The sequence below is a fragment of the Scomber scombrus genome, chromosome 13 (assembly GCF_963691925.1).
Source record: "Scomber scombrus chromosome 13, fScoSco1.1, whole genome shotgun sequence".
Lineage (NCBI taxonomy): Eukaryota > Metazoa > Chordata > Actinopteri > Scombriformes > Scombridae > Scomber > Scomber scombrus.
This window is the reverse complement of record NC_084982.1, coordinates 4,923,135-5,067,313: the sequence shown is the minus strand read 5'-3', so window position 1 is coordinate 5,067,313 and position 144,179 is coordinate 4,923,135. Positions and strand designations below refer to the sequence as shown.

The following is a 144,179-nucleotide window of genomic DNA, read 5'->3' as shown; positions in this document are numbered from 1 at the left end:
TGACCCATGTGACTAGAAACATGACTTTAAATGGATGCTGTGTTTCTCTAGGCGACTGTCAGCAGAGGCATGCCACAGTGGACCTTCAACTGGTCATCAACATCCAATTTATTTCACTAGCTCAATAGTGGAAAAACATTCTAGGCTTCTCTAGGTAAACCTAATAATCAGGCAGAACGGACATTAAAACTGGTAGCAATTGATGTCATTCTGAGTCGAAAAGGAAGTGGTCAGTGGTCGAGTTTATTAGGCGCTTGAAGAAATGTGCCGATTTAAGTTTTCCAATCAGGGGAGCAGCTGTAAAGAGATATTTGAACCACTATAAAAATAGCAGCAATTCACAGACTGAAACATATCCTAGAAAAATCATTGCACTAGACGCTGAAGTAAAAGATGATATTGATCTTTTCATCTAACTCTGGATAAGACTGCAAATAAGGTGCTTTCCAAAAACACTGGGCTTTTATTATTCCTCCAAATGTAGAGTCATTTAGTTTATAAAGAAAGAACAGCACTTTTTTTCTGAATGACTGACCTTTTTATTGTTCCAACAGGCCAAATGTGTTGATCTTCTTTGTTGGTGTACTGTATAAAGAGGGCCAAATGTGTGTGTGTGTGTGTGTGTGTGTGTGTGTTTGTGTGTGTGTGTGTGTGTGTGTGTGTGTGTGTGTGTGTGTGCGTGAGTGTGTGTCTGTGTATTTTTATTGGGAGCTAGTCAGGGGAAGAATGACTCATATGGATAGTCTAGTGAGACAATGAGAGCTGCTGGAGGATATGGTTCGGTGTATGTGAGCGTGTGTGTGTGTGTGTGTGAGCATGTGTGTGTGTGTGTGTGTGTTTGTGTGTGTTTGTGTGTACTCTGGTGCTGATTGAGAGAATGTCACAGAGCAATGAGAGGCAACCAGGCCAACTGCCACCAGAGTGCTGGCGGTCCATTTGGACGGGGCTGTCACAGTGGCTCGCTTCACATCCAAGGTTGCCTCCTTTTCTTCCCCGTTGCTCTCGAAGCACTAACAGTGTGTGTGTGCGATCAATGCGCGCGCATTTGTGTGTGTTCACTGGCCTATATTTGACATGAGTATAGCCTTATAGCCAGATGGTAATGATGCCCCACTGGCCTCCGTGTGGAACAGAAACACTCACACGTTGTGAGCGCTGTGGATGTGAAGCGGGCGATGAGCAGTGACAGGACCAAAGCTTCTGCTGTCACCGCTGGACACAGCAAGGACACACTGACAACACACACACACATGTTCCAACATCACACATACTAACTCAACAGCTGATCTGGGGGGGGGGGTACACTTCCATTAAACTTAAATTTAATAATTAGAATAAGCTATGCATAAAAAACCTAACAAACAACATGAATATATTAAACCTGAATTTTAAAAAAGTGTCAAATATATATAAAATGCTGCCTATATAACTTTTTTTTTTAAAAATCAGCACATATCGAAAAACATATCCATGTTGTGTTTTTGTAGTCTGCTAGACAGTTTAGAGACAATCTTTGTAGGTCTTTGTTTATATGCATTTGTCAAGACCTCAATCACTTCACTACTTTCTGCTGAAATTCCTTTTTTCTGTGTGTCATAGAAATGTCTTAGCTGTAAATATCTGAACAGGTCTGATGATGCAAGGCTTTTAGATTGTGATGCTGCATTTGAACATGTTTCTTTCAGAGCTGTGTTAATGCGTGGTTATCTGCAACCCGCTAGCTTGCTGTATTTTTACAACCCTTGTAAACTAGAATAACTACAACTCTGGTTCTGATTTGTATCAAGCTGCAAATCTTGGTGAATGGGTGAAAATTCATTTTAACCATGTTTTACCTATATTTAACAGTGACTCCAGTTGTTGACTATATACTCACATGATAGTTGAGGTCAAGAGCTCCTCTATAACAGTTGGTCCCATGACTGCAGCCCTTTTCGTAGCTGAACTATAAGCCTTCAAACTTGCACCAAGTTCAAGGTTCAAAGGTCAGTATTTCAAAGCAGGAGTCATGTAGAGTCTTCATACTGACATATGTTACTGTCCATTTCAAGATCTTGAATTTAAAATGTTAAAATCTATTTACAGAATGGAATAGCAATAGTTTTGAAATAGGATATAAAACCTGAAATGAAATGTTGTCCGTACAAAGGAAATATGGACTGTGCTACGGACATGGAAAAGAAGTGTATGACATATATGAAGGGGACAGGAGCAAAAATGTAATGTGATATGTGCTTTAATAATTAAGAATTCAATAATTGATGTCAAATGTAAAGACAGAGCCTGTCTTCATCGCCCTTACATGGCCATGGTACAAGATATGGAAATAGGCATTTGGTTTCAGGTTGCTGCTGTTTAATGTGCTAATGTTTGTTAGGTGGCTTGTTCAAGAAGCACAAAGTGCACAGCATGTGTTCATGTCTTTAAGTTAGAAAAGTGGGAGATTTAGCTAGAAAGTTAATGTAGGTTGGAGTTCAGAGTCTGTGGCTGTGGCTGTTGTGTATCAGGATGCAATCAGGCTCAGTGTGACCTGCTGTATCCGTATAGACTGATAACTAATGGTATTTTAAATCAATGCAAAATTAAGGGGTACCATCATGAAAAAAAAAAAAGTCATATATGAATTTCTACTTTTGGTCTCTGGTTTTCTTTCAAAGGAGAACACAGGACAAGCCGATATGTATGCTGTAACAGACTCTCTTACTTAACGTCTCCAGCTCTGGTTGGTAGTACTGTCAATTCCACTGAAAATTGTTTATGTGAGTTTATTTGACTGAATACAAAGTGATTTTTCTGCTGGCATTATTTTGTGCAGCACCAGGGTGATTTTGAAGTCTGCCAGAAGAGAGTCTTCTATCAGGAATTACAACAGTTTAAACTTAGACGGACACATATTTGCCTCTATTTGTGCCACCTAGAGCAAATCCATGTCTGTTTGCATTCATTTTTTTTCATTGACATTGAGTTTATGTCTGAACACCATTGACTCAGTATACTTTAAAGCCCCAACAACTCTCATTGACCCTTTTCCTCATCCAGAACTTTTTAATCTCTTCCTTTTTAAAGAGATTAAGTGTATTACTGTAATAATGTGTTGAACTTCTTGAGTTACCCCATGGTGATACTACACAAAATAAGTCATCAGTGCTTAAATTGTCAAATTAAGTCAAATTCAACTGGTATTTTCACACATATAGTAACACATTAGCAGTAATTAACCTTACTAACTAACCTATGCTTGCATTAAAAGGATAGAACAACATGTTTTGGTATGTAGTGCATACTGCAGGTGGGCCAATCAAAATCAAAGCTTCTTTTATTGCATTTTATTCCTGTTGGTGTTTAAATCCTGTGAGAAATGCAGCCATCACACACACACACACACACACACACACACACACACACACACACACACACACACACACACACACACACACACACACACACACACACACACACACACACACACACACACACACACACACACACACATGTGCGGTTCATAAAGTGGCGCGCTGCTGTGTTGGGGTGTCCTCTGTTGTTGTTGCCTTGCTCTTTGTTCCAGTTCTATCACAGCAGATCCACATGCAATGACCCGAGGCCTTGACTCAGAGGAAACTGATTGTGTACCAGTGTATATGTGTGTGTGTATGTGTGTGTGTGTGCGTGTGTGTGTGTTAGTCCAGTCTTCCTCTTCCTTTTCCTCTTCCACCTCTATGGGCTGCTGCAGGATGCACCAGGTGCAGCAAACACACAAATGGACTCCAAACACACACAGACTTAAAAGATACACTACACCAGGTTAGACTCTGAATGAATGGCTATCCCCCCTTTACTGTATAAAGGCACATAACATGTATAAGTGCTGTATGAACTGTGGTGAAAGTAAAGCAAAAGATGTATAGATTTTTATGACTATTTCAACACATTTTCATCAAAAACCACAGCAACAACAATCTGGATTTGAAATAGTTGCATTGAGAATAATGAAAGAGCTGAGATGTTGAATGATGGAGGGGGAGGAGGAGATGAAGGGATGGAGGGAGTGTTGATGATGGATGTATAGTAATTTGTCTATGAGACGACAATGGCTGTAATTGGGAAGGTAGGAGGGAACTGGGGGGTCAGACCATGGTTTGGGTTAAAATGATCACTTGAAACATGGTTCATAAGTCCTTAAAAATGAAACTTCTTTTACTGTAACCATAGACACCACAGTGTGTCATGACTCATGGTTAGAACTTGGAAACACACCCACTTTACTACATGACACACCTATTTAACTACATGATACACCCACTTTACTACATTGCACACCCACTTTACTACATGCCACACCCACTTTACTACATGATACACCCACTGTCCTACATGCCACACCCACTGTCCTACATGCCATACCCACTTTACTACATGCCACACCCACTTTACTACATGATACACCCACTGTCCTACATGCCACACCCACTTTACTACATGCCATACCCACTTTACTACTTGCCATACCCAGTTGAATACATGATGCATCCACTTTACTACATGGTCTACCCACTTTACTACATGATACACCCACTTTACTACATGGTGCACCCACTTTACTACATGGCACACCCTTTTTACTACATGGCACACCCACTTTACTACACGATACACCCACTTTCCTACATGGTGCACCCACTTTACTACACGATACACCCACTTTACTACATGGCACACCCACTTTGCACAGGGGTCATGTAGTGAAGAGGGTGTAGACTCACTGTGGTGCTAAACGTAGCTATAGGGTGATTTTTGCAGGCCTGAATTTTAGACCTATACTGTCATTTTTCTTGTGAGGACAGGCTCAGTTCCATTTGTTCTTTTTTTGTTCCAATTTTTTAAATTGATGTTTTTATTTCAAACACACTGCAGCATATGACTACCTGAGTGGCTGGATGAGGACAAAGTCTCATTGTTCTCCTCTACACACTCACTCTCTGCTTCTGTTCAGTCATCTTCCAGTGTGGAGAAAGCGGCTCATCGGCAGCTCTGTAGTTCACTTCTTTCATATTATTTTATATTTGATGATTACAGGCTGACAGAAGCAACACAAAGCACAAAGCTCCTCTACTCTGTCTGGTCTGGTTGTGTTTTCTGCTCCTCCTCTCAGGAAGCAGTCTGCAGAGTGGAGGTCACCAGTGAGAGGAGGTTCACCTGGACTGCAGGTTTGGAAAGCCTTTAAAGCTGACTCGCTTAGGCTGCTTCCCTCTCTGTGGGCTCCAACATGCTCTCCTGTTTGTTTTGATTTTACTCAGTTTTCTTTCAGGATCCAACATCATCATGCACCAACATGCTTTACTGATTGAACTGATTTTTCACTTTGTTTTTTAAATAGTTTCCAGTGTGGTGTGGTCAAAACAGCTGCTGTACTTAAGTTTATTCTATGTTTGGAGTCCCCTCTAGGTGGGTTTATCTCACAGGTTCTTTTCAGTGAATTTGTGGGGTTAACATTTGTATGGATGTGAATGTGGGTAATAGCAATTTGCTTGGGAGCACATGCAGTTTTTTTGGGAAGTTGCTGAGTCATCAGTTGCCATTCCAACCACGTACAACACTGATTTTATTTATTTTTCACACCTTAGTTGACTCTGTGTGTGTGTGTGTGTGTGTGTGTGTGTGTGTGTGTGTGTGTGTGTGTGTGTGTGTGTGTGTGTGTGTGTGTGTATGTGTCAGTGTATTTTGATTGGGAGCTAGCCATGGGAAGACTGACTCATATGGGTAGCCTTGTCAGACAATGAGCTCTGGAGGTGTTGGTGTGTGTGAGCATGTGTGTGTGTAAACAAGTTGAATTTAATATTTTCACTTTTGACCTCTGACCTTCTGTGTGAACTCTCTCCTTTATCTGAACTATGAACCACTTCATGACAACAGAAGCAGAATAGGAAGATCAGAGCTTCTGACTGAATTGAATTGGAACATGTGAGACAATGAAGTAGATGGTAAATGGACTGTACTTATATAGCACTTTTTTAGTCTTTTGACCACTCAAAGTGCTTTCACACTACATGTCACATTCATCCATTCACACACATTCATACATCATTGGCAAACGTGTCATTAAATGACAGTTACTGATGAAAATGTTGATGATTACAAAGGATTTTACATCTGAAGTCACATCTTTAAGATTTTACTCAGGAGGGTTTTTTCCTCATTTTTTAATATTGAACATGTTACTGAATACATATATTGCTGTTTTCAATTTAAAATCAATATCTTTATATTTCGTAAATAAATCATGACGTGGGCTTATTTGGAGCACACATGGGCTTAAATGGAGTCACAGTACCAATTAAGCTCATGCCAGACTTTTTCATTAAATATCTTTATTTTATATTCCAAAATCTACATTTTCTAATGAATACATTTTCTAATGAGAGATAAATCTTCTTTATAAGAAATGATCTCTCTTATAAATCATGTCAGCATCCATGAAAAACAGCTGAACTTAGATTTTGGTTTTTAATGGGAACATTTACCCTAACAGCTGGAAATATTCATCAGAAAATTAGAAAAGTCATCAAATGTAATAAGTTACATTACTTTGATGAAGTCATTGAAATAGTTACATTTCTTTAATACATTTTAAATAGAGTAACTAGTAATCTGTAACCTATTACATTTCCTAAGTAACCTTTCCAACCCTTTCCACGCAGCAATCAGTGAGACTCCAGCACAGTCTTTTTGGTTGTGTTAAGATTATGAATGTTCCACCAAAGCATATGTAGAGATAAGCAAGTGTATGCAGGAGTTGATCATCTATAGCTGCTGAGTAAACTTCTGTCCACTCATTTCAGTTGCAGAGGAGACTGAGGAACAAGAGAGCTTTCACACAACATCATCCAGCAGAAAGCAGAGAGAGAGGAGGACAGAGGAGCAGGGGATTCTGGTAAACACTGACTGAGCTGATGTGCGGTGAGACAGAAGAGGAAGAAAAATACTGGCTGCTGTCGAAGATAATGCCCCCTACCTCCTCTCCTCTCCACTCCCCCCCCCCCCCCCCCCCCCCCCCCCTCTCTCTCTCTCAATTTGTGCATGCACTGAATAATTTAAAGCTTTACAGTATAGTCGGTGATAAAGTCAACCAAATGGCAGAAGCTCTGACGGAGATGAAGGTGGAAACATCGGGGCTGGATATTTGACTGTGTGTGATAAACAGAACATGCAGCGCTCGTCCTTCCTATAGATAACTGCTCCTGATAAAGCTGTAATGTTGCATGAATCATTCTACACCATCATCTAAAGAAGATGATATTTGATATGCATGGGCTGTGTGTGTGCGTGCGTGCGTGCGTGCGTGCGTGCGTGCGTGTGTGTGTGTGTGTGTGTGTGTGTGTGTGTGTGTGAGAGAGAGAGACACTTTTACATGAGCATGAGGTAGTTTAATGACTTGAACTAACCGTGCACTCAGGCAGTAGGAGGCTGTAAAGAGTTTTTCTTTAAACAACATAGAATGTATTTAAACTACAAAAATATGAGGAAAATATCTTCTCTATTTTAGTGAGGCTGATGCTGATACAGAGCATCAGTTGGGACATAACACAGGGAGGATCTTTAGTATGTGACTGTATGTTAACAGTAAAGCAGCACAGCCATGCAGTGAAGGGATGAAGCTGGTCAATAAGATTTCTCCATTCCCTTTATATATTTTACAATAAGTATGAAGCTCACTGTTAGGGGACACAAATGAGAATAGTGTCTGAACTTTGAGTGAAAACATAATATTATATGTTATTATTATTCCTACAAGTCCACAACTGAGTATTAGGTTATTCTCAATATATGTTTTTCTGTAATGTTATTCTTATTCATTTAACCCTCACATATTGTTCATATTCGGACTCAATTCACACTCATAAATTCCCCATCAGTTATCAATAAACGTTTGATTAATCCTTTATGAAGCTGTCAGAGGGCAAAGAGTGTTTTTTATATGGAAAAAATGACATTCACCATCATTATTTTATGGTCCAGAAGAACATGTTTTAGAATATGATGAATGTAACAGCATGTTTGAATGCTGATTTTTAATTAGTTTAATAAACACAGGCCAAATTTGGATATTTGCATATATAACAATGTGTATCAGCTGCACAAAAATAAAAATATAATGCTGTTTTTTTTGTATATTCGGGGTCCAATTAGGAAAAGTCTGGATTAAAGAAATGTGTAGCTCTCACATGTAAAATGAATAGTATGTAAGGGTTAACCAAAGGTGACTTATTGACACTGTATTATTAATATGGGAGCATGGAGCATTTGAATTGGTGCTTTTTTTTTTTTTTACAGTGAATATGACGAACTAGTTCTATATGTAGCTGTGGAAGCACTGCCCTCATTTTAAACTAAACATCAGTTTCAGTTTTAAGTCTTTGAATGGACTTATTCTAAATATGAGAATATTATATTTTCTTTTTATTGTCCACAGCGGTACTTTCCCTTCACTCTTCATTGTGCACATATTAAATCCCCCTTAGAAAACCTGTTTAAATGTCTAGAAATCAGCATTCTTCCATAGAAACCTCATGATAACACAGCGCATCTAATCCTTGAATACTAAGTGAGAGAGACCAGATTTTTCATTTACATGAAATTTTAGGAATCATTTTGACTGCAGAAAAACAACTGCAACCTGGTTATTTAAGTGACTGTAAAGGCTGTGTGTGTGTGTGTGTGTGTGTGTGTGTGTGTGTGTGTGTGTGTGTGTGTGTGTGTGTTTGAGAGAGAGACAGAGCTATTGAAGTGGATTGAGGAGGAAGTGGAGATTGACAGGGAGACAGAGATTAGTGGTGATAGCAGGCTAATGTGTGTTTGACCTCCTGAGTGGCTGTAAGCAGCAGATAAGCTAAAGACTTGATTGTCTGTGGACCTCCGCTGACACTCACTGTAATTAGCTCATCCATCTGAACATGTATAGACAGAATTTACACAGACCACTTCTCTCTGCTCCAGTGACCCCTGAGAGTCCAGACTCCTGACCTTCGACCTGTGCGGACTAAGCCACTGCAGTCTTACACAAACTCCTACATCTCGCCTTTTTTTTTACCCCCTCAATTAACATCACAAACATCTAAAGAACACTTTTTGGGTGTAACATAGAGCAGTTCTTAGCATGACTGGAATACAAGTTGGCTCAGGAGACAAGCTGGCAAACACTATCATGAAGTAAGTGTTTGACGCTCAGGAAGACAGAGTCACAACTAATCAGGGTTTCCACCTCCAGATGCTGACAGGAGCTGGATTGAGTATGACAGCTTGAAACAACCTAAGAACACCAGGAAAGTAAGGGCAGATGCACACACCTGTCCAAGGGCAACACACAGGAGGCTCATGGCTCCTTAATTCATTACAAACAATGTGACTGAAACTCATTGAATGAGGAGAGACGAGTAGATGAAGCAAAAGGAATTATATATCATGCAGATGATACTGTTGATTATGTTATAAAAGGTATTGAGAGGGAGATTTTGAATGGAGGGGACGGGGCTCGGACTAAAGCAGAGTGACAAAATACTTAAAAGACAGCTGCAAGATGATAGGCCGATAGTGAAGGTGTGTTACGGTGCTATTGGTTAGATGTACAGCTGATGTTTCTGACAGCAAGGAAATGATAGTCGTCAGGCAGAAGCCTCGCATCTCCTTTTTGTCATTTTTATTCTTTTTCATAAATCAATGCTATTGGTAAGCCTTAATCTCTGTCTGTAGGTTTAACCAATGAAACGTATTTAAAGGAGCTTGTACAGTAACTGTAACTGTAAATGTCCCATTACTCCATTGGATCCATTGGATTTTTTTAAATTTTCTGAAAAGTAACAGCACATACCAAACTTCTGAACCATAAATCATTCATAAAGACCTCATCGGTCACAGATAAACATGGTTTATCCTTAATGAAGCTTTCAGATAGCAGAGAGAGTTTATTCTGTAGTTTTTATGATAAAAAAAAAACTATATAAAAGACACTATACCATGGTCCAATATTACATAAAACATGAGAACTATTTCAATAAATTATATTAAATGTGAAGAATGAATTTTCTTGAAATTTTGGTTGAATATGGGTCAGATATATTTCCTTTTTTGTATTCTGGGTCACATTAGGGATTAGACATCAAATTTCAAGCTAAAAGAAAAAAATATTTTTTACAGCTCTCGGATGTAAAAAAAAAAAGGGGTCAAATTTGACCCTGAACAGTATGTGAGGGTTAAGGGTTCAAGGTCAAATTGGACCGATCTGTGATGGAAATCATGACGCTTTGAGGCAACCAGATGAAAAGCACAATATTTATGATGTATGAACGAATGACACTGGAGGAAGGTTAAGTTATGTCTCCTTGAAGTTTGATCCCAGATAAAAAAATATTTTATTATGCTTTGCAGAAATGTATTGTAAAAATGACATGATGATTTGAATGATAAATGATAAATGATAAATGAATGATAAAGCTCTATTTTTTAGGCAGTGCTGTACAATAGGACTATTTATAAAGGATGAATACATTGAAAGTAATGTTTTCTATTACTTAATACATGATTTAATTCAAGTAATCATTATCTAGAGACCATGAATATCCACCGGGGCCAAAAGCCACTCAACATCTTAATGACTGTGTTAAACTGTAGTCAAGTCAAAGTTGATTTCTACAGCACATTTAACAACCTCAGTTGACCAAAGTGCTGTACAAGCTTAAAACACAAGATACAATAAAAGAACAATTATGAGTATGATAAACTATAAAAACACAATAGATAAAAGCTGTTATATAATTACACAATAAAAGTCAGGTTGTGGAGCTCAACTAGGATTAAAAGCCAATGCAAAGAGGTGAGTCTCTGGTTTGATCCTCTGCCAGTCCGTTTAAAGCTTTAAAAATAGGTAATCAAATCTTGAACTGGATCCTGAAAGTTTCAGGAAGCCAGTGTAGAGAGTCTGTTCCCAGTCAGGAGACGTGCTGCTACATTCTGAACCAGCTGCAGGTGACGAGGAGACGACTGATCAACACCAAAGTACAGAACATTATAACAATCCAAACATGAAGTAATGAACATATGAATGACCCTCTCACATTCAGTGCGGTATCATCTTTTTTATTCCCCACAGTGATCTTCCTTATCAAAATCTGTTGCCTACATTACCCACAATGCAACACGACCACCGACAGATCGGTTGGAGGAGCAGCTTATGCTATGGTGTGTTCTATTTGTACTCGGAAGACGGAATTCCCGAGTACCCAGTCAGAAATTTCAACCGGAATGCCCCCTGAAGTCGGATTTCCAACTCGGAAGGTGTGAAGAAGCTCACCAGCCCCGAGCCCAAAATCCAAGATGGCTGCTGCACGAATCAACAGTGTGAAAGTTGTAGTAATATCCTGTAAGTTTGAAAAGTTTATCTACAAAACAGGAAATGTTATCATAAAAATACATGAAGTAAAAAAAATACTTTCTATTATATATTATAAGTTATTTATCTCTGTTTACCACAGAGTGCTATTTCTTTACATATGGAGCAAGGACTCTATTGAGCATGTGAAGAGTGAATCAGGTGATTTGTAACTTGTTCCTGATTGGAGGAATTGAAAGGGTTAAAACTAACCCATGTTACAACAATCCCCAGTCTCCCCTACTCCCCTTAAATTCTACTTTAACAAAATAATCTGACAAACATTCCCAAAAATCCTCATGTTAGAAACTTTCCCCTGAGATGGATAGTAGTTTCAACTCTGTGTGTCCAGTACAGAGACAGCTCTAGGACATGTTTAGCCTAGCTTAGCACAAAGACTGGAAACAGGGGGAAACTGTTAGCCTCCTTCAAAAAGGGATCGATACACCTTCCAGCCGCTCCAGAGCTGTCAGATTTACACTCAGTATTTTGTGTGTTTCACTTGTGTAGAACAAAAATGAGATGTTGTGGTTTTCAGAGCAGTCAGGTTGAACCTTTGGGCTGTTTGCTGACAACTAACCACTGTGTGAAATGACTTCTCAAAACTGCTGTACTCATAGTGAGGCTAAAATGGTAAATGGTAAATGGCTTATATAGCTTTTTTCTAGTCATTATGACCAGGGGCGGACTGGGACCAGGCCACCCTTTTCATGCAGACTTCTAGTTTTGTATTCTAACCCTATTTGTAGATATAACGGTTAAAATAAATTTGGGAGTGATCAATAAGTTCTCTATTTGAATACAGGATTTTCATTGAAAACCCTGTATTCAAATGTTATAGCAAAAAAAAATCCACTAGCATGTGTAGGCCTACTTTGAAATAAATGAAACAGAGCTATATGCAGGCCTATTTCAGTCCTCCCTGTATATGTGGAAAATGAATCAAATGAAAAGTAAAGAGTATTAATGACAGCAAACTGCAGCAGAGACCAACGTTAACTGTTCCTCTCCTCTCTCTCAGCGCGTGTACAGCTGAGACACAGACAGGTAGTGGTGGAGAGTTGTCAACAACTTAACTCATGTAATGGGAATTCTTTTTATTCATCTTCTCTGATAAAATAAGTAATTTAACTAATTACTTATTTAACTAATTTAACAACAATCTCTATGAAAGAAGACTCCAAATGATGAATAATACTGCTGTAAAGGATGTGATTGAATGATATAAATGAAAGCTATAACCTTCTTGACTGACCTGCTGGTGAACATGTCACTTATTTTACTATATTTAGCTGCATCAGTGGCTCCACCTTTCCTTTTTTTCTGCCCCTCTCCCTCATTGCTCCACCTTTCCTTTTCTTCTGTCCCTCCATTTCTCGTGACTTGAATAACAAGTCAGATTGAAGACAACAGAGCTGTAATATTTGTGATTGCTGTGCGTCGCAGAGTGGCGTGATTACGTAAGCCAGATAAGTGGATTTGATTGGGTCGGCCAGACCAAGTCATTCTTGCTCACTATAGTATATTGTTGCTGGTGAAGTTGACTGTTAGCCAGAACGACTATCAGGCCACCAGTGCTCCCGATGTGCAGTCCGCCTGTGGTTATGACCACTCAAATCGCTTTTACATTATGTCTCTTTCATCCATTCACACACATTCATACACTGATGACAGGAGCTACCACACAGGATGCTCATCAGAAGGAAACTAACCATTCATACACATTCACACACCGTTGGCGCAGCAACAGGAGCAATTTGGGGTTAAGTATCTTGCCCAAGGACACGTGGACATGTAGACTGGAGGAGTCGGGGATCAACCTGCCAATCTTCCAATTGGTGGATGACCGCTCTAACTCCTGAGACACAACCACCCTGACTGCCTGCTATAATTCTGCAGAAAACTGAACGGGTGGTTTATATATCACTCAGCTCTAGGGTTTTATTTTCTCTTTTTATGGAGCTTATTTCCTCATTCTGGGTCAGATGTAAAAAAGTTAATTTCTCTAAATTTCCATTATGTTTTATATTAAACCTAAAACAATAACAAAACCCACCTCTGCCAGTTTCCGTGTCAACACCGTCAGTTTCTGTATAAACAAATAAAAAACTGATGTCATGCTTCTTACCTCCTACAGCAGCCACCCACACACATCACCCTGGTGAATGTTACACCACGCTGCTTCTCTCTTATCGTGGGTTTAATTCTGAAACAAGGAAGCTGCGGAGCAAAAATAATATTTAGGGAGACAAGCCGGTAACGACTCCTGTACTGTCTCACGGGAGGCGCTCGCTCCTGAAACAAGATGAGAGGGAGACTTTGCATGTGTGTGTGTGTGTGTGTGTGTGCGAGAGAGAGAAAGTGTTTGTGCATGTAGTTTTGTATTTTTAGATCAGTGTGTTTAAGGCTGACTGCAGTGTGCTCACACAGCCCAGATTGATGAGGTATGAAGCTAAGTCGGCTAAAGAAAAGCAAACCTGATCTTCCACTGTTTATAATGAGGCACATTTGCAAGTAAAACCGCCTGAAAAATCCAAATAACACTGAATTTAGAATTCAGTCTAGACTTTAAATGATACACAATTCTCAGGATTTCTTTTATCATTGGAGCATAATGGATTTCTGCTTCTTTTCATAGCTGTTGGCTGTGTGAAATGTGTTGCTGTGTTGGCATCTAATCCTTCAAATCCTAAAAAGCGTCATTCTCTGTATCTATGGCACGTTTCAACTGCACGGGATGCTCGCAGTTTGGTAGCTAATAAACGTAAAGAATAAGAAAGCACACGGTCACTGACCTGTAAGAGTTAACCCAACAGTGATGTAACTGGGTGTAATTTCAGTTTTATCACAAAGTAATGATGATGATATGTTAAAACAGTTACTATGAGGTCTCTCATGCTGACCCTAAAACCCTGTATTCATGTGTTAAGACACAAACAACCTCATGCCTTCAGTTACTTGACTTTTAACAAATTCAAAGAGACAAGATCATATCAGCCCCTTTCTGGCTTCTCTTTACCTTTAAGGCCGATTTTAAGATTTTTCTGATTATTTGTAATCCCTTGCTCTGTAATGCTGCTACTCTATGAGTCAGATCCTCGCCCCTCTTCCTAAATTAGCCAGAAAAGGCTAAAAGGAGTCAGGACCCCTCAGCTCTTGAAGCCCCTGCCTGAAAATCTCAACCTCTGTACTTTCATTTACTGTATTTTATTAAATTGTGGTTCTGATTTGCTTTAATTCTGAGCATGAATTTTGTGTTATGATAGATAGATCCACACTTAAGACCATCTATCCAATGGAAAAAAAAACAAAGTAGTAAAATGTGAGGTTAACATACAGTATGTAGAAATGCTCTTCACTATAGACAACAGCTTGACATTGGCCCATAAACAGCCATCTGTTCCGTATCCTTTCAGAATAGAATAGAATAGATAGAATAGAACAAAGGTGGCACAATGGTCTTCAGCATCAAGACAAGACAAGCAGTTAGTAAAACCAACACATCAACAGGGTCACATGTCAATGAAATGTCAATACCTTCACCTTCAATCTACTCACTTCCTCTGTAGAGTTATACATCATATTATTATATATCATATTTTGGCATTTGACATTTTATGAACAGAATGAGAAGGAGTAGTGAGATCTACTTTAGTTTGCTTCATGGTTAGTTGACCTTTTATTTTGTGTGAACTTTCATTTGCATTATCTGTTTTTATTGTAAAGATTTTTGAAAGGTGCTCTATAAATAAAGGTATTATTATTAATATTATTATTATCAGGAAGGATGATTTAAAGAGACAGGAGCTAGAACAGAGGCTGAACTGTATAAAGAGAACGGTATAAGATAAATAAGGAGTTTTTTTGAACTGTTAACTATGTGACAATATTCCAGGAGAGCCCCAGATAAAAAATATAGACCTGTAAATGTGTGTGATACTCTCCATTTAAAGCACTGTTCAAGAAGGGGTTATACAAATAAAATATATAACCACTATTATCATTAATATTATGATACAGCCTTAACATGTAAGGTACATCTGTCTAATGCTTGGCGAAATCTGACACTGGACTATAAATCCAACCCATCCAGTATAAATCCAGTTTAAGCCAGCAAGATTTTCAAGTGTCTAGTTACTCTTTAACTTTTTTAAGGAAATATCTAAGTCAGGTTTCAGGTCCTGTGGGAACAGACAGCTTTTGTTCTCAGGTAAAATATTAACTCTTTTATATCTATTACTCAAAGCGGCCTTTCCTGGTTTGTATTTCATACTCTGGCAGTTATATTTGGAACGACACCAACATTATTTTAACACAGTTCTGTTTCTCTGTCTGAACACCTGGTAAGCTTTTAGAAACACCCAGTCCACAATCCCTGCACCTCAGGATTTATGTTGAAGTGCCAAATGTTGAAATGACATTTTTAGAGCAGTGTAAATGATGAGAAAAAGCTGCTGCTATTCACAAATACTTAGATCTCCATTAAATTAGCTGGATTCACATTTCTGCTGGCTTTCCTTTTCAGAAAATATGAAGAACTATTGAGCCGCTATTGTTCTGTGCACAGCTGTCATGGTATTTTTTTTTAATATTGTATGACAAAGCAGTATTATAGTGTGTAGGTGGACAGAAGGGTGTACAGTAGTAGTAGGAGTCACTCAAATATGCTGACACAGTCCTTTTTGGGGAGATAAGTATAGAAAATGCTTCCGTGTGGGGCAATTCACCACATTTCTGTGTATTCCTGCTCTTAAGAGAAAAAGCTGATGGTTGCTGTTTCTGTGAACACTTAGCAACACTACACACACTAATGCTGCTGAATAAGATTATAAACAGCTCACTCTCCTTCCTTCTCCACCTCTGACAAGAAACTGAATTCGCTTTGCAAAACTTCAAAATGCTCCGACTAATCAGCATTGTCAATTCCCATTTTTCTAGCCCACCGCTGAGAAAGAATAATAATAATAATAATCCTCTCGACTTGGCTTTGCTGAGACGTCTCCATCCGGCATTAGAAGCGCTCTGTAAGCAAAGAAAACATAAGCAGATGTGGAAATGCAAAGTCTGTATTTACAGAAAAGACCAGTGACCATTTAAGATGATTTAAATCAAGGTTTATGAATATCACGCCTGTCCTCCAAGAGAAATACAATCACACTTTGGTCCCTTTTAATGAGTTAATTAACTATTTCTATGTAACAGGATAAACTCACAAAGCGGACATGCTACACATGAGCTCCCTTTCTGCTACTTAATTGATCCCCAATTAGCCATTAATTATTTGATCACCTCATTTAGTCCGCGTGCCTCGGCTTGTATGTCAGCTCAGTCATTGACAAGCTAACTCTAATTAAAGAGCGGGCCGCTAAGCAGCCTTGGAGAAGCCATTTGCAAGCAGAAGAGGGCTATAGATATTCATGAGATTGTTTTAATTTGTAATAAAGACCCAAATTACCGCCAGTGTTGAGAATATGAGCTGTTGTTGTATAGGACGCGTGTGCTGCTGACAGCGCCTGGACAGGCTTTGTCCATCTGCCTTAAATGGCCATTATGAAGGAATAATTTGCTCCCATGTTACAGTACCTGTAATTACTGTGAGAGGGTGATACAAGTCATTTTCCAGAAGGTTATGCTGTGCCTGCCTTGTCTAAAGTAAAGGGATGAAAACTCAAGTGATCCCATTTCAGTGGTACGGGGGCTCTTAGAAGACAGTTCTTACAGTTTTAACATGTAAATGACACATTGGTAAGATCTGGAGAACAAATATGATAATTGATGCTGATGTTGCTTGGAAACAGGCAGTGTTGGGGAGTAACTAGTTACATGTAACAGCGTTATGTAATTTAATTAGAAAATAAATGTAAGTGTAATCCGTTACAGTTACTGAGAAAAAATGTGTCATTAAATGACAGTTACTGATGAAAAGTCACACCTTTAAGATTTTGGATTTTTCCCCAATTTTTTAAAATATTGAATATGTTACTGAATACATATATTGCTGTTTTTAATTATTTGAAATCAATATTTTTTCATTTCATAAATAAATCATGACGTGGGCTTATTTAGAGCACATGGGCTTAAATGGTGTCACAGTACCAATTAAGTTCATGACAGACTTTTGACTTTTTTCATCAAATATCTTTATTTTATATTCCAAAATCTACATGAACTAATCCAGTATCCAAGAAAAACAGCTGAACTTAGATTTTGGTTTTAATGGGAACTTTGATGAAGTCATTGAAATAGTTATTCATCACATTTTAAATAGAGTAACTAGTAATCTGTAACCTATTACATTTCCTAAGTAACCTTCACAGCCCTGGAAACAGGACATTGATGTCAATTTGTAATGACCTGTACTAATTTAATGTCTGAATTAAATGTAATGACTTTTGACAAATCAATCAGTGTGATTGGTGTTGGTTTTGGTTTGAATACTTACTTATTGGGTCAAAATTGTAATAAGGAAGAAAGTTGTGGGCTATGCTGTGATAGCACCCTATACATGAGTTCTCTCTGTGTGGCGTGAATTTCTGGTTTATAATTTATATCTGTGCGTGTGCTTGACATGGCTTTTACATGGCTTGCATCAAAAATAGAGTGGGTGCATATGTTGCTGCTTCTGAAAAGCGTTGTGGCACATCTGGTGGGAGCACATACATTGGTTAGAGTGGCCACAATCAGCTCTGGCAGCCCTATTGGAACCAGAACACAATGTATCCGTGAGGTCAATATGAAACCAACGCAATGACTCTGGGTGTCGTTTAAAAAATGACGATACCAGTACCGATCCAAGTACTATTAAAGTGATACCAATACCAAACGTTTCGATACTACTTGGTATCAATTTATTTCAGTCTGTATCGTTACCCAGCCCTTATTATGAGTAAAAGTTATGTGCCACTAAATTCTAAACACTGCACCTTTACAGATAGGACAAATGGTTTCCAAAGTTTATGCTGATATGAGGCTTCAGTAGAATCAGCTAGCCAATTTAAGTGGGTGTCCTGCAGGTGTTTAACATACCGACTAAATTTGGCAACTGGAAAATAATTTTTACATGGAAAGATGACTTGTCCATCATTTCTTACAGTGTAGTTGCTCTACATAGGTATTATTTCACAGCAGGTTTGAAGAGAACCATAACTCTATCAATGTAAATATGGCATGTAAGCGTTGTATTAAGATAAAAAGATACAAACCTATTCTTTGTTGTTCAGTTGAGGTAATATCATTGTAGCTGTAGATAACATCATTGTAGCAACATAACAAATAGCAGCACCGCAAACAAAAGCCACTTTGCATTACTACGTGAGTATCCAGCAGAATCCTGCAAGTACAGGTGTGTTTGTGATTTGCTGAGGTGGAACGAACATTTGCATAAACCAGTGCCATATGTTTGAGGTCTGAATGATGGCATGTGAAGGATTCTCTGAAGATTCAAAGACCTCGAATAACTCCCCCCCCCCCCCCCCCCCCAAAAAAAAAAAAAAAAAATACAAGAATGCAACAAACAGATTCTACCATTTATTACACATATTACATTCTTAAATAAAAATGCTCCACTTAACAGTTCTTGCATAGATATCTTACAATACCAATTTAGAAAAGAATTATGAAACAGACCAGTAACAAAAATAAATTTTCTTCTTCCTTAATAAAGAACATTACCATACTAACATCATATAATACAAATAATATTTTAAACACTTTGTACAGCAAAAAATTGTAAGTAAAACAAGAGAACTCAGAATGAAAAAAATAAAACAACTCAACAGAGGTGACGGTGACAGAGGAGAGGAAGGCGGGTGTGGAGTGAAGATTTATGGGTCGAAGGTTGATATGAAAGGTATCAAGAGTTACAGAGTCTCTGCAGGACAGGTGATGCTAAAAATGCTGTCTTCTTCTTCACTTTTATATGTTTCCATTTATCCCAGAAAGCGTATATATGTGTGTTGTGATTCCTTTACAGTTATGGTTTGAGTTGACTGGATACACACACTAAACAAGATCAAGATGCTAAAATACATCTTGACGACACTGGATCGGTCACTTCACCCAATATGTGACAAAAGGAGAGGCACCAAAATCATTTCCAAGGTAATCAAGGTATATTTTAGTTTTCCTTTCAATGATTATGTTTTGAGCATCAGATGTTACTCTACGGTGTATGGCGGAGATTTCGGAGATGGGTCTTCCATTAAACACAGCTTTACAACAGCAGCCATCCAACAGGTTATTAAGAACTCCCAATTTAATCAGAATTTTCTTAACCTTCTTCATTTTATGTTGTGTTCTTTTGTTTTTTCAATTGTCCATCCCAAAAGTACACAGCTTTGTACAGATTGACTGTGAATGTTGGAGTTTACCTTTTCTTGTTTCTTCCCCCAAAATAAAAAGGTTCAAACTTGTAGCAGGTTGGGCACATGGTTAGTTAGTAAAACATACAGCATCTACTGTACATATTTTCCAGACTTGTGACACAATATGTGAAAAATTACATTTTCCAAGGCAAAAGATGTCTGATCCTGTAAGAGCAGCTTTAGTTTTGTTTGTTCATCAGCTAAAAATAAATGCCAAATTCCATTACCAATAAGATTAACTTTGTATTTTACACTGTATACAAACTGTACTGAACAGTAGGACAGAGGTACTGTATATACCATAGACAAAGAAAGATTTTGGTACCAATCCTCTTTTCACATACAACCAGGTGGAACAACGGGTAAAAGTTGTTCCTAAACTCAAAGTACTTTAAAGGAATGCTGAGTCTAACTGAGCAGATAAAGTGGCTGAGATGGTGAAGCACCTGCAAGGATGGGTCGACTGAACTGAAACTAACTGTACCGATCAAGGACAACGTTACGCAGTCTCACCAAAGAACTGCTTGGAATTCCCAGTCTGCATAGCTCTTGAGAATACGTCCCAGTACAGCTCCATATCTGAAGACTACGAGCATGTTCAACCCAGAGAGGGCTCTGATGGGGTGTGGTTATGGTGAAGAGGGTTTGGTGTGGGTGAGGTGAAACACACACTAGGGGTAAAGATCTGTGAATCTCTTATAAACTGACACAATTAGCATGGACAAACACAGTAGTTACAGACAGAGTCACTCCGGGATGCCACTAATACCAAGAAAGTTCAAACAAGTCACAGCATGACTGAATGTTTGTAAAGTACAACATATTCCTCCGAAATAATGGTGATGAAAAAGGCATTTCACTTGAGGTTGAAGTTGACAAGTCATTCTGATCTATCACTATTGGACCTGTAGTAAATTGTTCTTGGTGGCAAAGTGCATCCTGGACGTGTAACAAATGTTAAGTGGATATTTGACAGAGTGCTCCAACAGACTATGCTAGCAGTGCGCGCACATGGAGAGTGCAATAGCTAAGTATGATCATGTAGTGCAATGTATGCGAGAACTAAAGCAGATCTATAGAAACGCTGAAATGTCTGAGACGGTGCTGACGCCACATAAGGTTCATTTCACACAGAAGCGGTCTGTGTGTGAGATCGATCTCACGCTATTTACAAAAGCTGCCAGAAGTGACAATCCTCCTTCAGGGTGTTGTGGAAACCTACGCTCGATCCTCCAAAGGACTATGTTGAAGCAACTGCCATTGGTCAAAGAGGATGTCTTGTAGCGTTTTCACACTGGATTCGTTTTTTTTTTGGAGTCTGAACCTGAGTTTGATCGCAAAAAGTTAGAACAATATACGGTCGAGCAGAGCAACTTGGAGAAAGTGTGCTTGTCACTGCTTCGGCATATAACAAAAGAAAGACAAATGACGTCTTGTTAATCAACCTATATGTTTTGCCAAAGGTCCTTCAACAGCTACTTGATGATGATTGAAGCGCAGCCATTCATATGGGCCTTCTAGGAAGAAAGGAACCATTTTACTTCTCAGGTTTTGTGGCTTTTATGTTGTCATTACTTGTTTACATCAATGTTTTTCCTGTTGGAGTACATACTGATTTCTGACTGTACTCGAATCGTACCACAGTTGATCTGGAGCTGACTTCAGACCACCAAACACAGATGGACTTGGGTACGTTCTCTCTTCTGCTGTTGGGTTTTTAAAGAACGTTTAAATTACTAGCCTTTTTCAGGAGAAACATTCCCAAATTTGGAACAACCCACCAGTGTGAAAGCACCTTAAGAACATCTCAAATGGTAGACGCTAAACTCTAAACATGTGACGTATGGGAATGTTAAACTTATTTGATGTGACATTGTTAAAAAGCTGGTTTTTATACTGTTTTTGAGACTCTACAGTCAACAGTTTAACATTTCCAAAGACTCCTGCCCACCTTTAACTTTGAAATATGTGACTTAGTGCTATTTGCAGTGTGCTAAGAAGCTAACTTAAACTAAAGCTACATCACTCCTGCTTAAGCTGCTAGCGCCACTATACTGCGCACCCTATAAGACCATGAGAACATTATTTTACATTGTGAATGATGAGTTCAGCCGACAGTAGACAAGAGACTGAGAATGTCATGAAGCATGGAGAGAGATATAATGGGACGATCAGTTCCAAAACACAATAAAAACAAAATCCCACTGCTTCCACCTTCCATCCATCACTCCTTTTTCTGCATCTTTTCCTCTGCATCTACTACATTCACAGCAGGTAACTTGCAAATATGCAAATCTTTGGGCAAAAATTGTGTAAAGTGTGCATTCAGCATTCCTGCAGCTGATAGTGCATGGACGACTGCTGTGGACAAGAGAGGGAGAGATGGTGGGTGAGGATGGAGGGATGGAGGGAAATAAGAATGGCACTTTAACTGTGTAGGAAAGGTGGGGTGGAGGGGAGGGCGTTAAATATCTGTTGGGATTTTGCAGATAATTAGTAATTTATTTTATCTGTAATCCATGAGATAAAATGAAAGGGCTGATTGAATGATTTGGATATTCATGGGGGCGTGTGATTATTTGAATCAGTTTTGTCCTCTAGGTTTAGTCTCTTTCACAAACTCACTGTCTCCTGGCATTTCTCCATGTTAACGGGATCTTTTGTTTGTTCTACATCACATCTGTCCACTGGGTACAAGACCGCTGGAGTCGGTCCGTCTCAAGGTCCCACTCAGTTTCCCTGTGACCCACAGCTATCTCATTAGCTGAACAGTAACTAGAGAACAGGACCCGCAAGTGCTAATGCTAATCAGAGCTGTGGGATTGCAGCTCTAGTCGGCCGGCCTAGAGGAGCCTGAGTGAGAGCGAGAGAGACGACAGGAAACCCAGATCAACACTGTGACAGAAAACGTGCCTCAACAAGGCTGAGAGACATGAAGGGAATGAAATGTGAAATTGGATTTGAAGTGACTTTGAGATCTGTCGCACGTCAGGAGGGATTTTAATTAAAGAGGAGCGAAAATGTGGCGTTGTATTTGTTACATGTTGGCCCGGCGCTATCATTCAACAGCACGTTTTTTTAGTATGAGTGTGTAGTTAGGGGTACAATTGTGTAATAATGTGTTGCGTGCTGAAACTGACCTTTTTTTTGAGTGTACAGTAAAGTCTCATCATTTATGTTATTACTTGATTTAACCAAGATAAAATACAATGGCTTTTCAAAATAAGATCAGTTTTAATCATTTTTTCCAATGTCATTTCAAGTCATTACGCACACAAAGGTGGTTTTATGTTTTCTGCACGATCAGACTGATCCCCTCAGTAAATTAGGTTCTATTGTGGTATTAGCAGCTCAGAGAATAAAGTGAGGACAAAATGCAAATGAGCTGCGGATTTTTGTGCCAGATTCTCTTAAAGTAAGTGCAGATAGTTTAATGGTTTGTGCTGCAAAATCATATTTTTACCCATTTTTGTATTAGATTTGTTTTTTAAATGAACTCATGAATTTTGGATGTTAAAAAAACAGATGAGCCCCTAAGTGTCCTCCAGGAATCTGAGGGCTTTAACATGCTCCAGGTGGAGACTTGGAAGTTTGAGGTTGCGTGTCTTTAATTAGACTCAAGTCAATCGAGCTCCATGTATGAATGTATGTATGAGTGAATGAATCAAGGGTCTTAAACAAAGCATATCAAACACATGGTCAGTCATCGCTTACATTAAAAACATTTCCCAACAGCAAATGGACCAACAAACGTTTCTTCTACATAGTTGCACGACTGTTCAGCAGTTCCAAATCAGTTATCACCACTTTTGCTGAATAGCTGCTTCCCTCACAGTATGCTTAATGGACACACACACACACGCACACACGCACACGCACACGCACACACACGCACACACACACACATGCGCGCGCCATCAAAAGCCTCACAAAAGTGCTACGATCCCCATCCCTCTGTGATTGTACTTCCTGTATAAGAGGGCTCCTTCTACATCCCTTTGCATGTCTCAACATTTTGGCATGACTTTGCATCATCCAAGCTGATGAAAACGACCATCAATACAGCTTTTGTAACAGAAACAGATAACAATGAATTCAAATCAATATGAAACACTGGATTCATCTCAAACGTGGGTTGCTTTACGTCATATTTAGCAGAAAGAGAGAGTTAGAAGAGAAAGCTGCCGCTGGATACAGAGGCCTCATATGGAGGCGGTCTCCTGCCGATCTCTCCTGACCGGGGAGACTCTGCCCATGGCTAAAGGGCAGTTCCATGCTGGAGGTTTTTGGTATCGATTGTTCGAAGCTGCACCATAAACCCCCCTGAAGGGGAATGTTTTCACTGTTTCACCTAATGGAGGCTGGCAAGGCCGACTGGCACTATGACTGGCCACGCTGGGATGTGAAATCCCCCACCAGCTTCAGGAACCCTGCACACTCACCCAGTCGCACCAGCAGCAGCAGCAGCAGCAGCGAGTGTTAGACTGCTTGCGAGTGCTACAGGGCATATAGATGGTGGTGGGTGGATGGAGCAGCGGTGTTCATGTTGGTGGTGTCAGTAATGCCCTGATTGCAAAGCAAGTTTCTTTTTCCTACAACAACCCAGAGAAGCATATCCACATGGATATGTGCTAGATACAGTTTGCACCTCTCATGTAACCAAAAATCATTTTTTTTAATATAATTGAGATGTTAGTGTTAATGATTGTATTCAGATCAAAGCCATTGTTTTCCCTTTGTGATACGCGATAAACAATATTACTGTCATTTCTTCATTTTATACCACTGATATAATGATAATATAATAGTATAATAATGCATGTCCATGTATCATATGATAAGTCCATATATAGACATGATGATGTCATTGTACGATAAGTGGATAATGTAATTATTATGACAGGTCTAGCCACATTCCACTGTTTATCTCATCTTAAAGTATGCAGCCCTTTACATTGCTTTAATGCAGGGCTCCTTTCAGACTGAACACCAACAAAGCCTTTGGCATTGAAACTGATTGATTCATTATGTAAGTTGCCATGACAAAGTTCAAATTGGCACAAAACCTCAACATAAGACAATTACTTTGTGATGGTTCTGATCAAATGATTGAATTATGTGCAAACAATCACCAACGTAAATGCCGGTGCAGCTGAGCAAAAGACTTAGAGTTGAGTTCCTAATCCTCCTCATTTTTATCAACATACAAATATTTGAATTGGCTATGAAGACATCAAAAAGATTGAGGAGCTTTTTGAGCCCAATGACAGCCTGATATCAACAACAACTCGCTGTCATTTTTGTACATTTCCACAACTTCTCCATTTTTGGAAAGTTGATTCATCAAGTTTTTTTAAGGGATTAAATATGATAATGCTTCTAGTTGTTTGGGTCAAGGTTTTGAGTTTGAAAACAATCAAATTTACTGAACATGGGAGGCAGGGAAGCAGCGTCTTTGAGGATTACGTTTTTTTCTTAAAAGAGTTCCTATAACAGTTTTATTTCTATTTATTTGTGATGAAGACACCGGCTCACACGTTCAATTTCAACCAATAATGTATGAGAGTCTCAGAAGTTTGAATAAAACCCCAAAAAAACGCTGATTAAATGAGAGGAGCAAACTGTAGCGAGGGATATGTGGGTGATTGTTGGAACTGAGAACAAGCTGATTTTCTCACTTCAAAGGATTTTGGAATCGTTTGTTACCTCCAGCCGAGAGCTAAGATACTCTTCTACTAAACAACAGTTGCTAAATTCCTACTGTGAAAAAAGATTTGGGAGCAGAACATGTAATTCCAGAAAGAGAGAGAGAGAGAGAGAGAGAGAGTGTGTGTGTGTGTGTGTGTGTGTGTGTAAGAATTGGTGTGTGTGTGTGTGTTTGCAATAAAGCCTGCCATGCAGTGTTTTGTTTTCCAACTCTGTTCATTAGTTTAATAATTATTTTTCCTAAATCTTATTAGTCTTATCTCAAGAGGAGCTGTCAGCAAAGAAACTGCCGTGTGTGTGTGTGTGTGTGTGTGTTTGTGTGTGTGTGTTTGTGTGTGTGTGTTTGTGTGTGTGTGTGTTAACGGAGTGTGTGTGCTTGTTCTGTATGCGATGTGTGTAGAGCGAGACAGAATTGTTTTTGTGTTGTATTTTTTTCCAAGTCTTTTTATGATTTTTTTTCTCTTTGTGTTCATTTTTTTTCCATATTTTTTTACGCTGTAGAAAAAAAAAGCACAGATAACATTGAAAAAAAAGTCAAAAAAAAAAAAAAAAGTCAGTGCAATCAATCAATAATGGATGCGAAACAGGCAAAAAATTTGGACCGGGGCTTGATGATGTGACAGTGTCTGTTCGGCACCACCACCACGCCGAGGTCAGTTGGCGTCTTTAGTCCCATGTGAGAGGCCAAAAACCTCAGCCTCTGTTTCCACCCTGCAGCGCTGCCAAGGAGATGAGAAGTCATAGTCTGTGAAAGCGCTCCAGGATGACTTTCAGAATAAAACAACAAAAAAAAGAGAGAGAGGAAGAAAGAAAAAAACAAAAGAGGTTTCCAGTTTCTAGCGAGTCCTGCGCCTGGCTCCGGCAGAGTGTGAGACCAGGAGGGGTCATGCCAGGGTTATGTTGTTCAGCTGCAGTGAATCGCAGGGGGGCAGAAAGAGCAGCATGAAAAACTGAAGACCTCTCTGCTTTCTGCTTTTATTTTCGTCCAAAAAAAAAAAGAAGAAAAGAAATCCTGTTGTTTTGTTTTTTTATGAGAGTTTTGTATGATTCAGTTTTTTTTCATCCACTGGTTGCTTACACACTGCAGAAGCAGAGTTGGAGCACACAGGGATTCAAAGACCAACAACGCTCTCCTTCTCAACCCACACATTCTGTTGAAGTCATCTGAGATTTTCAGTTTTTTTTCCTCCCCCACCCCCCCCACCCCCCAAACACAATTCAGTGAGTTTTAAGACATTTTTTTTCTCCAAGAGAGAAAAGAACAAAGTGTCATTTTTCTTTGTAATAACAACAATAAGAAGAATCATCGTCCTCTAAGTAGAAAAAAAGGGAAGAAAGTGTCGCTGCGCATTTCTGTCAGATGGCCTGCGGAGGCGGCAGGCGTCTCAGTGAAAGGTGAGAGAAGTGAACACCCACTGGAGGAGAGCCTGAGAGCTGCAGCGGCACCCGCTGACCGAGGTCCCATGGGTGCACTGAAACACCCGGCACCCGAGCGCTGGGTTCGATTGTCAGCCATGCTAGAAGTCTCTCTCCTGCAGATTTGGCATTGTTGTTGTTGTTTTCTTCACATTGATTACTGAAGCTGACTGCAGCAAGATGATGGTTTCATATGTTCCGTGTATGAGAAACATCCAAAAAAAGCAACAAAAAAAGTTGAGTATTTGATTTTAAAAGCCGGTAAAGCACTAACAACTGACTATATGTATATTTAAAGTTTTGCCCCACTGAACTATCTCCTCACCCAAAGTGACTTTACGGTAAAAAACACACTGAATACAGAGAAAGAAAAAAAGGCAGCATCATGTATCATCAAGCAAGTTAAGTATATTTTGGTTTGGCAGTGTCCAAGTCCCCAGAGCTGCATGAGAGCGGCCGGGGCTCACCGGGATGATGCATTCAAAGACGGGTGTGTGAAGTGTTCACTATTGCGAGTGTGTGAGTGTGTAATTTTTTTTTTTTTTTTTAAAGAAAAACAACATTCTAGCTACTCCTCGTTTTCCTCCGGTCCCTCGTCTGATAGGTCCATCCTGGGATGGATGCGTTGGCCTGCAGGTGTGCAGCCTGTTGTTGGACGGGGGTGAACGAGGCGGGCGGTTTGGTAGCTCGACTGCCCATCCCTCTCTCCTCCTGTCTCTCCTCCTATTCCTCTTCCTCCTCCTCGCTCTTCTTCTCCTCTCCTTTTCTTTTTTTTTCGCCCTCAGATGTGCCTCTTCATGTGCAGGGCCAGGTGGTCTGACCGAGAGAAACACCTGCAGAGAGACAAAGAAACAACGTCAGAGATTATTCATCTGACGTCTGCAATTTGAATATTAAAATAATAATAATGATAATAGTAAAGGAAATGTTAAGCTATAATTTTATCAATGCTTTGGTGAAAATTGACACAAATGAGACACAGAACAGATGAGAAGAAATTAAATTGTTACGTTTTAAGTGCCCCATTAGTCATATTTTTTAGGAGATTTGCACAATGCAATAATTTATCAGGTTGGAAAGTGTATCTGTGTATTTGCTGGAAATGGGCCACACTTCCAGGACCCCTGATATACCCACTGGTTCAGTATATTTCCTGGGGTCTCTCTATGCTCCCTGGTCCCTGGTGAAAATCCCACCGGCTGGCTATGTGTAGTTGCTGGGAACACTCCACACATCCAGCCCACTACACCCAATATATTGGGCCTCATGAAAGAACCACTCATAAGAACAGATTCATTGGTAAGATGCACATATGTATGATAATAATTTTCTCATACTTCAAATGGAATTTATGCTTGAGACTTGTCTGCCTTTCTCTAATGGGGGGAATACACTGTTTGACTTATCTTTATAATATCCGTAAAATATGAATGAATTTGAAGTCTAAATATGACACCAACATTTGCTTGTTTTGTACTCTTTGGTAACATCTTTGTGAATGAAACCTATCCACAGAAAGACACTCAAAGGGCAAACACTAAACACTGATAATTAGGCATGCTAACTTACTAACTGACTGACTGACTAACTAAGGGGTCATTCCTATGTTCCCTCAGCCCTATGTTCCCTCAGCCTTATGTTCCCTCAGCCTTATGTTCCCTCAATGATTTTCCACCAAATGAGCCCTTATGTTTCCTCAGGCCTACATTCCCACAGCACAGGTATGGCCATTCCCTAATGCACGAAATGTGTTGTTGCCCCCCCTTAACCAGTTTTTTTCATCTATGAAAATGCTTGAAAGACAGTTGAAATTCTTTATTTTATGATTAAACAGAGGGAACATAGAGCTGTGGGAACATAGACACGCTCCCCTGACTGACTAACTAACTAACTAACTAACTAACTAACTAACTAATTAACTTGCTAACTAAATAATTGACTGACTGACAGACTAACTAATTATCTAACTGGCTAACAGACTAACTAACTAGGTGACCGATTAACTATCTAACTGACTGACTGACTGACTGACTGACTGATTATCTAACTGGTTAAATGACTAACTAACTGACTGACTAACTAACTAAGTGGTTAAATGACTAACTAACTGACTGACTAACTAACTAAGTGGTTAAATGACTAACTAACTGACTGACTAACTAACTAAGTGGTTAAATGACTAACTAACTGACTGACTAACTAACTAAATGGTTAAATGACTAACTAACTGACTGACTAACTAACTTAGTGGTTAAATGACTAACTAACTGACTGACTAACTAACTAAGTAGTTAAATGACTAACTAACTGACTGACTAACTAACTAAGTAGTTAAATGACTAACTAACTAATTAGCTGACTGACTGACTAACTGGCTAAATGACTGACTAACTAACGAACTAACTAACGAACTAACTAACGAACGAACGAACGAACGAACTAACTAACTGTCTAACTAACTAACATACTAACTAAAAGTCTAAATAACTAGCTTAGCTTTGAATGCTAACTCAAGCAGTGTGACTCCACCCATGTAGATGGAGACATAGATACTTCATTTCTAAATACAGCTACGCCCCTCTGAGGTCAGTATCAGACAAATCCCAACAAATCCCTGCTCAGAATGACTTTCTATAGCTGCCATACTTATTTCTAAGCAGTTGTATGTAAGTGAATGAGCAGCAGTCTACAGGACAACCTATAGTTAATATTATTTTTTATGAGACAGACACATAGACAGGATGAGAACAAGAGAACCTGTGGCTTAAACACACAAACGTAGCCATGCAGAGAACTATAAAGATTTTCCACCACTTCTTAGTTACTTACTTCATTATATCAAGCAGTGAAACCCACCCAGAGACATAAAGACGAATACGGGCCAATTCAGGCTCACTGATTTCCTAAATACGACTCTAACACCACCATAAATCACAGCAGCCAGACCTCCACAGCTCTGCAGTCAGTCCTCCAGCTCGGAGTAAAATTCTATTGTAGAAACTGATTAGATATGCATCGTGAACATGGACACTAATGCAGACAGGCTGGCAGTGCTTTCTGATGCCGGGCCATTTAATTCTGCAGCCACCGCACCTGGTGGGAGAGTAAGACATAAAAGCAGCTGCTGGTGGTGATGTATGATATAAGAATCACAATGTTTCAAGTATTTTTTAATTGTATTGCTCCATTGTGAGGACATTAAGAGCTGAACACGCACAATAAAATGAGTCACAAATGATATGAGTAAAGGAGAGGCAAAACAAAATGTTGGCAAGAATAAAATGAGAAAATTAAAAATTCAATTTGCTGGAGGCTTTATTCATTATTAATTAGTCAAGGCTATTCATTGTGTGTGTGTGTGTGTGTGTGTGTTTAGCAAGGCTGTTGTTCTATCCAGATGCTAGTTGACAGTGCTGAACACTCCAAGGTAAAACATGAAGTTTGTCATGCTGCAGCAGAATCTGCCGTCTGTCACGAGTAGATTCACGTGTGATTCATTTTCCTTATTTCTGACCTCATATCCAGAAAACCTCATTCGAGTCATACAAATGAGGAAGCCAGATGACAATGTTTAGCTCCAGTGCAATGCAAAAGTTACAAAATGAACTGTTTATTTGTTTCGTTATATATGCCATGAGTATTTTTGTCTTTTCCTGTAAAACAAATTCATTTCAAATGTTTGATGACTCAGCCTGTACTCAGGGGCGTTTACCAAAGGTCCATCCAATCAAATGTGACTTTGGGGTGGGTAGCTGTCCACAGTGGTCATATAAATAAAACCTGATGTTTCATTGGGAAATACGTCACAGTACAGAAGCTAAAGACTCTAACTTCTGTTTAATGGGTTCTTTAAGTAAAATCCAGCCAGTGTTAAGCACAACTCTGTCCACACACCTGCTAGATTATAAAATGTCAGTGTTGCCTAATTGATGTCACTCCCTCAAAACAAGACACTGACTGTGCTGCTTCAAGGTTTGGTGGAAAACAAACTGTTGTGGTTGAATTCTGAGAGAAAGAGCCATAGTCAACCTGTTGATTTCTTTTTGGGTGTCCCTCTGATGATTTCTGAGTTGTTGAAAGTGATGTGGATCAATCTGAAAATCAATCTTTTACATCTCTGTTCTGGCCTTCCATTCATTCTGTGATGTAAAGGACATCACTTTGTCTCCAACCCTAACCCTAACTCACAGCTCTTTGCCTAGAACATAATAATTAAAATGCAATTAAAACAAAAGTTGTGTTGTATAAGTCTTCCAAAAAAAAAGACTTTTAGTGTTTCTCAATCAAAAGTGAGGGAAGAATAAAAGATGAAGCTGTTTCATGATTTTAGTGTGGACATCTCATACTAATGTTCAGATTCCTGAACACTAGTATGAACATGATTTGAGTGTAAAATTGAACTGTCTGTTTTTCCCCTCATCCCTCAGCTGGTACCTACTGTACACCTTCACCAATATCTATGTGTGTGTGTGTGTGTGTGTGTGTGTGTGTGTCTGGCTGGACAGATGGCCATGCCAGTTACTGTGTCACTGTTGGGGAGGGTGGGGGGTGGGGGGGCGGAGCAGCCAGGCCAGCTGGTACCACCCCAATCCTCCTCCTTTCCATCCTCCTCTTCTCCTCCTCCTCCTCCTCCTCTAAACTCTCCCTTCTTCTCCTCTTCACTTCTTTTTTTTTTTTTTTTTTTTGTCCTCCTCATCACTCTTCCTCCTTCCAGCTCCATGGAAACATCAGGGGGTCCCTGCTTGATTAGGCAGGATTAATGACAGACTGCCGTGTGTGTGCGTGTGTGTGTGTGTGTGTGTGTGTGTGTGTATTTTTGCTATTCTTATGGTAATATTTGGTGAGCTCCACCCACCACAGATGTGTGCGTCTTTACTACTGTAAAGATTTTTTTTAAACTTGTTTCCATCCACCAATTTTTACATAAAAAAGCTTTAAGAAAAATACAAAAAATGTGAAAACTACACAATTTGAAACAAAGAACCATCTTCTTCTTCACATTTGATTGAATTACAACTAATATCATTATAATATATAATATAGGCTAATATATAATTCATTCTAATTAGCAGTAACTCAGACCATGTGATGTAATCCTAAACTAACCTAAAAAATGTCATTACATTATTCAGTTTAATATATCCATAGCACTACATTACCCATCAGCCTTAAGATGTCAGACAGGTCAAACCAGAGCTGTGGCTAATGTAATTCTTGCAATTTGGGTACAAAACAGCTCACTGTTAGTAATGGACAGAACAGGATGTGTCTTGACAAAATGCTCCATGGGAGTTGTAGTTTATTTTTTATTTTATGTCTACAGGCTTGTACCCGGCACTGTTTTTTCATCAAATAGCCACATATTTTCTAACACAGTTGTTAGTCTTTTGTACTGAGGACACTACAAGGAGAGTTTCATGTCCATCCAAGCCTTGAAGTGCTCCAACTGTCAGTCTCCAAAACTGTCAGATGCAAGTTTTACCTCAGAAGCCCTTGATGCCAAAAATAACTTCTCCTTTAATACTCTGTTTCCACTTGTGTTGTTACATCTGAACATTTGAATGTTCATATGAGTGACTTTGCATCTATACGTCTCTGTGTTCGGTATTCATGTGTGTGTTTTGTCTCATGCTGTGTTTGTGTGTGTGTGAGTGTGTCTGTGTTTGCCAGAAAAGAGCTAATGCAGTCCCAGTTCTCAGCCAGGATTAGAAGCTTCCAGCAGGTTTCTGGAGGGTTTTATGTCTAAAACCCAAACTAGAGGGAACCCACAACAGCCAATTACACTGTCTCTAGGGCAAAGAGAGTGTTTGTGTGTGAGTTGTTCGTTGAGAAGGTAGTGCAGGCACTCACACATACAGAGAGAGTGTATGTTAAAGTGGAGCTGGCATCTGGTGCCACTCAATTAGCTGTGACCAGTCTGCCAATAGCCAGAATCCATTAAACTGCCAGCGCATGGCATGAGTAAGCACATGCACACACACACACTCACAGAGTATACACACATACACACACACACACACACACACTCTGTCTCTCTCTCGCTTGCTAACTTGAGGACCGAACACCAAACAGAAACCATGTAACACTCTACAGACTCACAAACACTTCCCTGGGTTTTGCCCATGTAGAGATTTAGTTTGGTTTTAGTTTCTCACACACAAACACACACACACACACACACACACACACACACACACACACACACACACACACACACACACACACACACACACACACACACACAATTATCCACTGAGGTCAATCCTTTGACCACAAAAGGATACCACTGACCAGATAGACTGACAAAAAACCCCAATCCAAGTCACTACCACAACAACAAAAATTGGTAAGTTTATGTAACCATTGCATAACCACTGATTCACAGAGTTGAAGTGTAACTGTAGCCATCACAGTTTTTTTTTCCAGTAAGTATGCTAACCTACATCTTGTTTTAATGGTTTGAAGTTATCACAGTTAACCACAGATTGTAAATGCACCATGGTAACCATTCAGAAGTAAGCGCAAGGGTCAATTCCACCCTCACATCCAAATATGGTCACTTCTGGCTCCAAAAATCCAACATGGCTATGGTCAAAATTCAAACTCAAGGCATCAAAACAGGAGTGCACAAACCAATGAGTGACATGGTGGCTACATCCTTTTTTTCAGTCAATGCACTAAACTTTGTTTGTTATACTGGACACATCAAGATGGAACTACTTTCTATCTTCTTATTATCTCCTTTTAGAATGTGAACAATGTTTGAGTGTTCCAGTAAGTATTTTTACATCTGAACAGTTGCCAACCAGGGAGGACTTCTCACTATGAATAACTTCTGGAGAATTTCAAGTAGCTACTAAGGCAGCTTATCATTAACGTTACCAAATTTGACACCAGAGTCAAAACACAACTCTGATAACTTAGATATGATGGTAGCTAGCTCGCTTACTATTGAGACAAAACTTTTATTTTAGTTTACCTGTTTGCTTACTTTCAATTACAGTTTCCACCTTTGATTAGCGTCTGTCCTAAGCTAGGCTAATGGCTAATAGCTACTTTGACAGAGAAGAAACTGTGAATCCAGTACAAAGGTCTCTCATTACACTCTGGTTAAGGCAAATTTTGAGTATAGTGCAGTAAGTAAGTGTTAGAGCCATTTAAGTCAAAAAACTGTGTGCTTCTACCGGTAAGCAGCAAACCTGCAGAGTAATTACCTGTTCCGCTATTTGTGCCGTTCCCATACACCACAGTCCATATGCCACCTACTGTGGCAAAAAGGGATTCACAATAAAATATACTCATATACATGAACACAAAAAATGGCTCTAACACGCCAGCCCCTAATTGTTAATGGCAGCTGACATTACAGTAAGTAAGTAAGAATATTTATTTCATTGTTAAATCTGTCAAAATCTGATGAAATATGAACTTGTGCTTAAGCTAGTAGTCAATTATTGATATGTTGATCAAGAAAAACTGTTTAAATAATTTATCAAGCAAAAATGCTAAACTCTCTAGTTCCAGCTTGTCAAATGAGAATTTGCTGCTTTTCCCTGTTTAATATAATTAATAATTTAATATAATATTCTGAAAAAAATAGATTTGAAAACATTACCTTGAGCTCTGGGAAATTTGGATGGTCATTGTTCATTGTGGACAATCTGAGCTGCCCCGAATTAAAACACTAAGAATTCTGGTTCTCCGGGTTGCTCGGAGACATACGTGTGACCGTCCCAACTGCTCCAGTAATCCAGTAATCATGCTTGCATAAGGATAATGATAAAACAGATGCAGCAGTCTCTCAGAAAATGGACTAATTAATTAATTTATGCCTACATCTTTTTTCCGAATGTAATGAATAAATATTCATAAACAATCAGCAAAAAACAAACAACAAAACCAAAAAGGCCATAGTGCCAAAAGTCAGGTGGCCCTCTAATTAATGTCCTTTGGTGACAGGTTAGCAGCAATGAAAATGGTCAGATACAGCCCAATGTAGACAACAACGGGCCATTTATTTGATGAACTGACTGAATAAATCCCATTTCTGTGTCTCATCTTTTTTTTAATACTCTGGATGCCTGTGTGTGTGTGTGTGTACGTGTATTTACCTGTCGCAGTGGTTGCACTTGAATGGCTTTGCCCCGGTGTGTTTGCGGTAGTGTCGTGTCAACTCATCACTTCGGGCAAAACGCCATTCGCAGCCCTCCCATGAGCACTTATAGGGCTTCTCACCTGAGAGGAAGAGAGAGAGACAGAGGAGAAGGTGTCACATTTTATTATCATGCCTACATGTAATTTCCCACGTCTAAAGCTACAGCTGTTCACTAATATACAGGTTTACACCTTTGGCTTTTATAAATACATGCACACCCCCCTACTCACACACAGAGCCCAGGGGCCGGACAGGCAGACCAGTTATGACACAACAGCCATTTCAATGAGCCAATACACTCAATTAGCTGTAAATGAAGTCTTTCAGCACTGCGGCATGTTAATTCATAATCCCAAATTCACCCTGAAATGAGTCTCGTTTTGTTCCTTCTATCACCACCACCACCCCCCTGCCCACACACACACATACACACACACGCACGCACGCACACACACACACACACACACACACACACACACACGCACACACACACACACACACACACACACACACACACACACACACACACACACACACACACCCTGAGGTGGTGGGATCTGAAATGTAAATGAAGTTTCATCCCCCAGTTCACCAGATGGGAGAAGAGATGGTCTATTGTTCTCAGCCTGTAGTTATCTCTCCATGATAGAAAGCCTTCCAGCTGCGTGTGTGTGTATGTGTGTGTGTGCGCTTGTGCATTCGGGACTGGAGAGTTAAGTTAGAGGTGTGTGTGTGTGTGTAGTGTGTAGGAGCAGACTGTCTGTCTTTTAAATACTTTTAAGTGTGTGTGTGTATTTTGTGTGCATATGTTTTTTAGGGGTCAGCGAATAAAGCAGCAAATCTGGCCTTCCACCAAAATCATACACCCCAGTAAAGGCAATATTAGCACTAATAATACTAATACAATTATGAATAAAAATAAATTAATTTTATTGAGCTACTTTAAAACAGTTAAATAATTTTCCATATATCCACTGTAGTTATAACAGCATCTTTCGAAAATGTCCTTCTGTCCTTACTTCTTATCTCACAGTTATTATCCTCATGTGGAGAGACCCACATAAACTGATACTGTACCAAGCTCTTTAATATGTCATAGTATGGACAGTGGCTGGTGCTAAAATTAAGTGATAAAAAACACATAAAAAAGCAAGAGGCTGTGCTGGTGTGAGCATATTCCTACAGGTACCAGTGAGAAGATAAAGAATCATCCATGAAGTCCAATTTAATAACTTATCACACACTAGTGTATTAAAACAAGCGCAAGCACAAGCGCACACACACACATACACATCACCCATTATAATCCTATGGGAAGTTATATTTTAATATAAAAGTCCATGGGTCAGGTAGGCTACCAGGAATGCCTGTACATATTTTATGTTGCACTGACTTGAGCCAGGTTTTGCCTTTTTGCAGACGACTGAGTGTTTTATTTTGACAGTGTCTCCTGCACAAGGACCCCTTATTGAACTACATGAAGCTGTATTTTGTAACACAGTGCTAATTACAGTCTGAACTTAAGCTCCAAAACAGACAGCGGACAGACACATGGTTAATATGCACTACATTGGTTGTTCATACAGATAAAGAAATTAACGTCATGAGAAGCCTTTTGGCAATTTGGATGCAGAAACTTAACCTGCCCTGCTATGAAAAGGACAATTAAAAAATTGTCAAAAAAAAGACTTTAAACCACAGTTGAGTCTCCACTCAGCCTGTAAAACTGCGCTGACCTCCTCTGAGCAGTGTTGAAAAAACTGTCCGAGCCTAATTGTAGACCCTGGTGTGTGTCTATGCGTGTAACTCAGTGTCGCGTATGTGTGAACTAGAGGGTGGTGACTATAATTGGAGTCTTAATGACTCTTAATTGGGAGTAATACAGCAGCTTACAGTCAGTTAGCCAGATGTCCCAGCAGCCCCTCCACTCCCATCACAGCACACACCAATCTTCTTAAGGAGACAAACAAAAACACACACCAGTTCAAAGCAAAGTGGAACTAATGAGAAATCTGAAGCCTTTCACAATATGCTGGGAATCCATTGGGATGTGGTAGAAAAGGATGTTTTAGCAAGTATTTTTGGACTTTTTTTTTTTCTTTGCTTTTTCTGTAATAATGTTATAAGTTGAATTAATGGCAGACAATAAACCATGCAAATGTAGCCTGGTTCCAGATCTCTGAATCACCGCTAACATCTCATTTTCAGCATTTCCAACAGGAAAGCTGTTTACGTGTTTGGAGAAACACTCGAGCCAATCACAGCTTTGTAGGTGGGGTTAAGAATGCATGGACAAAACAGACGCAGCTGTACAGATTGTTATATGATGACCTGAAGAAATAACCACTCTTAAATCGGCAAATCTACTTGATATATGCTTTGACACGAAAACCATTAAGTTAAATGCTCTTGACAAACACTATCATGGCTTCTGTGTCGACTACAACAATGTCAGCACTACAGTCAGTCACTACTGATTGGTATGAGTAAAAGAGAAACCCCTCCCTAACATGAACACTATTTCAGACTGAATAATGACGTGAAATGAAATGGCAATTTAGTCATAAGTGCCACTTTGGTTGAGAAGTGATAAATGGAAACCTGACAGACTGACAGAGAAGTTACTGGTGCGTTTCTCTGTGGATGACAACATCTGTCTGTCAATCTCCCACTTTGGTCCAGACTGAGATACAACCACTGGATGGATTGCTATGAAATTTTGCACGCATATTTATAGTCCCCAGAGGACAAATCCGTCTGACTTAAGTGACCCCCTGACTTTTCCTATTGCCTCCCAGCCAGCATGTCCATATGGGCCCCACATGGGTTAAATGCAGGCTGAACTACTGGTCAGGAAAGCTGGTGCAGACATTCATGTCATCATAGGCATCTGAGCAAATGCACCCCCCCCCCTTTTTTGTCTTTTTTTAAATAAACAGCCTATGTCAATGACCATCTTACTATTTTCAGCAACTGACAAATACAAGTAATTTAAAAAAATTACACATTTTTGGACTAACATGCTAACATTGGATCGGTCGAACCTGTCACTGATTGATCAGAGCAGACTGTTTGTGGTGTGAAAGATTGATCTGAATTAACAATCAGTTAAATGTTCAGCAGTAGAAAGTGACTTATTTAGACTTGCTTTTCTTCTCTTTTCTTTGAAGATTCTTTGCTTGCATTTTAGTTAGACTTTGGATGGAATCACTTTTAAAAACCAAGAGGCATCGCTCCGTGTAATGATCTTTCCTTTCATCCAGCCGCTCTGCACTCTGCTTTCATTATTATGATTACTGTATTCTCTCATTTTCTCACATAGAGACACAAGGTTACTTTAAGGGGGTGTTTCACAGTAATGTTTGGTCCTTGTCTAAAATGGCCCCTTTAAAGTCTAGAGGAGCAAAAGTCACCTTCAGTTGTCAGTTGTGCATTTAAATAGTCCTTGATTTGAGATAATGAAGGTTAAATTATCTGCTTTTTAAGTTTATGATTCTTTGCTCCTGTAATACATTACAACTACATCTGCTAGTGGTGCTATTGACAATAGCTACTACTAGAGCCTATGTAAAAAAGGGTTAGGGTGACCTTGCGGGTATTGAGAATAGCGACCCTCAGGTTTAACATTGTTTAACCAGCTTTAAATCATATTGTGATGTGTTGTAAGGTTATTGAATTTATATACTGTGTTTGTCCTTCAAAATGGCCTTCTACCGTTTTACACTACATGTTCTTATAAATATAATTTTAAATTGAATTTTCCTTCTAATAATCATTTCCTGTCCTGATGCACCCAATTATAAACTGTTGTTAATGCATTCTTGGTTTTCAGAGCACCCTCATCTAGACTAGTGCAGATGGCAGTTTCTTGACTTAATCCAAGAGGTCAGTTGATGAAGAAATTGCAAGAAAATTTGTTTTTAATCACATTTTTTCTATGGCAGGACCCCGAGACTCCCCGCAGCCAATGATGTATCTTTCTGAGTTTGCTACCCCATTTTAAAACATAATTCGGCATCCATGAATGGCGCCCTCAGCATAAATTGTGAAAACCAATGTTTTTTAATTATGTGATCTAGCTCCACCATTTTTATTGAAGGAAACACACACCCGATGACTTTTAAGTTTGAACAAAGTTTGAACATCATTTCTATGGCGACATACAGCACCTACGGATGTATCGTCCTACTTTTTCTCACTCTTCTCGCTGTTAAGTCTCCAACCATACTGCAAGGCTTCTCAATCACAATCCAAGAAGATGAATACTTGTGAGATTGCTTTTCTGCACTTAAATCAACCCTCGTGAAACATCACACCAGAATAACCCAACCAGTAGAAAGACACACCTTCAGATGGACTAATATCTAAGAGTTCCAGAGTGCCACCGAGAGCAAGGTGATGCAACAACAAGTAAAAGATGATGAGCTTACAGGAAGCTCCAACTGTGAATGATGCCCTCTTCCCTTTCATTTCCACCACCCTCAATTCCTGTCTCTCTTTGATGGGAGTCACCTTTCATCCACAGACACAACGTGACTGCAGGGTGACGCACTTGTTCTCGGACTAAATGAATTCCAGGTCACGAGCTGTGTGCTCTCCTGGATTTACATATTCAAATTCTCCAGTCAAATCTCATGCAGTCGGTTGCTGATTTCCACAACAGAGATCTGGATTTTCTTGCTCTTGCCGTCATTGTGCGTTTCTGGTGATAGGCTTTCCTCTGCCAGCCCCTGCACAGTAGACCTGATTGTGGACAAGATCAGAGTTCAATCGTCCTGGGCCCTGAGAAATCGCCTAGGTACTGTAGCTTCTGCTGCTGTCTGTAATTTAGTAGGCTTTGTCATTGAGGGTTACTTTAATCAGTCTTTATGAAAAGCTGATGTTCCTGGGGGTTTTCTGTCCATACTCAAGCTCCTTCTGTAAGCCCCTCATCATTTTACCGAATGTAAAACAATATTAAATTTGATACTATTCAAGAACAACACACCCAGAGAGTTTTAGACTCTGGCATCATGTCAAAGTCTCATCCAAGAAAGTGAAAAGCCTGTGAAAGCCTGATGAGGTGGTAAAAAGAATTGTACCTTTGTATCAGGTCATGTTAATGATGGAAGCAATCTTGATACCAAAAAGCTTTGTGGTTACACCGACAAAAATGAGAATGCAACTGCAAGTGAGCTTCCAGTGCAAGTCAGCCAGAGGCACATCGGGTGACAAAGAAGGTTTGGAAGACCAGACGGTTTAGACTTGGTGGAAAACCTGGAGGAGATCCAGGACAAGCTGGTACAAGAGGGACTACATCTCCCAGCATGTGTCAGAGATCCCACAGGAGGGACTTCAGGAACTTGCTGGGGAAAGTATTTGTGAACCTGATTACAACATGCGGCTTGAAAGTGAAAGTCTTCTATTCTGTTCTTCCTTTAAATAAACAGAATGGGGACACATAGCAAACATTTTTTGATATAGATATGTCTAAGAAAGGATACTTTACTGTTTTGGAGAACTGCCGTTACTCATTTCCTTGTTTTATGATCAACACATAGATTTATTAGATAAGTACAAAAGAAAACAAGGAAGGTTATTTGCAAATGTACCCCCAATTTCACCCCCTGCAAATATAATTGAATAATAAATGGTAAATGAACTGTACTTATATAGCTCTTTTTCTACTCTTTTTGACCACTCAAAGTGCTTTTACACAACATGTCACATTCACCCATTCAACACATTCATACACTGATGACAGGAGCTACCACACAGGGTGCCAACCTGCTCATCAGATGGAAACTAACAATTCACACACTGTTGGCGCAGTCATTGGGAGCAATTTGGGGTTAAGTATCTTGCCCAAAGACACATTGACATGTGGACTGGAGGAGCCAAGAATCAAACTGCCAATCTTCTGATTGGTTTACGACCCACTCTACCTCCTGAGACACAACCACCATCATATAGAAGACAAAAAAAGTTCAACATAAATTTCTGGTGATGAAACTTTTTTTTTTTTTTTTGCTTATCTGCATACATATCTGTACATGCCAGTTCCAACATAACTATGACCAGCCAGTACTGATTGATAAAATCAACTTGCTATATTGGTTGGGCTCCAATGGCCAAGATTCAAGACTGTAATATCTCCTCAGTGGTTAAAAGAGAGACCAAGAAAGCCAGTCATTACAATCACTTCCCCAGTTGCATTTCCTTTGCTCAAAGAGACAAGCTACACACTTCCACTCTACTCGGAAGGTATGACGAGAAGTTCTGCCCACTTTTTTATACGGGCCCACAATCCTCTGGTACAGCTGTGAGGAATGACACTAGAAGAGATTACTTCTAGTTTAATAACGAAACACATATCATCCATGTTGACTCTGTATGTGTGAATCCTCCTATTCACTCCACAGAGTCCTCCACACTCAGGACCACATACAGGACCCATATTTTCAACATACAATAGTGAACCACTTGGCAGCTTATCGTCTAGGCCTGTTGGAGAAACGCTACACTCTCAACCTGTGTGTGTGTGTGTGTGTGATATGGGGTATGAGTGGGAGCCGCAGGTGCCAGACAGGCGGCTGTTTCACACCCGTCTTCTGTAATTGGCCAGAGCACCCTATCTTCCTTCAATAGGACCCCCCTCAAACACACATACACACATATACATGCTCAAACACACATGCTCTCTCTGTCTCTCTCTCTCTCTTACACACACACACACACACACACACACACACACACACACACACACACACACACACACACACACACACACTGTTAGTGGAATGAAGCTAGGCCAGTTCGGGCCTGACGCCACAGCAACCATGACGCCAGCCAATTATAGCACGGCAAGGCAAGGATGCGTGATAAAGTCACCTAGCAACTGAGAGAAAGAGAGAAGGGGGTGGTGGAGGGTGGGTGAGGGGTGGTGGGTGAGAGAGAGAGAAAGAGAGAGAGAGAGAGGGAGAGAGAGACATTAACAGGCATGGACAATCCACCAGCCACCAACCAATTATGGAAGAGTGTGATGCAGTTGCTTGGCAACCCAAACTGAATGAGCAAGTGGAAGACAGAAAGAGAGAGAGCGAGAGACAGATAGAGAGCAGGTTGTAGGTTGGATTCTGTGGGTGTAGAGGTATATAGTTATATGTGTGCAGAGGTCTGGGGTTAGAGCAGGGTTTTTCTTGAATCCACGAGGTACCACAGAGGGTGGGGGTGGGGCTGAGGTCTTGGAAAGTCAAACTCAACCAGCAGTAACTGTGCCACTGATTTTTCATGTTTCAGCCCATTAAGTACAAACTGTGTGTGAAATATTGTAAATTTTGTCTCCAAAATCAATTAGCACTTGAAACTTGCTTCAGTTGCATGAACCATTAAACATCAAGTCTGCATCAGTGTTATGACTGTGAGTTCATCCCACACAGCACTCTACTTTACCATGCAATGATAATATAACACTAACAAAACTTTAAGCAGACTGGATGCTGCTGCAGACTGTAAATGACATAACTCAAATAAAACTGGATTGTTAAGTGTCTGTAAATGGATGTTCTCATTCATTAATTGAAATGAATGGAAATCACTGACTGCAATGGGAGGAAACCATATAGCCTGCATTCAAAAATAATCATCAAAAATGTATAGTATGATTTGTAGTACTTTAAAAAATAAATCTATTTAATGTATATATTTTGACCATTTAGTAGAATGTAACAATTTATAATTACATCCTTTACAACATACAATACAGAAGTGTGAAAGATGCAAGATAAATGGATTGTAAATAACTAATTTGGACTACCCCCAAAAGATATTAATGTTTGTTTTTTTATATTAAATGTCATATATCATAGGTCTGAAATATTGCCTTAAAATACTGACATTGGAAATGTAGGTGTTACTTTAACAAAGACATTTGCACTTAAGGGGGTTTTAATGTAGATGTTTTCAATTCTTCAATGCAGTTCTACATACTGTAGATAACAATCGGCAAAAAAAATACCCTATAAGGAAACAAAATATATGTGACTTTTTCTTCTTTTATTTCTGAACCGCATCTATGACTTCTGTTCATGTATCACACATCAGTGAATCAGTAAAGTTGTTGGAGGGTGTGTAGTTTTTGGTACTTTTGACAAAGCCAGACTGACAATGTCCCTCTGCCTCCAGTCTTTGTGCCAATCTACAATATGATAACCTTGTCTCTGTTTTATGTCTGCCCTGGAGGCACATCATCATCTCACAGCGGTTATGTGCATTCTCCAAAATGCTGGGAGTACTCCTGTGTGCTGCAATGCAGCATATGCACATCCAAATATTGTATCAGGTACACTGGCAGTTGTAGAAAATGTGCCCACACACTGAGATGATGCCCCCTCCCAAAAAATTTCATTAAGTGCACTAAAGACTTTTGAAAGACAAACACTCCTTCCAAAACCGCTCATCTCCTCTGCTACCACAGGTGCCAAGTCTGCAGTTATAAGTGGGTTTTTTTTGGGTGGGGGTGGGGGGCTGCTGCTTGAATAACAACCAGGATACAAGTATTGGTAATTCTAACAGTTGTTAGAGATCCAAGAGAGAGAAAAACACTGGCTCAGAGTCAGAACAGCTCCGCCTGAATTATTTGGAGATTTGCTGAATTAATTTGTACATTTAATAATGTAACGACTCATCGCTAATTGAAGCAATTCAGCACTTCTGTAGTTCAGAGCAACTGTTTTGGATATGAATTTAGGAATACCATTAACAGCATTATGTGAAATTGCAGCACATGTACAGTATACTCCTGACAGACCTCCATATAATGATGTTTCTAATGGCCTCTGGTGTGCACTATGTGACAGTAAGTGTACTGATGCTGTGCAGGCTTTCTGCAGCTGCTCCTCCCTGTAGTCTCTGCTACGTTAATCCCTCCCTACATGTATGTTCAATGATTTATGGTCATAATAACCCAAAAAGAGGATTAAGCTAATTAAACCACAGTGCTGCGCTTGTAATGAACACACTGGGAGGGAATAAACCGCCCCCACATTTATACCACACATACACACACGGAGTGAAGAAGCTGCAGGGCGTCTTGTTTTTTCCTCAGTGAATAAATCTGTCTTTAAAAAACTCATTGTTGGTTGGCATGACTTGACCGTAGACTCATCAGAAGATTAAAGATACAGCAGCTATGGCGGCTATCAGAACACCAGCTGCACCATCCTGGATTAGCTATAATAAAGTTACAGCTACAGGTTCCCCCAGCTATGCTAGGTACTGCCCTGGAGTGTAATGCTATACTTAAAGCCACGCAATGGTCGCTGGGATCATATAAGCCTGTAACACGCTGGATAATGATGCCAAGGTTGCCAGTATTAATACAGTGGGGCCCTGCAGGCTATGTATTGTAATCCCGGTGAACACCAAGGAAACTGCTATCACTGGATGATGACAACTGGAGGCCATGAAGCACTCTATACTGTAAATGATGCTGTGGTTCAAGCCAAAGTAGAATAATGCTACCTGGAGGTTGTACAAGCTTGCACATGCCTCATGCTGCTGATAAGTGATGTTCAGCCTCAGTTTCCCAGGCTACAAGACGTCCAATCCAGCAGGTATTTCCACTTAGAAAAAGATAAGTGGATGTCTAAGAACCTACAAATCTGTGGCACACTGGTTCCTGTCACTTCAAAAATATTATCAAAACAGCAAGTGTTAAATATATTTTCATGCAGACAATTCATAAAGTCTGTACCAATGAATCAGGTCTATGGATACCACCTAAACTAAATGACTCTTAAGCCCCATCATTCATTTCAATCAGACCACTGATTGAAGCCCTGCTGATACAGCAGCACAAAAAACGCAGGTGACCCTGCCTTGGCCAATCAAATACACGCCAGCACATGCTTCTATTAGATTACTTTGTAATGTGAATGACGTACTCCTTTCTGATGCTAAACCTGGTGGTCGCACTGTAGCAACTGCACATTGTCTTTATACTTTCAGGTTCTAAATTGCGCATATGTACAGTATGCGTTGTGATGCCTGCCAGGAGCTCTGTCAAACAACGTTTATTATCCATTTTTAAAACCACTTTTTATGCTGCACTTTTAGATACGGGTTGTTTTAACTAGCTATTTTAACAAGGTAAAAGTTGTTAACCAATGGTTGCTCGGTTTTTGAGGAATTCAAAGTTTTCAAGTCTCCTGGTCGGACCTGCTGTGAATTGACGTTACTTTGCCTGACTTGGTTTTTAGCACTAGGCCAACTAACATCAGTCACAGTAGTAAAATCCCTCCTGATATTACTGTTGTGTGGTGTGTTCACACATGATAAGGCTTCAATCTCTAGAATTTCTCTGCTCTGTACACTGCTTTGGTCGGTTTACAGATAAAATCTGCTGAAAAGTTGGAGCAGTTTCAACTTTTTCTTTGCCCCAATTCTTGTCACTGTGCGAAATTGAAAAAAATTATGAATAGTTTGTTTATCAGTGCATGACTCAAGACTTTACACACAACAAAGATCTTCCTCTGTTTGGTCTACAGACTTAACTGTGGAATTGATAGAAATCTCTTGTTTCCATGTGTTACGAGCAATAACTCATCCAGAAAAATATAACAGGCTGGTCCATATCGACTAAACTTCTTACCATGACAGATGTAAACTTTCAGGCTGAGTTCAGGTTACTTTTTGCAGTTTGAACTCAATTCATTATAACCTCAGTATCAGTCATATTCATCCTTTCTTGTGTGTCTGCTTCAACCCCCATGCTGAGCTCACAGCTAACAGCCTCTGGACACATTAGCCTGGTGCGTGCTCTGTCTGAGGGTCACTGAGAAGGCAGCTGTAGTTAGCAGCTAAAGCTGCATGTCAGACCCAGTTGGACACGGCTGAATTTGTACAGTCATTTACTACCAGTCTATCAATCATCAGGCAATTACTGAGGCAGGGCCTTTTGGCACTGAGCTGGTACAAAGACTCATGAGGAAATTAATAAATCTGGAGAATAATCTGAGAGGAAAAAGAAGAAGAAGGAGGAGAAGAGAAGACATAATCCCCTACTACTAAAAATGACCAACATCAGATCTTTTCATGAGCATTTCATGAGGAAAAGTATATTTTGGTTTATGTGCATCTTGTTTAGCCTTGCTCATCAGAGCTCCACGTTTTAAAACACAGCATTGTTAACAGTCAGAATGTATTCTCAGGGATTAGTGTTTAGTTGAGTTGGCTCTGTCCCTCAACTGGATTCAAAATATTACTCCTCAACCATTTTTTACATAGTCCACAAATTTTAGAGGACAGAAGTTAAATGGGTAAGTTAACACAACCTTAAATATGATCACCATATATAACGGTTGGTTGGCCTACCACAAATTATTGTGGGGGACACTACTGTAAGTCATTAAGAATCAATGAAAACACAAATCAAAGTAAAGACTTTTTACTTGCTTTAATTTCCATTCCTCCCTAGAATAAATCTTACATTAACCCAAACACACCATTTTTAGCCTTCTGCTTTTATATCATTGTATGAGGGTTGTGCTTCTAACTTTGGGGCATTTTGGCATCAGTTGGATTGAGGTCATGTGATTGACTTGGCTAGTATTTGGAAAAAACATCTCTGGTATCATTATTTGCATGTTTAAGATCATTTCACTAAAGTTGATGTTTGTATGAAAAGGGCTACTAGTCCAACACTACTCACTAAATATGGATGTAAATACCCTTAAATTACAGTTGTAAGTATGCATTTCAACCTAAAGTATTTATGGAGACGCTCATTGTAATGAAGATAATGGTATATGTTTTCTTACCTGTATGGGTCCTCTGATGTGCCTTCAGATGGGAGCTCTTGGTGTAAACCTTCCTGCAGCCGTTAAACTGGCACCGGTGGACTCTCTTCTTGTTCTCTGGTACATCTCCAACCACATTTCCTCCTCCTCCCTGCTCGCTGTCACTGAGGGCTCCTCCTCGGCTCGGTGGGGACGGTAACGCTCGTGCTGCCACCAATTTAGCCGCCCCTAACCCTACCTTCTTCGCCACCAGTTTGAGTGTTAGTGTGCCATCTGCTGTCGCAGTCAGCGTTTGTGTGGGTTTGATAAGGTGGCGGCCGAGCTCTGGCGATGACGGCGGTGTTAGGGATGTGACGGCGGCGCTAAGCTGTGCGGCACTGACCCCTCCGAGAACTGGCTCCTTCGTCGTGAGTGTTTCGGTTCCTGCTTCTGCTTGGGTCTTGCTGTGGTTGGGCATCTGGAGGATTTTGGCCTGGACCTTGGGGAGGGTTACCAGTAGTGGAGGCGGGCTGGGCTGGTCAGGCAAGCTGGGGAGAAGGGGGTCCATCAGGTCCTCGTCACTGTCACCACCCTGCATGAAGGCCGGCGTTAAGAGACAGTCCAGCTCCTCATCAAACAGCTCTGACAGACGCTTGGGCTCCGTTTGTAGATACCGCTCCAACTCTAGACATGTCTGCAAGAAAAGGACACACAAGGACGCAGAGTTAGAAAACAAATCATATCTCCTGACAGGGACTTGGCACTCTTTGGATGCTCAGAGGACTCTTTAACTCTCCTTTCATACATTTGAACAGCTGTGTTAATGGGCATGGTACTCGCAAAAATGGTGTGATAGACGCGGTCTGTCTGACTGTCTACATTTTAAATTAGGTGCTGGACCAAAGAACCCAATCCGTAAAAGACAGAAGAAAGGCTGCAAAGTGTAGCTCCTAATGCAGATGTAGCTTGATGGGATATCAAGGGTGACATTTTGAGCACACTATAGTCTCCGTCTGAAATAGGTCAAGGCTCAGGTCACATGATAGTCACATGATATATGTTAATTCCATTCCATATTTACAGGTGTACATAAAAGTGTAAAGAAGATAATCCAACACATATTAGTGTATACTATAAACCAAAAGGAAGAATTATGTATGATGAACAAAAACAGAAAATATATATTGATAATGATATGTATATATACACACATACAAAAATCTATCGACATATAGGACCTATAGAGCACAATAGCAATACATCAAGCCCATAGCCATCATAAGATCAATATATCACAATACAAAAAGTATTCTCGAAGACTGGAAGACACCAACTCCACTGTGCTTCAGAAACTGATTGCATGAACTTGTTTTGGATATTCACATGAAGAAACTGCAACTAAATAATTTAAAAATGTCCATATTGGGGTTCCTTGACACGCTGTTTAGAAAGATTAACTACTCTTAGTTCCTTGTATCCCTCTCTCCTGGTGTGTATGTGTGTGAGCCTAAGATTGGGTTGTGGACATTGATTTTTGAGTGGTTTATATAGTAGTATGAATGTGTCAATAAAAATAATCATAGTAATCATATACTTTACACCTGCTCGATCACTTTTTGTGTAACTGCCAGGTTTAACTGGCCTTATCACAGCACATAGACAGTTGTGTTATTTCAGACAGAACCCTGGAGCTGATCGGTCATCACTGTTTTAAACACGGCTCATTGATACGTCAGCCATTTGACTACTGGATAGCCTTTATAATCTAACCAGGGTTACTATCAATCTGCTGATACGTTCATGCCAACTCTTTATACTGCCACGGCTCCATCTTGAAACCCCCTCATGTGTTGATGTGTCAAGATCTGCTGTTGTTGGATTTGCTAAGATCCAATGTTCTTCTTTCTAGAACTCACTCAAAGACCAGAGCCCTTTCTGCCAAATCTAATTGAGCAACCATTTGCAATAAACAGTGACCTCTCTTAACCCTGTCTCCAATTGAAACAGTAATCAGTGGAATCTTACAAAAAGGAGTACTCATACACGTCTTTCTGTGCTTTCCGTTATGACCTATATGACTGTTCTAGTCTCTTCTGATCTGCCACGTCTATGGTTAACGTCTGGTTAAGTTCTGGCGAATAAAGCTACTTCTCCATCCACCCTGATCTCTAACAACATAACAATGTCCTAATCCTTTTGGTTTTGCTACTGAAAGGTCATTAGGGCAAGAGGTTGTTAATAAAACACAAACAGGGGTTGGTCTAAGTGTCTGAACTATTACAAATAGTATAGTTTTTCTGGTAAGGAGAGTCTTGACTCCATACACATATATATATATTTGGCGGTTTTGTTCTAACCACAGACTTCAGCGGCTGTGTTTACTAGTCTATTTGAATTCAAATACCCACTGTAGGCTTTATGCAGTATTTCTCTACAGCTGTTGACCATGTCACCTGGCACACAGCAGTCCTGAGAGAGGAGGGATTTAGTCTGTGATTGATTGCTGCTGCCTGGCTGAGCTCTCTGGAGCCCTGAACTGTGGAAGCCTTTCCTGTTTCCCTCTGCACACCCAAATCAACCAGCCATGGAAGTTTTATTGCAAAATACAGGAAGGAAGTAGAGCAAAATGACGGAGGGAAAGTCAAATAAAGAAACAAAAGGGAATGACAGAAGAAAGAAAAAAAGAGGGAAACAAGGCAAAAATGAAATAATGAAATAAGCCAGCCGGTTACAGAGATAACAGAGACATCTGTGCATTTTTTTCAAGATTTTGGCATCAGAGCGGCATCGCCACAGTTGTCGGTCTGCTGGTTTTCAGTGCTTTGGTCAAGGGTAGCTGCCAAATCACCTCTAAGGACTTGAGCCAAAAACCTTTCACTCACTAACCTACATTTCTAACCTCATGGCTACACCTCTCCTCACCAAACTTTTTTTCTCAAATAAAAGATGGTAGTCAATTAAAAGCTGGGTCTGTGATAATGACAAACAAATAAAGGCCACTTAAGCATAAATAGTAGTTACCTGGATTTAACTACAGTTCTATGAGTACATATATAGTCCTGTAGGCAACAGTCACAGACAGGGGAAGGGGATGAAGGAGACATGATGTTGTTTAAATAAGGGGATTACGGAGCATATTTTAATAACAAAGTCGACAGCAACACTGCATGAGCACAGGTAACCGGGGTAACCAGGGTAATTTGGCTAAGCTGGTGAGCATACATCTATGAGCATGCTACCTGCATGCTACAGCTAAGTACCAAAACCTTCCAGGTAGAACTGAAGCGCTGGAATAATTGTTCCTTATGTTGGAGTAGGTAATGCAAAAAATAAATTAAAGGAGCAAATGGCTCCATGCTAAAATATGAGCATATACACTTATCAAACAGAGGGAATTAGAAATAAAGGCTTCTCTTGATTATAAGCCTGCTCCCAATAAAGGCCTGGTACCCTCTGCAGCTGAGGTAAACAAAGGCCCCGGCAACAATAAGAGGAAATACAGTATTTTTACTATATCTGTCCCCCTCATCCGAACTATCAACCACACTTTGGGGGTCTACATGGGACTGTTCATTCTATCTTGATCCTGCTTCGATCTTACAAGCCTGCAACACTGTTTTTTCGATCAAAATTCTCTCTGCCTCAGTCCACAGGGAAAGTAGGACACGTGGCCTTCATGAATGATTGATGACAGTTTACACAGCTTTAAAAAATAAAAATGAAAATGATGGCATAAACTGAAAAAGCCATACAATCAAATGCCTTCAAAGCTCGCTAAAAGGCAGAAAATGTTTCTATGTCATGTCCCTGTTTCATTGGTTTAACATAACAGCAATTACACATCAGTATAAGTATTTACATGATGAAACTTTTAATACATCATATTCAAAATCATGTTTTAGGCTTTTAAGACAGTGGAGAGCTTATAGGAAATGAGGGGAGGAAGAAGGGGGATGACATGCTTAAAGGACTTGAACCGATTATGCGGTCAGCATGTTAAATCACTCACTAGGCCACCAGGGCATCCCGTATTTGAATGCATTAACATTCTTATAGTCATGGTTAAGCCAGATAACGCTGTGTTTTCATTTATGACAAGGCTGATCACACATCTGACCAACAATGGAGTATGCAATTCCTACATCATAATGTTCGTGTAGAGTCAAGCAGTGATCTAAATCCTGCTACAGTCCTATACTGTATAAGAGACTGTCTTTTTGTGTAAAGACAGCAGGACAGTATACTGTGTCTAACTACTGTGTCTAACTGCTACTCACTACTTACTTATCCTGTCTGGCTCCAACACTTTTCTGCAGCTTCACTGTATCTACTTGGAAAATGAATTTCTTCCATTTGGCCAAAGGCCTCTGGCAGCTGAAGGTTCTCATCCTGATCCTCTGGCACTTTCCACCTCTGTCATTGGAGCAAATTACAGCCGCTATAGAAATATTTTGTCTTAGCTGCAGCTGGTTGACTCCGTCCATTCAGTCTGGCCAGCGCTGGAAGCTTTACTCTGCTCAGCCTCAGTGACGAGACAGACAAACCCACACGTTTAGTCTGAACATCTGTTGAGTGGTGATAAGCTGAACTTCCCTCTCCCTCTTTTTTTTTTCTCCCTTTCTTCTTCCCTTTAACAGAATTTTTTTCTTTCTTATGGACGTTCATTTGCATGTGAATATAAAAGAGGGGGAATGGGGGGGGGGGGGGGGGGGGTGTACACTGCTTCATAAGGAAACTTGAAAATGATAAGCATTTATGTAGAGAAGCAAAGATGACGAACAGGAACGATGTCTTTTATAACGCTGATACTCGTGCTGTGAGGAGAACCTTCTGGTTAGCCTTTTGTCCAGATTGTTGCTATGATTTGTTAGCATTGGTATACCTTTCAGTAATTGCTGTGTGTAATACAATATCTATTCAAGCATGCAAAAGGGGGCTATTATATCTCTATTTAAATTAGATCAGTCACTGCTAATGCTTTTGGAAACCAATACTGGAGATCAGCAAATAGCCATCAGGTTATATGGAGACTGTTTGGATTGTGGATTGATGACTATACTGTTTATTGATCACTCACAGCAATGGGCAGCTCCATCTGGTGAGAATGTACTACAAAACACAAAGAAATGTTACTAAACACTTTAAATGATTTAGATAAAGTTCTTTGGTCCTCGTGGTACTGTGCATATATAGTATGTTACCCAGATCTGGGGCTTACAATAGATACTACAATGGTATAAGTCTATGGGGTGGCTGTTGCTCAGGAGGAAGAGCGGTCGTCCACCGATTGGAAGATTGGCGGTTCGATTTCCGGCTTCTCCAGTCTTCTCCAGTCCTTGGGCACGATACTTAACCCCAAATTGCTCCTTTTACTGTGCCAACGGTGTGTGAATGTGTATGAATGGTTAGTTTCCTCCTGATGAGCAGGTTGGCACCATTAGGTTTGTGAATAGATGGCAAAATCTTATCAATCAGGGGTTTAAATGACATTATATCCATTTAAACATGTCATGGAAATATTTTTGTAGGATTGGTTAAGTGTACACTGTCCACTGCTGTAAAGTGTGGGAGCTGTCTGAAATTGAAAGTAACCATAGCAACAATAGTTGAGCATGGAGATTTATTCTTGACCTTGGGAACGCATACTTGTGATATAATATTCTAAACTCAAGATTCATTCACTATCTTTTTGCCAGAGACTAAATCCTACCTGTATATGAGCACTTGTAAACACGTCACTCAGTACTTAAAGATGCAATGTGTAGAATTTAGTAGCATCTAGTGAACAGACTTAGCAGAAATTAATTATAATATGCATGAGTATGTTTTAATCAGTGTATAATCACCTGAAAATAAGATTGGTTGTGTTTTTGCCACTTTCTATCTACATAAGGAGTGGGTCCTCTTCAACGGACGCCACCACGTTGCACCTCCATGTTTCTACAGTAGCCCAGAACGGACAAAACAAACCAGAATCCTTTATATTTTCTTTCACAAGTTTAAATACAAAGGTCAGTGTAGTTCTGGGCAACTCGGCCATGGCTGTCTATACTGGGAAACAGCACTGGAAGCCACAAGTTAATTATATTTGATTAGTGTCCCACGACAACGGATTTCAGACTCTGAAGAGGTAAAGGTCATCATGAGGAGTATATTGATATGTATAATTAATGCACGTTTTTCCCTGAATGTAGGCTTTGGGGTTAGTTAATCCTGAAGGATTCTCAAGTCTTATTGTTGCTGGTGTTCGCAGGAAACGAAATAAAAGATTTGCCACAAAAATTTTAACCATTTCAAAAAGTTTCCTTTCCAGGAATTACATGTCGGTATTGTAAGTTTTAAATAAATTATTCATCATCCTCCGACAATATTACAACACCATGAATACTATGAATACTGGTTCTCTCTAATACAGTAAATACACTCTCTATTAATGATTTCTGGAGGCACATAGCACCATTGTTTGTACTTGGACTAGAAATCAAAAATAGAAAGGTCTGTGTGTCTCCTGGCGGGGGCTGGACGGATGCTGAGGATTGTTGGAGGTGGGCGGGGAGGACAGAGGGAAGTGAGAGCCCGAGGCTGTGCGAGAGGAGCGAGCGGCAATCAAACCCACGGCCGGCAGTGAACGCACCGCCTCTGACATCACACGTATGACCTTCTCTTCCACTGTTTCTCCTACACACCATGAATATCAGGTAACAATGACATGTAGAGCCTGCAGCGTGTGTGTGTGTGTGTGTGAGTGTGTGTGTGTGTGTTTGTGTGCGTGTGTGTGTGTGTGTGTGTGTGTGTGTGTGTGTGTCAGTGGCTGTTGGCTAACAGCTCAGACTGATAGCATGTGTAGGGCTCACCTCCTGTCCCCCTGCTCAGTCCCACACCATATGGAGAAAGGTCACATCGGATAACACACACACACACACACACACACACACACACACACACACACACACACACACACACACACACACACACACACACACACACACACACACACACACACACACACACACACACACACACAGACTGTTTTGGGGAAATTTCAACAGTTGGATGGACAATCAGTGCAGCACTGAGCTGAAAAAAAATCTGCTTCACTAACAAAAAGTCAAAGGTACAGGATTGTGAACGTTACATTTTTAGGGCACGAGTCAACTAAAGTTCAAGAGACCGCTGCAGCGAGAAACAACCAATGGGAGAGCTTTAAATGCTGTTGCTGTGATGTGAATGGCAAACTGGATTTCGTTAAAAATGCATCAGTTTACTTTCAAAATCTGATTACCATAAATAACTAATGTTGGATTTCTGTTACGTTGCCAGAAGGTAAGAGGAGGACTGAGCCAGATACATGGACTTCAGCCAAATGAACTATATCAATTGTGTTACACTTGTTTCTTAACAAGTGAAACCATATAAACAGCGTGACAAAGGCTTTGCAGCCATTTGACCACATGTAGTTATACTTCTGTACCCTGCTGCTTTATCCACAGTTATTGAATCTGTGCAGGACATCAGTCATCATCACTAAAGACCAATTAAACTGTTCACATAAGCTGTCATGGGAACAAATGCTTCTAGAATTGCTATCAACATCACTTCACTGGTGTTTATTTCAGTGGTGCTATGTTTGGAGGTCAAGGTCAAGGCCAAATGCAAGGTCATCGCTGGAGTGAAAATATACAGCATATTGTACTTTATATTAAAGCTATACAATCTACTTTTTCTTTTCTTGTAGAATCACCTAATTTTGTATGTGTGTGTGTGTGTGTGTGTGTGTCTGTGTGGATATATACTTTAATTTATGCGACTGTAGCTGAAGCCAAAAACAAAAGAAAAGCTCCATCTTGTCCTCCTGCATCCTCAATGACCGTTCTTTCCCTTCATGTTTTTGAGTGTTTGATTTAATATCTCATCTAAAATAGCTACCAGTGATGTGCAGGGGCTACTTGCCAGTGTGTGTGTGTGTGTGCATGTGTTCTCAGCCTGCTGAGGTCCATTAATAATGAATACACAGAGCAGAGGGCTCTGGATGGGGAGCGCTAAGAGCTTTTAACAGACAAAGGATCATCGAGGACAGAGCTAAGCAAACAGACTGAAGTGGATTCATCAGGAGATGCTCCGTCTGTGTTTACATGCATACAGTTATTACAGTTACCAACACACCAACCTTTAGGACAATGGTGGGATTAAACCATTTACATGTTTCTGTAGAGTAAAAATTCCAATAATGATTTGCTGCACATGTGGTGATTGCATTCAGATAGGAATGACATCAGCTCTGGTCAGAATGAGAATGTGTAACATGGCTCACAGTCCTCACTAACAACTATAATGTTATTAGCAGGCCTTTAAAAAAAAGAAAAAGGGCCAGTGACAAATAAGGGTTGCTGAGATGAGAAATTCAAAAATATGTTAAATAATAGTTTTAAGTTTTAATCAGGTTTGTTAGAATGACATTTAGTATTTTTTGTTGGTGTTATGTCATTTAAAATGACTTTTTTCTTTTTCTTTAACTTTTACCAAAAGTAAGACTGAATGCTCCTGAAAATGTCAAATGGTGTAACCACAAAAGAATGATAAATATTACAATACAATTTTTTCTAAATAATTTGTGACAAATGATGTAAAATGTATTAAAACCATGTGTGTTGTGCTGCTATTTATTTCACATTTTAGTTTACATTTATTTTCCTGTATATAATCAGATTTTCATGAAAAAATACTGGTTACACCAATTGACACTGGGTTGCAGCACATCATTGACCCAAATATATTTTGACTGTGCAGCCACATGGCCCCTTCATCACCTCAATGTTGTTTGGAAACTGATTTTGGTAGATATTCTAGGACACATTGTTTCACAATCATCATCATAACTTCCAGCTGGAAAACTGGAAACAAAGACCAGTGACAGCAAAGCGTCTGGCATGTTCCTCCCATCAAATGTAGTGAAGAAAACTGAAAAACATGTACTGTCCATCTCACTGCCAGATGACAGTCAGCAAACACCACAGTGCTGAAGTCCAAAACGCCCCGCTGAAAGTGACTACACACATATTTACTCTGTAATACTTTCAAATAACTCTATGCTCATGCTTATTTATCCATAAAGAAACAAGCTAGGGGGACACATGGTGGGAATCATGTGATGTAAATGTGAACGTCTATGACAGTGTACAGAAAAACACAACAGCCTTTTACTTCAAAGCGGATACTATTACTGTGTATGTGCGCGTCACAGACACACACACACACACACACACACACACACACACACACACACACACACACACACACACACACACACACACACACATGCTGGTCAGTCTGGAAAAATTCAAACAATTGGAAAAACCAGAGTGGCTCCTGCACTGCGTCCATGCCTGAAGGCCTCAGCGGGAAAGGACACATCTTTTTTTAACCCCCTGCATCTTGTTTTTTGATATAGTTCTTTTTTTTTATTACTGAGATTTGTGCTGTCATCAGAAGCCACATATTCACCAACAAAAGCAAATACAGCCAATATGTCTATTATTATTGTCAGCTGCGATGTAAACTAGCACACATGCAAAACAAGCGCATGTACACAAGCCAGCAGTGTGATGATTCATTTAAAGTTGCCCTGTCGAGTGTTTTTCTTACCCCAACAAACTGTGTGTGTCCTTCAGATGTTTCCGTCTTCATGAATCATTTCCTCAACCAGTATTTAAAATATCTAAAATCCTGCATTGTTTTCATCTGTGTTTGCAAGCTTCTTTTGTTTTACATTTATCATTGGTTACCATTGGCAACTGTCAATCAGTGGAATAACGAGCACACAAGTGGCCATAAACTCCCAAAAGGTACTGTTAACGGTTGCTTAAAGGAGCAGCGTGTAGGATTTAGTGGCATTTAGTGGTGATGTTGCATATGCAAAAATATTGGTATGATCCTTTAAACAAACATGAGCACTGTGAACATGAACAGTCTATCTTACCAAAAAGGTAAATTGATTAAATCTGGCCACATTTCTGTGTAGATTCTGCATGTCTGACATTTTGATTGGAACAGCTGCATGGAACCACATCTATCTCGGCCTCCTCACTGAGCGCAGCAGATGACTGATGTTCAGTGTGTGGAATCAGTGTCCTCTCACACCGCTCTATAAAACATCCTCGTGTAGATATCACCTCTTCACGTCTAATCCCTTTCGCTCCTGTTCTCTCTTTATCTTTGTGTGCATTAGTGTGTGTTTACTTTCCCCCCTCCACATTATACAGCTTTTGGCTTCAAATTATGTTTTTCTTTTTACTTTCTCCTACAAATAGGTCCTAATTAAAGCGCTTTGGCTTTCCGTAAACTGCTCTTTGAAGCTCCAGCTCTTGATGGATCTCGCTCTCTCCACGCAGCGGGCTCTGATGGCTAATTAGCCACTCCAAAAGAAAAGGGGAAAAAGAGGCTCTTTATTCAGCTAATTTGCTGATGCTGATGTGTGTGTTTGTAAGAGTGAGAAGAGCATAATGACTTCTAACTGATGTGTGTGAATATGTAATGCCTCGTGCTCCGGCATGTGTGTACAATATCAAACGGGATGCCATTGGCGGCGAGCTGCTGCCTTTATGTCTGAGCGAGCGTCAGCGCTGCAGAGTGACTGTGTGTGTGTGTGTGTGTGTTTGGTGCTTTGTTAAGAGACTGAAGTGCAGTTTGTGTGACAATGCTGGAGCTGTTTGACTTTCTGCAGCAGCGTCTCCAGAGTCACAACATCTACTTACACATCCTGCCGTCTAATTACAACAGCACAAAACCAGATGCTTTAACACTTGCCTGAAGTACATCAAGTCGTATTAATAGAATTTGATCATTTGTCATGTCTTGTTGGCCTCACCGAATCATGTTAAGCCAGGGGGGCCGCCAGGGATTTTGGCTCCCATGAAAAGATATCACATTGGGCCCCACCACCACACACAGGCCAAGCCAACCATGGGCAATTTCTGTAACCACACCTCTACCTGTAAAGGTAGGGCACTCATTGAACTACTTGGAAATTCTAAATTCCAATCCTAGAGAATTATTGGGGGATGTTACATGACTTTTTTGCTTTTTTGACTTAAAAAAAAAAAGAAAATCATTTTTATGTTACAAACCAAGATCAATAAAGTTACCATATATGGTTCCTCATCGGTCTAGGGTAAAAAATGTACAAAAAACTCTTTGTATGAAAACTCCACATGGTTCTACAAATTCACAGAGAGGCATGGGGAAATTATTTTGGATGTTTACGGAAGTTACCAAATCCCAGCCAGCATGTCCATGTGGGCCCCTTAAGGCTTCAATTTTGTCTGCAGTTTCCATGGTGGCCCCACCTCTGTTTGGCCATATGGGCTTCAAGTGGGTTCTGACTGGGTTTCAGGTGGGTCCCATCTGGGTGATTTACACATGTGGGGCTCATCATGTTTCTGAAACAATATGGGGCCCATACAATTTGCCCTGTTTATGCCCATGCCCGCTTAGCCCACTTACAGCCCTTATGGGGCTCATATAGTCAGCCCATGTGGGCTTCACATTAGGGGCCAATGTTACTGAAACCATGTGGGACCTGTATAATTTGCCCAGTAAAAGCCCATGCCTACTCAGTACCCACGTAGCCTGCATTTAACCCATATGGGGCCCACATGGACATGCTGGCTGGGATATAGTTATTCATAAAGGGTTAGGATATCTTAGACTGTTCATCTGCTTTGTAAGTGGATGGTTCATTATTGTAAAGTTATAATATATACAGTATATGTTATATATTATATATTTTTTGTACATTATTATGCAGTAGTTTTACTGGTCCAGCCCACTTGAGATCAAATTAGGTTGTATTGTCAGGAGCCCTTGAACTAAAATGAGTTTGATTTAAAGTCTTCAAAATCCTCAAGCTTTGTATTATTGCAGGATAATGTAACTCATGTTAAAATGCTAGAAGCAGCTACATTTCTCCTGACTTTCAGTATATTACAATACAATTAGATGTGCATTACTCCAGAGAGATGCTGCAGCAGCCCAAACAGCATCAGCATCTTTACACACAATGTTAAGCACAGAATACAAAAGTATGTGGATACCAGAATGTGCTCGAACATTGCTATTCCAAACCCATGAGCATTAATCTGCTGCAGGCTTTCCAGTACATTTTGGAACCCGGCTGCAGTTAATTTGCTCCCATTCAGCCACAAGAGCATCAGCGAGGTTTGACACTGATGCTGGGTGATAACTGGCTCACAGTCTGTGTCCCAGATCATCCCAGAGGTGTCGGGATGTAGCTGAGGTCTCCGTAATTACAAGGGAACGGGTGCAGCGCTAACCATCAGTCCACAAGCTTTTTGGCCCTGTAGTGTAGGCTAACTTATGGACAGCTGCCATTTTGGAGACACCAGTTTCCTCGTGCCTGCACTGCAGTGGTCCCAGAGCCAGCTGCAGTAACGAGCTACAGCCACTCTGTTGGATAGCGACCATTTCAACCTGCTTCTGCTTCCAACACTGCTGCTGCTGCTGCTGCTGCTGCTGCTGCTGCTCTCAATCCCAGTAAAACCACTCTGATCATCACGGTGCTTTGATGTGGTTATGATGGTTGTTTGACTGCATTCATCTGTGTTTCTCACATGTCTCACTGAGTTCTATACATCCAAAACCATGAAGCAAATTGCAAAGCTGCTGCTGACAATTGAAGTAAGTGAAATATGAGAAGGAATGGAACTGATTTAGAAGTGTGGTTTGTTTTGCTGTTAAATCATGTTGTCACTTTCTTTATTCCATTGGCAGAAAGTTTGTTTTTCATCCATGTCTTTCTTTCTCTCTGTTTTTTCGTTACATAAAGGTTTTTCACAATAAAGCAGCAGAACTGAAACTAAAGCTACAGACCCCACAGGTTTACTTTTTATCATATCTTACAGGTGCTTTTATTCTATCATCCTAATATCTACGACTCTGTCAATCAATTTGATCCTAATGACTTCACAACATTGTTTTCTGTTTCTGTTTTAATTAGTGCCCCCCCTCCGATCAAAAGCACCCAATTACACCCATGCAGTTTAGATAGATGGAACTATTATATTAGTTCATGTCAGCCATCAGACTGTACAACACCACAGCTCCCAGTACCTCCCACTCCCACTAATGTATTGTATATTTATTGTTTATTGTATATACTATTTTATTTTATTATCACTTTTAAAGAATACTGTTGTCAATTTTGAATTCCCCCCCTAGTGGGATCAATAAAGTTACCCTACCCTAACCCTTTTTCAGATGACATCGATAATATGTTGTTTTTTTTTAAAGCCTTTTACTACATTGTATTTAATGTTTGTTGATATTTACATATTGTATATTTATTTGTAATCATTATGCAAATAAAGCTTATTTGAATTGAACTGAATTGAATAGAATAATATAACATATTAGTTGACTTTAGATGTTTTTTTAAAATATTGATTTCAATCAATCAATCTTTATTTATACAACACAAATCACAGCCAAAGTTATGTCAAAGCACAGAACCTGCAGCAGCTCATCTCATATCTTCAATCATCAGCTGCCTTTTATGCTTCAAGGTGTTTAAATCATGTGGTACAGCTGATGTCAAATACTTGCAATTGGACACAATCCATAACTTCAAGCTTGAAACCGACTGAAGCTTTAACTGAATACACACAGTCAGTTAAACTCACTATTGAAAAACACACACGAAAGCTGCAGCGGTCATACAGAGACCCTGCCACAGTGAGGTGTGTGTGTGTGTGTGTGTGTGTGTGTGTGTAACGTGTGTGTGTGTGTGTGTGTGGCGGTGTGGTCAGGTACACTCTCACTCCGTCTTAATTGAAAACGCAGAAGAGAGTCCTGTGGGGGCTGATTTGAAAAGCAGGAGGGAGGCTTCAATAAAAAGAAGTTAATGGAGACGAGACCCGACGGAAGAGCGGAGAAACATCACTGGAACCCCCCCCCCCCACAACCCCCGACTTTGATCTGAGAGAAGGTTGATCTGTTATAAAAAGTCTGCTGCTGCCACAGACCAACGTCTTCATCAATAATTCATCTATCAGACTTTTTTTTTTTAATTCACTAATTGATCATTTAGTTTGTCAGATGTCAAAAATATTGAAATCATAAAGTCCAGAGGGGATATCGACCAATAGCTGTAGTCCAAATATGCTTTTATTCAAATGAATAACGTATGAATAAAGCATTGTTTTAGTAATGGTAACACAATTTGTATTGAAGCTAGTATCAAATAAAAATTCAAATGATAACTTCATTTACATGAATCAAACTAATCCATCCTCCTAAGGTTCTCACTAGCTGAGGTCAGTTTTCATTATGATTTTGGGGAGGGGGGGGGGGGGGGGGGGGAGTTATGCAACAGCTTTTCCCTCCTGAGAAAAAAACAGTTCATCTTTAAAAAGTTATAAAAGATGTTAAAAGGAACATTTAACTGCTGTTTTTCTCCATGTATTTTGTCTGTTTTATTTGTCATGTCATGTATCATGTACAGATGCTGAGCTTTATGTCAAGTCGAAGCTTTAAGTAAGGTTTTTCTGCCTCTCCCTGCACTCTATATTGTTTTGTGTCAGTTTTAACTTAGCCAAAATAAAATAAAATAAATATAAACATTTAGTTTGTATTCATTATTTTTATTTTATTTCTATGTTTGTATTTTTTTTCCTTATTTAATTAAATTTCATTAAATTTAATAATAATAATAATATTAATATACATTTAACAATCTGGAGCCAGTAAAGGGATGGAATATTTCACTAGATATAGCATCTAATGAAGTAATAGTTGAATCAGATTGAGTGCAGTTTGACTGCAAAAATAAACTGTTTTTTTAAGTGAATCCATGAAAAGATCTCAGCAGTTTATTCAGGTTATTGTAAAAATGTCCAATTATTTTACAGATTTTTGAATATTTTTGATATGAATGAAAACCAATTGTCTTCCAGCATTTCTTAAACCAGTCTAAAGGAACTGACTCAAGCTTATCATTATGCATTGTGCATTAACAACCTTCAGAGGAGATGTTGTGGTGAAAAGCAAGTCAAATCAGTGTTCCTAGTCTTAAAAGAAGAGAACGAGCAGTTTAACAGCTGAGAGCCAATTAGAAACCACCAGCCAGCTCAAGAGAACCAGAGACAAAGACAGATAATTAGCCAATGAGAGTGAGAGTACAGGAGTGAGGGAGTGCATGAAGAGAGGAGGCTTTCATCGCTCATGTTGAAATCACACACACACACACACACACACACACACACACACACACACACACACAGTCACCTACGACCTCCAGCCTCAGCCAATGAAATTTTAATCAACAGTCTCTGATGGAGGAGAGCACTCAGACTCTCCTGCTGTGTGTAACTGCCTCTCTCTCTGTCTCTCTGTCTCTCTGTCTCTCTCTCTCTCTCTCTCTCTCTCTCTCTCTCTCTCTCTCTCTCTCTCTCTCCCTCTGTCCATTTCCTCTCTGTTCTCTCAATTTTTTTAGGCCTTTTTGAGCAGCCTCCCCCCCTCCTCCTCCCCCTCCCCCCTCTCACCTCTATAAACACCTCCACCCCTTCTCCTCTTTTTTTTCCTTCCCCATCCTCGCACACATTTCACTTCCTTATTCCTTATTAACAAAGCACAGGTCTGCCTGCTTCTTCTCTTTATTCCTCCTCTTTATTTCTCTCCTCTTGCCTCATCCTCCTTATTCTTACTCAAACAGCTGGACAATCTCATCACTTCCTTCACTATAGAAATGATTTTACAGCCTGGGAGAAATGAACACATTTTTCATTACTAATCTGAAAAAAAAAAAAAAAAAATCCACCTGATACATAATATAACTGACCCTGATTTACAGTAATTACATAGTCCCATTCTGGCTGCATGTTAACTGACTAATCACAATCAAAGGAAATTGAATTGAATTAATTAAATTAGCTGCTACGGTCTGCAAGCTGTTCATTTAGCTGTCATATGTAGTGCTGGAAAATCAGAATTATGACATTTGATATCAATATTTTGTATGTCTGCTTGCAATGAACTGCAGAGGTGTGGACTCAAGTCACATGACTGAAAGACTCCACATTGGTTTTTAACACTAATGACATGCAACTTCACTGGCCTTGAAAAATAATGTAATCTAAAAAAAAGTTTTCAGCAAATCAACTCTTTACTTTCTTGATAGCAGACATGACAGCAGCCAATCACATGATGTAATAGACCCACTGGATATGTCATGATCACTACTTTTGTACGATATATTGTCTCAGAAATAATCGCGATAAACGATATTATTGTCATTTGAAGATCATTTTATACCACTGATATAATGATAATATAATAGTATAATAATGATTGGAGAGTGGGTGCTACACTTGTGTAAAAACACAGACTGTCATTATGGTTGGGGACAGAGTTATTTACCTTTAATTCTTCTACAGTCTCCACTCAGGACGTACACAGTGAGGAATGGAGGACACTACTTGTTTAGTCAATGTGACATGAATAGCATCTTAGCTGCTAATGTGAAGTGTGGTAATATGTAGGGTCATGTCCATGTATCATATGATAAGTCCATATATAGACATGATGATGTTGATAATTATGTTATTGTACGATAAGTCGATAATTATTGTGACAGACGTAAAGGGGATGGCAAAAAGAAACATTATATAAAGGTCATTTATCATATTAAATGCACTTTGAATGCACTTAAACAACATTATTGACATTTATTATCTCTTTATATAGTATTTGTGTAATATGGTGACTGTTGGCCTGTTTAAAAGTCTTAAATGTGGCAAAAGTTTGACTATGAAATTTACTTATTATTATTCACACATGTAATAAAAGAAACAAGACCCATTTTGTATAGGCCTGTGTAATTTTTTGTATAATTTTGTATATTTTCTTCCAACCACAATTTGCTTTAATTTACCAATTTGATGAAGAGAATTTTATCATCATGCTGACGAAGCATCATGCTAACACTGAAGTATCCTCCAGCTTTTAATGCTGAAATGACTGCTTTAGTCTTTTCCGCTGCAGACTGAACAATAATACCGTGATGTTGGATAGAGGAAGCATTTGTAAAAGCATGAATGGATTTTGTCTGCGAGACGAATAAATACGTTTCAGTCGTCACATGAAGTGTCTGTGTGGATTTTTACCCAGCCTCCCTTTCTCCTCCTCACATAACTGTCACAACAGAGACATTAGCCAGAGCACACTCCCTCACCCCATCACTGTCTAACACACACACACACACACACACACACACACACACACACACACACACACACACACACACACACACACACACACACACACACACACACACACACACACACACACAGAGCTCTAAAAGAAAGACAAGGCAGGTACTGCCTTTTAATTTAAAGAATAATTTGCTTAACTGCAGGCTTATGGCCATTTTCTCTTTCTTTCTGTGTCTGTCCTGTCTCCCTGGCTTTGTGTGCGTGTGTGTGTGTGTGTGTGTCTGTGGGAGAGTGTGTGAGTGTGTGTGTGTGTGTGTGTGTGTGTGTGTGTGTGTGTGTGTGTGTGTGTGTGTGTGTGTCTCGAGCTATTTCATTAATTGGCTGAGATGGAGGGATTGAAATCTGTGGCAGAATCATCTGTTCCTCTGTCTGCTGTGCTTTCTGTTAATGAAGCTGCTCTCTCTCTCTCTCTCTCTCTCTCTCTCTCTCTCTCTCTCTCTCTCTCTCTCTCTCTCTCTCTCTCTCTCTCTCTCTCTCTCTGTCTCTCTCTCTCTCTCTGTCTCTCTGTCTGCAGGTCATCTGTCATGTCCGACCGGATGGCGACGTCCTCCACCATGAGGCATTTGTCCAGGCTGGAAAAATGATGGGCTCGCTGTCCACAGATCACGTCACATCCAGACAGCTCACACACACACACACACACACACACACACACACACACACACACACACACACACACACACACACACACACACACACACACACACACACACACACACACACACACACACACACACACACACAGACACAGACGGTCTAACCTTTCAGTCAGTCACACTGTACATGCTTGGATCTCTCTCTAAACACTGCAATGCCTCTTCAGTACTTAGCCTTTGTATTTTTTTTTAACCATTTCCTGTCATTTTTATCTAAAAAATAAAGAGTGCAGTATATTACAAAAGCAGTGAAGGCTTGGAGTATTGCAGAATTTATTTTATTTTACTAATTATTAAAAAAGAAAAAAAGTGATTCTTATTTTTGCGCATTTTCTCTATTTTTTCTACTGCTGATGTTTCTGTTATTGTATTAAAACACATTCTCATGTTGAAATAGTTAAATGTGATTTAATTAACGCCCGCATTAACTTCACTCTAATTTATATTCTTCAGTATTCTGCTACACTGGCTCTATATCCCCACAGGGATCATTTAAGCCTTTTTCTTATCTAATTTGAGAATAAAAGCATTTGAATCGTGTCCATGTTTCTTTCCTTCTGATGTAAATAAGCTTTTTATCAGCCGGCGTGTATCTGAGATCCTTGAAGCACTGAGTGGTTTTTTTTCTCTCCGAGTGCTTTTGTTCGCTTCCATTCACACCACGGTTTGAGAGCCGCGAACTGTAAGTGAATGTTAAACACTTGACTTTAGGGAAAATCATTGACTCTGAAAACTTAAAACAAGAGTCCCTAATGTGAGAGGTAAAGAGACACTAATGCAGAGTGGTTTGATAAAAGCTTCATGTGGTTGGTTTTCTGATGGAAGACAAAAAAAATACAACAAATGATGATGATGAAACATGCCTCCTTTTATAATTCACAAACTCAGCCATTCACATTGAAGGATAGGTTTACAGTGTATTATAACAACAGTCAGGTGTCCATATGAACAGTGAAAGAGGTTTTCCTCACTGTAATCATTCCTTCTGTTCATACCGACTATTAAAAGATCCCCTTAAAATGGGCTTTCAATAGAAGTGATTGGGGCCAAAATTATGGGTGTAACAGTATGTGTACTCGTCCTGAACTGTCACACAACTGTACATAAGTATTATGAGTGATGTAGTATGCAGTATTACAGTAAAAGTACTGCAGTATTATGAGTGATGTAGTATGCAGTATTACAGTTAAAGTACTGCAGTATTATGAGCGATGTAGTATGCAGTATTACAGTAAAAGTACTGCAGTATTATGAGCGATGTAGTATGCAGTATTACAGTAAAAGTACTGCAGTATTATGAGCGATGTAGTATGCAGTATTACAGTTAAAGTACTGCAGTATTATGAGCGATGTAGTATGCAGTATTACAGTAAAAGTACTGCAGTATTATGAGTGATGTAGTATGCAGTATTACAGTAAAAGTACTACAGTATTATGAGTGATGTAGTATGCAGTATTACAGTAAAAGTAGTGGTTTGGTCCTCTGACTGATATATTATTATATATGACATCATTATATTATTAATAGTGAAGCATCAGTGTTAGAGCAGCATGTTACTGTTGTAGCTGCTGGAGGTGGAGCTAGTTTACATTACTTTAAATACAGTTAGATAATAAATGAGCAGCTAACAGGTGTCCTGACTCCTTGCAGGAAACAGAAAGGTTGATTTCATTTTTCACTCCAGCAACTAGACTGTGTCAGACTCGTAATAGTTTCCACTGCAGTACAACTAAACTGTGTAACAGTTACGGTCAATGAACCATATATTCATGGTTTATATTTTTCAAAATAACAGAACAAAATGTTATTTTTTTTTACTATTCTTTCTTTCTTTTTTCCTGCTGTACCAAAATTGTATCAAATCATGAATTCTGTCTATTGTTATACCCTAACCCTAACACTAGCAAAACTATCTTGAAAAGTTGATGTGAAGCTTATATTCAGCTTCAGCAGCCTGTTTTAGTCATATCAAGTAGATATCTGACACATTTACCATCAAATTCCCTCTTAGTGTTTCCCTGTTGAGCTGTGGTGGAAGTATAGTAACAAAAAGAGGGACTTTGGTAGTAAAAACACTGTAACGTTGAAACATATCTACTTAATTTGACTCATTTGGACGGATGAAGCTTCATATTAGCTTCAGATCAACTTTTAAATCCATTTTTACACATCTTATAATGGTCAGTATGGACAAGAAAAACAGTTTTTTATTGCTCATTTAGGCTCCTGACTGTGACTAGTGAAGAAATTAGCTAAATGGCCAGATATCTTCTCAGAGGTTGGTGGAGACCAAACTATAGCCAAAAGGAGAGTGTGTTTAGATTCATCAGGTGAACACTAACATGACTTAAAAAGAATAATGTTGCTGCGTGGCTGCTAGATGTTTAAGTAGTCAGGTGCTAGCTTCTTAGTCATGTTAGCTGTAACGCATTAGTCGTAAGAATGTGACAGAGAGCGTTAAAGGTTTCTTTCAGTCTTTTTGAAGAAGTCACATTTCTTTGTGTTTTCTCTCATTACTCTGAGTTCTATCTACAACTGTGCAGTCACATCGAAATGGTGTCCCACAAAAGATAAAACAATTAGCCTACTTTATTAGCATTTCGCAACTAGAGCTTCCTTGAAGGTTTGCTGTGGCTGAAATAATAAGTTGTTCAAAGTTGACTAGCAACACTGTAGAAGATGAACATTTACTGCTTAGAATATGAACAGAGAACTCCAGCTCTGCCACATTGTTTGTGGTGGGGTGGCCTCCTGCTAATTTCACAGGCTGGAAGCTAAAATGAACACATCAAATACTCCAAACTGGACCACTTGAACTTCACACGGGTGTCTATATTGTGATTCACACTGTGGGGGTTTATTGAGCCAACAGTGCTACATATCGAACTGCTCCTCTAAAGCACTGAAGCACTTCATTCAGCCATTTTATCTCTGAATGCATCATGGGAAGGAGAGAAGAGTGACTGTACTACCTGCTCCTTTATCTTTCACAAACTAAAAATATCCTCCACTGACTCTGTCTGCCGCAAAACAACTCTCTGAGGGGAAACTACAGTAACACAACAAGAGAGAGCAGTGAGGTGAAGTGTTTCTGAATGTTTCTGTGAAATAGAGAGCGGTGTATGTATGACTTACACAATATGTCTGTGTGAGGAAGGTGTGCGCACAAATATGTCTTGTTTTGTTATGTTTTAAATGAGATTTAATGAATATCAGGGTCGACTTTCACAGTATGTCATGGCTGATAGAGACAAAGCAGCAGTAGTCTATATTCTTAGGCATATAAAATGTCATGCTTTGGGGGATTTTTGTCAAATTCAACATATCTTTCATTCATCTAGGAGAACTGTCTTTCATGAATCAAGACTGTATAGTGGTTCTGTCATGGCTGAATGCAAAGAGCAACTGTAAATACCAACAGTGAATGAATGGATGGTTGGATAGATTGGTAAGGCCAACCTTTAAACAGACACACATGATGCCCATATCCAAAAAAGCACCTCAGATCCAAATGTCAAAACATATCCAACCTTACAATTCATTCAGGCGTCTCCAAGGACTCCAAGAGCTCTGGAAAGCCACTACACATTTTTTTTTTATATACAAAACTATAAACCCTTGAAAATGATAGAAATGGCTGTATTGTAATGCTGTTATCCAAAAGACCGTGAAATAAGGGGCTGGTTGCAGTAGCAAAATTCATTCATCTCAATTAAATAGTGTCTTCAGTAGATTTGCTTCAGGGTGATGAGCTTATGTGTGAATTCATCTTTGGTGAACTCTGACAAGCAAATTAGTGCTGTTTAACATTTGCAAACTGTCATGGCAGCTCTGACTTTTGAGGGAACGAAAAGCCAGAGAGCCCAAATGCAGAAAGCATTAGCTATGTCTCAGCATCCTTTATAATGGGTTCGGGTTAGGGTTGGATATACTGAATATGTTCCCCATATTATTGTCAAGTTAGCAACTGAGTGCCCAAGTTACAACTTTATCCGGCGTCTGGCACTACGTTTTTACCGAAAGTGTGCTAAAAGATTTTGCTGTCACACTTTCTGGTACAAGATAATCAGAGCCCCCAGGCAACAAAGCTTTAACAGATACTACGGCAATCTGGACTTCATTCAGTCATTCTAGACATCGAATGAACCCTTTGTGACCTGGTAGATTTCACGTCAACATGAACACACATTTTCTTCTCCAATATCCTTGGTATTGTGTTAAGATTAAAGCAGTCAGCTTTGTCTCTGCAGGTCTGATTATTGTCATTTGATATAAGACCCCCCCAAGGACAGAGTCATCTGGACATTTTTGGAAGATAAAAGGACACGGGGCCACACCTGCAGTCAGCTGTGTAAAAGGTAATAAAGAAGGTGATGAGACAGTTTCACAGGGAGATATTGCTTTCATAAAAAATAATGTCAAACTTTAGTATTCAGTCTGAAGGATTCCCAGGTGACCATTTGGACTGATATTAATCTTTTACTGAAAATGTCAAGTCAGTCACTATATGACAGATAAGATGATGTTTGATTGACAGGATATTTATTGTCTAGTTGTTCAGTCTGTCTTCATGCCGATCGCAATCTCACAATCACAAGTAGCAGCTCAGAACAATATCGACAAAAACAGGCGTAACCCTGTCTAAAGTGAATAAGCTCATACAACACACATGCACATACACATACACACACACAACTCCCCTATCAGACCTCTCTCCTCTCTCTCCCTTCCTAATTGACCATGAAAGTACCCCATAAATCGAGTTACTGCTTTGTGCCTGTCTAGTCATATAAAAGTGCTTTAATGGTTTTGCTAGGAGCTCTGTTGGGAACATTAGGCAGAACTCTCCACATTCATTAGCCCATTAGCCTGTTTCAATATTGACACTGTCTCATTTGTCCCCTCCCCTGTCTGTCAGGGCTGAGACACACTGGGACCAGGTCTGAAATCTGCCCTCTGGCTCTGCTTTGATCCGGATCAATCAGCGCTGCTCTACCGTTTGCTAACAGGTTTGACGATATTACTTTGGGAAATGTCTTGACATGAGGCTGAGTACTGGTGCAAAAATGGAAAAGAAGTCATCTATTATTTGGGCAGTCCGTGCTACTATGGATAACTGAGTACAGTATATAAATCATAATTACTGTAGAGAAGCTTATCACTGACAATGTCATAGTGGCCCTGTTTATTCCTGGGATTAAAATGTGTCCTGGGTGATCCCATCACAAGTGGACAGCCGAGACAACTGGCTGTTCAATGTTTCAAGAGCTAATATACTGTGGGCAAGTCCACACAAAAAGTCATATTTTCAAGCTCTAAGTGCAGAAAGTATTGATTGCAGGCATCGTTTAACGGGAGACGATTCGCTTCTACTTGGTATCGACCCACAGTATGTTCAATTTTGGGGAAATGTGTAGTATTTTCATTTGACAGAATGCTGCAGCCATAAAACTTTGGCCCGTTGGGTCTATTCATCATATAACTTCAATGAAGTGTTGATTAGGCAGATACACAATATAGTTGTCTTTTGTCTTCTTATCTGAGTACTACATGAATTGTATACACAGCATATTAATACAAAAGCATTACATGTGTATGTGTATATATATACATACTTATATATATAACTTGAAACTTGCAGCAAATAAATTGTAACTTTTTGGGAAAAATCCTGGTTTGATGGGTTAAATCAACAAAAAAATATGTTTTAATAGTTTAGCAAAGCTTCATAAATTTTGTTCATGAAATCTATTTAAATATAAACAGTCAGAGCTAAAGGAATAAAGCCGCTGTGGCCGTCTCTCTGTTAATATCTCACATCCTTTAAAGCACATGTGTGCAATGACATTTCCGATGGTACTGATCGTTGCTGCGGTACATGTGTGCATCAAATCAACATATTTCAAAAATATGAACACAGACACAATATAGTTGTGTCCTACAGAGATCATTTCTGTATCCAGCAGCATTACTGAACAACGCTGCACCGAACCCAATGAACCCACTGAAGTAGAACATTATGTTAATGCGGAGATATGAAACTGCATTCCTGCCAACTAGCCAGAGTGGAGATAATGTGCATGTGGATGTCTGTGGGCGTGCAACACACACACACACACACACACACACACACACACACACACACACACACACACACACACACACACACACACACACACACACACACACACACAGTTTTTACACCTTGTATCTTCTATCCAAATCCACAGGGGGTTTCTGGCTTTATTTAGGTGTATGAAAGGCATACCGCGGTGTGTGCATGACAGCTGGTCCAATCATGATAAGTATGCAAATTTACATTTGATTACTTTTATACTTGTGCTTTGTGGAGTGAGCTGAGTTTTACTTCAGTATCAGCTGCTGTCAGCAGGTAGCAGCACCACTTTGAATCCTCCGCTGGAAAATGCTGATATTACTACTGCATTTACTACAGTGTGTGACAATATGACAGCCCATCTGTAGCTGTATGTGTGTATGCGTGTGTGTGTGTGTGCTCGTGTGTGTGTGTGTGTGACGAGAAGGAGAAGCCAGTTTAAGGTCAGTCAAGCTGTGTTGAGTGTGGCCTTTAGCATCCCGCCCCCCCAGTGGAGCGTCCTGGAGGGCGTCCTGCGTTGCGTGACTGAGTTCACGGACATTTTTTATGACATGTTGGTGTCACGGCAGGAAGTGAAAGCACCGGGATTTGCCACCTGAGGCCTGCAGACGCAGTCGGTGGGATGTGTAACAAAGACTAACATTGTAACCTTAATTCTGTCACCGTGCTGATCCTCCAGCCGCTGACGCTGTGAATGCAAGGTTCAGGTGCTAAAGCTGTTTGTGCTGCAGGTAGCAGGTGAGATAGACTGGAACCTATCATCCTGTTAAAGGGCTCCACCTCTGCTATTTGAACCAGGTTTATACCACATAGCCTTCAACAACCAGACGGAACTGTTTCAAAAGCTAAGGAAATGATGGAAAATGAACCAATCAAGAAACATGATTTACACTGGAGTAAAATAAAATGTGAGTCATACTGAGGAGGTAGACACACACTAATGGCCCATTCAGGCTTCATTGTTCACTACGTTCAACAATATAGGAGTCAGGAGTTGGATTGTACCTTTATTCACCGAATGCAGTGACACACAAATTATGGACATAATAGTATCTTCAATCTGTGGCTAGAAACATATGAATGAATCAATAAATAAAATGAATTGTTCTAATTCTTTTCCAACAGCAGCTAAACCTCGTTGTTTTTCGTCCCCGTACTGACAGAGAGCTCATTAGCTCACCCAGCAGTTATTTGGTGAACTGTCGCTCATCGCCCATTTCTCATTCAGTTAAATGAGGTTATTGTTAGTGGTGATCATTTGCTTTAAATGGCTCCCACTCTGAACAACATGCCTGATTTTTATCACCCACACATTGGTCTGAACACACGCAGACACCACAAGCTGGCAAATGATGATCTGCATGATGATGGTGCTCTGTGTGTACTGTGTGTGTGTGTGTGTGTGTGTGTGTGTGTGTGTGTGTGTGTGTGTGTGTGTGTGTGTAAGGACAGACTGTGCACTTAAGCACCAGGGGTGGGCTTTACCATTAGGCAAGGTAAGCAACTGCCTAGGGCTGCCAACTAAAAGGGCCCTAAACAGCTATAGAGTTATTATTATGTGCAGAAACATAGTGAATTGTTTTACTATTCTAACTCACTGTACCAAGAAATAAAGTCTGAAAGGTCCCCAAGCACTTAAAAAACATTACACATAACTTTATATTTCTACTTCTACTTCTAAGCAGAACATTGTACCATTACCTTAGAGATGATAAATGTTACCGGTTACATAGCAGATTCTGATTTTATACTCAAAATATAGTTCATAGAATATTATGCATTATTATCGATTAAACTGATAAAAACTTGAACACAACTTAAGTAAATTTAAAGGACGAGTGTATAGGATTTATTGGCCTCTAGTGGTGAGGTTGCAGATTGCCAGCAAGTGAATATATACAGAAGATATAAAAAGCTAATTCTACGGTAATACAACCACAATTATTCTTAGTTTCAAGTGATTATACACTAATTAAAACATTATTATTAATATTATACTCAATTTCTGCAAAGTCTGTTGCACCAGATGCTGCTAAATTCTACACGTTGCACCTTTAAGTACATTGTTCTAATACAGCCTCTCTTTCTTCAGTTTTAAGTGAACATACTGATATGCAGGACATTTACTTTCGCATAATTTTTGCTGTATTAAAAGTTTTGAGTATTTCTTCCATAACTGCCAATACCAACATTTCCAGTTAGAGAAAGGGTAAAAAATAAAGTAAGACAGAGTTTGCCTGGGGCCCAAAACTCACTAAATCTGTCCCAGTACAGCACACATGCTGTTTTTTTACCCCCTGATGTATCCTAGTATATTGCTGACAGCCTGAAGTCTGAAGAATACATTCATTTAATGGTTGCTGGGCATGTGTGTGTGTGTAGTTGTGTGTGTGTGTGTGTGTGTGTGTGTGTGTGTGTGTGTGTGTGTGTGTGTGTGTGTGTGTGTGTGTGTGTGTGTGTGTGTGTGTGTCAGCAGTTGGCTGGTTGAATGTGTACAAACAGCAGCCTCCACACTGCTCAGTAGAGTCAGTACCCATGCGTGGAGGTCAAGGCACAAAAACATGACTGACTTTTGTTATAGTGAATTTTACAGAGAACAGATGGGGTCGATTAAATTCAACAAACACAGCAGAGAAAGACATTAATATCATAACAACAACACATCTGTTCAGCATGACCCTTGACCCTTAAATTAACACTTTGGATGCTTGTGTTGGGATCATTTTAAAACTTCAATATTTTCATGTTGTGGAAGTAATATGTAAAAAAACAAACTCTAAACATCATATTATCTACAAAAAAACTAAATTATCACTAATAAATAGCAACTTAAAATGGTGGAGATATTGTTTTGCTGATTGAGTGAAATATTCAACGTGCTGCAGTGATGAAAAGATACTCAAAAATCAACTAGGCTAAAATTTGACCCAGTTTGGGTCAATATAGCACCATTAAAATATGGGCTTAACTTCACCCTGCAGCAATCTGTTATTTTGACCCAGCATTACACACAAAAGGATCCAGCTAAGAACTGTCGCAAATGTGTCGTTTCTTGTATAAAATAATGTAAGAGTCAAATAAATGTTTTTTTCTAAAACTGAATCATAATAATGCTATATTGACCCAGTGTTTTTTAGGGTGTGATCAATGCTTCTGGCATCACTGCTGGCTTAACCCAAGGAGGTCAGTAACACACAGAGAGACTGTGTGTGAAATGTTTAAGGTAAAACAAAAAGTTTTGCGGTGGATGAATATCAGGTTGTCAAGATAAAATAGCTCTAAAAATAAAGCTGGATACATCGGATGTACGCTATAAAAAACTGTGATCATATTAACTTTACTCCTTCCACTGGTAGAGGGAGGACTGGTGGCTATAAACACATTAGGGGAAAAGTGTGTGTGTGTGTGTGTGTGTGTGTAGATGCATAGACAGAGACATATAGATGGAATATACAGTACGTCCAAAACTTGGATAAAAAAAAGAGAAAGATGTACATTTAGGTCTGTATTTCTTTTTTCCCCATTCTCTAGGATAGCTTCAAACAGCATGTGTGTGTGTGTGTGTGTGTGTGTGTGTGTGTGTGTGTGTGTGTGTGTGTGTGTGTGTGTGTGTGTGTGTGTGTAATCTAATCAGGATATGGAGATTACCATTAAATCGTCCGGCAGGGATTATACTCCCTTTCACCAAGCTGATTCAAAGGCACACTTATGAACAGGGGTTAACAGCTTGTTATAAGATGTTGGATTGTGTGTGTGTGTGTGTGCGTGTGTGTGAGTGTGTGTGTGTGCGTGTCCCCCACTCGCCACGCTAATCTTCATTGCTCAGAGCGATGAGAGGGCCAAAGAAAAGCAGCGGCAGGCACGGCAAACAACACTGAGACAAAGAAGGGACAAGAGACTGGAGGAGAGAAGGGGAGGGGGGGGTGGAACAAAAGAAGACACACACACACACAGAGAGCGAGAGAGAGAGAGAGAAAAAATGACCTTTCACCTATGTGAGGTCACAATTCTGTTACAGTGAGTGTGTGTCAGCACTCCAAGTGTTATATGTACAGTCTCTGTCAGAACATATAACATCATGACTGTAGAGGAAGTCTCTCTGCTGCTGTAAAGAACAGTTTCACACACACACTCTTGCATTACATCACGTCCTATAGAAGACATGAGTAGCAGGAACAAGTGAAGAAACACCAAGATTATGTTCCTGATTGCAAATATCGGTCACCGTGAGCCAATCACCATCGAAGACAGCAGTCGGAGCCACCACAGGAACTTAAGCCTCACATACTGTTCATATTCTGATTCATAATTAGTCTCTACACCAATTCACATTCATAAATCCATCAAATCTATTTTTCATATACTCTGGGTCACATTAGGAAAGGTCCACCTTAAAAAAATGTTTACAGGATGTTTTTAAATTTCTCAAATGTAAAAATGGTACATAAGGGTTAAAGAGGCATGTTGGATCTCTGTACGACACTCACACACTTTATGGCGCGCACTAAAGCTATAAACTGTAAGGCAGTGGCCATTAGTGAAGTGAAGTGCAGAGGATTTTAATAAAGTAAATGAAATGAAAAACGGTGCTGTTGTTGATGCCGAACAGATCGTCTGTACTGTCGTATGCTGTCATTTTGAGGGGTTGTTTGAGTCACCTCTTCCTCAGCCAAAGAAGACATGAAAACCTATATTTGGTGCATACACAAGACCCCCGAATGTTGGTTTTCGTTGTTTTTTTTTCGCTGTGCTGTCCCGCTGAGCTAACGGTGGCGAGCGTGCCGATGTGCATCAGAGTCAACACGGCTGTCGACGGGCCCGAGCTGTTTACACACCAAAGAGAAGCAGAGAGAGAGAAGCTTTAAGTCAACACTAGAGCCAACAAGCAAAGTCTTTTTTTTCTCCCTTTTCTTACGGAGTGAATGAATTTCAAGCACAGAACTACAGCTTATCTCATCGTGAAGCATCCAGCTGGGTTCACAGCGTTTTATCATCTCATGGAATCCGAACCAAACGCGTCACACGGAGACAGAAACGAAAACCTAGAAGCCAAAAACGCTGACTTTTTTCTCTCTCGTGCAAATCAGACTTATTAAAGCACATCTGCACGCACATCTGCGTCCTGACTCAGACCACGGCTCCGTTGCACAACATCACCTGGCAGACACATGCTGCTGCTAGATGCTTAATTACAGGGAAAAAGAGACTTTCAGAGAGAGCTGAACTGTTATAAAAATGCATTACAGACAACATTATATCATTTGTGTCTGTTGCACTGCTCTCATTAAAATCGTTTTACAGCACTGATGTTACGCTGACGGTTTTGGTATCAAACTATACAAAAAAAGTTCAATATTCATTATTCATCTGGTCAATGAGAGCTTTCAAGGCTGATAGAAAGATGTTTTTACATGTATTGTGTTATAATGATGCAGATATGCAAGGAAGTATTCAACTTTTCTTCATTAGTCTATTTTTCTAATATGTCTTTTATTCAGAAATTTGATGACTTTTCTTAAAGTGGCCCAAAATGCACAAATATGAAAATATTTTATAATGTTATAATTTTATATAGGTGCTACAAATTGTTCCAAATCTGAGCCGTATCTATTGACATGTGTTTTAGTGAAATGAATAGTTAATAGTTTTAATAAGATAGTTTTTATGATGTAGCAGTGAAGACTGATGGCTCTAATGGTTATACAATAAACCCCACAGTTCCATAAAGTTCTTGTCATTTTCACTTTACATAAAATACATTTCCATCATTATTGCTATGTTATATTTTCATGTCTTAGGTAAAATAGGACATGATATTGTGTGATAGGAGCTGTTTAGTGGTGTAAAAGCTCAAAAATACACTATCTGCTCTCTGAAACATGAATCAAGGTTTAATCACACATTTATTGATCAGTCAGATCGACTATCGGTGCTTTCTAAACACATCTGTGGTTCAACATTTGGTATATTAACATGTAGAATATGAAACGTAGGTAAGGATTTAGCACCCTTTCATGTCCTCACAACAGTTAAAGGCCCCTGCAATCATACACAGTGCAGGCTGCATTTGATTGACATCCTCCTCACTCTCCTGTTCGCTTTGTTGCACCTGCAAGGCGGGACAAATGACTATTGTTATCATTCGTATTGGTGCAGCTCTGCTCACCTTTAACCTGGTGTGCTGGGCGTTGAACAATATGTTATTATATATTATAACAACACTGTTGGCTGTATGGTGATATAGTGTAATGTATCAATGAATAAAACCCAATGATGTAGTTACTGGAATTGATATATTTGTCACTTTTTGATGGACTGCACTGCATCTTTGTATGGATAATAAAACATGAGGATTTCTTTGATATAGGAATAAAACATTTTCCAAAGAAGATAACATTCAGTTCATGTCTTAATGGAAAAGACTGTTCTGTGCGTTTATAGATACTGACTTTATAGTCCAAAATCACTGCGGCAGACAACAACAAATACATTCTCTTTGTCGTCTTTTTCCCTTTAAGGGGACGGACACACACACACACACACACACACACACACACACACACACACACACACACACACACACACACACACACACACACACACACACACACACACACACATGTACACACAGTGTGAGGTCTAACATTGATCATAACTAAATGCGTAACGAGTGAAGTCATCACTTATACACGCACACACATACACACATATACAGACACACTCCCAGCAGCCTTTGTTTCACGCACACACAAAGAGTCACGCATGCTCACACTCCACAATGACCTCATCCCTCACATCATGCCTCCTCCACCCCACATCACACACACACACACACACACACACACACACACACACACATACACACACACACACACACACACACACACACGCACCAATACGGAAAGGGTTAATCCATTAAGACACAACAGCGGCTGATCCCCTCCTTTATGTTCCACTCCTTTACATTCATTGTTTCTAATAGACTGATGTAAATCTATCAGAGAGCCAAATCACATCAGACTGATTAATTGGCTCATTGTGTTATGCGTAGATAACAAGTAATCATGAATGCAATGTAAAACTATTGCAAAAATGGAGTGTGTGTGTGTGTGTGTATTTCATATATTGTAAAGGTTCTGCATCAGTTTCACCTCACCAGAAAAACACACAAGAGGAAACTCTCAAACTCACCGAATTAACAGACAAACTGCATCACATGCTCCAAAAACAAAAACATCTTCATCACGTTGAATAATTAACGACGTGTCAGCTGCTATGACTGCAACGAGCTCTAACATCCTGAACACAATCATCATCCCAGAACACACAAATTAACCTAAAATCATTCAATATGCAGCAGCAGAGAGCAGCAGCATTACTCATCTAACGCCATCATGACGACTCCTCTAACTATAGCGCCTTAGGTCTACGTGTTTTACAATCTCTATGTCAGATTCCCAACATGTATATTTTCTGTCTGTGCCTAAAGCTCAAGAGAAGCTTTCGTGTTTTTTTTTTTTTTTTTTGTAGTGCTCCCCCCATTTAGAAAAGAAGAAAAGAAGGAAAGTAAGCAAACAAAGCCAATAAAGCTGGCGGAAATTCTATATATTTTTTAATCTTTTTGCCCTGTTTGACAGATTTGTATTGTTCTGTTTGCAACTTTTATGCTGCTGTCATGAAGCAAACAAATTCTGCTGAGGTTCATCACGTAATTGAAAAAAAAAAGAAGAAACAGTACAAGTTCAAGACTCCGAGGTCTTTGAACGAACATCCTCAGAAATAAAACGTTATCGAATGAAAATGTGGCAAAAAAACTTGAGTCCTCATAAGGATAGATACACAAGATTGTGTGTGTGTGTGTGCGTGACTCCAGGGAGGCCTCTCCTGTCGTCACACCTTTTCTTTTTTTTTTTACACCAGGGTCTCTCTCTCTCTCTCTCTCTTTCTTTCTCTCTCTCTCTCTCTCTCTCTCTCTCTCTCTCTCTCTCTCTCTCTCTCTCTCTCTCTCTCTCTCTCTCTCTCTCTCTGTGTCCCTTGTTTACCCCCAGAGGTCTTTGTATTTTGCGGAAGCCACTGATCTCATTGGCCTTGCTAGAAAGCAAAGCGAGGGGTGGACGCATGACTCATACATGCCCCTTTGTATGCGTGTGTGTGTGTGTGTGTGTGTGTGTGTGTGTGTGTGTGTGTGTGTGTGTGTGTGTGTGTGTGTCAGACCAGGCCCTGGTGATGAAGACTTCTCTGCAATAGAAAGTTGTCTTGGGGGGGAAAAGAAAAACCCCATTCCATATCGCTATTTTGCTGTGTCCTGCAATTCAACCTTAAATAATTCAGATCTCTCCCCTCTTTCCCTCCACGACACACACGCACACACACACACACACACACACACACACACACACACACACACACACACACACACACACACACACACACACACACACACACACACACACACACACACACACACACACTGTATCTACTATTGGTATCAAAGTGAAGTTTTCCATTTTTGCTCCAGCTGAACACAACATGCTGAGGGCACGTCCACATGATGTTCATAAATCTGAAAATACATGTTTCTGACACACTGGCCTCATGCTGTCATGTGTGATTTAAAGGACCATTCCACTAATGTTTGGGACAAGCTAAACACATTGATCAACACAGAATTAGTGAAATCCTATGTAACGGCTGTGTATCGGTATATCGGTCAACCGATATTATCAGCACATATTGGCCTATCACAGATATATCAGTATCAGTGTTTATGCTGTCTGATATTTGTTTAAAGATATATTGTCCTTTTTTGAATATATTTAATCATTTTTCCTAATTCAAGTTTCATATATACATATTAAATTCCCAGTGAAGTTTTCTGTTTCAGTGCACTGATGTCATTTTATAAAAAATGTAAAGTTAAGTAAGAATTTTAAATTAAAAATGTTTGAATAAAATTTTAATTTTTACATGTAAGTTTAAGTTAAACTAAATTAAAGTTTATTCTTAAACTGTAAAATATAATTTCTCCATTACATATCAGGTGTTTGGTAACCACAGTATAAGTAAAAGTGTGTTTATGTATATATTCCGTTTAACAAGATTATCGGCCAATATATCGATATCGGAATTTTTTTATTAGCAAATATCGGTATTGGAATCGGCCCCAAAAATCCAGTATCAGTTGGGCCCTACATATAAAGGTAAAAAATAAAATAAAAACAATAAATTATAAAAAATAAAATATATGACATCACTAAAAACACCTGTACTGTTTGATCAGCATCACACAAATTAAGAGTTGGAGATGAAGGGGTTAATCATCATCAATGAATCATCTCTTTATCTTTTAACTTTGCTTATTAATTTATTGACTCATTAGGCCTACTGTGTAGATGTACTTAATTGTATTATTATTCTTACAATAAGTTTTTACTACTCTCACCAGGACCTGAGTTCTCTTTCATGCTGGAATCCTTGAATCCATTTATTACCAGTTGATGGTTCCTTTGTTTCTTTCTCACATGCATGCCCTCTTTCTTTACTCTTTCCATGTCCGAGCACATGCACAAACAAACCAGGAACACACTTATCCACACATGCACACACACACACACACACACACACACACACACACATACGTACACACACATATACGTACACACACACACACTCATTGCAGCACTTGTCTATTCCCTCAGGTATTCCTGGCAACATTGTAGATTAAAATAGCTGACGACCCACATATCCCAGTATAGCAGGCGTCACACTGCTGGGCCACCACAACACTACAACCATTTGTCCACATACAGCAGCTGGCCTGATTCAGACATACATGCACCACATGCAATTATGACAAATAACGCACGGCTCAGACACCCATGATGAATATTTTATGCTTACCGCTGTCAGAATATTGAATATAAGATTGATCAGCTCTGAAAATGAGCTTGAAAAAGCAATAAAGTGTGGTAAGTGGATGGAAGTCATTTGGAATGTATTGAACTAACCTGAATGGTCAAATCAGTCTCATCTAAAAAAATACTGAGTCAGATCACTTAAAGCTGCACTAGGAAAGACATTTAAGGTAATATGGATTCAGACAGTGAGTCAGACTGTGTAATAACTGTGGCTGAATGCATGAGGTGGATCTAACCAATGAGAGCTGGAGGAAGAATGAAAGCAGACATGATGAGCCAGTAGAGCAAAGCAGCAGTTATACTATACAAACAAGTCATTTAGCAACAGAAAGTCAGGTGCATGAAGTTTGCTGTTGACAAAGTGGAAGAGGAGACAGACTGGTGCTCAATATTAAACACAGCTCAATATGGACTCCCATGTCTGCAGACTGTAATGTACTTTTTCATGGTTCCTTAAGTTCCAATTAAGTTATATCTTGATGCTGCAGCATACAATGATATTCAAGAAGATTTAAGTGTATTTCCAGTTTTTCTGCTTGACATTAGCAGAATTTGGCAGGGGCGGTGTGACGTGGTCTCTCTTATCGGCCACTTTGGCGGGTGACATTCCGTGTTGTGAGCTATTTTATCCTAAACTGGAGCGGCCCCGCAAATCGATCCGAGGAAGACTGCTGTCAGCTCGATTCCCAGCGAGCACTGCTGTTCCTGCAGCTGATAAGTATCCCACTCCTCCTCCTCCTGCACCTCCTCCTCTTCCCCTCACTCCTGCCCACCTGCCTGCTGCAGCTACATACACCCAGAGACTTGTATCAGAACAGAGGAAAGAGGATTTTTTTTTCTCCTTTGGGTGATTTACTGTTGTTGTTAATACCTATTTAAATAAAGTTTTTCTCTTTTTAGGTTTTTTCAGTTTAGTTATCACTTTCTAAACCACTGTACTGTTTATTTTATCCAATATGAAGCTACTCTTTTTCTGTCTGTCTTGGTTGCATGTTTTCATACAAAAGGAGCTTTACACACAATTTCATCAGAGCTGAATATTTGCTGACTGTAATGTTTTACAATTTCAGTAGTGTTTACACCCAGCCAGCAAGTCCATGTGGGCCCCCCATGGGTTAAATGTGGGCATTGTGGGTACTGAGTGGGCATGGGCTTGAACTAGGCAAATTGTGCGGGGCCCCACATGGTTTCAGTAACATGGGCCCCACATGTAAAGCCCACATGGGCTGACTGTATGAGCCCCATAAGGGATACAAGTGGGCAAAGCGGGCATGGGCATAAACAGGGGGCTGGCTAAATGTTGACAGGAATGGGCCCCATTTAAGGTCCATCCTGACCCCACTTAGACCTCATATGGTCAAACATATGGGGCCGACATGGGTCTCACCCAGTTGGGCCCCCCACCTGAATCCCAGTCAGAACCCACTTGAAGCCCATATGGGCATACACAGGCCCACCATGGACACTGCGGACAAACCCACGTGGGACCAATATTACAGCCCAAATTGAACCCTTATGGGGCCCACATGGACATGCTGGCTGGGCAGAACTCATTTACTCATAAAGGGTTGTAAATCTTAGTGTAAGCAAATAAAACTGTGAAAATTGTGGCTAGTGAAAAAGGCTGATTGGCTAGTAACTTTGGGAAACCACCACACACAGTGACTGATGAGCAAAAATGTTCATGTCAAGCCCTGGTGGCAACAGTTTGGGGAAGACCCCTATCTCGTTCCTGTCCACAGATCTAGTTCTGAGTAGATATGTTGTCTCTCTCTCTCTTTCTGTCTGAGACAAAGAAACAAGTCGGCCGACTCGTGAAGAAAAACAGGCCAAATTCCCAAGGTCATCCTCCTCCACTGCATCTGACCCATTTACTGTGTCGCACTCTACGCACGCGCACACACACACACATACCAATCATGCATGCATAAAGGCACGCTGGAATGCTGGCACACTCCATACTTACTGCAACGCTGTTCCTTGTTCTGTTTCAACAGACATCACACCTACACACACACACACACACACACACACAGTATATTATGCTCAAATGCCCTGACACAATGTGACATCCCTAATGAAACTCTTCAGCAGGGGCTGGATGGCTCAGTGTAAGCCTGTGATCGCTCAATATTATCTTATATTGAGTTTTAGGCAAATGGATTATGATAAAACGATCATGTTTTCAATTGTTGTACAATTTAATGATTCCAAAAACCATAGTAATTAAAAACTGATTAACACCATACCTCCTGGCCTGAGCTTAAATCTAACAAACAGATTGCAAATAGAGATCTTTGTTCATCAGTTGCACACAGATGACTCATTTCTGACTGACTCATTTGATTGTTAATTAGACTATATTCAAACTCAACCACATGGCTGACTGATGGTGCCTGCAGGTGGGGTAGAGTTCATGATGTTGGAGCCCATTAGAAAGACCCATTGCTCACGTACACAGCTTCAAAAGTGGAAATCTGTCAGAATTCAAGTTAAGATGAAGGCCGATGTACTGAAATATAGTACAGATGAACGGCAGACGCACTGTGTTCTTGACTTCCATTCATGATAATAATAATAACTTTATTTAGATAGCAATATAACAACAGAAAACCAGACAAAAGCACAACAAAATTCAATCAAGATAAAGTTGAAACAAGGAGACAAAAGACACAAAACCACAGTAGAGAAGAAGATAGAGGGATGATGAAAGATAAAGACAATAAAATAACATGACATCACTTAAATGCAAGTATATGAAAATGGGTTTTGACAAGACGTCACTGATCCTGTGAGGCTTATCTCCTCAGGCAGGTCGTTCCAAAGCAAAAGTCACCTTTAGATTTAAGCCTCCCCTTTGGAATGGTCAGAAGGACCGCAACCTGAGGATCTAAGGCTGTGAATTGGCTCATATGGGGTTAACGTTTCTGTGATGTAGCTTGGGGCCAGACACAGACAGTAGAATCCTACAAATCAATAAGGGAGCTAGTTGAGAGAAACCCAGATTGGGATGATGTGTTGTCAAGAAAGGGACTTTTGGTGCCAGGTATAAGGGAGTTACAGTAGTCAAGTTTAGAGAAGATAAATGTATGAATGACTGTTTCCACTTCAGAGTTCAAGAGCATTGGCGCTGGATGACGTTTCATCTGTGGTTCAAAGCTTAAATCTGAAATAGTACTCCAACAAACAAAAGACCACTCTTAATGAGACTGAACAATATGATTTCTGATTTTGAGCTATCCAATGGTTGACATCACTGAGACAACATCTACAAGAGCAGCTAGACTTTTTGGGTCACCAGTTCTCAGGGGAAGGTATCTAATATGTCTGTGTGTTGTCTGCATAGCGATGAAAAAAGACATTGCGAAGTTGGATGATTTGGCCGAGTGGAAGCACGCAGATAGAAAATAAAATCGTTAAAAAAATCACGATACCAGTACCAATCTAAGTACCCTTAAAGTGATACCAGTACCAACTGCTTCATTCAATACCCATCATGTGACTAGAAGCATTAAATTACATAAAATGTCACCACTCCTCGACATCTAAATGATTTAAGTTTTACACAAATGCGTTTAACTAATAACTCACTCAATAAATTCACCACGTTTTCACCACCACAGATGGGTTGTAGCTGCTGTGGCAGTGGACCAATCACATGTACATTAAATCGAAGAACGCTTGCGTTGATTGGCAGTGAGCAAGTCCATATAAATAGTCTTATATATTAACTCTGGGTGTAAAAAGGATTGATTGCAGGTATTGTTTCACGAGAGACGTTTCCATACTACTTGGTATCGATTTATTTCCGTTGATACCTTAAAGGTATTGAGTACTGATACCAAGCCTTAATACCAACCCAGGTTTTAAGATGTTATGATATTATTATGACACCTGTAAGCTAAAAGTTGGGTTTAAATCACTCTTTTCTAAAACTTTTGATAAAAAAAAGTCTTGAAATTTGCCTAAAATTGTTAAGAACGGAAGGATTAAGGTTAGGTTTGTTGCTAGCTTTCTTCAGCTGCAGGTATTTGTTGTTACCGTGGAGACACAGATCTTATCCATGAGATAACCTGGGGACAGGATGGTGAACTTTTTCAGATTATAAGTAAGAATGTAATTTTGTGCAGCGTCAAATTTAGTAAAGAGCCAAACTTAGACTGGCCTAACTTTACACACCAGTTCACTAGATCGTGTGTGTGTGTGTGTGTGTGTGTGTGCATATGCGTGTGTGCATGCGTGTGTATCCTGGATGGTGTCCTGCCAGCTGTAGGCTTTGGCAACCTAGCTCACACACACTTCCTCTGCCACTGTCAACATCCTCCGCACACTACAAATGATGTCATTTCCAAAGCACGCACACAGGCACACACACACACACACACACACACACACACAAACATTGTGCCCTGGTGCCTGTGTTGGATCAGACAGGAGGAGCGAGTGTCTACTTCCATGGTGATGTGGACATATTAAACAAATTCACAAAAAGTCTACGAGATGAAATATCAAGCTGAGTGTTTTCATGAAGAGCTGTGGGAATACTCTCAAATGATCAAAACAAGTCGACACCATAAAAAGAGCAGCACTTATACATCATGACAATTTCACACACAGATTCACTGCAGCTGGTTTTAATGCCGCTTTATTGAATTGTGTTGTTATTCTTTATTTCCCGGGCTTTCTTACGTTGTTCTACACTGAAAGAAATAAAGAAAAAAGAAGAAGAAGAAAGAAAATAAAACGAGAGGAGAAGCAGGCTTTACAATGTCATGTCAGTTTAGTGGGAAAAGTTTTTCCATTAGTCTTTATTATAGCATCTTCTCTAGATTATCAACTGTTCCACCTCAGACCTCAGAGGAAAAACCTCTTGCTGTATTTAAGGCTTTTTTCCCCCCGAATTCCTCGCATTTGCATTCAGTTGTTTTAAATGTATGAATTCAAAATGGGTTTAAACAAAAGGATGTTGGGGAGAGAGAGAAGGGGGGGGTAGGAGGGTTGGCAGCGTGACGGAGAGCTGGTTGAGTAGAGAATGAGAGGTTTGGTTGGAGGCCAGGTCACAAGGCTTTATCCCTGAGCCAATCAGTCTGCAAACACTGGCTCAGCAGGATGCACACACACACGCACAGACACACACACACACACACACACAAAATACACCTATGTGTTTCTGTGTCAACACGAACACAGACAAGAGGATTTCTGCGAGAGGATGTCTGATAGATAGTTAGAAATAAAACTCATCACACATTGTATCCAGAATGCAGAGGTACAGCCACATACTGGGACATCACTTTCTATTCATCCTTAAAAGTATTATTACGGTTTGGTGCTGTCAATCACTCAACCAGGCCTGTACCTCCCCAGATATGCAGGTGCTCTCCTCATATACATTTTCAATTTAGAATGACTGTCTTCCTTGTAAAATGGTACATGGAGAAGTCATGTTAATGCTCCATTTTCACAATGACTTCTCTACTTGTTTGATTGCTCTGTTTGCAATTGGTCCGTGAATTCAAATGTCATGCTTCACCGATTGCAGCTTTCCCACTCAAAGGAATTGGTTTTGTTCCAAGAAGCTGGTGTGACCCAACCCTAAGCATGTGTTAGCTTCGTTTTAGCTTAATTAGTCCTGTCACAATCATTTTCAACTTATCGTACAATAACGTAATTATCGACATCATCATGTCTATATATGGACTTATCATAGGATACATTGACATGACCTTGATCATTTTTTTGACCTCAGTATTGCCGCACTCCACATTAGCAGCTAAAAGGGTATTCATGTCACATTGGCTAAACAATTTCACCCACTAAACGCAGAGTTTGAGTTGCTCCCATCTGGCCATTGACTCAGGCCCCCCGAGGGCGAGCATATATAGGAACATATATAAGGTCTTTTATCCCTTATGCCATACAGGATCTGAATGTAAAATGAATGTACTATGATCTCAAGTGTTTTTTGTGTGTTTGTTTTTTATAAACCTTTTCACAATTGTCAGTTGTATAATTTTTTATGTTGTGTAGTGTTGGCGTATGTTTGTAATGTCTTCATGATATGGTGTGTATTGTTTGTATTTTTAATGTATTGGAGGAAGCTGAAGACAAATTTCCACTATGGTGGACAGTTAAGTCAATTCAATTCAATTCAAGTAATTGCCGCCATTCCTCACTTAATTCTGTATGGAGTTAAAGGTAAATAACTCTGTCTTCAACCATAATGACAGTGGTGTAGCACCCACTCTCCAATCATTATTATACTATTATATTATCATTATATCAATGGTATAAAATGATCTTCAAATGACCATAATATCGTTTATCGCGATTATTTCTGAGACAATATATCGTCCAACAAAAGTAGTGACAGGCCTAAGATTTATAACATGTGTAGGTAACTCTCAGGCATTTGATCACATACACACTCTTTACCTCATATACGACAAGCAAAATAGCATCAAACCTATGTGATTTTAACTCTTAAGAAAACCTGACTCTATTTGAATGCACAGGTGACCCTCCTTCTTTACACTGTATATCAGACATCACTGGAGTCTCTACCAAAGCCACAGAAATGAAACTGACAGCAGTTATTACAACAAATAAACACATCAGTCACACTGTTCCCTTGTGTATGTGTGTATATATATAAATATATACTGTATATGATCCACTGCACAATAATAGATGTAGTGTGCTTGAAGCATGAGGAGATGAATGGCTAAATCTCCTTGTAAACTGTAGTAATCTGGCTCCAATTGTGAATAGTGCTGGAGAGTTGCCCTCCATAGAAAACCACTCATCTTGAAAGATCAGGGCTATGGCTTTCTCTCCATCACAAGCGCAGTTTATTTGTTCTGCTTTCCTGCTGCGGCAGTCTGACTGCTCACTTTCTGATCTAATCTCTGCCACCGTCGACTGAATGCCTTATTCACTTACTGAATTAAGGGTTCTCCAGTGAGTGTTTTTAGTGTGTGTGTGTGTGTCTATGTGTGTGTGTCTATCTGTTTGTTTGACTCGAGTGATTTTAAATTATGAGGAAAAGACAATAACTGTGTGTTTGGGAGCGTGATAAAAAAAGAAAATGAATGAATGCAGCGATTACAGCAGCTCGTGGTGAGGAGAATACTGGCACAAGCTTCCACACTGTAAGAAATGAAGAAGCTTCTGAGTTTCAGTTATGATTTATTTGATCATTTTCAGTCATTTCCTGCTTTTATCAGGGGAAAAAAGACAAATAGTCAGTCATATATCATTGTGAAGTGAATATCTCTCTGAGTTTTTGTGTGTTTTGGTCGGTGTCACCACTATTTAATTGACCAAACAATGAATAAATTAATTAAATGATCAGCAGATTAATAGTTAGTTGCGGTCCCAGCCCCCCCCCCCCCCCCCCCCCCCAGTACAGAACGTAATAAAGAGCAGCAGACTGGGGGGAAAAACCCACGTCAGCACTCCGGTTGTAATTCCAGGTTATGAATATGAGGAATATCTGACAGCTATAATAGCCCCCATTCGCCAAAAAAGAAATAACTACACAAATCTCAACAAAATTGTGGAAAATGGTTTCATTGCTGGCAGTTGAATCTCAATAAAACTCAGATATGAAGCGTAATAGAGTGGATTCAGCTAAGGAGCCAAAACTGTGCTTTAGGCTTCATTTTCTATTTTGTCTGGTGTGGCTATGAAGAGCCGTGAAACTATCACTGTAAGACTTTTTCCTGTATCACCAAAGCCAGTATGGTTCATTTTTTAGGAAGCAGTATTGTCTGTATTGTAATTCATATTCTCCTTTAACCTTCCTCCAGTATTCAGGACACATTTGACAGATTTACAACTTTCATACATCATAAATATTGTGTTTTTAATCTGGTTGCCTCAAGGCTTCATGATTTCCTCCACACTAGGTCTTTGAACATAAAGAATAGCTGATCACCACTTTCATTGAATATTGATTGGTTTAGTAAACAGTGTTACACTTGTGGTGTTCCTGGTTAAAAATGACCACTATAGGAAATGAATGGGTAAGCCTTCCATGTGAACTACACCTTCCAGACTAAACAATGTATCATATCTTCTCACAGACCCCATGTATAAAGCTTTATTTGGGCATTTCTCTCATTTTATCAATGAGGAGGTGTTAATATGCTTTTTATAATTCTCCATACATAGCATAGGATGACTATCTCGGAATGAGAGAGAGAGAGAGAGAGAGAGAGAGAGGCCCAGATCATCCTTACGTAAGGGGAAACAGCTATAGAAACTGTCCTTTTCTGTCTGTTTGTGGTCTTCACCTCATGCATATATGGGATGACCTGAGCTGGTATTAAACATGCATTGAAGTAAGATAATCATTGGGGTACTCCAGAATCAGCACAGGAACTGGCATAATCAGGAGGTGATTTTCTGTCAGAGAGGCTTTGGATGATGTTACTCATGTTAACCACTGGTCTGACACATTGTTTCACAGCTTAAAAAAGTCTTAAAATAAATTTGATGATGATTTATGTTTTTTGTGTTAATATAAGAGCAGTTAAAACAGACCAGTCCATGGCTGGATCTACCATATGGGGCAATCTGGGCATGTGCTCAGGGAACCTGGAGCAGAAAGAGCCCCTAAATGAACAGAGAAGAAAAATGCGTGCATACTTTTTTGCTTTTTTTGGTTTGTTTGTTGTCTACAGAAATACGACATAAGGCTTAACCCATTCTCTTGATGTTGATGATTATGGTCACTGTCGGAAACCTAGTACGTCAGTTACAAGGTTATCTAATCAGAATAAAATAAAAGCTGTTAGGGGGACTTGTGCTTCAGTGACCAGGGGCCCCCGGGGCTCCTAATGCAGCCTTGGACTGGTCAAATTTGACTAAGAACACTTAAATAAGGGGGGAGCAAGGAAGTGAGGTTAACATTGTTAACAGGGCCTGACTGAGAGTCAACAAGTTCAAATAGATTCAGTTTACAGGATAGAAAGCAGAGAGAAGTTTGCATTAAAAGCTGAATCGAATGAAGTGGTATTAATTCGTTTTATTTCACTGAAATCAACTTTTATTTTTCCAGCAGCAGTGTAACAAACTGACATGTAATAACTGAAGTAACCATTTAAAAAAAGAAGTTCCAGTTGATGTATTCAGGACAAATAATACAAAATTACCTTTTTTTAAATGGTGCATTTTATGATATTACACAATATCTCTCTCTACCTCTCTCTCTCTCTCTTTATGTCTTCCTCTCTGTTGCCGCTCACTTTTTATGTTGTCTCTTTCCTCCTTTTCTCTTCACTCCTTTGTTTTGCTCCCTCTTCCTCTTTTTTTTAATCTGCTGTGACTATGAGGAAGCAGCTGTGCTTCACAGACAATTACATAACTCTGAGTGTGTGTGTGTGTGTGTGTGTGTGTGTGTGTGTGTGTGTGTGTGTGTGTGTGTGTTTGAGAGAGAGTGTGTGTGTGTGTGTGTGTGTGTGTGTGTGTGTGTGTGTGTGTGTGTGTGTGTGTGTGTGTGTGTGTGTGATAATACAGGACAGATGGGTGAGAGACAAAAGAAAGACGGAGGGAAGGAAGATTAAATTATCTTCCCTGCCTAACTTTCACCTGCGTTCATTCACCTCACCTCATTTATTGTCTTCTGGTGATTTCTTTGTTTCTCTCCCTCTCTCCATCTCTCTCTTTCTCTCTCTCTCTCTCATATCCTTTTCCTCCACTCTTCCTCTTGCCACCACCCGCCATCCTCTTCCCTCCATCCATCCCTTACATACAGAGTTACTGGGCTGTGAAATGTGAAAAACTGCAGCATGCATGGCAATTCATTATCTTGTCAAACTTCCCTGGGCCTGCCTCAAGCCACGCAGAGACTGAGTGAGTGAGAGAAAGAGAGAAAGAGAGGGAGAGAGAGAGAGAGAGGCAGTTCATACAATAGTCTACCAAAGAGAATAGAGAAATGGGAAACAATAGATGCTTTAAAGAGAAGTTGCACAGCTTGCCGAGTGTGTTATAACTCTTATGATCTGCATTTCAATCTACTGATGAGAGCAGGAGCGTGTCTCATTTTTAATTTCCTAACACAATACAATACGATATCTAAGTTTAAGCACTTATCTTCTGAGTATAGACAGATTTTTTTGGTGAAAAAGGAAACCTGGCGTGTACAGAGCTCAGCAGGTGTCACGGAGAATGTAAGAAGTAACATGGGCTCTTGAACGATGTAAATCCAACACAGAGACAGGATGTAACATAATGTCTGCTACTACCAGCGTAACACACCTGAGCCCGTACAGTCGAGTTGCATCCCACACAAACAATGCACCCGCTGATTAAATCTGCATTCGTTAACGCCGTCATGAGCCGCAGTGGAAAATGCGGGGCTTCAGGTCGCTGGGCTCGCAGGCTCTAATGGAGACACTGTATATCAGTAACACGGAGCTGATTGATCGAGCATAGAGCTATAACGACACCACGGCAAATAAATCAATCGCCCCGAAAAGACCTGCCGACACGCCGAGCATGTAAACCAAGAGACGTCAGATGAGGAAGAGGCTGTGAGAGAATCAGCAGGTTTAAAGCACTGGTAGGGGTTCTAAATGAGGCTACTTTTCCTGCATGTTGTGTCCATGTATCAGGCTGTTAATGTGAATCTATATTAACAACAGTCATACCTCACTTTTAACCTGCTGGGGTCATCAGAGTCTCTATACGGCTGTGCTTTGAAATAAATGGATTATATCTAATTGGGAAGTCTGGGTTTACAATTTCATCCATGGGCACACACACACACACACAAACACACACATGCAAATACACACACACACACACACACACACACACACACACACACACACACACACACACACACACACACACACACACACACACACACACACACACACACACACACACACAAATCCTTAAAGCCTATCTCATCATTTCAAACCAGCAAAGATGCAGCAATTATATGCAGAGCATGAGCTCCCACTGTCAGAGGCAACACGGCTGACAGACAGAAAAAGAGAGAGTGTGTGTGTGTGTTTGTGTGTGTGTGTGTGTGTGTGTGTGTGTGTGTGTGTGTGTGTGTGTGTGTGTGTGCATGCACGTGTGTTTTCCACATGTTTAGCCATGATGCAAAGCAGCTGATAAAAGAAGCCCTGTTCAAGGAAACAAAGACTAAGAGCATGATGCAGGGACAGACAACGAAAGATAAATGGCACACACACACACACACACACACACACACACACACACACACACACACACACACACACACACACACACACACACACACACACACACAAAGCTGGTTGTTTATTTGTGTGTGTGTGTGTGTGTGTGTGTGTGTGTGTGTGTGTGTGTGTGTGTGTGTGTGTGTGTGTGTGTGCACTTCTCTGTCCGTCTGACAGCAAACGGCCAATTACTGTCAAAAGTGGCGGGATGAGTCCTGCCAGGCCATAGCTTTCCATTAGTGCATGCCAGCCAAGCGTTTGTGTGTGTGTGTGCGCGTGTGTGTATGTGTGTGTGTGATGGAGTGAATGAGGGGGTAGAAGAGGGAGACAGAAGGAACAAGAGTGGAAAAACCGTGGGTGTGCCTGGTCTGTGTGTACATGTGTGAGTGTTTGTCTCTCCTCTCCCTAGCAGAGACTGTGTCCCAGCTAGCACCGATAAAATTGAGAAAACACGTCTTTTCCTCTTAGTTTTGGCCTTCCATCCACAGTAACGCAGTATTTTCCACCCTGAACAACTGACCTTATATCACAAATCTCTCTCCACTCTCAATATGAAAACTCACATTCTAATTTGTATGAGTATTCATTCAAAATGCTACTGTTCCCTTTCAGCATTCAGAGAAATGACTGGAGATGTCAATGACGCAGCAACAATAAAAAAGAATATTCTTTGACATTTTGGATGCTTGTTTGATGCCAGAAAGTGTTCAGCATAGCTTGGCACAAACACTTGAAGTGGGGGGAAGCTAATAGCCTCTGCTAAAAGAGTAAAAAACAGGTATTCCAACAACTCAAACTAGCAAGCTAGTTAGCAAGCTAGTCAAACTAGCATTTTGTTTTACCCAGCTGTTATTAGTCAAGAAAAAGTCTTGGTCCACTAACTGCTTAATGAAGCACAAGTCATTTGCTATATCCTATTTCTACACTCATTAAAGCGCCATTCATTAACAGCCAGACGCACAGCCACAAACATATTAGTGCCTTTATAAGTGGCTAAAGCTACGCTACGTGGCTAAAGCTACGCTAAGTTGTTAAAGCTACGTTAAGTGGCCAAGGCTACGCTATCAGTACACCATTTCCAGATACAGAAAAGTTCATATCCCATATTGAGCCTTGTTTGTGTCCACCTGATTAATGTAATTATATATTTGAATGAATTTGTGTTCCTGTTAGCTGTGGTTTGGTCTCCACTGACTGGAGAGAAAAATATCTTTAGCTGCTAACTAGCTGCTTAGCTTACTTTAGCAGCTCCACTCCTCTGTCTGCTGTTTGTGAGCTAAATGAGGTGAAAATAAATTCTGTAGAGCGACGCCTTTCACGTCACAAATTAATATTACAAATATGAATTAACCAAGGGTTAAATATATGAATAACAGTGTGAATATAACAGCTTTAGTTTTATTTTGAAGGCAGTTTTAGGTGAGCAGTTTCCTTCAGCTTTCAGTGTTTATGCTTGGCCTAAAAGGTTTAGCGCTAATCTTTGGACTGGATGTGATGAGATGAAACTGATATCCATACTCTAATTAATTCACTGTAAGAAGCATATTTCCAAAAAATATCACTGTCCCTTCAACAAGCCAGCTTTCAATTGCCCCCCAATTACCTTTGGGGGCAATTAGGGGCAATTGGGGGCAGCCAGTCATCACTACAGTCTAGAGATATAATAAACATCAGAATAAACAACCAACTCTTTCTGAGACTGTCCAATGTCAGTATGGCTGATACAAAGCAGGTGCTGTCATCCATGTATGGTATTCTTACCAAAACCAAAACCCTGGAATCACAATATCTCATCTTACAGTTTTTTTTTTTTTAAAACAGCAGGCTGAAGTATGCAAATGAAAATGGATAAACTGGGTAGAATTACTTTTTCCTCGGCTCATACGTACTACATTCCTGTCTCTAGTCACCGATTTAAAAGCAGCTTTTCCAGTCACTCTGTGGAAAATGAGCCGCAAAGTCAAAACTGGAAACAAACCTCTCGATCAATTAACAATCTGATTACACACAGAAAATAAAAAGGGGTTACTGGGGTTAAAACTATGTGTTGTTTGGACTAAAAATAGGATGAGGTGGCTTGAATCCGTGTCAGTAAGTCAGTCAGGGAGGAGAAGTGTAGTGTTGAGCTTCATTCACCACCACAGCAATAAAGACACACGTGGTCTGACACCCAATGAATGCTAGGAGCCATACGTCTGGGTTGGTTTACTGAAGAACATGAGGGGAACACACTACATCACACACACACACACACACACACACACACACACACACACACACACACACACACACACACACTCACTCACTCTCACGTACTAGGATGGATGATTACACAGGCCAAACTTGAAATATGATAATATTTCATATTATGGGTGTTAAAAACTGTTCCAAATCCTATTTCAGATGTTGACGACATGACCAGATTTGTAAAAACAGATAACAAGGATCACTATTTTGTAAATGCCCTGTAATTACCCTTTAATTAAGGCTTTTATATTAAACAAGTCTGATAGTCTCCGGCCTCTCATGCATAGTCTACTGTATGTTCCATAGTGGCTGATTATGTATAATTCAGCAGGATTATCTGCAAACAAACAGTGGCACAGATGTGGATATATTATTTAAGAACATGTCACTATCTATTCGGCATGTGTCCATCTTCCATGGGCCTGTTCATATGTGTGTGTGTGTGTGTGTGTGTGTGTGTGTGTGTGTGTGTGTGTATGATAATCCAAACATATCAGGCTGACAGACTGGTCCATCGATCAGAGGAGTCAAACAGCATCACTCTCCAATCATATACTTAAGAGTGTCCATCATCAGCTCAGACTGTAAAATATAAAATGAATCCACGTTCACCTTCAGTCAGCTGCTGCCACTTATAATCTGAACTGCCATTGAAATACATGAACAGAAAGACCTACAATATTACAGTCAATATGCTACTTTGTATTGTTAAACTTGATCCTCAGCAGGACAAAGTACAGCTTCAAATGTTGCTTCATCTCTGGCTGCTCAAATCTTGTAACCCCCCCCCCCCCCTCCCACACACACACACACACAAATATTTTATAGTCCATGTTGAACTTTCAAAGAAAACCACCACCTTCACTAGTTTAAGGATTGATTTAATTTCTCTCTAGCCAATAAGAACATGTCATCCCTCTCAGCTTTTAGGTATACAATATATATATATTTAAAAAATCATAAAGGGTATTTCATAGGACAGCAGCGTCACGCTCCTGCTTTTATGTGTATGATGAAGAGGTTCATTAACCCCTTAAGGTACATTTAAGGAATCATTCGTTTGGGGTTTCAAACATATGGCTCGCAGGCCAGACCCGGCCAACCAAGTCGTTCAATCCGGCCCACTGGATAACTTTACAAAGTATGAAAATTGCAATATTTCAATAAAAAAAATGCACCGCTATTTTCACCCTGTTTTTACAGTCAAGGCTTCTGATTTAGTGGACATCCAACTTGAGATAACTGACTAACTGGCATATGATTCAGATTTGAAGGGCATTTCATTCCTCGGTGGGCTTGGACATATTTTATTAGTATCTCTTACCAGGGTACCCCTAGATGGTTTATTATAATAAAGTTATCATATGTATTACATGTATTATATATTATGTATAGGTTATTATGCACTGGTTGTACTGGTCCTGCCCTCTTGAGATCAAATTGGGCTGTATGTGGCCCCTGAACTAAAATGAGTTTGACACCCCTGGTTTATAGTAAAGGGCGTGTGCGTAATTCTCTTCTGTGTGTGTGTGTGTGTGTGTGTGTGTGTGTGGTGTGTGTGTGTGTGTGTGTGTGTGTTAGTGTGTGTGTGTGTGTGTGTGTGTGTGTGTGTGTGTGTGTGTGTTTTCTCCTGTCAGCGGACCTCGCCGTGCTCCATGTGAGCGTAAGAAAAAAAAGGAAAAAAAAAAAAGACGCAACTACGCTGTGGCTGCTGCCTCCGCTCTGGAGCGCTCCACTGATGCACAACACTAAAAAAAGCGCACACAGTAAACACAATCAAGCCCTGCACACACATGATAACATGCTATGATATTTTATCTCAGTTTCTTAAAATAAAGAGAAGTAGAAGAGAAAAAACGCATCATCTCTGACCTGCTGCCAGTTCTCCTCCAGGGAAGGCATCGCTGAGAAATAACCAGTGTCATGCACGAGTTGGAGTTCCTGGAAAATACTGTAATTCGCCAACACATCCATGCTTGATGCAAAAAAGTCAATAAAGAAGTACGGAATCCAAACGATATATATATATAAATATATATATATGTATATAAACGCACTTCTTCTCTCCTCTTCTCAGACTTGACAAATTAAAAAAAACAAACGCTGGGCAGGAGGAGGGGAGACCCAGCTGGTGCGGATGAGCGCACCTGAGCGCACTTTAATAAAAAAAAAAAAAAAGGTAACAGGAAAAAGAAAGAGTTGATTATTTTATCTTTGTCAATGCAATCCCCTCTCCTCTCCTCTCCTCTCTGCTCCGCTCTGTCACGCCTCTCTCCTCAGTTCGGGATCGGTGGGGTAGGGGGGGGAAGTGGTGGTGGGGGGGAGTTGGGGGGTGCCAGATCTATTTCCGCATTGCCAGATTGCCAATCTCCGTACACGCTGCCAGGTTGCCAGGTTCGCTCCTCCAGCAGCAGACTGGACCCCGCTGCAATCTAGGCGACTGGCTAGAGTGAGAGAGAGAGAGAGAGAGAGAGAGAGAGAGAGAGAGAGAGAGAGGAGAGAGAGAGAGAGAGAGAGAGAGAGAGAGAGAGGAGAGAGAGAGAGAGAGAGAGGAGAGAGAGAGAGAGAGAGAGAGAGAGAGAGAGAGAGAGAGGAGGAAGGCAAAGGAGGGAGGAGGAGCCAGCTGTCAATCAATTTCATGCGTGACCTAATAAGGTAAATAGGGTTGATGATGTCACTGGCGTCCAATTAAGGAGGCGCTGAGAGTGAGGTGGAGGGCGGAGCTTTGGGAGGAGCTGAGGCGCTATTGGCTGAGGGAGGGTGTCAGTCCGGCCCTACATGGCAGTGAGGGGGTGAGTTATTTTTAGAGGCCTATATAAAAGCAGCAGCATTCCTGCCACAGTCATTACAGCGTGCACAGCCAGAGAGGAGAGGAGAGGAGAGGAGAAGAGAGAAACCGCGAGTTGCGACGGCGACAAAACAGACGTATAAACAGTAGTGGAGAGGAACCCACAAGCAGAAGCAGAAGCAGTGATGATCAGCAGATATGATATAGAGTGGTGTTGTTGTTTTTAGATTTTTTTTTATTTTTGTAAGTGTTGTGCCACAGCTTCACTGTAGAGACTCCTCCATGTGGTTAACATGTGCTGATAATGTGTGCAGCAGAGAGAGCAGAGAGAGGGATGAGTTCCACACACACCGCCCCACCTGTTCACTGCCAAGAGTTTATAACGCCCCCCCCCCCCCCACACACACACAACACACACACAAACACACACACACACACTTTATTTTTTAAAATATTTACAGCAGGGGTGTCAAACTGATTTTAGTTCAAGAGCCACATACAGTCCAATTTGATCTCAAGGGGCCGGACCAGTAAAAACTACTGCATAATAACCTATATATAATATAACTTATAACATTCAGCAAAGTAAGGTATTGAAGAAGTAATGGTTCAAACACCCATCGTAAGCATGATGAAAAAAAATGAGTGCAGTTTCAACAATATTAGGTCTCAGTTTTTACAGATTATTTTGCACAGAAGCTGCTGATTGGTGTTCATTATATGAATATTTATATATTAAAGGATTGTATTCTGGTCAGGGTGGGGGAAAAAAAAGAATTACTTTTCTGCATTTTTATACTTTGCAAACTTATCCAGTGGGCCGGATTGGACCCCTTGGTGGGCTGGTTCTGGCCCGCAGGCCATGTATTTGACACCCCTGATTTAGAGTATAAATAAGAATATACCTTCAGCATTTTTTACACACTAACACATAGTAGGCTATATTAGGATTTTGAGCTCACACTGTGTCCAAATGTCAAACTACTGTGAATTAATAAAATAACAGCAGTGGTGGAAGTTCAAATGCAAGGTAAAAAGCACCATGCTATCTATGATAGGACACACATAACTCATCATTTGCATTTTTAAAATTATTTATTGGTACATTTTAATTTATGGCCGTGTCATAACATGATAATATAAGGCCTGCTCTTTTATTTTACTTTTCTATTGTTTTTTTAATCTATTTTAACCCAATTTTTACTCTAACTTTAAATAAGCCCATTCTCTTTTCTCTCTTGTTCTACTTATTTACTTATTTTATTAACATTTTCTACACATTTATATCATTCTTATTTTCTCTTGTGTGCATTGGTCTCAATTTTTGTCTTTTAATTTGTTCTTTGTTTTTTTAAATTCCTTTTCTTTATTTTGTCACTTCAACTAACTGTAAAGCACTTTGAACTACACTTGCGTGTTTGAAAGGTGCTATATAAATAAAGTTTGATTGATTGATATAGCAACCATACATAAACTTAACCCTTTCACACATAGTGGTCACTACAGTGGACATCTATTCAAAAGCAGTTTTCTTATATATTGATGGTGTAGTTGCACATTAGGCACCACAGTAGACACTAGTCCACTCCATCCTCCCATACACTACCACTTTATCTGCAGTCACTTTTTTGGTTGTAAATCAGTTGATTTATGTAATTATAACGCAATGTCATTTAATTTGATGAAAAGAAAAAAAAGTACTACAGAGCCCTTAGATCCAATAGGAGACAGTTCCAGAGTCTAGGAGCCTCTTAAACTTTGAGTCTGGAACAAGGAGCAAACATCAAACCCTGATCAGATGACCTCAGAGACCTGCTGGTGACAAAAGGCAGCATTAACGACAAGAATCTTGAACTGAATCCTGAACTTGATGAGGAGCCAGTGTAAAGAGATCAGGTTTGGAGTAAACATCAGACCTATTTAAAGATCTGGTCAGGAGGTTAGCAGCTGAGAAGTGTATAATTCCTGGATGACTGCAGCTTCTGTGTGGCGTTTAGTCACGTTGAACGGACTCATGCAGATGTGAAGGAACATTACAGTAACAGATATGTTCTCTCAGTGATGTTTGACAGTGTGGATTTGCCAAAGACTTAATAACTTTAGTTGGCACGCAATTTTCATCCAATCTATCACTTCTAGTCCAGAGTCACTGTAATGTAGAGGAACCTAACAGCAGGCTGGAAAGCAGAGTTTCACTGTTCTGTCATAGTTGTAAGTCTCAGGTCTGCTTCACGTCTGGCAGCATCCCAGCCAGCATGTCCATGTGGACCACATAAGGGTTACATTTGGACTGCAAATATAGGTCCCAAGTGGGTTTGTCTGTAGTGTCCATGGTGGCCCCACCTGTGTTTGCCTGTATGGGCTTCAAATGGGTTCTGACTGGGTTTCAGGTGGGGCCCAAATGGGTGAGACCCATGTAGACCCCATATGTTTGCCCATATAGGGTCTAAGTGGGATCAGAATGGACCTTAAATGGGGCCCATTTAGCCAGCCCACATGGGCTTCACATGTGGGGCCCATGTTTCTGAAGCAATATGGGGCCCATACAATTTGCCCTGTTTATGCCCATGCCCACTTAGCCCACTTACATCCCTTATGTGGCTCATCCAGTCAGCCCACGTGGGGTTCACATGTGGGGCCCATGTTACTGAAACCATGTAGGACCCGAAAATTTGCCCAGTTCAAGCCCATGCCTACTCAGTACCCATGATGCCCGCATTTAACCCATGTGGGGCTGGGATGCAGAACTACTGATGGATGTCATCAAAAATGTGCGTTTTTAGACCTGTAACCACATCCTGCAGTGATGTCACATGACTCTGGAGTACACCTGATGTAACAGGATTTTCCAAGGGTGTTAAATTACTCTTAGAGGATAAAAAATAGAAAACTTTAAGTCCTCCAAACAGTGGATCTACATAAACCTTCACACCCCATGTTCACAGGCAGTAAATGTAGGTTCACTGCTAAAAAGTCTTAACAAGTTATTCTGTCAGTTATTGTGTCCTAGAAATCTTGACTGTGATACAAAGTATGTGAAATATGCTGATTTATGGTGGATAGCAGATGAAATGATCAATAATGATCGCATGAATGAGTGAACCTGGCTCTCTGATTGGGTTTGTAGCTTTTCTTTTGCTTTACTTTTCCCTTCTTCACTTTTTTTTATTTCCTTTCTTCGTCATCTCCTCATCAGCTCCTTTTTCTTCTTCCTCTTCCCCTTCTCCCTTTCTTAGCCACCTTCATCCCTCCTCCCCCACCCTCTGCTCTTCTCTTCCTACCTTCTCTCCCCATATCTTCAACTCTTGCATTATTTTCCTCCACCTCTTCTCATCTGTCTTTCATCCCTTCTTCATCCCACTTTCATTGATTCTTTTGCCTCTCCACCTTGCACTTAATTTCTTTCATTTTCTCATCAATTTTCATTCCTTTTTTGCATCTTTTCTTCTTCGTACAGTTTGCTGTTTATTGCGATATACACTAGTTCGCCTACTTTTTTTTTTTTTTTTTTTACAGAAACCTACCTCTCTACCTCCACTGTGAGTCTCTTCCTCTGAGACTATCAGTGTGACTGACACAGACTGTGACACACATCCAGCTACGGTTACAGATGACATTAATTGGTTTAATTAAGGGTGCAATAATTAAAGGTCAAAATCTGAAACTCAAATGTGATGTCTCCCACAACGGTGGTAAAATTTTGACAAACCCTGGAGAGTGATGCATTCAGGTACTTTGCCCAGACTGCCCAGCATACTTACTAATCTTACTTATTACATATATTGAATAGTGATAATGAATGTATGTCATAGTATTTTCTCTTTTAAATGATAAAAAGTATCATTCTCTTATGTAGCACTCACATGTTGTAGAGCCTACACTGAGGATTCTCATGTTATTGACTTAACACATGCATTGTGTCCTGTGGATGTTCCTCTCCTTGTCTTTCTGGCCCTTCTTCTGTTTGTGTCTCGTCCTTGGGGGACAGGCTGCGGGTCTCAGAGGACTCCCAAGGACCAGATGGCTTCTACATCGGCCGTTTCAAGACTTTTTCCCCTCATTGATTTCTTACAGCTCTGCCACCAGGGGAAGGGAGGAAGGACGAGGGGAAGGAGGAGGAAGCTGGAATCAGGGAGGAGAGGGAGGGGGAGGGAGTGTGGGACATGTGGGAGAATCAATACTCACTAACAGATTCAAATGCAACATCTGGTGACATTCAATATATAGAAATACAGAGAAACACTCATTCATCCACTATCACCCCCTCTTTTATTAATGATGATTAATACTATTATTAAAGCTAGACAAGTAGTAGTTTTACTAATACAGATTTGACTGCTACTATGGCAACTACTTCTACTATTTCAACTACTCACATCAAATGTATTACTAATATCAGAGTCGTAACACTTCTATTACTCTCCACACATTACTAACTTTACCACCTCTATAATTGACCTTTTCCCTCTTCTTCTACTATTACTATTACTATTATTAACAGTATTACTACTACAAGTACTGGCTGTTTTTCTACTATTTTTCTACTATTACTACTGCTATTATTACTATTACTACTACTCACTTTTTCTCCTTTTCTATTAATACTGCTACTATGATATTATTTCTACTAGTAATGGTCCTCATAGGGCCGGGTGTCGGTACTTTAAGGTATCGACTGAAATAAATAGATATCAAGTAGTATCTTATCGATTCCTGCAATCGATCCTTTTTGCACCCAGAGCTAGAAAATATGGCTATTTGTATGGGCATGCTTTAATGCAACATGTGATTGGCCCACTGCCACAGTAGCTACAACCCATCTGTGGTCATGGTGAATTTGAGTTAGGGCGCTGCAGTCAAGATGCCACCTAAACATTCTTAAGTGTGGCTACACTACATGCCTGTTGCACCAGATAAAAGCAAGAGCACTAAATGTGGAATGGGTATTGAATGAAGTACTCAACTGGTATCAGTATCACTTTAAGGGTACTTGGATTGCTACTGGTATCGTAATTGTTTAAATGATACCCAGCCCTATAAAAGTATGAATTCTATGTCAATTACTACTACTAGTACCCCTACTCCTACAGCTATTGCCACTTCCTTTATCAATAATTACCAATAGCTGATTCATTACCAGTGTTGAGCACGTTACTTTGAAAAAGTAATTAATTATAGTTACTCATTAAACAGTAATTAATTATAGTTACTCATTTGTTCTCCAAAAAAGTAACTGAGTTAGTAACTGAGTTACATCAATGTCAAGTAATTAATTACCAGGAAAAGTAACTATTACGTTACTAAAGAAATGTGCTAAAAAGAAGTAAATAATATAATTGTACATGTAGCAGATGTTCAGCGATTGAATTTTATTCCTCAAAAAAGCTATCAGGACGTTTTGCTCTCACACGCGCTGCATTGATAGTCACACATACACACACATATACCCGCAGTCACTCTCTACAGCGCACTCGTGCTTGCTCGATCCAGATTCTGGGAGATTGTGTCTCATTTGCGTCCTACTCTGTCTTTGGTTTTGCCTCTAAGTGCAGCCGCTCTTTGGCAGGGAGACAGAGAGACAGAGAGAAGCGCCTGTTCGGATGAAAACTGCTTCAGTGAGGTCTGAAGAAGTAACGCTGCATTTTTGGGGGGCAGTAACGGTAACGGCGTGGTAACGGGGGGAAACAGTAATTAATTTGATTACTCGTTACTGAAAAAAAGTAACGCTGTTAGTAACGCCGTTTATTTATAACACCTTTTTTCCCATTACTGTTCATTACACCACTACTACTATTGTTAATACTACAACTAGTATAACTATTCCTACTCCTCCACCTACCTGATGCACCACATGGTTTGTTACACAGAACCAGTCGAGAAACCGTCCATGGAAACTGCACTCCAAAAATACTTGGCAGGTGATTGGATGAACCATCCATCCATCATCACTATCTATCACCATATTATCTTACAAGGCAGCTAGAGTCGTGAGATCACAAGATTATACAAGAATCCTGAAAGGACAATGATTGGTCCAAAGTAGTTGGACATAATTTGAAGCCTAACTAGATGGATTCTCACATGATTTCATGATCCTGTGATCTTGCGAGTCCAGCTGCCTCACAAGGTAACCATCTACCGCCTTTTTACCATGACTGCTACTACTTGTACCACTACCACCACCACCATACCAGTACTACAGACCCCCTTTTCTACTACAACTGCTGTTATTACTACTACAGTACTACGTCCATCACTACCACTACTACTATTACTACTACCACTATTCCTACAACACACTGTTTTTGTTCTTCTTTTAATCTCAGCTGTGCCTTTTTCTTTCTTTGCCTCTCCCGTTGTTCCAATCAGGTTGGGAGACAAAGAAAATGAGAAATTATTTGAAAGGGTTAGTAAAGAGGATTAAGAGAAAAGAGAAAGGGGAGACACAGAGAGAAAGAATTTCACAGTAAAATGGATCTACTGTGTAATTCCATGTTTTCAGTTTCTGGCTAAAACCACCAAACACTATAAGCACAGAAAGCTTGAAAGCTGTGCGTGTGTGTGTGTGTGTGTGTGCACGCGCATGTGGGCTGCATTACTCTCTGCCACACAACCTTTTAAAATCTGGGCATTGCTGCTGCCCAGCTCCACACACACACACACACACACACACACACACACACACACACACACACACCCACACACACACACACACACACACACACACACACACACACACACACACACACACACACACACACACACACACACACACACACACACACACACACACACACACACACACACACTCAGTGTTGTAATCTTATTATTGTGTTGTGTTGTTTTGGCACATAAAGGGGTAGGATGGAGAGACGGGAGGAGGGGAAATGGGTTGGAGGGAAGGAAAAAGACTTTATCGCTGTGTAGCCATTATCTAATCACAGCTGGAACTTCAGGATGTTGGAGGCTGGCAGGATGAAAATAATGATGAAATTTCTTCTTGCATTGACATGTTGTTAGGGTAGGACTGGGACGAAAGTATAACTTTTTTGTATTTCCTTCTTATTGTGAACAACATACACACGTCCTCTACCAATACCAACCTTCTTTTTCTTTTCTTTTTTTTAAAATTCTGGATAAATGAGTCAGACGCAATCAGGCTGGAAACTAATGTTGGGCACTTAATACTTAATATTTTTGACATTTAACAATCTTCAATGCTTCAGTTAGTCCTCCAAGCAACTGACCATGTTAATCTTAAATCAACTTATTATGTTAAATGACACATTTTGTATGAAATGCGTCAAACTCACATCAGTGCATCGTCACCCATTTATTTCCTCTTGTGAATAACACTGGGTTGTAATTTAAGATGTTTAAACCTTCACCAATGCGTACATACATGCACTACATCTCCAAATCATGCCTGTTACTCTCATTTACATTCACAGCAAGGACAGTCGAAGCTAATCAATAGATAATCAATTAACCCTCCTGTTGTCTTTCTGTCAACCGAGCAACTTCTGTCCTCCTAGGTCAAAACTAACTCTGTCTGTTTTGACTGTTTAGCATAAAGCATTCTGTGTTGGACCCTTTTAGCCAACTTCATTCCAACTTATTACCACAGGTTTTACACATATTTTTTGGAAATGATGGTCAATAGGCCTGATTTGATTTGTTTTTTTAAAGTAAAAATTCTGAATTATTTAAAAAAAATTTAAGATTAGAGGAAAACATGTTGATGGATTATCACAGGTGGGTATATGTCAAAGTTAAGTCAGGATATTGTTTTGAAACCATTTCAAATGTTTTAATGGCAGCACATAATCGCTCCTGGGAGGTCAAAATTGACCCGGGAGTACAACAGGTCTATAAAATGAACAATGGGTGGTGCACAAACATTTATTCATTGTTTTGTGTGTGTGTGTGTGTGTGTGCGTGTGTTAGTGTGTGTGTGTGTGTGTGTGTGTGTTTTCTGAGGTCATATCTGGACCGGTGAGTCCTCTGTTGGTCTTCCTCGCCCTGACCCTGGGCATTTCCTACAAACATAAAGAGGAAAGAAATATATCTTTAATAACAGCCGGACAAAAGTAATGTTACTTTACATGAACTAATTCATTAATTACTTACTTTTGTACCTCTCCTGTCTCCATCAGCTTTACCCTGGTTAGCACCAAATATAGACTCTCATGATGAATTAAACCTTGTGTGATACTCAGCCTACGGACAGGTCTAACTGATGATATGTATTTACAGTATTCAACAAATAAACATTTGATAAAACAGGAAACTTTAATTAGTGAGTGAAAAATCTGTTTCCTATTGTAACTATGGCAGCATGTCCCTGACTTCTGTGTTACAAGAGAAAAGGTCCATGAGCTGTCCCTCTGCTGTATTGAATACTGAATGCAGAATTTTAACCATAAGACAAAAAAATAAAATAACAGTTAGTACTGTTTTCAGGTATAGAAATAGCATGCTGCCATGTCCAGTAAAGCCATAACAAAACCAACATACCATCCAAAAGGAAAGCCAGTATGCCCCATCACAATCATTATAATCAGGTTTGTAGAGTATAACATTTATGTTTGCACATGTTCATGAAATCTTGTTTAATGCAGGAGAGCTCTTACTTTGGAAATACACAGGCTCCGTTACCGAGAAACATACTGTAGTATATAAATACTTTATCCAGATCCATGTTGGAGGAAAGACACTTCAGACACAATATGTGAGCTGCTGACTGACGAGATCTGAGGCATTCTGGATGTTTATTAATCAGGATCCAGGATACTAACGCAAGACAGCTTTGTGCAGTACTCCAGCTTCTATGAGCTGTAAAGAAACTGCTTCATTCCAAGTAAAGGATGATGACAAAAAATGAATCAGAGTTTTGACAACGTTGGATGTGCACCTAAATATAAGCAGACCTTAAGCGTTCACGCTGTCATATCATGAAACATTGATTTTCAACAGTTTTGGGAGGCACAGCCAAATGATATCATCCTACTGATACTGATAGCAACAAGTGCTCCAAATTAAACCACAAAATGCCCTCCAGAACAACACGCACAAGCGTTTTCTGATCTGACTCCAGCAGGAATCAGCTGTATGACATCATTTTAAATCAGGAGACACGTGAATGAGATAAGATTGATGTTTATTATGTAAGTAAAAACTCCATGAGGACATCATCCCAGAACAGCCATGAGATAGATAGATTCCCCATGAAGTCCAGACACTGGTGGTGGTAAGGCTGATGATGCCGATCCTGCGGAGAATGTGCGAAGATGGGAAGGTGGCGGGGCGGACATACTAGCTGCATGCCTGACTAGAGCAGAGAGAGAAAGATGATAGGCTAATGATGAAAGTGTGTCATTGTGCTATTGGATAGTTGAAGTGACAGCTGACAACTGAAACTCAAACTACACCCCCTTGATCGTTGACAACCAGGAAATAGCTGAGGATGTAGAGAGAGTAAAGACTATGCCTGGTATGAAAAGAGGGTCTTCTTAACTGAAATTTCGGTAAGCTTCGGTAAGATTTGTCTGTGGCTTCCAAAACTGTTACAAAACACTGCTGAAAAATAAATATGTCATATGATTTGACAACACGCTATAACAGGGTCGTTTCCACTGCAGGAACTTCGGGGTAATTGGCGTCGGCGCGTGTCTCCATAGCAGGAACCGCCCCTGAAGGACAACCCCCTGGAACTTTTACGGGGGCAAAATGAGTCCCTGCCTCGGGGTATGTACTCTGTGCGGCCCTCAAAAATTCCTGGGTGGGTCTTGAGGTTGACTCAGTGTTTATTGGGTATACTCAAAGCGGGATGTGACGTCAACAAAAAGCGCCAAAATAAGTACTCTACTCTGCAATGGAGACACAACGGCTGAGAGGACCGAGTGAGAGGATGTTCCTGTAAAGTTCCCACCTCCTAAATGTACGGAAACTTCCTTAATGGAAACAGGACTAATAACATTTCCCTCTTTTGTTGCTGTTATAATTGTCATGAGAACATAAGTATATGTTGTTTTTGGGCGCCTGAATAAACATCTGAGCCTGTCTTTTTTGTCTGATCAGAAAATGATTTTGCTGTTCCGGAGGGAATATACCAAGGATGGATTTTTGTATTTAATTTGGAGGACTCACTGGATATGAGTATGCATGTACAGTATACTCAGTGTAGTGACAAAATGCAGATCATAGCTCAAGTCAGAAAAGCTTATAAAAGTTCATTTTTTCATGACATAAGAACTTGGAGTTGCTGTACGGGCTGAGTGGAACCCTAAGGCAGTCCTGAGGCCTGAGCTCTCTCTCCTGTCTCCAGAGGAATATTCCACAATAACACACAACCCTTCCTCCCTGCAGAGCCAAGTGCACAGCAGTAAACTCTGTGACTCAGAGTGGACAACACACCAAGCGACGCACGACACCTCTCTGTCTCAGCGGAACCTGACAGAGGGAGGCGACACGGACGCTGCGCTCTGTTGTGAGAGTCACAGCTGGATCAGTGAAGTGGATATCAGGATGCAGCAGAACATTTCTGTCTGCCTGAGAGAACCGGAGGTGAAACCACAAGCTGTGAACCATGAGCAACAGCACAGTACAATAACAGCATGGGGGAAAAAAACTGGACTATTGTGTGCAGTAGCTCTTTTATAATAGACTACCTCTCTATGCCTTGACCAGGCATTCTGGTAAGGTGTTAATTCAGAGCAAATGTTTTTTCACCTTCAAATATTTAAATTTAGAATACATACACATGCTATCATTACACCACTGACCGAATTATCCCTTACATACTGTTCAGGGTCCAATTTGATCCATTTTAACATTTGAGAGCTGTAAGAACACCACATACACATTTCTTTTAGCCAGACTTGTCCTAATGTGACCCACAGTATACAGAGATGGAAATAAAATTAATCTTTTTTTTTCTTTTTTTGTGTGTGAAGCTGATAAACATGTTTTATATGCAAATGTACACATTTGACCTGTGTTTATTTAAAAAAAAACATGTTGTTGCATTCATTCTTCTATAAAATGTTCTCTTGGACCATAAAATAGTGATTGTGAATGTCTTTTTTTCCCCATAAGATAAATCAAACATGTATTAAAGACTGATGGGGAATTTATGAATATGAATTAGTGTAGAGATTAATTATGAGTCAGAATACTAACAGTATGTGAGGGTTAAGCAAAGGAATGGAAAAGACAGCAAAAAAAAGAAGTAACTATGTAAATGGTCATGACTTGAGCTTGACACACACACACACACACACACACACACATTTGAAGAGTGTCAGTCTTTCACACCTAAAACACACAGAAACACCTGCCTTACTTCCACTAAACAGAGCACATTTCCCAGCCTCCATTTAGCTAAACATGTAGCTGTAATATTTCCTGCCTGCTCCCCTCCTCCTCCTCCTCTCATGTCTGTGATATTTTTAATAATGGAGAGGAAGAAGCAATATATCCTCGAGCTGAGGGAGTGATGCAGGGTTAAGCATATTCTACAGCTAATTGCGCTTTCTGGTTTTTAATAAAGAAAAAACACACGCCTGCAGGCCTGCGTGTGTGTGTGTGTGTGTGTGTACAACCAGTGCCAGACATGAGCAAATTGTTGAAAAGTGAAATACCTTTTGGCACTGTGTGTATGTATTATGTGTGTTTGAACGTCTGTGTGTGTGCATATGTGTATGTTTTGTTACCTCTTGGGGACCTCTGGTATAAACCTGACCTTGTCGGGACCTATAGTTATTATGGGGACCAAAGCCTAATACTAATGAAGGTAACCTAATATTAATGAAGATTTCGGAGCTCCTCCTTAGGGTTCGGTTTATGCATGAACTGGTTATGGTTCAGGTCGGTTAGGGTTTGAGTTAGGCTGTCTGAGATGAGTGGAAGTCTATGCAATGTCCTAACAAGGATAGCTAAGCAAACGTGTGTGTGTGTGTGTGTGTGTGTGTGTGTATGTTACAGTCACAGCAGGAGCATTTCACACTTAGTTACTATTAAATAGGGCTGAAACTAACTGATACATTCATAATTACACTCTGCTCCTGTCTCTATAGCTGAATCACTGCAGCCTTGTCGCCTAAATAAAGCTTTGTGTGGAACCACATCTCAATGAAATTACATTTATACACTATTTCATTGTTTTCCCACTTGTGTTGCTTTTACAAATGTAATTGCTGCCTGGAGTGAATGAAGTGCTACATTTTTGTACAACAGTGAAGTTGAATAAAGAGGTCGAGGTGTAGGGCGGGTGTACAAACACAGGATGTTGACACCAGAACAAATTAAATATGTTGTTATTGAACATTTTCATTATACAGTATTATACAGTATCAATATTTAACACGTTAAATATTTTACATTTTCTATTATGTTGATAGAAAAAACAAAATTCAGGTGGCATGTTTTTGTTTACTCCAAATCAGTTGCATATAAGCATCATTTTTGGGAGACAGGGTTGTGACCAGGGGCAGATTTAGAAGTTGACAAGATCTGGGGCTAAGCCAAGAACAACCAGAGCCAGAGACAATAATTAACATGCACAGAATTTAATTTTACTGCATTTTATGACTACTGCAAACATTAGTATTAGCAGTAACAATTTATTTTGGTCCTTATGAAATAATTGCATTTCACTCTGTAACACTGCCTCAACCTAAATGTCTTCAGAAGTCTTACTCATAATCACACTTGTTATAAACTCAGTCAGATTCAATCAGCAGCTGAATGAAGTCACTGTTCAGAGAAAGTGACATTAACCAGATTTAAAAAAAAAAAAAAAAAAAAAATGTATTCAGCCCCAAAAGATAGTTTTAACATTTAAATCTAGGTTTTGAGATTTGGATTGGACCAGAGCCTGAATGAACCAGGAGGTTCGATGTGTGGTCAGTTTTTGGGTTATGATCAAGTTTTCTCCGTTTTTTGTAAATAATTCTTACAGGCTTGAGGAGATGTCAAATGATCCAGTAATGTATGTTAATGTCAGTAATGTCAATCAATGTACAGTGAAGAATGATTAAGTTTGTATATCTTGTGTTTTATGACCTCACAGCCATGTTGCGAGCATTTCCCTCACTATCTGTTTCAAAACTTCACCTAGAATCATAAGACACCTTTTAAATGCTGAAAGTTTTAAACTTTGTGATGACGCCCTTCTCTCTTAAAGGAGCAGTTTGTAGGATTTACTGGCATCTAGTGGTGAGGTTGCAGTATGTATACAACTGAATACACCTCCTCCCACCTTCCTGAAAACTCATTGTGGCCTCAAAACTTCCGAAAGCCCTCTCTAGAGCAAGTGTTTGGTTTGTCCATTCTGGGCTACTGTAGAAACATGGCGGCCTCTGTGGGAGGGAACCCGCTCTCTATGTAGAGATGAAGGGCTCATTCTAAGGTACACACAATGATTCCTATTTTCATGGGATTATACACTTATTAAAACATACTTATATTACATTTCTGCCAAGTCCATTCTACTTTATGCCACTACATTCTACAAACTGCACCTTTAATACAGATAAGCAAATGTGGTTGCTTAAAAAGGAGTCCACATGTAATGTCTTTATTTGGTGCTACTGATAGTTTAGATCCAGGATTTATTCCCTGTGCTAGTGATGATGTATCAAAAGGAAATATTTTTATCATTTAAGATTGACAACTAAGAGTCAAAATAACCACAGTATTTGGGGAAATTTTTAGCCTTCATTTAGCTGTTGTTGCTCCATTTACACTTACACTGCTGTTAGAGAATGCTCATATCTTAAAAATTCAGTTGAATAAATAAATGCAGATAGATACATTTTTAGCCAAATGTAATATAAAGAAACACTCAGTGAGGAGAGGAGAGGAGAAAGGCAAAGAGTGGGCAAAGGAAAAGCCATGAAACCGAATGGTGCAGGTGGATGTTCAATGGCTGAAGAGCCCGTGGAGACATTATGTTCTTTATGAAGCCATAAAACAAAAGACTGCTGCCTTTCCCTTCATCCTGTCATCACAATGACCTTCATTTGATGACCGGCCCCTCGTCACTGGCTCTTTAAAGGCCTGGGTAATAGATGTTTATACATACCAGCCATATACCACCACGCATAACCACACCATCGCCCTTACAGCGTCATGTCACACTGGGAATAATCTGCCCCAGGCTCCAGGATTTTTTATGATTGACAGATCCGAATAAATCTTCTCATTTGGATATGCTGTGACAGGAATTAATTACCAGGCAATTGTGTCTAACATATTAATTTAGAGGAGATTATACAATGAATTAGCCCCGCACTTATTAAACATGGTTATGTACGCCCGCGTTTGTGTATTGAAATCGCACAGGCGGAAAATTTGGTCCAATTTGCCACGGTTGGCTCCCGTTAACACACTGCTGCGTCTCTGAAACCCTCCTTCCCTCTTCTCATCTGGCGTCTCTCCTATTCTTTTTCTCAGATCTGTCTCTACTCCCCTTTTTTCATCATCTAGTTTGCGAAATCTGAGTGAGTATGGTGTAACCCCGGGGCCAAAAATAGTGCCACTGGCAGAAATAAATTTTGCCCTAGCTTTGTTTTTCTTCTCAGAAACACCCTCTGTTCCCATCCTGGGAGCTGTCATTATCTAAGTCTATAGTTTGTCTATCCAAGTCTTGTAGAGATATGGGTGATATATGGGGAGTGGTCAGCTGTACTTCAGCTCACTTCTGTAGCTGAACTTCACTCACAGCTGTAGTTTTATTGAGGTAGACATTGTGATACAGGTCATGGTTTCAGTGCTCAAAAACATACTTTTAACACAGAATTAGTGGCAATGCTCGGACAAGCATGTTTTCCCATGAGAGTAAACTCCGACTTCTCAAAAGCAGGAGTGTGACTTTACTATGGACACCCAGGTAGCGGTCATTACAGCCTACCTAGTCATGGTGGTACATAATTACTGTATATCAATTAAATTAAATTATGTAGATAATTTACAATTTCCTTTTTACAGTGTTCGTCAGTGTCTCTCTTCAATGTGCAGAATGGTAAATGGACTGTACTTATATAGTGCTTTTCTAGTTTTTTTGACCACTCAAAGCACTTTTACACTACATGTCATTCACCCATTCACACACATTCATACACTGATGGCATACAACCTGCTCATCAGATGGGAACTAACCATTCATACACATTCATACACTATTGGTGCAGCAACAGGAGCAATTTGGAGTTCAGTATCTTTCCCAAGGACACATGGACATGTGGACTGGAGGATCCGGGAATTGGACCTCCTATCGGTGGACGACCACTCTACCTCTTGAGCCACAGCTGATTGATGTATGTAATGTAATGTTTTAACTTCTTCTATTCACTCTCTATGGTCAATTTATAGCACTATAAATGTAATCCTCCCTCCTCCCTGCAATGTTATAGTAGTACTGTTTGTATGAAGACATATTTTTAGCTGTCTTAGGCTCTATGTGTTGGTGCATGGATAAGGCCAAACTATCCAACACTATCTGTTATGAATGGGACACAAACACTGACAAAGACAAAGTGGTTGGCAGGTTTGGAGAGAAGGATGAAGTTTCAAAAACTGATGTGGACAATATTCTTTTACTGTTTGGATCATTTTGTTCAATGGAGTTTGGTGGAATAGACAAATAAACTACACTAAACTACAGCAGTGCTGAGCAGGGACATCCATTATAAGTCTTTATCGAGTTTGGTTGTGAAGAAATCAGTCAGAAAGTTTCATGTGTAATCTGTAACTGCTGTGTCTATTTATGTTTGAATAGGCCTTGTGTTGTTGTAGGCTTTTGTGTTTATTGTAAGTTTATGTCATACCCCTGTTAGAAAGACATGATACTGAGTGCACTTGGTCTGTTGCTGTCTATTGGTGGTGGTGCCAAACTATCAATCAATCAATGTACATAAAGCGCTGTGTGCTGTCCTCAGTGGTGAAACATTCAAACGCAAATGGCAGTCCATTTCTTTCTTTAGTTCTTCAGAACAAGCTTGTTTGAAAAAGCAGCTTCACTGTATGTTTTCTTAGACATTGCCTTGCTTGGCTCAATAAGTGACAATGACATGAATCTATATAGTCTCTGTAGTCTAGCTCCGTCCCTGGAAAGGACTTTTCAGTGAAATAGGAGACATCTTTAATTGTATTACATCTTTCTCAATATGATCCCACATTTCCAAATGCATACTTATAGATTCTGGATTTTTATTATAATTATCATCTCAATTATCATTATTACTACTATCACTATTATTATTATTAGTAGTAGTATTATATACCACAGACTTTAAAAAACAACAACTTTTATTGCCATTCATAAATATGAACAGGCAATTTTAACTGTACAGAACAAAACAAAATCACATTGAGATTGAGCTTCATTCTACACATATGTAAAGGACATACAAATAAAATAATGCTGCATAGGGTCAGAATGACACCATAGGTCCATATAATCACATAGAGAATGAAAATCTTAACCAAAGTATAGAATAATAGGTGTCCATCTCCTCATAAATGTAGGCACTTTCAGCTGTAGCTGGGCAGTCATATGTTCCATCAGGAAGATACGTCTGATTTCTTTGTATTCATTGTGCTTTTGCAGGGGGGGTTAAGCTCCATCCAGTTAATAGTAATCATTTTTCTTGACGTCATCAACAATATATGCATTAGATAGTGATAACTGATCAGTGGTAAACCAGGGGTTAAGCTGCTTTGTCCAATAAGAAAAGAAGGGAATCCAGGGGCAAGATTTTCTCTATTTCTTCTGTGATGTCTTTCCAGAAAGTCTGTATTTTGGGACAGTCCCAGAAAATATGATATATATAATATGTTACATTTTTTAACAATGTTACTGACCTTTATTTTATGTGGAACCAACATGTTAGACACAGGATCCTTATGTCCTAAAACATGTCTGGAGCATTATCTGAATCTTTAAATACTATGTCATACACAACCCATATTTACAAAGCAAGCAGTGTTGTATGATGTCTGAGTGGAGGTGCTGAGGTCTGATGTTGCTGTGAACTATAACGTGTAGATCTGTCCTTGTGCTGCTCCTCATGCCGACTTCAAAACAACTGAGGAACAAATGAAGGTATAATTGGAGGCTCTGCTCACTCTGAGAGACGACTGCTGCATCACTGAATGGATTAGCTGTTTGCAGGCTGTTGCTATGGCGGTGGTGTCTACTGGGATGTGTGTGAGGGTGTGTTTAGTGTTTGGTGTGTGTGTGTGTGTGAGTTGCCTATTATGGAAAAGGAATGCTTGTTGTTTCCCTGAGTATTCATCTGTGTGTGTGTGTGTTTGTGTGTGTGTGTGTGTTTTTTCTGTATTTTGGTGTATTTTTGTGTGTTATGTATATTTGTGTTTTTCATTTTGTGTGTGTGTGTGTGTGTGTGTGTGTGTGTGTGTGTGTGTGTGTGTGTGTGTAGCAGGCTGCGTCCCTGGTGTGCTACTAGTAAAGCGTGGCGTGTTGCTCTAACAGGCTTGTCCTCCATTAGTGGCTCAGCACTGGGCTTAGAACTGGGAGGGAGGCAAAAGAGAAGATGGACTCACACACACACATACAGTATATATATATATATATTTTTTTTTTATTCCACTCTGGGGAGGTACAGCTAAAGATACATCAGGTCAGTTAAACCTCACTGTAGCTGGGTTTTTCTGTGCGTATGTACTTTTAAAAAATGTTTTTAACTTAAAATACTCAAAACTTTGAAGTACATGTTTTCTCATTCAGCTGAATAACTTTGAAATAGTAGATGCTCCTCCAATCATGCAAAAAATGTCATTAAAGGGGACATATTCAGCTTTTGTGATTTCCTATTATTTACTGCATATCCTGTTCTGATGTCAGATGTTAAACATGAGGTTAACATATGCAGAATGCTGTCTGCAAGTCATCCAGGGCAGTGTAGAGGGGCACATACAGCCACTATGGCGCAGGACCCTACGGTGTATGGAGGACTATCTGGGGAACCCGATACCAAAAACTATAAGACAAGGCCTGTGATGTGACAGATCACAGGTACAAAAGTTTGAATAATGTTGATTTTAAAATTGTATGCATGGGTATTGTTTCAATAATCAGATTAGTCCACAAAAACTGGAAGACCTTTGAAAGAACTTCTTTTAAGGAATAGCTAGAATCTTTAATAAAAATCACATTCTATTTGTTAAGACTTGAGAGGAAAGGTGGCATTGTATATGTGGGGGTGTGTAATATGGTGTAGATTTGAGTAGACTGTGATTTTATGTACATCTAAATATGTTCTATCTATGTGGAAAAAGAGTTAGAGTTAGAATTAGGGTTATTCTATGAAATAATGTTAACAAAAAGACAGAGTAAGACTTAACAGTTGGGGTATCTTCATCAAACAAGAATACAAGAATAATGAATTGATATTTGCTCGTTATTACATCCTGAACCTGTGTTTCCATGCGCATCCATGTATGTGATTGGCCACCATGTGTATTTTCTACATTGTGAACACTGTGGACACTGTACATATAGAGCATGGACACTTTCTGGCATGGACACTTTAAAGATACCCCCTTGTAATTCTTGTGACAATGTTTAATATAAAGGTAATGTTTTTCTTTTTACCCCTTTATGTATTTTTTATGTACGATTTGTTTCAAAATATGAAAATGTAAAAAATCTGCTCTGAACACTTTGTTTGCAGGATTTTTTTTTTCTACCTTGGCGAAGAGCTGATGTCGACTCCTGCATGCCCACAATTGGCTGTGCATTTGTAGCTAAGTAATATATAGATGGATTTGAGTGAATATGTTTAATAAGCACATCTGACATTGTAACAACATTGTAATATATGTGTGTGTGTGTGTGTGTATACGTGTATATATATATATATATATATATATATGTGTGTGTGTATATATTAGGGTTGCACATCTCTCTGTGATAAACGATTCGATATGCATCCAGATACACAGGTTACGATATCCTTTACGGTTTACGATTCTACGGTTAATATTTGTCGTAGATATTTTATAAAATAAAGAAGCCAATTATCTCAACAATGCTTAACACACAGTGACAAGTGCTTTATGTAAAAAATTAGACAAAATAAATACAAAAAATCAAACTGCTGCTTTTTGACCTGGGAAAGGTAATCTGATCCAGAGTGCTGCCCTACATTTATATTCTCATATGGCAGTTAAGTCTGACTGACAAGTCAACAATCATTATTGCTTTTACCTCACACAAAGTAAAGTAGTTCACGTACAGTATGCCTGTGCATTTTCCCTGTTGTCACTTGTTCAGACATCCCAACCTGCAGAAAGTCACACACACGCTGCATTTATAGTCACACAAACACACACACGCAGTCACTCTCTAGTGCGCGCTCTTGCTCGTTTACTCCGGATTCCGGGAGATTACGTCTCATTTGCTAATACCAGCTAGGCAGCTACGGAATTTCACGGGCAGTTTCAACTCTCGCGTTGTTTTAGAGACGCTGGTGCGTGTGTGATGCCACAAACCGATTCCAAGTCTCATGATACCCGATCCATGACTCTACAACCGATTCATCTAGGAATTCATGGCTAATTCGTATCGATTGAGGAGGCTGCTACCGATGCAGCCGTATCTCTCACTTGTTGAACCGAATATCCGGTCGCATCGGTTTATCGTTCACAACCCTAATATATATATATATATATTTCAATAAGACTTATTACACACTACAAAAACTGTTATCCAACTCAAACTCACCCACACGCAATAATTGTTCAGTGTTGCTTTAAAATTAAAATAAGTGTGTCAATGGATGTTGACATGTCAAAAAGACCTTCCTTTGGGACATGTAGACTAAAAAAATATGTGAGAGGGCCTTCACGCCCTCTCACATATGTTCGCTCTTGCTTGGGGCTGCTCAAAAACTGAAATTACACTGTGTCACACACTTAAAAAGAAGAGCATCTTTCCTTTGGGGGGAAAACAACTCTCTAATTTATTGACTTGTTCAACAGAGTCCACTCTGAGTGGATCATGGTTGCTACAATAAAATGCAGACACACATATGGAGAAAAAATGGATCTCTCTAACTGAGAAACTTGCTCAAATGTCAGTGAGAACATGAAAATATACTTCAAACATTACTCAAATGTCTGTTCACGGCTGCTCTACAATATAAAATACACATTAGTGCCTGGCGGACACATTTCCCCCAAATAGAGCAATAAAATAAAGTGGTGTGAACCACAGAAGGGTGATGCATTTCTTTTCTTCGTACCACATAGTGCAATGGACAAATGGCAAAAAATGAAAATGCTTCCTTTGGGACAAATGCAGGGACATCTTCCTAGGCCACCTTTCTAACTGAGCAATGTATTCTTCAGAGAGTGGACCCTGTGAGTGCACCAGTCCAAACCAATTCCCATTAACACACACTGAATCACCTCATAGGTGTATTTCAAGTCTTTTTGACAGTCAAGGTTCAGCAGGTACAGCAGTCCCATCAGGTTTCTCAAAGTGTTGGGTACCTCACCCAGGTGATATATGACAATATTTGCTTCGTGAGGGCATTGTAGGAAGCTGAAAGCGGTTCCTTCACATCTTCAATAACTTAAACGATTCCAACCGCCATTCCCTTGATGATGTTCTCCTCAGTATCTGTCGGCTTCATGCAAAGAACAAAAAAAAAAAAAAACACCAACAAGGTTTTAAGACTTTTAAGGCTTTAAAATTCTTTGCCATATAATGCACCCACACAGGGGACTCATGAGACATGTAGAAGGTATCACCACCCAGTCTCATGGCAGTTCACGAAATTGAATCTATAGATTTGTGTACATGTCACGAATTTTCCATTTAAGAATTAAAATTTGTGCAAAGTTCCATGGAAAATATGGAAAGTCTGTCCTTGTACACAAATCCATTATTATATAATCACGTTATATAATAATTAAATTGTATGACTGTTTTAATAACTGCTGTGAGACTCTGTTGTGTAGCATGGTAGGCCCTGAAACACTGTTGGCCTCGCCCTTCAGTTGGACCCCTATACCAACATATTGAACAGCTGAAGGAGTTTCTGCAGATGGCTGAGCAGGTGTTCATAAAGCAAGTTGAGGTCCAACAACATCAGCCTGGTTAATTTCTTGATGAGCTGTATGAAGAAGTGACATTATATAAATTTAGTGCAGTGGCATTACAACAAGACCAAGTTAGTCCAAGTTAAAAGGGACCTACATTTTTACATTTCATCAAGCTGCCTAGATGTAATATTTGGATTGCACAAGTCTATAGATGTGAAACCATTTAAAAGGTTCAATTGAATATGCAATATATGAAATGTCATTTGTCACGTCACGCCTGTTGCTACATCACATCTACAAAGTCTAAGATTCTACGTTGGTAAAATTCAAAGCACATAAAGCCAACAAAAACTGACACACTTTACTTGTCTTTCAGTAAAAAGTGCAGAACGTCTGACTTTCATTTCAGACACAGGTGACTCCTCTTCAACAGTCTCCTGTCTTCAATCAATCAATCAATGAAGGTCAGGTTTAGGGTTGTTTTTCTCATCTTGTGGACCTTTTTTTTTTTTTACTCGAGATTTTTTAGGCCTCTTCCCTGGGGGAGATCTGGAAAGATGTTTGTCTCAGACTGTGTAGAACCCCCCCTCTCTCTATTCAGGATCTATATTCAGCTCTTGACAGCCTGCAACTCTCAATTTCTGCCTGTAATTGCCCCCGAGAATGGCACCATACCTGTAGTTCTTTACATCATTGCTATGACAGACATAGACTTGGTAAATTTGAAATGATGTAATAGACTGCACAGACTTTCTTTTCTTTTTTCTTTTGATGTTCCCAATGGGTGACAAACCTGCAACACATCTATATACAGTCCTACAGCAATGCTTAGATCTTCTGACGAGAGTAATATATTCTCTTTGCAATATAAACTGTCTCTGTCCAACAGTTCCTCTGTGCTCTGTCTCCAAGACTTTCGACAATTTTGATACTACAAAGCTCATTTATAATTTAAGTTGATGTCCTAACATATGTAAAACTCTTTGCATATGCAGCTAGAGATGCAACTTTGTGCTGAAGCAAATCATGCAGGTTCTGATCCTCTATATAAGGGGCGGCAAGATAAGCAATTCAAAAATATGTTAAAAAAGTTTTTTAACCAAAAGTAAAACTGAATGCTCCTGAAAATGACAAATGGTGTAACCACAAAAGAATGATAAATATTCAATATTTTATCCACCTACAGTGTATTTAAGTGCAATCAGGAACCATTGACTTTTAAAAAGTCAATGGTTCCTGATTGACATGATTCCCCAGATTAAATGTAATATTTAGAACAATTCTATTCCATTACCCTCATTTAATATAAAAAGTTATAATGTAAGATCATGCCAAACTAGTTGATATGTTTTATTGAGAATTTTGTGTTTTTAAGCAAGATTACATTTTTATGGTTATACCATTTAGGCATTTTTACCATAATCCTCTAATATATTCTCTCAAAATGGATTAAAAGCAGACATTTTATGCTGGGTGCACAAAAAAAGAATGTGTGCGAGTTATTCATACGTTTATTTTCACATTTTAACCTCTTTAAATTTGACTAAACCACATGGACACATATAAACATCATTGACAGATAATCATCTGTTATTGTCTGAATTTGTCTCAATATCAGTACTTCCACAGTTTGAAGTGCCTGGAATACAAGTTTGATACAAGATTGTATGAAAATTGTCAATGGTACAGAGGTATGTGCACAAAAAGCACTGTATATGCTGGACTGAAAACTGCAGATTTTAAAGAAACATTTCAAGGTTTCCTTATTTTTACACAATTGAACCTGCTTGGAAAGACTCGGCAATGGTCTCTACTTAAAGGTTTTTTTCATAGATGATTCAAGTCCTGAAGGAGCACACACACTCTCTGCATAGACACAAGGAAGAGGACAGCTCCTGGTCTAATGGCAGTGCTTCAGTTTGTAATGGACAATTAGTGTGCGTTGGCTGGTTGAGGAGTAATTACACTTGCAGGACCTCCTCATGGAGGGAAATTACCCCACACTGCACTGCCTGCACTGGAGAGAACCTGCATAGAAAAACAGAACAGCTCAAACCTAAACTTGTATGGTTATCAGCACAAAACACAGATAATGTATCCATATATGTAGACACTGTTCAGTTTATTAGAAAGCAGATCCAGTCGCTCATGAAACTCAATTGAATGAAAAACGGATTACATTACAAAAACAGATACTATGTGTGTTCAGTGAAGGAGAAATGGAGGAGAATGCTTCACCTTTTTTTATTTTTATTTTTTTACAATCATTTATTTAACAGATGTTTTTTATCCAGAGTGAAGCACTGATGAAGTCAACACACAAAGGGAAGCACAAGTCAGTGTGAGCTGGAAAAAAAACAAACAGCAAGATAGTAGCACACTGGATGTAGTAATGAGTCTAAAAAAAACAAAGAAAGAAAAGGAAAAAAGAATATATTTTAATTTGACATGACCTTTTACTAGTGTGTGCTGAGGGTAGCTCGGCTTCTCAAACAACAGATATCAACAATCACAAATGTGCTTTAGACATGTTTTCTCTCAATGTCACAAAGAAAGATGAGAAAAAAAACTATTTATATATTTATTACATCATGGAACTGTTCAGTGCAAGAAAGTTTTAGAGAATCATGGAAACAGACTTGCTCTCCCACTCCTGTCTGCCTCTGGCACCAGACTAGGCATTACAGTTGGACCCTAGGGGAGCCAGGCATGCCCATCCAGGAGATTGAACCTCCCGGGAGAAATCAGCATCAACACTGTTTTAAAACACAGGTTTAGCTGAGTTCCAGCCCTAGGCCTGATAATGTGAGAGGAAAAAAGTTAAATAAAGTAAAATTCACAGGTTTTCAGTGTATGGATTTCATGAATCAAGACATCTGTTCTTGTGTACCTTAGTACCTCTGCTTTTTAGTATCTCTTCTGAAACCAGATGTGCAATGTTTCCATGTCTCGTCCTTACAGTCTTTGTTCACTCTTCCTATCATCTCTGTCTTTCTAAGAAGCGTGGTTAACCCTCTCAGCTTCAATTCACTGCAGTAACTAACTGTTATTCAGTTTATAACCAGCCATATGATATGTGGGTTGTTTTTTCTTTTATTCTTTGTCTCACTGTGTCAGACGGTAAATTAGGTTTCTTCAATGTTTCCTAGTTTCCTAGATAGTATGAAGTCATGTTTGCACATAGCTGTTTTGATAGCCTTCAGTAGATGAGGACGGTGTCCGCAGAAGAAGCAAGGTTACCCTGTCCATGGACTATCCTGGCTTCAGATCCGCCTCCATCCACAAGGCCTGGTTGGTGGAGTCCATAATCCCGTTTACGTTGAGGAAGTTCCAGGTTAAATTTAGGAGGCGGAAACTTTACAGGAACGTCCTCTCACTTGGTCCTCTCAGCCGTTGTGTCTCTATTGCAGAGTAGGACTTTGATAGGACCCATCTGACTCTGCAGAGTCTAAAGTGTTGCTCGGTTGAAAGCTAAACGGGGCAACTGACTCTTGTATCTTAACATTGGGGTCCTGAACACAAAGTCTGCCTCGTTCGACAGAAAGACAAGGTGGAAAGATACAACCAGCACTAAGGTAAGCTTGCAAAAGCTGATGCCTTTCAGCAACAGTGGAGCAGAGGTTCTTGAAGTTGTGCAGTTTGCGTGCACACTGTTTGAAATATGTATGTTTACTCTCAAATCGGAGAGTCCATAAATGTATGAGAGGCCCAAAGTGAATGGTTAAATCTGGGTAATGAGACAAATAATGGTGTTTTGGTTTCAGTGGCTGATGTAGAAAACGTGCATTTCTGTTTAGTAAGTACTCCTCGATCAAAACTTTCATGTATGCTATTTGGCCAGTGGTTATCTTTGGAGCACATATCAGTTCAACTATTTGTTTGATGATGTTAAGCCTGCTGTAAGTAACTGTTGTACATGGTAATTGCAGGATTCAGTTGTCCTGACTGAAGCTTTTGCCAAGGGAGAGGAAGTGAATGTTTCACGATCAATATCGCAGTATCTGCAAAAGTGAGTGCTCTTGCTGAAATTCTCATTGAAACCCCCAATGTTGTGCGATCCCAAGTTGTCATGAACTGGCTCAAAATTCAGACAAAACCAAGGAGGAGAACACACCTTTAAATTAAACAAACCCAAAGTAATTTATTCAAGTAACTTATTTACATAAATGAATCAAAATCATGTGCTAAATCTGTAAAATCAGTGGTGTCTGGGAGTGCATGTGTGTGGGAATATGTTGAGTGCTAGAAATCAACCAAATAAAGCAAACAAAGAAAAAGGGTCCTGCTGCTGGTAGCGAGAGCGCGAGACCGAGCAGGCCAGCTGGTTTTAAAAGGTAGCCCAACCCCCAGCCCAGGTGAACTGCTTCAGCCTGATGACCTTGATCTGCTTGGGTACTTCCTGGAAAGAAGAAAACAAGGACAAGCAGAGCAATCGCGGAAACAGTCATCACAACGAGCAATAGCACCTGTCCGTCAGCCATCTCTCTGATAAGATCCCTTATCAGGGATAAGATCCCTTATCAGAGAGCTAAAGACTTTGTCGTGACCAAAGTACTTATAATCTTTCTCTCGACATAATAAAGCCAGCTGCATTTTTATCCACATTTGACCTATTGTGAGGTGCCAAATATGCCAGTGAAAAGTATACAGCAAGAACTTTATGCTTTTTCTTGCCTGATCCCAGTGGATTAGCAACTTCAAAGGCATCCTGATACAAAATTAGGCCCAAGGACTTTGGATCAGACTGAAACAATGCGTTATCTCCAACATTGATGCCATCCCATATATCCTGCAATGTCTGCACTGGTTGAGATGTGGAAAACATCTGCTGTTTCTGAGTATACACTTGCTGCCTGACTGATTCACACTGAAATAATTACTTGAGTGTGTCTTTGATGGGCACATACTGGGCAACGCATTCACTTCCTAACTCATTCTGTCCAAGACATATTGGGACTGGTTCAATATATCTGAACTGACTTTTGAAAAACGATTTTCTCCTTTTATCAGTCTTAAATGTCCCAGTGTTGCACGCTCGGAAAAGATCCTCTGATTTTAAGGCATTCACAATACTATTAACATCGACCTCGGATACATCTAGTCCAAATAGTCCCGAGGCAGGGACTTCTTTTCCCCCCCGTAAAAGTTCTGGGAGATTGTCCTTCAGGGGCGGTTCCTGATATGGAGTCATGCGCCAATGGTCAGTTCCTGCCTCATGTTTGGGCACTGGAGTTTGCACAGGTGTGAGGTGTAGGCTTTGACAGATAAATACAGTTATATGATTGTCACACACTTATTGAACTGATGTGTGTATGTGTGTGAAGTTCTTTGAGGGTGTTTTATTGGACCATTGCAGTGTAGAAAGAGCAGAGCCAGAAGCCAAAACTATCCATTTACCAGTCAGTCTATCTCCCAACCCTCACCTATGTTCACCAGCTTCAGCTAGTGACAGAAGGAATGAGATTTACTGATACAGGCAGCTGAAATGAGTTGCCTTTGAAGAGTGTCTGGGCTCAGCCATAGAGTAGAGATAGGGTGAGGGGCTTGGAGGTCCACAGGGAGCTCAGAGTGCAGCAGCTGCTCCTTTTCATTGGAAGGAGCCAGATGAGGTGGTTTGGGCACCTGGTTAGGATGCCTTCCAGGCACATCCAACTGGTAGGAGAGCTAGAAGACGCTGGAGGGACTAAATATCTCTACTGGCCTGGTAACGCCTTGGGATCCCCCAGAAGGAGCTGGAGGGCATTGTGGGGGGTGAAGGATGTCTGGGTTTCCTCACTTAGTCTGATGCCAGCATGACCTGGTCCCGAAAAATGGATAGATGGATGGATGACTAACTAACTGTCCCCCATTGGACTTTTGTGTGAGCTACCCCTTCCGCTCCACTCATCTAGGTTTCAAATCCCCCCCTGAAGCCCCTAAAGACTGATAATCTGCCTAATGTACTGAGCTTTGTTGCATTCCTCCAGTTACCCTTCATACCTGTAATAAAGATCATGACCAACTCTACCTGTGATCTGGTGTAATTCATTTGGGTTCAAGACATCTGTTACACAAAGAGCCCCCCAAAAACAACAAAAGGTGCAGCATTTCATACCTTCCCTCATTCTTGGTTTAACATGTCCTGCATCTCCCTCTGTACTGGACAAGTGATTAAATTCATATTGATCTTCTAATAGAACAGGAGGATAGAAGACATTTCACAAATTTGCTGGCATCTTCCTTTTTAAATGCTTCAATTCTCACTCACTCTGCCCCCTCCCCCTGCTTTTGAATGATTAGCAGCTGGCTGGTAATCCAGTCAGTCCATAGCGCCAATAATATAAGCAGCCTCTCAGTGTGAGGAAAGTCTCAGTGAGAAATATAAATATATACAGTATATTGCAGTGCCTTGAGGCCACTTACTGTACTCCATAAATCCTACATTCACTGACAGCTTCTTTGCTGTCAGTCAGACACACAAGGACAGTTCATCACACCATTATAAACACTGAGAGTCACCCCTGCTGGGTGACTGAGTGTACACGGTGTGACTTTGAGCCGGATGGGGAGAATGGAGTTGTAATACTCTTCAAGGGGAGAGAAGTGAGACGAAAGAGAAGCAATGAAGACATAAATAAAATGTTTATTTTGGAGTTTTTACTTTGCTTCTTTACCAAAAAAATGTTGTTTTTAAAGACGCATTAACAGAACGTCTTAAAGGGATACTTCACTGAAATCCTATGCTGTGATATTTGCCCTCTTTTGGCTTAACGGTGGCTCTGAAAAGCCGAGACGTTTGCTCACGGTGGTGCAGAGTGACAGATGCTTACAGGCTGACTGAAGCTGTATTTCTATGGATGTTTTGATGTTTGTTTGTTTTTTATATCCTGAAAGTGAATCACCATCAGAATCTATTGTAATACTGTGAATTCAAACTGATAGCTGCTGTCTTTCATGAAAGAGCGAGCCAAAAACCTTTCAGAGCCATGCAGAGCTGACATTAGCAATTTATCAATTTCTGATTGCAATAGCAGCAAAACAGTAACCTACTGTCACATCCTGCTGACACAGAGACATTTTATTCATTTAGAAGCTTCTGTTCACCTCATGAATGTAACACCCATAGAAATATAAGAGCCTCGAGGAACCATTCTTGTTTGGTGAGTTCCTAGAGCAGTGGTCTCCAAAGCTACTCCTGGAGAGCTACTAATTATTAGCTCATTATCAAGCCCTTAACAAGCTTCAGCTGCTTGATAAGGAGTTAATAATTAGAATCAGGTGTGTTAGAGTGAGGAGACACCTAAAACATGCAGGTTGGAGACTGCTGGCTTAGAGGAACCATTAGGGCTGTTTCCACTGCAGGAAATTCGGGGTAATTTTGAAAGACAATCTCCCGGAACAAAACAAGTCCGTGCCTCGGGGTATGTACTCCGTGCGGCCCGAAAAATTCCTGGGTAGGGCCTGACTTTGACTTGGTGCTGATTCGGTGTGACGTCAACATGTGGCAGGAAGTGTAGCATAGATTCTTCCTTCTCAGAAAGAAGGGGAGGGAATAGAGAGCAATTAGGAACACCTGGGAGCTGGGGGAAGGGTAATCACAGAGACAAAGACAGCATGGAGGAGAGCAGAGGGAAACAAAATTGAGCAGGAGAGAAACACCAAACTTGGTACTCTGGCAAGCTGTAACCTGTCTGGGTTTGGGTCCTTCAGATAAGTGGTTATCTCTGCCTGTCGCTCTCCAGGCTTCATCTTTAACTTCCCCCCCAGTAACCCAGCAAACCCCTCACCCTGCTCCCTGCCTCCTTGACAGACACCATCTACCATCTATGTTTTGATTTATGATTGGAAAAAGGTTGAGTTAACATTATATGCTTAAGGGATTTAAGTGTTTGGTTTTTGGTTTGTGGTGATTGTGAGTTGTCCCCAATAACATTTATTTTCAGATATTTTGGTAAATAGTGTTTTTTTTTTTTAAGGGAATCCTTAACCTTTTTGTAGTAAGGGAGATAGGATAGCTGGGTTGTGTTTTTTTTACTCAGATACATACGTCTTTTTCATGTCTTAAAGAAAAGAACAAAGGGTTGGTTCTGCATTATTCTCCTGTCTGGCGCCAAACTTTTGACTTTAGAACATCTCCTTTTTTTTTTTTTTTAATCCCTTACGCTAAAAACAGAAAGCGCCAAAATTAGTATTCCTATCAAGGTCCTACTCTGCAATAGAGGCTGAGAGGACCGAGTGAGAGGACGTTCCTGTAAAGTTCCCTCTTAAATTATAAATAATAAAACACATACAACCAGAAATATGTATGCATTAAACTTGAATTAAGAAAAAGGATACATATACATTAAATGCAGCCTAACCTTAAAAAAATATTGGCGCATAATGGACAACATATATGCCAATACCGATATACTTGTTGTAGGCCAATATCGGCCGATTAATATCGGTTAGCTGATATATCGGTATGGCTCTAGTTATGTCCTTTTTATCAGTTGAACTGAAGACCTTCTCTGTATGTTTAATAATCCTTTTAAAACCTCTGAAGATTTGGCCTCAGTTTTTAATTCTCTCTCAGTAACGTCAGATATTCCTGATTACATAAGAACAATCAAAGTTGAAGTTTTTACAAACGTTGTTAGATTAAATCCAGATAATCTTTCATCAGGACTGTGCGGTTGTGGTTTGATTAGATTTGATTGACACATTGCATTACGTTCTCATTCAAGTTTGAGCCAAATTCTGATTGGTGCGTGTGAGTATGTGACATCACCTTTTTCAACCCACTTCTAAACCAGCGAGAAGAGCACGGAGAGAAGCTGGGTTTCCATCCAAATGTAGTGCAAATTTGAACAGATTTAAGAAAATTAGAATTAATGTGTTCATCCACATTGCTGTTGTCAAGAAGAGTGAACAACAAGATGACACAATAAAAAAAATGCCAGTCAAACCTTAAATGGTGAAAAGCAATGTAGAAAAAATGATGGAAATATGGTTTATGTGAATTTGACAGATCTGTGCGACACCTCGCTGCACTGATGTTTTCATCTGTGGCAAATAGCTAAATGAAGTCACATGTTCCACGTATAGGTCATGATTTATTCACTAAACCTGTTTCTATACATACGCTTGAAAATGATTTTGCACATAAAGACTAATACATAAATCTGTCATAATCGAGAAAAATAGGTTTTCAGGCTCTTTAATAAGTGCTTTCATCCAATATCTGTCTTTGATTTTGGTCCCCAAAAAAAGTACTTAGGCCTGTCATGATAACTACTTTTATCGGACGATATATTATCTAAGAAATAATCACGTTAAATGATATTATTTTGATTTGAAGATCATTTTATACCACTGATATAATGATAATATAATAGCACAATAATGTAAGGAGGGTGGGGGGTGGGATTAGAGAGTGGGTGCTACACTTGTATAAAAACACAGACTATCATTATGGTTGGGGACAGAGTTATTTACCTTTAATTCTTCTACAGTCTCCACTCAGGACGTACACAGTGAGGAATGGAGGACACTACTTGTTTAGCAAATGTGACATGAATAGCCTCTTAGCTGCTAATGTGAAGTGTGGCAATACTGAGGTCAAAAAAATGATCAAGGTCATGTCCATGTATCATATGATAAGTCCATATATAGACATGATGATGTTGATAATTATGTTATTGCACGATAAGTCGATAAAGTTAATGGGAGGGTATATGAGAGGTTGTAGCAGCTGTTGTTATGAACTATGTATGTAATAAATACATTAGAGCTCACATTAGACATAAACTCATCTGTGCCAGAGCAGACTTCTACTAATAAAAAGTATGATACAAATATACCAGAATTAAAGGAGAATTTGGGTAAATAAATTATTTATAAAGGTGATTGATTGTCTTATAAAAGTCAAAGGAAAAGCAGAGGTAGTGCTTCTTTGTGTTGCACTGATTTTACTTGTGCCAGGAGACACATAAACGCCAAAGATAGACAGATGAAGGAGGAAAAAAGGAGGGGAAGAAGTAAATGAGCGTACAGGACATCCACTTCAAGGGAATTAGAAAGAGGGATGGATGGGGGGGGTGAGGGAGGAGAGAAAATAAATTTGACCCTTTTCTCCTCTAACCCTGGCACACACACACACACACACACACACACACACACACACACACACACACACACACACACACACACACACACACACACACACACACACACACACACACACACACACACATCTCAAAGGTTAATGTGATGCTAATGTGGCCTATATTGAGAGGGGTGATCATTATTTTCAGACCTTTGCTGTGCAGCTCACCTGTGTATCAAACTGTTTGCAGAGACCGAACAAGCCTTCACATCCTCCACTCAAGCAAAGCAGTAACCTTCCATTATATTCAAATGTGACTTAATCACAAAAACACACTATGCAAAACACTAAATAAAATAATGTGAAATGACTCATTGTGAAGAAGAGAAGATGTATTGATATGTTACCTAAATAGTATTCAGGTATTTATTTCTAGTGAATAATGTGAGTTTTAGAAAGCTCTACATCATAAGTGTAAACACCTGATCTATACCATCAAATATACCTTTTATTTCAATGCTGTCGATCAGTCAGCCACAATTTTGAGGCCTGGATATTTTAGTGTTTTGCAGTATTGTCTTTTTTTGCAGTATTTGTATCTTTCTTTGCAAGATATTTATTTCTTCACAGTATTTTTCTCCTTTATACAGTATATTTGTCTTTCTTTGCAGTATTTTTGTCTTTTTTTGCAGTATTTTTTTCCTTTTGCAGTATTTTTTCTTCCTTTGCAGTATTTTTGTATTTCTTTGCAGTGTGTGTAGTTACTGATACTTCAATAGAAATAGTTACTGATAGAGGCAATGTTGAAATAAAAAATAAAATGTTAATATTCCAAATGTATAAAACATGACACAAAACAAAACTCATATATGCAAAGTCTTATTTAATTCATTTTTTTGTCTGTCAGAAGGTTCAATAAACACTCCAGTTTCAAGGAATTAGAATTTTATGGCAATTATTTCATGGTTCAGACTTTACAGGGTGTACACAATTTACTAAAAGTGTATTCAGTTATTTTGATTTTATTTCATTCTTATTATAAAATAAATTCCCACAAACAGACTAAAACCAACAATGATATTCTGACAATTATTTTACTGTTGAAACCATTTTGAATGTTTTAATGGCAGCACATAGTCACACTTGTTGTCCTCCTGAGGACAGCAGGAGGATGAAGAGGACATTTCAAGCTGCTGCTATCAAAATTTGAGTGTGGGAGGTAATCATATTTTTCTTCAAAATCAAACATATCCAGCAGGTTGACATGTGTCCTCTGTCTTCTAGCCCTGCAGTGGTTTTAGCAGACAGCTTCAAATCCCCAAAGGTTTTACATGAAAGCAAAACCTCTCTATCCACATTAATATCATTCTAATTACAAAATCAGTGCAATCAAAGAAAAAAAATCTACCGATGAGAACTATGATAATTCATTAAGTTAATCAGGGTGTGTGTAACCGATGAGTAAAGCAAGGGCCAACAGGTAAACAACACCTATTGTCATTTAAATTCAATAGAATGTGGGAAGAAGGGCAGTGTGCAGCAGCAGCTTCTACACTGCACGCTGTAAATTAATTATTTATCCTCTCCTATTTTCTTTCAGGTTAGGTTTGTTGTGTGAAAATGTTCCTACACAGGTAGTTTTGAGTGTGCAGGTTAAGCTCCATGTGTGTGTGGACCAGGTGTGTTTAAAAGCAATTTGGTATCAGAAGCTGCAGGCCATATATCACACCAGCTACTGGTTTAAACCAATCATGAACAAAAGGGCTACAAAACTTAAGCTCTCTGACAGTTCCACATTTGACAGAGTCACCTTCCTCATCCTCCAGTCAAAGGAGTAGAACCCTATTGTTTTTGCTCTGGTTTATTATTATTATTAGGGTTCTAACCCCTGCCCCCTCCACACAATGAGTCCTATTTACTTGAAATTTGATTTACATCTACAACTTAATATACTCAACAAAAAAGCCTCTTGGACAACAAAAGCCACCATGATGGAATATCTGCTATCTTGAATTAAAAAAAAACCAACACATTTTTGACATCTCCTCTCAAACTATAGGACAGATTGCCGCCAAATTTTCTGTAGATCAAGGGTCAGCAACTGTGTAACCGTGGGCCAGTTTTTTTCAGCACTGTTTAATGGGCGGCTGACTGTGTACAGGCAACATCTTTGATTAGTTCTTTATTTCAGTCCAAAATTGGTTTATAGAGCACTTTTACTGTTGCATGTGAAGGCAGATGTCTATTCAATGTTAATATTTATCTGGCAATAAAAAGAGGACAAATTATGCTGGGTCCCTGTATTATTCATTTCATAATTTTGTAAGATGCTAAGATTTCACTAAATGTTAATATTTAGTGAAATGTAAATGAGCCTTATGTTTACATTGTTATGAAGAGTCATGTTAAAATGTTGATGTAATGTTTTTTGTTGATGGAAGACTTTCGTTAAGGGGCCATATCATTTTGTTGTAGGGACGGATTTGGCCCACAGGCCAATATTTGCCTACCACTGCTGTAGATCATCATTAGACCGAGCTTATCAACAGTTGTATAAAGCTTGTTGAATGTCGTTTATTTTTTAAGATATTGACCAATGAACTTTAAAAGGCGTGGCTCAGCACATAAAGTAACTCACCCACTTGGGCCCCACCTGAAACCCAGTCAGAACCCACTTAAAGCCCATATGGACAAACACAGGTGGGGCCACCATGTAAACTGCAGACAAACCCACATGGGACCCATATTTGCAGCCGAAATTTAGCCCTTATGGGGCCCACATGGACATGCTGGCTGGGATATCACCACATAAGTACCTGAAATATGTGCTGAAAGTTTCATTCAAATCTGCGTGGCATAATACAAATCACTATACATCAGAAACTGTCCAATCAAACAAAAGAAATGTTTATTTTAATTTCAGGAATGAGTGACAAAGGGGTTAGAACCTGAATATTGACGCTTGCAGCTATATGTTATTCTGTTTTTAGGAGGATGTATTTATTGTATGTTTGAGGTTTAAACATTGAGCCACTTCTAAGATGATTTTCTGTCATAACAGACAATAAAGTAAATTCTGTTATTTTTGGCTCCAAAAAGTCCAAAAAAAGGAAAATATCTGCTCACCAGATTTATTGTCTTAGATATTGCTTACAGTGTTGACAGTAAACAAGATGTTTGCAATGGAAATAAGTGCGGATGTTTTGATCTTTTTTTGTTTTCATTTGGTATTTTTTTCTGCATGAAAGACAATGTCTCAAATTTAGCAGACAACACATAATGCCTCTGGGACACTGAGCATGAATGAGCTTGAAAGCATCGCCCAGAATGCACCAGTTTTCTCTGGGATTGTCTCATTTATGCGTTTTGACAAAAGCAGGATATTTTGTGCATTCACTGCCAGTGATCACCCTGCTTACTGTTGAAAAGCAGACAGAGGCGGACTGTAGTTTAACTGTACAGAATCATTTTACTCACAGCAAAGATAAAGAGAAACGGGTTAATCGTTGATCAATTGATCGAGCCATGTCTTTTGATAACCAGTAAGAATTGGTTCTGTGTTTTTATACTTGTTCCAAAGACGGAGTGAAAAGACAACAGTCATAGACAGCGCTGAGATGTGATGATCATTAAAACATCAGTTTCTGAAGGAAAGCATTGGTAGTGTACACAGAAAAAGTCTAGCAAATAAAAATGGAGAGCTACAGAGAAAATTGATTCTCTCTCCCCTCCTCTCAGCTGACCAATCAAAAGCATGACATGGGAGTGAATGTTGGATTGTTTTGGAAACCTGCAGAAATCATTGTGCACAGTTCCACATTAGAAAGGTGTGTGTGTGTGTGTGGAGCGGGTTTGATCATCCGATAACCATTTTTGAAGACACTGCCAGTTTTTACAGCGTATGGACAATTTGATGTTCTATTTATTTTGAGTTGTAGTCATTGTGGATATTGTACTCTCTAGCCAGAGTTGCCCATCGTTCCATCCATTAGTAAACCTATTCATGCTTCTCTAGTGAATTCATCACTTAAGATCACTGATACTGGACCAAGTTGTTTTCATTAATGCGTTGGGGAGTAACAGTTTTATGTAATTTAATCATAAAATAAATGTAACTATAATCTGTTACAGTGAGAAAAGAAACTGGGAAAAAAGTGTCATTAAATGACAGTTACTAATGAAATGATGATTACAAAGGAGGTTACATCTGAAGTCACACCTTTAAGATTTTGTTCAGGAGGGTTTTTTCTTCATTTTTAAATATTGAACATGTTACTGAATACATATATTGCTGTTTTTAATTCTTTAAAATCAATATTTTTTATATTTTATAAATAAATCATGACGTGGGCTTATTTGGAGCACACATGGGCTTAAATGGAGTCACAGTACCAATTAAGCTCATGCCAGACTTTTGTCTTTTTTCATCAAATATCTTTATTTTATATTCTAAAATCTACATAAACTAATGAATACATTTTCTAATGAGAGATAAATCTTCTTTATAAGAAATGATCTCTCTTATAAATCATGTCAGTATCCATGAAAAACAGCTGAACTTAGATTTTGGTTCTTAATGGGAACATTTACCCTAACAGCTGGAAACATTGGTTAGAAAATTAGAAAAGTCATCAAATGTAATAAGTTACATTACTTTGATGAAGTCATTGTAATAGTTACATTACTTATTACATTTTAAATAGAGTAACTAGTCATATGTAACCTATTACATTTCCAAAGTATCAAATCCTTATTCAGAAACTATAATCCCTCCCAGTCAGTCTGCACTGGTCCAGCTGGTTCACAAATCTGCAGCTGTTCTTTTTTTAATCCTTCCCCAGTTACCTTTAGGATACATTTGGAGTCTACTTTTTTTGTCAGAGAGTCAGTGAGAGCTAGATTTCATCATGTACCCATGTGTGAGCAAAATTGATCACTGCACAGAGTCACATGTGAACTTTGAATATATTTCACCAAAGTTCACCTGAGTAAAATGGGGTCAGGTAAAATATAGATGTGCAGTTTGCAGTTTGCAACCTGTGAGTGCAACTGATTATCAGATATAATTATACAGCTTCCTTCCTCAGTGTGCTGTCACAAGAGTGCAGAAAGTAGCAAAAAAGTCCACACACTGCATCTCCTGCTGCAGGTAGATTTATTAGGATATCACCAGTGTGATGTTTTGAGCTCCATGCTCTTCTTCAGACTAAAGATCAACTAGAAAGTCGCCATCTTAAATACAAAAAAGGCCCAGACCATCTGACAGTCACATCACGTGCCAATCCCACTTAATGCTTTTCAGTTGTACATACTGTATAGGTGCAAACAAAAAAAACATAATAACAAATATATATAAATAAAACATCACTCCACAGCAGCTGAATCCATTTTTTTACTATGTTGTGGTAAAATAATAATCCAAAATGACATCATCCTTAATTTTATTGTATTGTACCTTTTTTTTTTAATCACAAACTGCCAGGCTTGAGCGACCCTGACTCTCCACCACAGAGCGCTATGTATCTGTAACACAATATCAGCTCTAAGGCGGACCCCCCCCCCCCCCTCGATGGACGTGCAGGTCTGCGCTCGACACCAGCAGCTTCTCCCAGTTTTCTCCCTGATCTGACACCTTCCTCTTTGTTCCATTCTCACACGGATTATCAGGACTTTTTCATGTGACTTTGTAATTCTTACTTTGTTACTTCCATCCTCGATGAACACCCAGTGCAGACTGAAGGGGACCTAATGTCCTCAGAGCGGGAACTGCTGCTGCTGAGAATGAAAACTTAATCTGATCATGCTGCTTCTGTTAGTGGCAGTAACCAACTTGAATTTACAAAAGGCCAAATCAGAACAAAATATGGCTGTATAATATATTTTACAGTTTGTATCTACTGTAGTTTTTACATACTGTTTTCTATATTTGTCCTTCTAAGTACTGCTAAAGTGCCACTTATCCCTTACATATTGTTCAGGGTCAAATTTGACCCATATTTACATTTGAGAGTTGTAAAAACACCATATACACATTTCTTTTAGCTGGACTTTTCCTAATGTGACCCACAATATACAGAAATGGAAATAAAATTCATAATTATTTTCATTTTTGTGCAGCTGATCAACATTTTTATATATGTTAATATACAAAAATCAAAAATTAGCATTCAAACATGTTGTCGTACTCATCATCTGTCTATAAAATGTTCTCCTGGACCATAAAATAGTGATTGTGAATCCATAATCTTATTTTTCATAAGACTACTCAAACATGTATTAATGACTGATGGGGAATGTATGAAGATGAAATGGTGTAAAGACTAATTATGAGTCAGAAAATGAACAATGTGTAAAGATGAATGAAAGCTCACCTTGCAATTTCATAGTTAGCGCCCTCTCCTGGTAGATCTGGCAAAAAAATCCAGTGTTTGTAATTAACTCAGATGCTCATTGCATCCTCATTTGCTTAATATTATAATCTCTGTTTTGTTGTTTTTTCGTGGGCATCTAATTCAATTGCTTTGATGTGTTTATCTATTTTTCAAGCAGAAGAGACTTGCAGTTATTACAGGAGTGCTTTATTGTGGGAGAGGACGTTAATTGCTAACTAAGAACCATTTAGTGCTGGATGCTAATTGGGAAGAACAAGCAGAGCTAACGTGGGAATAGAAAACTAGGTTAAATCACGGCATAAATGGACTGAAGATAAACATGAGTCAGAAAGGCACAGGGGGTTGAGTTGAATTAAGATATATGCGCTGCCTCAGATAACTAGATGCCAGGCAGTCGACATCGAAGTCAAGTTTTTCATATGAAACCTCATGAATATGAAAATCTGAGCATATCAGAGTGACTCACCTTTTACGAAAGACTGAACAGAGCAGCCAGTGAAGTGAGGGGTGATATGGGGACATAAATGGATAAGGAGAAAAAAATGAGTATGACAGTGGGCACATGAAAGTGTGAAAAGAGGTAAAGGTACCTGTTTATTAGCTGCAAGGGCACTGAGATGTTCATGTGTGGTCCGCCAATTTCCTACTCAACCATGTTAGCTATTTTATATAACTGCAATATATTAAAAGTCCTTTCAAACAATTATATTTGCACTAAGGTGGAACCACACAAGAACAATTATAGTATCAAATAAGAGCAGTAGATTTCAAACTGGGACAACAGACTGTTGAAACTCCCTTGACATCATCTCAGTCACTGTTACAGGTTGTCATTTGTCTTATTGATTGTGTCAAACATCAAGAAGGTGATGCCAAGGAGAAAGGAAAGGAGAGGAGAGTGGTGTGGTATTGATAGTGAGAAAACGTTTGAGATAATGACAGAAAATGAATCATAATTATAATTCCTGAAGTATTTTGGTTTGCGTCCAAGTTGATATTTTGACCGAAACAAGCTGAAACTAACGCTGAGCTCATGTCGCAGGGTTGTGCGATGCAAAGGACCCAATCGAGGGAGGCAACTCTGCTGGGGGATGAGGGAAGAGACTGATAAACTCACTGAGGCTCAGGTAAGACCTTCATTAGTCCTGTTTCCATTAAGGAAGTTCCGGGTAAAATTTAGGAGACGGGAACTTTACAGGAACGTCCTCTCGCTCAGTCCTCTCAGCAGTTGTGTTTTCATTGCAGAGCAGGACCTTGATAGGAGCCACCAGACTCTGTAGGTGACGTAATCATTCAGCAACAGTTTCAATAATGGCGCTTATTTTGGCGATTTCTGTTGACTTCACAACCAGCTTTGAGTATACCCAATCAGCACTGAGTCAAATTCAAGCCTTCAGGGTTGGTTCCTGCTATGGAGACAAGTGCCAACAGCCCCGTAAAATTACCCCGAAGATTCTGCAGTGGAAACGACCCTACACTTTATCATTGTTGGCATTCAAAGTAGTCAGTATATGTCATGGCTTGACCTGTCACGATAACTACTTTTATTGGATGATATATTGTCTCAGAAATAATCACAATAAACGATATCATTGTCATTTGAAGATCATTTTATACCACTGATATAATGATAATATATAGCATAATAATGATTGGAGAGTGGGTGTTAAACTTGTGTAAAAACACAGACTACCATTATGGTTGGGGACAGAGTTATTTACCTTTAATTCTTCTACAGTCTCCACTCAGGACGTACACAGTGAGGAATGGAGGACACTACTTGTTTAGTCAATGGGACATGAATAGCATCTTAGCTGCTAATGTGAAGTGTGGCAATACTGAGGTCAAAAAGTGATTAAGGTCATGTCCATGTATCATATGATAAGTCCATATATAGACATGATGATGTTGATAAGTAAGCTATTGTACGATAAGTCAGTAGTTATTGTGATAGGCCTAGTCATGCTGCCTGTGTCTTAACAGTGATATGAGGCGTGGCTGCGGTACCTTGGGCGTTACATGCCACTCTGATTTTACACCTCTCTGGTGCACATGAAGTTCAATCATCTTCACTTTTGACCTTGTTTGTCATGACCTTTAAATGTGCAACCAGTGAGATGCAGTTTGACTGTGACCTGTGATAAACAAAAAAAGCTCTTTTTCTTTGTTCCACAGTCCCCAGAACCGTATATATAACCACCTTAAAATCACACCGTGATCTCGGCAGAGTGTCAGTCAGACATTGTCCTCCTACCTTGAGGCATGTTGGTGAATAAACCTCCTCTTACACCTTCCCTCTGCTCTGCGCTCTGCACCCCATATTGCTGATTATGTCCAGAGAGCTGAGGGGCATGAACTGAAGATGCGGCTGTAGTGAATCCTCTGTAGACTGTTTAATCTGAGAGGACGTGCAGGTTCAGCCTGCTGACCTTCAGCTCTCTTAAGGACAGGCTGCATCCTTCGAAGGAGCAGAGCCTGAAATGGGACACAGCTGCAGACACTCTGTATAAAAACAGTCTCCATTATGTTCTCTCTCTCTCTCTGTCTCTCTCGCTCTTTCTGTCTGCAGCTTTTTGTTTCCCTCCTCAGGTTTTCTTTTGCTTGCAAAAAAAGGGGCCTTCCCAGTGTTTTCTGTCCCTGGGGCTTCCAGCTGCGATGCTAATTTGTTGTTGACATGCTAGCTAAAGAAGGCACTTCTGAAGCTTAGTAACTCTGTTTCTTTGGGCTGTTTTTGTCTCACTCATCTTTGTTTTCCATGAATACATTCATAAAGCCTCACATTATGATCAGGACTGTTGCCACCTTGGCAGTGCAGAGGTGTTCGGAAAGCATCATTAGCATTGACATTAACAGCTGCCATTGCACAGCCTCTGAACTATAAAAGACTGCCAGGGTTCAAAGACTCTGCTTCCATAAACACATCTCTGGGAAGGGGGGGATGGTGGGAAAGTTGGAAAAGAATATTTGAGAGAGATTAGGTGAAGGAGAAAAGGGCAAAGCTGCACAACAAAAAAAAAGAAATCCCAGTGGTGGCACAGGGGGGAGTAGCTGTGTTGCTTTTGTATTTCACACTCCTTCCTTTCCTTTTTCCTCTTGCTTCATCTGTACACCAGTATATTTCTGTAATCATTCATGTTACATTTGAGTCAGGAACAAAACATGGGTATACTGTATGTAACTGACTACATCAATGACAATAATCAGTTTTGTGAAATACAAAATGGTGTAAAATACATAGGCAGTTCAGTGAGTTATAATAGATTTAAGAGCTGATAGAACTCTTAGCATAATATATTGTATGGATTCAGAGGCTTGGCTTCACCTAACAATGTGGCAGCCCTGTTGACACATCAATACAATGACTAGCAGCACACAAAGCGATATCGAATAGAATAGAATAGAATAGAATAGAATAGAATAAAACTTTATTGTCCACCATAGTGGAAAATTGTCGTTGGCTCACCAATAACAGACATACAGTATACAGAAATTACATGAACACCATAGAATCCATAAACTCCATAAAATCATTTTAAAAATACATAAATACATAAAATATGTAAGGTAAAAAAAATATAACTGCATAACAGTTCCTGTGTGCGTATTGATCATTTGGGAGTGTTTAAAATATGAATTGCACTTGGGATAAAAGACTTCTTATAAATATTCCTGGTTGCCAAAGGAACTCTGTAGCGCCTCCCAGAGCTCAAAAGCTCTTTTGAGCTCTGGGAGGCGCTACAGGGTTCCTTTGGTTCCGACTGGTCAGAGAGGATGAGAACTGTCAGCGACAATGCTCCTCGCTTTCTACCTCATCCTCTCAGTGAAGTGAACAGCTGGTTCAAAAAGATCTGAGGTGAAGCAACTATATTACTGGCTAAGACTACTATCTTAGAGAGTCTGTTCTTAGATTGGCAGCTCAGATGACCGTACCAGGCTTTAAGATGAAAGGTTAGAACTCTCTCTACAAGACTCTTGCACACAACTTCTAATATCTTCTGGCTGACACAGAGGCTGCAGATCCTTCTCAGAAGATAGAGTTCTTGTGAACATTTTTTAAAGAATATTTTCTGTATTAACAGAGAAGCTCATTTGAGAGTCCAGAACTGTAACAAAGATACTTAAAGTTATTCACAGTTTCAACAGACTGGTCAATGAGTGAAACTGGCTTAATGATCCCATCCGGGTATGTGGAGAGTACCAGTTCCTTTGTTTTATCCACATTAATAACAAGCTGGCTGCTGTGACACCAGGTTTCCAAAGCTTTTACCTTTTACCTTCGTCTGCATATTTAACCAGTTTAAAATCATTGTCATTGATCATAAAATCATTAGTAAAAAGAGAGAAAAGCACAGGGGAAAGAACACAGCCTTGTGGGCAGCCTGTGACAAGTGCCCTCTGAGGGCGGCCGGACAGACAATCTCTGATCCATAGAATCAAACTCTTACTAATACTAACATTGCTTAACCTTCTAATAGGAATAAATGTCTTCGGAGCTAAAGTCCCTGACATATCCTTTAGGATGCATCAGGTGTTTTGTGACAGTGTTAAGTAGAGTCAGCACCGCATCATCTGTTCCTCCGTCACTCCGATAAGCAAACTGGAGACGGTCCAGCATGCTGTGCACAGAGGTGGTCAAGTTACCAGCCAGAACTCTCTATTGTTTTACACAGTATGGAGGTTATAGCAATTTGCCAGAAATCATTAGGCGTATGTGCCCCCAGCTTCTTTGGCACAGGCCTTATTGATGAGCATTTCCACATTATAGGCACAGTGCTTGTGTCGAGAAGATACTGAAACAGTCTAGCAAAGGCAGCTTTTAACTGAACGGCACAACAACATCCTCCTCTTTAATGACAATGGATGATTCTGTTCTAAGGTTATTACATATAGAGTCACATTCTGCTCTGGCATCTACAGTGTCAAATCTACAGTAGAAATCATTGGGGTAATTTAAGAAACATTCACTGCAATTTACAGGAGTGACAGCCTTTTTACTAGCTCTGCCCATCAATGTCTTTAAACCCTCCAATGCTTGTCTAATATTTCCTGTTAAAAATGTGTCTTCCACCTTATTTTTGTAATTCAGTTTTGCCTTAAAGATTTCCCCCCTTAGCTGTCTCCTTTTTTCACACAGTAATTCTACATTACCAGAGCAAAAAGCAGCCGTTTTTTTCTTTTATTAAGACAGTGTTTTAACTGTTTTGACACCAATAATTTATTATTTGGGAATATTTACACAGTTTTCTCAAATCTCGAACTTAGTGCACTCAAAGCGGTCAAAAAGTTGAGTGTGGAACTATGGACATTTCATGGCCTCAACGGTCGCCATCTTGACAACGTAGCGGAAAAGGAGGGGCTGCTTGTCAAACAAGAAATGGCAGCTAAGAACTTAATAACTAACTTTGCACCATTATACAAATGTACGTTTTTTGCACTAAGCACCACTATACTGTTGTCACATAGCCACCAGTAGGTTTATTGGATTAATTTAGCAGTCTGTAATGATTTGGTACCATGAATGCTAATGCTAGCTTGCTAACTAGCTAATCATCATTTCCAGTAAGTGCACAACGGCCATGTTTGATTTGAGATAACACTAACCTGTCGAAACTTGGACACTACGCAAGTAAGTGCACACTGTACTACACAGAAGTGTACTAATAGAAGTATGTATTTTGAGACACAGTATTAGTGTATATGATCCTGTTGTTTGCTAGCATCATAGCTGAGAAGCTAGCTAAATCCATAATTCTAACTCAAAAAGAGTGACAGAGATGGCGTCTGTTTTTATTCCACACATTCTCTTCCTGGTCAAAACTTTATATTGGCATTAAGTGTAAAAAACTGAATTTCAGGCTTTGGTTCCAGAAGTAAGAAAACCACAATCAAAATCCCACTGACATTTGTAGTATTTAAGTAATATTTCCACTAGTGCTTTGTCTTAGAATATGGGAAGAAAAACCCTGAGCAAAACACTTAGCTTGCTAACCTTGTGCAGAGATGAGGAGCAGGCTACAATTCTTTCTAACTCCTCACCTTGTGAACTTGTAGTCTTTAAGTGCACTTTATGATGCAGTTCCCTCTTGAGCCACAAAAGGCTTTATACAACTTGTTTTCCTCACATATGCAATAAGTCGGTGACATAGGGTGAAAGAGTGAGTCATCAGCAAAAAGAGAATTATTGCTTTCTACATAGATGCACTGACCAAGAAGGGTGCTTACTTTTTTCTTTTCAATTCATTTAGTGGTCTTTGTTTTAACTTAATTTGTAACTTTTTTAACTTGAACTTGACGGTTTTTATCAATGTCCAATAGTCTAGCAATTACCCTCCCTCCATTCTGTAGCCTGCTGTGGATACACAGAGAGGAAACAGATATTGATCTTCTAACGGTTTCTGTTTTAATAAGGAAAAGACAATCATTTTCCAAAAAATGCCTTTGTTCCTTTGTAGGAAACTGAATATTGTTCATACAGTAGTTATGTGAATAGAAACCCTGCTGCCTGCATACACTGAGTTGAGCATGCTTGTCTGACTGCAGGAAACCCCGGCAGCTGTGAGAAGAAAGTGGGATTAACAAAGCTGATTTAAAAGGATTAGAGGGTCCAACAGAAAACAGAGGACCACCAGTACTTCTGATCCACACACACACACACACACACACACACACACACACACACACACACACACACACACACACACACACACACACACACACACACACACAAATGTCAAGTATCCCGTAATCCTTTTCAAGTGCATTCTTGCAAATTGTTTGCTCTTATATTCATTGCAATTCACTGCGAGTGCAGTGCTGTCGTCAGGTATGAAAGCATGTAGCAAAAATCAAAGTGATCTGAAATGGTGCAAGATTTTAACAACTGCTAATGTGACTCATGAGACATTTCTCTAATGAGGACACCAATCTCCATGTCCTGGTTCCGTCTGGTCACTTAGTTATTTGATACCACCGTACCTAATATGAAGCCAATTTGCGCTTGAAACATTGGAGCGCTGACTGAGAGCCAGACCTTATCATCCAACATCATCGTATAGGACCTCACTGATGCTATTGTGGCTAAATGGGAGCAAATCCCTGCAGCCAGGCTCCAAAATGAGTCTGAAAGCAGAAGATCGGAGGCTGTTAAAGCAGTAGATTCATGTTCATACATTTTAAACAAGTGAACAAAGCAAAGGAGGCTGATATATTCACGCCTAAGTATCGGTATCAAAACTCTAAGTTCAGTTGAAGTGAAGTAAAACTGGAAAACATGAGTAAGATACAGTAAAGTGTGAGCGAGTAATGGAGGGAAAATACTCTGGCTAATGTCTCGCATCATCTTCCTTTTGTTCAACAGTGATGCAACAGCTGCTCCAGGACCTTCACGGTGATTGGAGACACTTAGAAAACAAAGACACACACAGCATTTAAACCTAAATGTAGTGAGTGGCACTTAAAGAGTTATTGGTGCACATTAGTGGATGACAGAGATATAAACATAGATGTGGATGATGAGTCTATTCCAGCTAAGGTGTATTATTTAGTTTTACTATTCATATATTTTGTAAATTTTTTGTATATCATTGTGCTCCTTTTTTTTTTAGTGTTCAAACAAAACATTACTCAGCCGGGCTTATCAGTAAGTCAGTTAAATTGATTTTTACCTTTTTGTTGTGTTGAAGTGAAACATGTATGCTTTATTGTGTAGTTTCAGTCACATTAGCTCTCTGTAAATAGGTCAATTTGCAAATTTTTCTTTCTTTATTTGATCTATCAAGGTGTGTTAGGTTGTTGTTTTTTAGTATAAATAAACATTTTAAATTCATTTCTAAGATTGCATGTCATTTTTATTTTTCCCCCATTGAAATAACACAGGGACAACCAACCCCATAGTGTGTGACTACCAACCTCACGATTGGGACGGTTGTCACATATTTGACAGTCAACATCTTTTGAACAGAGTAAGACCACTCCATTCCTATCAGACACTTTAGGCTTCCATTACAAATTAAAACTATTCAGTAAACAGGAATTCAAACGAAAGTAAAAATGTGTGACTACTGACCCCGTTCTCCCCTATTATAAGGGTGAACTCTCCTCTGTTAGGGGGGAAACCATGACTATCTTGTCAGTGTTTTGTCCTTCATGCATGAATAAGCCCGCCAAAACGAGACTTGACTCGTGGTCTGGTTGTCTTCAATTCTTCACCTCTCGGCTGCCGAGAAATCATCTTTTTCAATAACTGTCTCCCAATGTGATACAGAATGTTATACAAATGTTACCATGAGTCCAAGTAATATTTTCCTTCCAAAATATATCATTAGTATAAAGACATATTTTTTTAGGAGACCGGGAAGCACCAAATGAAACCAAACTCAAATCAAAAGTGATGATCACTTTTTAAGACTTAATTAAAAGTTGAAAGCTTTAAAGACTAAATTTAAAAAAGCAGTGCTAAATTAATTTTAAATTGAAGAGTACAGGATAAAGTGGTGAAGAAGGTCTGAATATTCTATTAAGCTGCTGAGAGTTGACATTTTTTTGATTTGATTAAATTTTGGTTTTCTAAATTAATAAGATGTTGTCTGCATTGATTCATAAGAAAATAACCCATCAGAGAGGCAGATAACCTTAACTGACTGAATCATTCAATCATTCGCTCTCTACATGCACACACACTGACTCTACTCATTGGTTAACTGCTGCTTGACAACCAGGGGGGGTACCCAGGGGAAAAAAAATCTTCTCATCGCCATGGCTACAGGGACCGGGGATGACGGCGACAGCATTAATTATTTTAGCATCAGGAGCGACTGAGGCTGATGCCTGGTGGGACGGTGGTGGAGGGCCAATAGTAATTAACCACTCTCTGCTCTCACGTGTCACTTCCTGTGCCCGGGGTGCGTAAGCATGAGGTCGTGATGTTCTCCTGTAATTATCCCATGTTCAATTTCTCCTCTTTGCTCTCATTAGTTTGATTGCTTGATGAAACTCATCAGCAGTAAAAATGTATTGAATAATGTCACATTTTCTGGTTTGATTGGCTTTTGTTTCCTGTTTTTCTTTATCTTTTTTGTATGTGTGTTTGTTTTGATAGGGCGATGTTCGCATTTCGGTCCCTTTGCACCTGCACAGCTTGGCTTCCAGTGTGATTTCACATCACTCACAGATAATTTTATGGTACTATTGTTGTGCCAAACCGAAATGAGTGAGCTGGCAGTACATCATGCTTCCAAGGTCAATATTGCATTTCTCTGAGAGTTTGTGTGTGTGTGTATGTGTTTGTTTGGCACTGGCAAAGAGGACTGGTGTGTAATTTCAGGTCCAAGATTTAAAAGAATGGCCCAATTCACTTTCTCAGATCCCTCAGCCAAAACCATGTAAAAAAAAACAAAAAAACATGCCATGTTCAGTTTTTGTGTTTCAGATGAGACTACATGGAACAAACAATAACACAGTATCAATACATTTCCTCTCAGCTTATATTGTTGACATTTTTAAACCTGTAGCTTTTGGAGCAGGGCAACAGAGCAATGCAAGCTGGAAACTTGAGCTAAATGAATAGTTCAACATATGCTTATTTGCTATCTTACTGAGAGTCAGACGAGT

At 39.6% G+C, this 144,179-nt stretch overlaps 1 protein-coding gene across 1 annotated transcript; it reads right to left on the bottom strand.

Annotated features, from left to right (window-relative positions):
* Positions 1–27,685: 27,685 nt before the first annotated feature.
* Positions 27,686–96,223, bottom strand: klf7b (Kruppel like factor 7b). The gene is made up of 4 exons (XM_062431976.1): positions 96,122–96,223; positions 46,858–47,509; positions 35,016–35,139; positions 27,686–27,737 (listed from the first exon to the last, which is right to left on the bottom strand). The coding sequence occupies exons 1-4, from the start codon at positions 96,221–96,223 to the stop codon at positions 27,686–27,688; spliced, it is 930 nt and encodes a 309-aa protein (XP_062287960.1).
* Positions 96,224–144,179: the final 47,956 nt, after the last annotated feature.

Excerpts from the sequence above, each read along its gene's own strand:
- klf7b (XM_062431976.1), bottom strand. The coding sequence starts at position 96,223 with ATGGATGTGTTGGCGAATTACAGTATTTTCCAGGAACTCCAACTCGTG. Across the intron at positions 47,510-96,121 it reads TGGAGGAGAACTGGCAGCAG|ACATGTCTAGAGTTGGAGCG; the intron begins GTCAGAGATGAT and ends CTTTTCTTGCAG. Across the intron at positions 27,738-35,015 it reads AAGTGCAACCACTGCGACAG|GTGTTTCTCTCGGTCAGACC; the intron begins GTAAATACACGT and ends GTCTCTCTGCAG.